The sequence below is a fragment of the Gymnodraco acuticeps genome, unplaced genomic scaffold (assembly GCF_902827175.1).
Source record: "Gymnodraco acuticeps unplaced genomic scaffold, fGymAcu1.1, whole genome shotgun sequence".
Taxonomy (NCBI): Eukaryota; Metazoa; Chordata; class Actinopteri; order Perciformes; family Bathydraconidae; genus Gymnodraco; species Gymnodraco acuticeps.
The window spans coordinates 2,202,209-2,346,387 of NW_022992081.1; the positions used below are offsets into that span (position 1 = coordinate 2,202,209).

General features: G+C 40.8%; 7 protein-coding genes across 12 annotated transcripts in view; 4 read left to right on the forward strand and 3 right to left on the reverse strand.

The window, feature by feature from the left end:
- The window catches only part of cpz (carboxypeptidase Z), a 10,371-nt gene extending 1,725 nt beyond the window's left edge, over positions 1-8,646 (reverse strand). The window contains exons 1-11 of one of the 2 annotated variants that reach the window (XM_034202373.1): positions 8,413-8,646; positions 7,884-7,916; positions 6,104-6,155; positions 5,667-5,989; positions 5,336-5,551; positions 3,249-3,484; positions 1,692-1,853; positions 1,450-1,608; positions 599-734; positions 359-498; positions 1-98 (exon numbers count right to left, since the gene is read on the reverse strand). The exon at positions 1-98 is cut by the window's left edge and continues 2 nt beyond it. In XM_034202373.1, coding sequence (XP_034058264.1) covers positions 1-98; positions 359-498; positions 599-734; positions 1,450-1,608; positions 1,692-1,853; positions 3,249-3,484; positions 5,336-5,551; positions 5,667-5,989; positions 6,104-6,155; positions 7,884-7,916; positions 8,413-8,509 — 1,652 coding nt within the window. In that variant the 5' untranslated portion in view covers positions 8,510-8,646. The remainder of the gene's footprint in view (positions 99-358; positions 499-598; positions 735-1,449; positions 1,609-1,691; positions 1,854-3,248; positions 3,485-5,335; positions 5,552-5,666; positions 5,990-6,103; positions 6,156-7,883; positions 7,917-8,412) is intronic. The other variant, XM_034202372.1, reaches the window with a different exon arrangement.
- A 13,966-nt stretch (positions 8,647-22,612) lies between these two features.
- On the reverse strand, positions 22,613-24,909 carry LOC117537285 (zinc finger MYM-type protein 1-like). The gene is made up of 2 exons (XM_034202468.1): positions 23,769-24,909; positions 22,613-23,574 (listed from the first exon to the last, which is right to left on the reverse strand). Exons 1-2 carry the CDS (start codon positions 24,831-24,833, stop codon positions 22,699-22,701), a joined length of 1,941 nt encoding a protein of 646 aa, XP_034058359.1. The 5' UTR covers positions 24,834-24,909; the 3' UTR covers positions 22,613-22,698.
- A 14,565-nt stretch (positions 24,910-39,474) lies between these two features.
- Positions 39,475-62,489, reverse strand: rnf38 (ring finger protein 38). 2 transcript variants are annotated; one of them, XM_034202444.1, is made up of 13 exons: positions 62,335-62,489; positions 60,742-61,392; positions 50,686-50,747; positions 46,784-46,986; positions 45,688-46,054; positions 45,258-45,422; positions 44,803-44,973; positions 43,839-44,015; positions 43,317-43,420; positions 43,110-43,194; positions 42,688-42,809; positions 42,470-42,569; positions 39,475-42,002 (listed from the first exon to the last, which is right to left on the reverse strand). In XM_034202444.1, exons 2-13 carry the CDS (start codon positions 61,319-61,321, stop codon positions 41,940-41,942), a joined length of 2,199 nt encoding a protein of 732 aa, XP_034058335.1. In that variant the 5' UTR covers positions 61,322-61,392; positions 62,335-62,489; the 3' UTR covers positions 39,475-41,939. The 2 variants fall into 2 exon arrangements, with proteins under 2 accessions (XP_034058335.1, XP_034058334.1); XM_034202443.1 differs by having other exon boundaries at positions 43,839-44,024.
- An 8,740-nt stretch (positions 62,490-71,229) lies between these two features.
- zgc:195282 (uncharacterized protein LOC100192223 homolog) lies at positions 71,230-73,453 on the forward strand. Its single transcript, XM_034202477.1, has 4 exons — positions 71,230-71,434; positions 72,699-72,793; positions 72,878-72,932; positions 73,168-73,453. Exons 1-4 carry the CDS (start codon positions 71,392-71,394, stop codon positions 73,176-73,178), a joined length of 204 nt encoding a protein of 67 aa, XP_034058368.1. The 5' UTR covers positions 71,230-71,391; the 3' UTR covers positions 73,179-73,453.
- Positions 73,454-75,393: 1,940 nt separating this feature from the next.
- Positions 75,394-91,915, forward strand: pi4k2b (phosphatidylinositol 4-kinase type 2 beta). 4 transcript variants are annotated; one of them, XM_034202459.1, is made up of 12 exons: positions 75,394-75,953; positions 81,614-81,765; positions 82,267-82,347; positions 82,467-82,586; positions 82,975-83,067; positions 84,153-84,306; positions 85,131-85,201; positions 86,186-86,197; positions 86,856-86,958; positions 88,694-88,827; positions 88,924-88,983; positions 90,716-91,915. In XM_034202459.1, exons 1-12 carry the CDS (start codon positions 75,596-75,598, stop codon positions 90,887-90,889), a joined length of 1,512 nt encoding a protein of 503 aa, XP_034058350.1. In that variant the 5' UTR covers positions 75,394-75,595; the 3' UTR covers positions 90,890-91,915. The 4 variants fall into 4 exon arrangements, with proteins under 4 accessions (XP_034058350.1, XP_034058348.1, XP_034058351.1 ...); XM_034202457.1 differs by having other exon boundaries at positions 75,397-75,953; positions 82,975-83,106; XM_034202460.1 differs by lacking the exon at positions 86,186-86,197 and having other exon boundaries at positions 75,397-75,953.
- A 2,480-nt stretch (positions 91,916-94,395) lies between these two features.
- On the forward strand, positions 94,396-104,841 carry LOC117537293 (serine protease HTRA3-like). Its single transcript, XM_034202474.1, has 8 exons — positions 94,396-94,822; positions 99,488-99,593; positions 99,744-99,972; positions 100,379-100,573; positions 100,685-100,717; positions 103,570-103,714; positions 103,802-103,852; positions 104,143-104,841. Exons 1-8 carry the CDS (start codon positions 94,396-94,398, stop codon positions 104,148-104,150), a joined length of 1,194 nt encoding a protein of 397 aa, XP_034058365.1. The 3' UTR covers positions 104,151-104,841.
- Positions 104,842-116,290: 11,449 nt separating this feature from the next.
- Positions 116,291-144,179, forward strand: part of LOC117537316 (neuronal acetylcholine receptor subunit beta-2-like) — a 35,731-nt gene continuing 7,842 nt past the window's right edge. The window contains 5 exon segments of the mRNA XM_034202500.1: positions 116,291-116,336; positions 122,557-122,702; positions 138,249-138,293; positions 138,398-138,507; positions 140,215-140,741. Coding sequence (XP_034058391.1) covers positions 116,291-116,336; positions 122,557-122,702; positions 138,249-138,293; positions 138,398-138,507; positions 140,215-140,741 — 874 coding nt within the window.

A 144,179-nucleotide genomic window follows, 5' to 3' on the forward strand; every position in this document is an offset into this window, starting at 1 on the left:
GTGGTAACATCCTTCTTAATCCCCCTGACAGAGATCGTGGCTCCTTTTATTCTATTTCCATCAAGATCTTTAACAACTCCCTTTATTCCTCGATGGACCTGATCAGGAACAGGGCACACAAGGAATATTCTTATTTTTCAGCCTCAATCTTTTACTTACGTCAATGGCACTTATTATTAATATTCTTCTAATCCTTTGTGTCCTTTCTGGTCTTTAAAAAGTAAAAGTGTTCTACTGCAATATTTAACTTGTACTCTCACACACTCATTGTCAATAACTCATCCTTCAACTTTATGCACTGTAAAAATATGCACATTTTAAAACAACTGGTCACCAAGCCTGTATTAGGGACACTCACAGACTCCATAAAACTGAGCAGAGCTTCCTTATTCCTCTTCCATTCTGGGTAAAGCTCGGCCTCTGAGGGGAATTTGTCACAGCCGAGCTCCACGGTGATCTCCAGACAATTAGTGTGCAAGTAGTTAAAGTCTGACATACCTGAAAGGGAAACGTGTACATGATGAGTCCCTCAACAGCAATGAGATGGAGAGAAAAAGCTAACGCCTCTCAGTAGTTTGAAAAATGTTATATATCTCACCACCAGCAAAACTGTACCACAGTGCCCCATTGATGATGCCTCTAGTGCGGTAAAAGTTGGCTCCACACCTCTCTGTGTCGTTGTTCGACATTGTTTCGTGGGCGTCTGCGTAGATACGAGCCAGCTGCTTCAGGACCTGAACATGGGGGCATTAATTATGATAGACATGGCAGATTAATATGGTAATCAATCAATTACACCATCAAACTTTGTCAGTTGATACTTTACTTTTTTTTCTTCTACAATTTAAATGTTACATATGCAAAAATATCTTATTTGTTCATTTTGCATTAATTTCCAGAGTAGAGATCTGGAGATTGTTTTAAAGCCATGTTCAAAATTGTTCAATCTGTGAACATATTAGATTCAAATGTTTTTACAGAGGGAATTTTGGATATCTTCCTTGTAACATCGAAATAAATAATAATAATAATTGTTGCTGTGTTTTTAAGAATACAATTACAATATGAATGATTTATGAAAATAACTATCTGTAAAAACGTTAACAAAGTTTATGAAGTGGTTAATTTATGCATTATGAGAATACAAATATTTTTGAGAAATTGGCCTTTAATTAAAGATGTGTATTTTATAATTGAAATATACACTACAGGTGAATATATATATATATTATATATATAAACACAGTATATATACATATATCACAATAACACTTCCATAGTTGATAACTCACATTAGGACAATTCTGTTTTGTCTTGTTTGCTGAAATGTTATGTTTAATATGCAAATGAGCAATAAATAATGCTAAGCAACACAATCCTCAATATTGACCAGTGCATGAACAAAAAAAAAAAGTTTTATAGCATGGATATTCAATCAACTTATCCTACCTGTTCATCTGGGGTGGGTGAGAGCATCCTCTCCTCTTGAGGGTGTCTGGAGAAGTCGAAGGGATATGAGATCACCATATCCCCTCCATGTAGGCTGGCAGACTGAACGAAGGGCAGTGACCTGATCCACTTCATCACTGCATAGGTCTCTGGTGCCACCTACAGGTCAAAGAGAGGTAAGGCTGAACAACTGAATCTGATTCATTTAAAATAAAAAGTTTACCACCTCTAGGCCTACTTACCTTGCCAAACCAGTAGGCATCAGGGATTGGGATGTGGTCAATGCGGTAGTGCCTGCTGCGGCGGTTCCGGTAGAAAATGGAGGTGAGGTCAGGAAAATTGCGGTTAAGGTCTAAATTCTGGGCGTTGGTCCGTCCATTGGTCCAACCATTCAATAAGTGACCCTGAAACATTAAGGTTTAAACAACTAGGAGTGTTACTAAGTGCTAGAGACATTAATCATGATGATGATGATGATGATGATGATGTGTTAGTCGGAGCAATGATTATATGAGTAAAATATATGAACATTAGTCAGGAGTACAGGCAAAAACCTATTAGACTATTTCTGTTAATTCCGTTAACATGAAGACAAGACCATATATCCGTCATTATGCAAAGAAGGGAATGGAGTGACAACAGGACAGCAGCATCATACATAATATAGGTGAGCAGATAATGCATTAAATCAATGATAAATCCAAACAATAAAACATTTTTGGATTATGCAAACTGCTGCATGTCATTATATAGTAGGAGAATATGCATGTGTTGCCAAATACAATATAAATATGGGGTTTTGATAGACAGTGATACGTTTAATTGATGATACAGTAGTTTGGCCTACACAATACATTGTAAATCTGATCATCATTGACGTATGTTGAATTGTTTAGTGTGGTGCAATCAGACAGCCTGTCACACTAAAACCCATGCATATAAATTGCAGTAAAGATATATATACACACACGTATACATATACAATTAATATGCGTACAACAAAGGTATCAGGCAATAGAATGTGTTTTGGATTAAACATTGAGACAACTAAGAATTGAATAGTGGATCTCACAACTTTTAACCCCACCTTGTCAAATGACTACAACAAACATCTGATCATACACATGATAAGTATAAAGCACACATGCATGCAGAGCGTGTTGAGGGCACAGGGAGACATTAGTTCATACATGCACAATATTTTGACCAAAAGGACAAAATATTATCCTCTTTAGCATTGAAAGGCTCAAGAGATTACAATGTAGATGTCCCACTTCCTCAGGCTTGCAATACTACAATGCTAAACAAAGAATAAAAGTGATGATTAGTGTTGGATTCTCTGGTTAGTAAAAAGAATAGGTTGAACGTAGAAGCTTGAAGGGTTGAGTACTCTTATTAATCTTTCACAACCAATTTAGTAACTTAACCAGACTTAAGACCTTACAGTAGATACATCTACCTGCAACTTCCCATAAGTCACTGATTTATTACTGCTTGTTAACAATTAGGATGTCCTTTTGTCCATCACCAAACCAAAGAGTAAGCACATTATATTATTGTCTTTTTCTAGATATTAAAAAATGGCCAAATGTGCAACTAAAAAGTGTTCACAAGTTGCTCAATGGTGTCCCATTTGACAACCCTTGATCAACGTTGTAAAAACCATCTGCATCAGCAATGCTCAAATTCTCCAAGTCCTCATTCCTCCACTTCTACAAGTCAAGCCGAACAGACAGAACACACATTGAGATTGAGAGCGGATAATGGTGGTTTGTCTTTTTTCTGTTAACAATATTTACTTCCTGGTTGCTGAGCTCCGGGTCATTGTTATCGTCTACCTCTGAGGCGGCTAGCTCATAGCCATCTGGGTTCATGGAGGCCAGAATATGGATGCGGGTCGTGTTGATGAGGGTCTGAATCCGCTGGTTCCCCAGGAGGTATTCTGAGCACAGGTACTGGGCCATGTAGACGAGCAGCTGGCGGCCCAGAACCTCGTTGCCATGCATGTTGGCCACCAGCTTGATCTCTGGCTCCACTACGGATTACAGGCAAAAGGAAACAGGGTGAAAGCTGCAATCATTGACGTGAGCCACTTTGGGGCCTCAGAACAAGCCTGTATAACAAAAGTGGACCTAGTCCCCTCTTGGTTTGTGTTCTGCCCCTTAAAATGCTAGAGCCTGGCCGTTTGTTCGCCACCATCGTGGTATTTTGGAAACAGGAGTGACACAAGTGGTTGGAGCTGCCCAGAAAATAAGATACTCAACTGGATGGCAAATAATGTATGCATTATTAATCTATGAGAAACTGATATTGCAAAACTGGAAAAGTAAAGAATTGTGGTGGGGATAGGTTTGGTCAGTGTTTGTTTTTTAAATGAGTGGGGATGAAGTATTAATTGGTACTATCTAATTTAAGGCAAGTTTTGTTGCTAATTAATTTCTCTGTGTTATGAAATCTCAAATGTGATGTAATTTTACCACTCATCCTGTAAAAAAATTGAATTATACAAATAAAAGTGGTTGAAGTTGGGGAAGAGCAAGGCCAGAGGCCTGTACTACGAATCCAGTTCAACAGACCCTGGATATGTTTGAGTTATCTGGCTTAATTAACCCAAAACAAACGCGATCTACTTCTAAACGCGTCATAGTTCCTGAATGAAAAGAAAACTATGATATTAGACAAATATGAAGAAGTTAAACTTTAAACATCCATGACTTAAACACTTTATCCAGGATAAAAGCAACATAGCTGCACCTGCAAGGTGAACACAGAACAGCTGGTAAAAAAAAGAGTTTGAATGCGTACATTAACAGGTTTATGATATCACTGCCCGTCTAAGACACCATCTGACTTTAATTACATTTGATTCAAGTGTTTCGTCAACTTAATGTGTTGCTTAAAATAATACTTCTGCATACAGTATGTGACACTGTGAGTGTTGCACGGCCCGATACGGCTCAGCTGACTCAGATAAGGAAATATATGATATATTATGATGTGATATGAATGAAAATGGGACACATCGACGTCTGCACTCACAGTGCCGCGGACTGTACTTAATGTTACTCTGATCCGGTTACTTATGTTGTGGCAGATATTGAAGTAAGCTTTCTTAACGCTAATGTTATAGTAGTCAGATTGCTCTGAAGATGGGAGGTGATATTCTATTAATGTTCACACAGTCAGTTGATTTTTGCCGGCCGTCTTTCCTGCAACGGCAGTTTTTCTGTATTTCCTTTCTCCTGTAATATGACTTGATCGCTTTAAATTCCGCACACGGAGCTCTGATTGGTCAGCAGGCAGTGCTTTCACTGAGTTGATCTCTTATCCTGGAACCTAACCTGCTTCGGACCAGGCTAGCCGTTCAGCATAAGTTACCATGGAGATCTAGCCCGCTAAGAAGAGAACCAGCGTCGTAGGACCGGAAAGCCAGAGTTTTCCCTGAAGTTAGCTCGCTAAGCGAAAAATCCGGCTTCGAAGTACAGGCCTCAGGTTTGCCGTTCAGCATAAGTTACCATGGAGATCTACCCCGGTAAAACGGATGCTAATTGAGGCTATTGGAAAATAGGCATGTAATGTATTTATTTACAAGAAAGAAATGAACATCCGAAATAAGCAGCTCCACTATATTCACCAGTTAGTCGCTCACTTTGTCTGCTCTGGTGTTGGGAAGATAGTGTGCAGTATTTTTAAAGATGTATTTGCTTAAAAACAGCTGCCATTTTGGTGAGAGCGGTAATATGAAATCGTAAAGTTAAGAGCACTAATTCATTACACCACAGGAAGATTTGATTGGAGAGTAATAAACAGGAACAATGTAATCACCAAGCTGTGTGCATTACAAACATCTCATCACACAGTTAATGACACTACTCTTCTTACTCACATAGCTCGTGCTGTCCTGGGTTCTTGCTGAACTCAATAACCAGCAGATCCCGGCCCTCCGTGCTGCGTCCAATGCTGTACACATGAGAGATTTGGGAGCACTTGGCTGCGGTTCTCTTCAGTAAGCTGTACATCTGGGTGTTGGATGTGTAGATGAACTGGATGATGGTGCTGGGTTCATCATGAGAGTAGCTTGACATTTCTAGCTCCTGTCTGGCTGGAGGAGGGATGCCAGGATTTAGGGAGGGAGAGAAAGATGCTTTGTTTGTTTCACAGAAGAGTATAATTATGTTTTGGTCCCAAACAGTACAACACAACAGCGTGTCCTTTACCTTTCAGCCCTGCCAATGGGTCAACGCAGCCCTCTTGGTCGCTTGCGAAGAAGCGGTCACAGTCTAGGAAGTAGGGCCAGGCCATGTCGATGGACTCGAATGCATGAGCACAGTCTTTCCTCAAGGCGTCACATGTGCTGCGGCAAGGTTTGATCATCTTGCCGTCCTTGCAGGGGGAGGCGAGAACCGAGCAGCCAAGGAGACGAATCTCAGGAGAACACTCCCCGTTGAGAAGGCCATGGATAACGCTGAGGAGGAGGTACTCCGCCCCTGACTCTGCATCCAAACGACTCTGGTGGCCAAGGATGTTGGGAAATATGGTGCTGGAGCACGATGATAACAGTTAGCTTTTAGCTTTTTTTCCAAAAGAATAACATTAGACAAGAAATGTATATGTGTTCAGCTAACAACCTTTATTACCAACCTATACCACCCACCTCGAGTATTCCATATCATTGCAGTAGCCCAGGTTCAGCTCTGTGCAGGTAGCTGTGGAACAAGATAAGGGAGAAAGTTGTTAACTTAACCGGTTTTATCCTTTTTAAACTTTGAGCGTGTAATTCATGCCTTTGTTTCAACTCGTAAAGATTATTGTAATGCACTTTATGCCGGCCTAAATAAGACTTCGCTGGCCTGCCTGCAGCTTGTACAAAACGCTGCGGCGTGGCTGCTTACAGGAACCCGCAAGTTTGACCACATCACACCAGTTCTGGCTTCGCTCCACTGCCAGACTCCATTTTAGAGTCAATTTTAAGATTTTATTGTTTGTTTTTAAATCTCTTAATGGGCTGGCCCCAGAGTACATCTCCGACCTCTTACAGGTGTACACCCCCTCAAGGGCTTTGAGGTCGGCTGATCAGCTGCTGCTTGTAGTCCCAAAAACAAACAAAAGACCAGGGGAGACCGAGCGTTCTCATCGGTAGCCCCCAGGCTCTGGAACGACCTGCCCCCTCAGGTTAAATTGTCGCCCACTCTTGAAGCTTTTAAGTCCCACCTAAAAACCCACCTCTTTTCCCTCGCTTACCAGTCAGTCTGAGCTATGTCTTACTTATTTGTATGCTTTTACTGTCTGTCCATAGCCTTTATGTGCCTTGTATTTATTCTTATGTGTGCTTTTTTATCTTTTCTTATGTGTGCTTTTTATCTATTCGTGTAATATTATATTTTATTATAATGTTATGTTCATTGTGAAGCACTTTGGCAAATCCTCTGTTTTTAAACTGTGCTATATAAATAAAGTCGATTGGATTGGATTGGATTAACTTAAATTTAAAGTAATGTGTGTGCTAATATGTTAGCTTAAGTATAGTTAAATAAGTTTAACAAAGCTTTTCTTTTGTTATTGTACGTTTCAAATAGGGCTAAAGTTCTGTATCCAGGATTGGAATGTTTAATGGGTCACTATGGGCTTCAAATGTCAGGGAGAGCCATGTATCAATTAGTCAAGTTAAATTACAATGAACAACCTTAAATAAATATAGGTCAATAAACTACAAAGAGATTGACAATGCTTATTAAAAGGGGCAAAAATAACTAGAAGACTCAAAATGACTCTGAAGTCTCACAAAATGGCTACAATAGATACAAAGCAACTATAAGGGATAATCAAAATAAATCCAAAGGACACTAAAACACAAAAAACGACACAAAACAACTAAAAAGACTCAACATGACTAGAAAGAGAAAGAAAAGGACTCCAAAGAAACACAAAATGACAACAAAGAGACACAAAGCAACGACATAAAGAACAACTATGTGTGTAGCTTCTACACTTCTGTCAAGCATATAATCCGCCTATGGATCCACCTGTTGATTATATGCATAGCACCTGGTGTACTGTAGTGCCTATGTGTAGCACCTGGTGCTTCAAAAAGGTAAAGTACAGTTTAGTTTTTTTTTTTAAAGCTCATAAATCCTTATGTGCTGCAGCTGCCTTCACTCTGAATTACCCTCTACCTGGAGAGGAGGCCTGTTGCATCTTGCAGTGACACTCAGTATTTCATGGTTTCTAGCTCTGAAGTTTATATAAAGACCTGGAAATAGATCTTAGGCCACATCTTTTCATTTATAAGTGGAGAGGCCCTGAAATGTCATTTACGCGGATTGCTTTCTGTAGCCGAGATAGGCCTATAAAATATGACCTACAAAATCCAACAGTGTTTAATGTAATGTAAGACCCTATATTTCACAACTTGGACAAATGAATGTGCCACTTACGTTTGTCTCCAGCCACGCTGTTGCTGCATCTTCCTGTGAGAAAACCAAAGCCAAACAATGAGGAAGCATGGACATATTTGTGTCATAAATAAAACGCTAGGAGGCGACATCTCCAAAAACACGGGCCGAGCCAAAGGAAGCCCTATGCTTTTTAAAAAAAAAAAACTATACTGTTTATGAACATGGTTAAAAAAAACTGCAGCTGACAATGTGTCTAACGTCAAGTCAAGGTCCCATATGAATAATAACGAAACTTTACAGTCTTTCCACCTTTTTTGGCAGTACATGCATTAACAGCGATACATTGAAAGGTAATAACTGAAATAATAATTTAGTGCAGCGAGAGGGTATGCCATGATAAAATGTTAATGATGTGTTGTTTATCAACTGTTTTTCTTTATAAAAGCGACGGGTATATTATGAAATAGTCCTTATTGCTCATTCAAATGGTCTTTTAAGTTCTGTCTCCATTCTGATTTGACGTCGTACAGTAATCTATGGATTTTGTTTGAAGTTGAAGGGACCTTACCTAAAAACTCGTCTCCTGGATGACATGTCTGCTGCTGCGGGACGCACCAACAACTCCTCGTCAAAGAAAGAAGCAGCACCGAAAGTCCTAAACGCATGTTGAAGTGCAGTTTCGGCGGTGTGTGATGTGGCAGTGTGTGCGTGTGTGTGTGTTTGAAGCTGCAACTTTTCCGTTCCTTTGGCTGGATGATAATCACACGCAGCGCGGAAACCTCCTTCCTTTGTCTGCGAGAAGCATCCCTGACCCGAGAAAAGTGTGCGTAACGAGCAAGCACCGATCATATTACACCGCAGAGCTGTTGTGTGTGTGTGTGTGTGTGTGTGTGTGTGTGTGTGTGTGTGTGTGTGTGTGTGTGTGTGTGTGGCCTAGCATTACTATACTTGTGGGGACCTAAATCTGTTTACACAGTCACGTGTGGGGACTCGCCTCCCTTATGGGGACAAATTGGAGGTCCCCATGAGGGGAATCATTAATTTTAGGGTGAAGACTTGGTTAGGTTTAGGATTAGGGTTAGGGTAAGCTTAAGGGTAAGGGTTAGGTATGTTTTGGTTATGGTTAAGGTTAGGATAAGTCTCCAGGAAATGCATGTAAGTCAATGTAATGTCCCCTGAAGTGATGTATACATGGTATGTGTGTGTGTGTGTGTGTGTGTGTGTGTGTGTGTGTGTGTGTGTGTGTGTGTGTGTGTGTGTGTGTGTGTGTGTGTGTGTGTGTGTGTGTGTGTGTGTGTGTGTGTGTGTGTGTGTAGGGCCGGTTTTTGGCCTAGGGCGCCAGATCTGGGGGGCGCTGTGCTGGTAGTTCTGGGAGGGGAAAAAACATTTTTGACTGTTTGGCTCATCCTAATTTTCAGCCTTGATGTAACAACATTCATGATTAAGTCAAGGTAACACCCTTTTCACCCCGGTTACACTTTTCATTTGCCCTGTACGATGGGCGCTGTTAGTGATGAAAGTGGGGGATGTTGGCTTATCAGGCGCCCGCAGCTCACAGACAAAGTGCGAGCGAGCCTCCGAGCGAGCAAGAGAGAGAGAGAGAGAGGGCGCGCATCGGTACCGCGGATTGTTGTTGGATTGAGGCTGATAACTTAAATTCATGTAGCCTATGTTTGTTTAAAATCATGCTGCTGCTGAGTCAATTCACAAATTCAATGCACAAATGGGCCTGCACAATTTGTTTGTGAAATCGTATTGCCCTTGCTGTTTTATTGCTGTAATGAAAGGAATATATGATGGGATGTTGGAGTTGTTGTTCCCAACAAAGGGGGTTTCACCAAATGATTAAAAGGAAAAAAAGAACATCAGTTGTCCATACTTGCCTCGTGATTTGGTTCAATATTTGTTTTCATATAAAATACTGTCTTCTACAATGTGATCACAAGGGAACGTGCATAAATAGCATGCCACATTAAGGACATTTAGTGTGTAATGTCATCCATTTATGTCATTTAGTGCCATGCTCATTCCGAACAAGTCACATTTGGATGCACGGTTGGAGTTTAAAACATGTAGTTGTAAAATACTTGGTTAGTTTCAGGCATCGCAACTTCTAGTTATGGGTACATCAATTGTTAGACAGCTGTTGACTCTTGGTTTCACAAGGGGTAGAAGTCAGGTCTTCTGGATTAAAACAACACACAAAAGCATAAATGGTTGAGATAACAATCTAACGACTTGGTTTTTTTGTGACCAACTTTTAATTGTTTTCTTGTTGCCCTCACGGAGGGACTTATATACAGATACAAATTACATTTACAATAATACAAAAAGAAAAAACAAAGTAAAAATATTTATATTTCACGGAAATCATGCCTGATGTTTTGTTAGCAATCGTCTGAGTTCATCTATCTATTATATTATTTATAACATTTTATATAATCTAATGACTTGTTGATAATAATAATAATAATAATAATTGATTGATATGTTATTCATTTACCAGTGGAAAGACCAGCCATTATACTACAGCCCTCTTCAGGAAACCTTAAAATGAGTCACAGCTCCTGTGGTTAGGGCAGTGGTTCTCAAACTTTTTCGGTCAGGCCCCCCCTTTGGAGAAAAAAAAAAGTCGGGCCCCCCCAACACAAATAGTCAGGCTCAGTGGCAGCGCCAGAGATTTATTTTGGGGGTGCTGTGGGGTAGCTTGACGTTTCATACAGGGTGCTCAAACATTTAGGGTTTCCCATTAATGTACCGGTCGCTACAGTGGAATTTTCTACTGCAACACTCCCCACGCACATACACTATGTACCCGTGACTGTTACAATGAAGGCTCGATATCAAGTCTCGGCATATAGGTGTAAGCAGGGGTAAAGTGCTATTTTTATAGGTGGTGTGTGGACCTCACATAGGGGGGTCCGGGGGCATGCTCCCCCGGGAAGATTTTTAAATATTGAAGTTGAAAGCATCAATCTGGTGCACTTTGAGAGCAAAATGAAGAGATCTATGGATACATCTCTCAACACCCATTTGAAACAGAATTGTAAACAGATTTACTATTTCTTTATGGATATTTTCTAAATCACTCTTTTAAACTTTATTCTTGTTTTACTGTCATATAGTATTTCATAGCTGTTTTTCATATATTCTCTTATTTTTTTATAACTATAATGATCATATAAACGTGTGCCTCGGAAATAATTGTTTACATTAATGATGACCAAAACGTTTGAGACCCACTGAGATAACACTGAGAGTCCTTTAGCTCACTGAGACTCTCAGTCTGACAGGAGAGGACTCTCCTCCACTTTGTTGTTAAAAAAACTCCTTATATCCGTTAGCGTAGCTCGCTAGCACCAGAAGCTAACATCAACGATCTCCGGTACCGGTGCGCTATCTCTCTCTCTCGCTCACGCACGCACACAAAATGGCTCGTTCCACACACACACACACACACACACACACACACACACACACACACACACACACACACACACACACACACACACACACACACACACACACACACACACACACACACACACACACACACACACACACACACACACACACAGAGCCGAGCTTTAATGAAACACAGAGACCCAGACGTAATAGTACTGTATCATATTATTTTCGAATCAATAATTTTTCAAAATATGATTTATTTATTTATTTTTTATAATCTTTTTTTTTTTTTTAATAACCATTTTTCCTCCTGGTCTCTCGCGCCCCCCCTGTCATGCCTCTGCGCCCCCCTGGGGGGGCGCGCCCCCCACTTTGAGAACCACTGGGTTAGGGTCACAAGCCAAAAAAAGTTTGGGAACCACTGCTACAACACCACATAAACCTAAATGGCTTAGTATAATATTACTAGAATCTTCAGTTATTCACTTGCATATAGCGGACACATTGTGTTCTTTTGGCAGTCGACTTTATTCTTTAATCTGTGTTTTTGCTGTGATAACATCCTCACACATCCTTAAACTTGTTTTAACCCATGCACAAATGTCACTTATTCAAAGCTTCAAAACAATCATCACAATGACCCTTTTACCAAGACCAATTCCAAATAAATAAAATGTTTCTCCAGCCATAAATTGATGATAGTAATAAACATTGTGCTGTGGGCTTCATGTGGTATAGTTCTTGCCAATGCTTCAGCAGCCAAACAGTGGAAACAGCAGCATGTGTGGAGGCTGCTGAGCACACATCAGAGGCTGAGTGCTCTCTCAGTGATGACACATTGTTTTGTGTCCTTCCCAGTGGACATCACTGTGGTCCACCCTTAGGTTAAAGTGCCCTTGAGCAAGTCACTGACTGCCGTCCATGTACTGGGCTCCACAGTGACCCTGACCTCCCTGCAGGGGGGGATGCAGATGTTGAATTATTGAAATGTTTGCACATGAAGCTCATGTGATTGTGGCAATGCTTCTGTTGTCGTCTGTGGTGTCCAGTGTGCTGCTGGCGCTGAGGACAGACAGCGAGTGTTGGGGAAATATTTTCCTCAGCCCACACCTTTGACCCAGTTTATCAGTTTGTACTGCCCTCACTGATCACAGGCCTGAAACCTTGGGCTGCTGTGCTCTCAGTGTTTTGTCTCCCTGTTCCTGCCTGTTGGCGTCAGCTGATAGAGGTGGTATAGTGCTTTGCCTGTTTTATCCTGTTATGCAGCATGTTGATTATTCTCTCAGAACCAGCTAAATAAATGGGTCTGGGGTAGAGATCTTCAGAATTGGTTTGGCAACCGCTGTGTTACCTCATGTATGGAGCACATGTCTTGTGAATTCTCTGGCCGAAGCTTCAAATAAACCATCAGTGTTTGCCATCAAAGTTCCTGTTCTCCCCGAGTCTTGTCTCCATTGCTCCAGAAGTTTCCATCACAGCGAGTAGTGACTCTTTCTCAGAAAGCAGCTGATGATACTAACCAGGACCTTCCTGCACTGCTGCCTCAGTACACAACCGGGTCGCTGGAGGTATTGGCGTTGCACAGACATTTTGCGGTCATGCCCCAGTACCGGGGGATGTGCACAGAGGGCGACACCAACCTATATGAGGAAGTCAAGAGGAAAACATTTCCATTTCTGTCAAGAAAATTATCTACAAGATCTAAAAATTGTGGGATAATAACTCATTATTGTGTAAAGTGCTTTGTTCCTTGTCCCCCTATTTTGGTTAAAAATAAATTGTAATTGAGTGAAGTAGCCTTGATGTTAGCTACTGTTTTAACCTGTTAAGCCCCAAGCCTGTTTTTCAGGTCTCAGGCTCGAAAATGACATTCCCAGAATATCTTCCCTTCTAAAAGGGGTAAATTAATAATCTTTGTTCTCAAAGCAATGATAAACCTGTGAGTTGGATGTAGAAAAGTCAGTATTATAGAATTGTTTTTATTTTAAAGTAAATTCAGATTGAACATAGAAAAAAATTATATAAAATCATGATGTCCGTCCAAAATAAAAACATTACTAATAGTGAAAACCACCCTTGAATGATGGGATAGTAGACTAAAAGCTTTAGGAATCCAAACTATAACATATAAGTACCCTGTATCAAGATTGATGCAAAACAAGTGACATTTGACCTTTTTAGAGAGGTTTAGCAACAACAAAAAATACGTCTGGGGTCATTTGGGTGGATTTTCCATATCTCTGGCCCCCCTCTGTCAATTTTGATGATTGAACCATTGGAGCCAATAGAATCGAGGGGAATTTCCTAAAATCCATCTAAACATTACCATAGGTGAATAGAGTGATGCATGCCCAAAACCGGAGGCTGGGTTGTAGCTCTCACACTCTATATGAAATCTCCGTTTTTGATGGTTTTTGACAAAAATGGAATGATGGATTATCAGTAATCATTTCAAAGTGACACAGACACATTGGATTAACCTTCAGCAGCGTTTGTATAGTTGTAATGCCATTGAACACAACTTTTGATCAGAAAACAGCAAAGGTAAGACATATTTGCGGTTTTGGCTCTGTAAAGCTACGTTGTGTGTTGTCTGGGTTTGCCTTCGCTGCCCTGAGTTTTGATACTTATACCTCTAGAATATGTGGAATCTCAGCTTTAATCTGATATCTTGTTTGTGCAGATCCGATAAGTAATAAAATATGTCTACCGTGAGTTCTGTGCTAAGTGCGTTAGCATTCTTTTGCTCCTTGCTAATTCAGAGGCTAGGTATTACCCTTGTGTTTCGTTTCGGAAAAAATTGTTCATATCGTCAGTTAGCTGAGTTTCTTCCCGTTAAGTGGGTATGACACATTAATAGGTTGTTAAATGTTAAGATGCCCTGAGACACAGTTTCGTGAAGAAAAAGCCTGTAGCCGGGGGCTATGGGGCTTAACAGGTTTAGGTCACCTATTGTGCAAAATCCAACTTTTATACTTTTATACATAAACATGTGTCCCCTCTGTGTAAAGAGTTTCTGAAAGTTTCAGGAAAAAATATTCTCTCTCTTTTGTCCTGATCCATCTATATAAGAACCGGTCTGAAAATGAGCTGATCAGATTTTGGCCACTTTTTGATGTCACAATGTTTTTTTGGCTTGTTCGACCATTAGCCAATAACCAACCAAGGTAACCCCCATCCACCTTATCACCTGCATCTCCTCCTAGAGCACCATTGTGTTTTTGTTTTTTTAAACCAACGTCTCACAGAGGGGAGTGAGAATGGCAGTTTGTATGCATTTAAAGCTACAGACACAGAATCAGCACTTTTGAAACAGGGCTGAAACAGAGGGGATTGTGGGATGCTACAATGATCTGTTTGGTATTTCAAACGAAACACTTCAGAGACATGTTTACTTATATCTGAGACCTATAATATATTGTTGAAAAAGAGTATAATAGGGGACTTTTAAGGAGATGCATGGATATGAACAATTGCACAGTATAATGTAAGTCCTTGTATTATCTCTGAAATAAATGTTTGCTATAATTAGATGAATCATGTTGGAATTTTCTGTTGAAAAAGTTGATTGAATTATACTTGAGGCAGTATAGCACTCCATTATATTGTGAGAACAACTACATATAGGGAATACTTAAAAACATTACACCAGGGGTGTCCAAACTACGGCACGAGGTCCAACTGCGGCCTGTTGTCCATTTTGTATCGGCTCTCAGCTAATTCAAAACGTATAATGGAAAATGGCCCACACATGAAACTTGTGCTTTTCTTATATTGTAGTTCTTAAATGTATATTCAAACATATATTAAACAGTAGTATTCATGTGTTAATACGCCCACATTTCAAATAAATTTACTCAATTAAAGCTGAAAACATTTTCGAACAAATCATAGTTTATAAAAAGCCCAATCACTTATTTCCATAACAAGCTTGAAATAGAGCCTTTATATTTCTCCTTATTATAAACAATCTGAGGCTTCTGTTTTAAGGAATGAGCTGCAAACACTTTTTGAAACAAGATAAATGAAACCCTATGGAGAGCTGTGATTTATTTTCTCAAAGCATATTCAAGTATCAAGTAAATGTAATTTATTTGATGGATTTTGAGGCAATACACTTCACCTGGGGCCCAGCCCTTTGTATGTTTTTCTGTATGTGGCCCTCAGTGAAAATAGTTTGGACACCCCTGCATTACACATAACACAGATTCAACACCATTTTTTTTAAATTAGTAGAATGTCAGGGATCTGGCATTTAATTTACTGGTAAAGTACAGTAAAACTGTATTGACATAGTGGTCAATATAAACCTTTTATTGTATCAAAGACACAACAGACACACAGGATTTTCCATCATAATTTGATTCACTGTAAGGTCATTATTGTAAAAAGCATCTTAAGGCATGTGAAAAAAAAAACTTTGTTAAGAGAGACAATACCTCGTTATAACAGGGTGAAAAGCAGAGGATGAAGGTGCCGATGAAGAGGCAAATTGAGAAGCTGAGTAAGTCCAGCCAGAAGAATTCCACGACCACGAACGCGTCCTTGCAGCGCATCTTGCTGGAGTAACTCATGGGGAACACCAGCGCCGCCATGCTCAGCGTCCCGGAAGTGCTTCGATCTTTGAGCCACCACAGAAAAGTGTCCGGCATGTTGATGATGGTAAGGAGGATATTGGAGAAGGACAGGTTCAGGATAAAGATACCGGACACGTGGGATCTTAACTCTGCGCTGTGCATAAAATTTAGCAGCACTGATAGGTTTGTCAACAAGGAAACGACGGATATCACCACGATGAACTCTTCCAGGGGGAAATCCGGGATGCTCCTCTCTTGAGGTTTACCAGCAGTGGGGAGGGGGCTGTGCCGCTGTGGAGAGTTTGCCATGCTTTCATTTCCCCACCAACTGGTCACTTCCTTGGCGCACATGCCAGAAGGGACATACTTGGAGAGCTGTCCAGTGCCGAAATACCCAAAACTCATGAACTAAAAACACAGGTTGCTTAAGATCTATAGTAATTTAAATCAGTGTTCATTATCTTTTTTAAGGCGTCCAGTAAAAAGCTCCCCCCTGCTTTAGTCCACAGTCACTTGCCAGTGGCTTTCCAGGTTTCCAAGTGTTTACATCTCGATAATGCGCACTTTCGCTGGATGTGCATGTGCTGTTGGGTTGTTGCCTCATGTGACGCTTGAACAATATCCATGCAAGAATGCGTTATGTCAGATATGAGGCATATCATGGAGCATACACACATTCCACTTTCCACTACCCCCCTAAAAAATAAAAAGAAAGAGAGATGAGACTGTATTTCTGCATCAAAGCCCTGGCTGTGGGAGTATGTGTCTGTGGCAGTTTTCCATTTGAAATAATTCATTTGTGGTATGTGTTAAGTAAGATTTTATATTTATAAATCTCTGTGTATATTTTCTTTTATCACCTTCCAGTGGATCAACATGAACACAGAACAACAGGTAAGCTGTGATCAGGGCGACAGATTCAGTCCACCCCCCTCAAAACATCAGGTGAAGCACACACAATGAATACCTCATCTCCATAGCAACAGCAACTCTCTGGGGGCTTCATCACTCTTTGAACTTGTTTTTATTGTATCACTGATTTGTGTTGATCTGACCTCAAATGCCTGTAAGAAACCCTTTGCCAAAGCGGATTAATTAAAACATTTATTTTTTCTAAATGTTGGACTTAAATGCATCAATCTGGTTCACTTTGAGGGGGAAATAAAGAGACTACACCCATATGAAACAGAACTGTATACATTTAAACTGTGGCGAACCGTCAGGGCCTTCAAGGTATTCAGAGAATACCCTGGAACACTCAGATAAAACAAACAAAAAATCGATTTAATTATATAAATAAAATGTAATAAAATGTATATAAAATGAATAAATGAGAATGGTATCTGTGTTGTTGATCTGTAATATTACAGTGTTACGTTGATTTGTTCGTCCTTCTCCGACCATGCACTATGCATTTCAGTGGTTTTGTGTTAGAAAAGAAAGCAACCAATCAGATCTTGTTCTGGGTCTCTGGGTAGAATATCCTTCAACCAAGGTATTCTACATCCTTGATCGAATGCCCTGGCCGTTGCACTGAATGAGAGCGTACGTTTGGACTGACAGTTTGATCAACCAATCATATATTGATTTGTAGCCAATGGGCGTATTCTTTCAGAGTTTCCCTCGGTTCCAGGGTACTAGGCCCGCTAGTTAACTGGCTCGAGACAGAGGATCTAGATAAATGCCACGAAGCAATTCATGCCGTTTTATTGTTTTTAACGTTGAAATGACAAGTGCAACAGGTGAAGATTAAGTTGTTGCGGAATTGTTGCGAGTACACTTTTCAAGACGACAATTCAGTGAAAAGACGGACATTATAATGCCATGGAGGGCCGGGGGAACTGCGGCGGGGGGTGTGTGTGTCTACAGAAGGTCCAGTTGTGATAGACACGGTTCGCCACTGCATTTAAATAATCATAAAATCATAAGAACATGGCCATAACCAATAACATACCATATCCAATATGAAAAAACATTGAAACTTGTTTATTTATTTGTTTTTGGTTCATTTATAGTTGTGAGTGTGTCTGGGCTCCTGAACCAGCCTAACCTGTCTCCCTCCTCTCCCCCTGCTCCTCTTTGAGGCAGCAGCAAAGACTAGTTTTAGCTCTCAACACGTTTTTAAAGTTTATCTTACCTTTTTTCACCTAGTTAACATTTTATTTGTATTATTCATCCATATTTTACTAATCACTCCCCCTTCAAATGGAAATATGTGTTTACATAAATGATTGATTGATTGATTGAAAAGTTTATTAACAGCTTGTATATTGGGTACAGTACAGTACAGCTCAAAACATACAATTGTTAAGGGGATGCAGACCAGAGAAAGACTTTCGTCTTGTTTACATCAGGGTCCCCCATTTCCAATTCATCATGTCATTTAAGACATATAAGACATATTTGACATACAGATGGCTTATTTACAATTTACATACAGGTGGTTTTTTTACATACAGATTGCTTGTTTACAATTTTCATTTTAGATTTCGTTCTAATACATCCTAACCGGACATTTAAGACATACCAAGTCTACAGATATACAGTTAGTAACAGAGTCTAAAATGCGAGTATATACATAGATGGGGGGGGGGGGGGGAAGCTGTCCATTGAACGACAGGTTGAGATTTGTACCATTACCGGGGCCAGTTTTGCAATGCTCTCCCCCGAAGGTGCTCTTTAAGAGAGGTTTTGAAGGTAAGTATAGTTTTACTTTCCTTTACAGTTGTGGGAAGAGCGTTCCACCTTGATGTGGCATAATTGCGAAACGTGTATTCCCCCTTTTTTGTGCCAAATCTGGGTTTCACATGATTTGTGGAGCTCCCTCTGGTGTTATGATCATGGTATTCCTTGACCTTTGGGAAGAATTTTGACATGTACATGGGTACCATAGAGGTGTAGTGGATCTTGTAGACCAGGCCCATTGCAAGTAGCTGTACTCTGTCGTCTACTCTAAGCCATCCTAGGTTGTCAAAGTGGGCAGAGGTGAGGTGGGGTTCTAGATGAAAGGTCAAGCAGTAGTCTGACCAGTTTATTTTTGCGATGTTTGAAGTTTTATTTTTAGCGCCTTGGAGGTGCTATGGTACCATGACGTGCAAGCATAGTCATAGTACCCTTGAATGAGTGCTCCTGCCAGAGTTTTCAGGGTGTTTTTGTTTACCAGAGAGGAGATCCGGTATAGGAATCTAGTTCTTTGATTGACTTTTTTTATTACATTGGATGCCATTTTGTCACAGGAGAGGTTTGCCTCAAGAATAGATCCTAGGTATGTAATTTCCTTCTTACTTGTGACAATAATGTCGCCCACTGCAACTGAGAAGTCGTCGGATTTGCTGAGATTATGTTTCGAACCGAAGAGAATGGACTCTGTTGATGACCAAACCGTTTGAGACCCACAGAGATAACTTAGACTAAGTTAACTATCTAAACACTCAGAGTCCTTTACCTCACCTGAGCTGTAGTTATCAGTCTCTCAGTCTGACAGGAGAGGACTCTCCTCCACCTTGTTGACAGCTCATTATATCCATTAGCGCAGCTAGCTAGCACCAGATGCCAGAGATGGAGTACTCGAGTCCTGGACTCGGACTCGAGTCGGACTCGAGTGCCGATTTTTGGGACTCGTGACTTGACTCGGACTCGCGCACTGATTGACGCGACTCGGACTCGGACTCGTGAATTCTCACGCACGATGACTTGGACTCGGACTCGAACACAGGTAATGATGACTCATACTCGGACTCGGCTCGGACACTCCTTGGATGACTCGGACTTGGACTCGGACTCGAGCAAGTTTTCTCTGGAGTCTGATGTCCTCTGTGTCCTGTTGTGTGCACCTGCGAGGCGAGTTCACGTACTGGGCGCGCCCCCGCTGCTATACCAGTCTAAAGATGTCCAGAGACACACCTCGCATCGTGCTGTATGCTTTTAAAGATTTTATTTCCATATTGGGAAAGAGCAGCGCAAAATGCACATTATGTGGACAGAAGATAGAAGAGAAGACTGGGACAACATCGAATTTCAATCGACACCTTTCACGGCGGCACCCAGAAAAGTAAGTAGAAATGCTATTGTTAGCTTGCTAACCCACGTTAACGTTAGCCACTAAATTGACTCCACAAACAACCTGATCTCACCAGAATGCGTGACTCCACCACGCAACCTTAACACCGCATTGCGTGGTGGAGTCACGCATTCTGCTACATTTACGTGTCGGCACCACGCAAAAACCCCAATGTAAAGTGAATGAGGCTCTTTTGTCGTGGTGCACACACGCATTTCTACAACGTCCCGCAGTGAGCTTTTATTCTATAAAACGTTTTTTAAATCTACTTTATAGCTTGTAGTAACTCACAGGAGGCTTCTTTTATTTTATTTGTATTCATAATAATTTTTATTTGTCGTCAGAATGTATTATGGTGCATTAGTCACACATTTTTGTTCTCAAAAAACAGTGCATTGTGTGTAATACAACTGTGATTTTTATTAAATTAGTTAGTTTTTAAGGAAGGCCAGAGCTTCAGCTGTGTCAATAGATTGTTCCCTTTAGTTAACGTTATTTAAAAGATAATGATCATGTCCCCTTTATTGTATTACGAGCATCCATTCCCATTGGATAACGGAGAATTTTACACCCGGAAGTAAGTATTCTCCTTACAGTCGATTGATTTTACAGTGATATCTGAACTACTCATCAACTCAAAAACACCAGATTATCCTTGTTAATTACACAACATTGATTGGTTTAAATTGTATACAATGCTTTTGTATTTTCCCCTTCGATTCGGAGAAACGAATATTTGTTCGGAGTTTTTGGATGGCAGAAGACACTACACTACCGAGAATCCTCAGCTATCGTTTGGGACTACACCATGTGCTCTGTTTGACAAACCCCGTGATCAGTCCTCAAGCTCTGTGATTGGTTGACCTCCAACTGCATTCCATATGAAAAAAAACGTTTCGTAAAAGATCAAATCATACTTTATTCAGCAGTGCTTGCTTTACTCTTTGAAAGTCATCACATTAATGCATTGTAATAAATGGTTTGGCTGCATTAAATATTACACATCTATCGTAGTTCTTTATTTATCTACAGAGATCGGGCATCAGAATAGACCGGAAACTATTCTTTTACCGTTCTGTTTTAATTTCACAATAAAGTTAGTAGTAATAATCTGTTTTGATATTATTGTTTTTTATTAACTACTAGACCGCTGGGTCATGTTAAGACCATCTTTTCTGTGTTACTGTGGGTTTTTCCATCGCTTTTGTTACAAATATCAAAACAATAACAACATATATCCGTCGTAAACTAAACAAGAAACAGCAATATATTTTATTTTGTTAACACTTTAAACTTGACAGTTTTTTAACCCGCACCTCCTACTGGTTAAAGCACGTTATTACACGTTTGGAGTAATTGCAATGCAGGAAGATTATGTTGCTTTTTAATGACTGTTTAAAATGCATTTTTCTTAATGTCTTTCATTTTTGTAAAGCACTTTTGAATGTGTTATATTTGATGAAAACATTTAAATATTAAGAGTACATACAAAATAGTGGGAAAGTAGAAGGTCAATGATATAAATATAGAATAGAAAATATCAAGAAGATACTGTAAATAATATCTACAACAAAACAGTTTAGTGCCTGATAGGAGGATGTGCAAAACAGACAAACTAATAAGGCTTTATTTAAACATTAAAGAATACTTTAGGCTAAGGTCTTCTTTTAAATAAGAAAAAAGCTTTGGGGGTATCTATCTACAGATACATATTAAGCCTGACAAAGTGCTTAACGTCTAATATATTGCATGGTTTGTTTTGGAACTTGACAATCAACTTTCCTGCAATGTTAACTATGTTGAAGCATTTATTTTAACTGATATTATACACATTAATTATACTCTTATGTAGATAGTATAAGAAATGTGCAGAATATGACAGTTTAATGGTGGAGGTACACACATATTGATAGATGTCTTGTAATGCACTGTTGAGGAACCTGTGACCCAAGTTTTTCATTCATTGCATAACTACACCGTAGTTGTGTATATGATATGTCAATAAACCTTTGAAAATCTTGAAATCTTGAAAGGGATGTGCAAAATATCAATTATATGCAGTCTTTAATGAACGATTAGAGAATAACGAGTAATGAATATGCTTTATACGGATCTGCAGATAAATGTTTAGTCTTCTCGAGCACCAACTATCAAATATCTCTCCTGATTGTTGGCACTTGACAATCACCTTCCCTGAATTTTACTCAGGTGTAACTAAAGTCTGATTTAAGGGTTGTTTATATTTCACATCATTAATCCAAATCTGTAAAGTAACTAAAATAAATGTAGTGGAGTAAAAACACCACGTTAACCTTAAAGAAAGCCCTCAGGATTATAAAAGACCCCCATCACCCCAGCCACAAACTGTTCTGTCTGCTGCCGTCTGGCAGGCTGTACCGCAGCATCCGGACTAAAACCACCAGACTCAGGGACAGCTTCATCCCACAGGCCATAAGACTATGAAACACCTGAACTTAGAAACAACATCCATAACATTCATCTGGCTGCTACTTAGAACAGTGGCGAGCCGTGACTTTTCTACCTAGGCCCTCTGACCCCACCCCCCTCTTCCCTCGAAAAAAAGAAAATAAAACGTTTTTACGTCACAGCCTATTCAGCGGAATATCAAAACAGCGGCCCGGGGTGCAAAACGCATCAATGACAGCGACCCTCTACCACACAAAACAACACCATTTATATAAACACCTATCATGACAGGACACCCACAGCCAAGTAACAATTACAAATGAATTAAGTCGGCACGGCGGCCCACATTGAAAATCACTTTGACTTACCTTTGATGATCAAATCACCTAAACACAAAGTCCATCCTCCTGTCTTTTTGGATGAAGAACTTGATGGCGTCGTCATGCAGCTGATCCTTTGCTTTTAAAGCAATCAGCAATTCCTTCTCGATCGAAATTAAGGCCAAGTCTGACAGTCGGACTTGCCCAGTCGTGGACCTCGAGTAGCTTTTTATGCGCTTCAGCGCAGAGAAGGACCTCTCCACAGAGGCAGTGGACACAGGTATTGTCAGGATGATGCATGAGAGGGTGTACACCTGTTTCATGCTTTCACTCAGTCCTTTTTTGAGGAGAAACTGATGAATGTCGGCTGGGCTTTTCCCCAAAATGTCAGACATGCCGTACATCACGGCGAGTTCCGTGTGCAGTCGAGGCTGGTCGAAATATCCGCCATAGCTCTCCATCAAACTGTTCAAGGCAGCAGTTGGGAAATAGTTACAGTAATGCCCGAACTGTTGCGGGTCCAGAAGGGCCAGGAATTCCAGCTTTTTGTGGTCACTGAAGCGGTTGGAAATCTGGGTTAGCAGGCTGTCAATTACGCTGCAGTGGAGCTCCCTGTACCGTGCACGAACGTCTCCTTGAGCTCCACGGCCGCGCGGAGGACCAACCAAAGCCTGGGTTTCATCGTAGACGCTGTCAAAGTTCCCCTTCTCCTGTTCAATTTGTCGCTGTAGCTGATCCACTCTGGCCAGGCAGAACTGCATATCAAAACCTTTGTTCTGAAGTATTTCAAAAACAACATCCGAGTAGGAGAAGATAGCGTGGAAGGTTTTCAACCAAAAGCTGAAATCGAAGCTGGTAAGGAGGGTGATGTATCCATCAGAGCAATGAACAGTTTCGTCATCAAACTCTGTGTGATGGTCTACGATGTGCTCGAACACCTACGAGAGTAATGCTTAGTTTAGAAAAAACAACTTATAGACCTCCAGTAAACACTAAGATTAGCTTTCCATTTAATGTAATACTAGCATAGTTCTTTACCTTCATGTTTTTATGAGTGGGTAGTTTCCAACACTAAATCATTTCTTTATTATTGTTAATATTTCCATTACGTTCATTGTTATTATTATCTTACCTCTCTCAATTCCCTGGTCTTCTCTGCCACTGTGCACACCAAGCGAGAATGAAAGCACCAGCGAGTAGGAGCTGCCCGTGGAAGCCTATGCTGGCAAATATCATCCAGTAGCTTGGTGCGCTTTGCTGAGCGGCTGAAAAAGGTGGCCAAGCCAGAGAGGTGGGAGAAGAAGACCTTACACTCTCTTATCTTGGAAGCTCCCTTTGACAAGACGAGATTTAAGATGTGAGCATAGCAGTGAATGAAAAGGGCCTGTGGAATTGTTTCCTTAACTTTCGCTTGCACCCCATTCAATCCAGAGGCCATAACAGCTGCTCCATCGTAGCACTGCGCGACCACTTTGTCAATACAGCCACTCTCCCTCAGGAACTCCAGCAGCCGTGTAGCTATGGCCTCTGCTCGTTTGTCCTCCGTCACATCTTCGTACTTGAAGAAACGCTCTTTTATCCCATCGTCAGTGACATATCGAAGCACATATGACATCTGCGCCACGTTGCTAATGTCTGTCGTTTCATCCAACATGACCGCAACAAAAGGTGCCTTCCTCAGCTCCTCTTTCATGCTATCCGTCATTACACTAGCGACAGCGCTGATCAGGTCATTCTGAATCCTTGAAGATGTGCCGGTAAATACTGTTGATGTGGCGAGGTGTGTGTGCAGGTCGCTGTCATATTCTGCCACTAAATCCAGCAACTCTATGTAATTCCCCTTGTTTGATGAAGTTACACTCTCATCGTGACCTCGGAACGGCAACTCCTGCTTGCCCAAGTACACCACACAATTTATCAGGCGTTTCAAAATTCCTCGGTTCCTCTTCACCTTTTCATTATGAAGGATGACACCCCGGCGTTGTTGCTCATCCAGCTGGAGCTCTATCCTGGTGTCCCCAAATGTTTTAAGCCGAATAGTAGCTCTGAGGTGACCTGAAGCATTCTGATGGCGATGTGCTGATTTGGATAAACTTCCTAAATCAGAATATCCATCTCTGGCCCATGACCCACTGTCCGCACCAAAAAGCAAGCAATCCCAGCAGTACAGCTTTTGTTCCCTGGTTGATCCGGTCATCCAGTTGTATCTGGCGTAATTGCCGATATTAAAATGCCTCTCGAACCGTTTGGTTTTTTGAACCAAATTAAGCTGTGGTGTTGGTCGCCCTGTGGTAATTAACTCCAATTTATCCGTGTAACTCATTCTTGAAAAAGACTCGGTTAGTAGTTTCGCAACGATGTCATCACTATCACTAACGTGAGCCATCGTGAATGAACGTATGCTAATTCCGCCTAGCTTGACCCGTTGATATATCACATGCATAAACTTGGCAGCGCAGCGGGCGGAACTTGTCATAAAGTCCGCGATAATAAAGCCCTCCCATTTAGAGGGAAGATATGATTGGTCAATTGTACTGTCACTTGACATTACTCTCTCGTTGTTTTACTATAGAGATATTACCCTCTGTGAATCGCATAGAGGGCCAGACGAGCTTTTTTCATGTAACCCTTCACATTCAAACAGAAACTGAACAGGAAGATTCGAAGGATTTATTTCTTTGGAAATTTTATTTTAAATACAATTAAATCAAGTTTTTTCGGTAAAAATATAACACAAATAATATTTAAAAAATATATATTTAAAAAAAATAATATTTTTTAAAAATGTTTTTAAATATTATTTTTTAGAATATCTTAGGCCCTCACAGAGGGCCTAGAGGGCCCTGACGGCTCGCCACTGACTTAGAAATTATTTATCTAATATATCATATTCACAATGTAGTGACTGCTTTTTTGTCTTTTGTTTTCTTAGTTATGTTCTCTTTTATATGTGTGTGTTATGTGTTATGTGTAACGTTGCTAACTTCTTGGCCAGGTCAGCATTGAAAATGAGATTGTATCTCAATGCTTTTATCTGGTTAAATAAAGGTTAAATAAAAATTAAAAAAGATTCCAATCACTTGTATATAGACTCTTATTGCACTATTTCACTATTTTTTCTGTGTATCTGTTGTATTGTGTTGCACTGTTGGAGGAGCCTGCAACCTAAGGGGGGGGTGGGGGGATAGGACACGTTCGATTCCTGTTTTGAATAGTGTGCCGTCGATGGGTTTCATTCCATTTCAAGGTGCTTTTTGACGCTCCGTGTAAACTTCGCGCACTGCCACTCCAACATCCAATCACAGAGCTTGGGACTGATCACGGGGTTTGTCAAGCTAAGCACATGGTGTAGTCCCAAACGATAGCTGAGGATTCTGGGTAGTGTAGTGTCTTCTGCCATCCAAAAACTCCGAACAAATATTCGTTTCTCCGAATCGAAGGGGAAAATACAAAAGCATTGTATACAATTTAAACCAATCAATGTTGTGTAATTAACAAGGATAATCTGGTGTTTTTGAGTTGATGAGTAGTTCAGATATCACTGTAAAATCAATCGACTGTAAGGAGAATACTTACTTCCGGGTGTAAAATTCTCCGTTATCCAATGGGAATGGATGCTCGTAATACAATAAAGGGGACATGATCATTATCTTTTAAATAACGTTAACTAAAGGGAACAATCTATTGACACAGCTGAAGCTCTGGCCTTCCTTAAAAACTAACTAATTTAATCAAAATCACAGTTGTATTACACACAATGCACTGTTTTTTGAGAACAAAAATTCGTAACTAATGCACCATAATACATTCTGACGACAAATACAAATTATTATGAATACAAATAAAATAAATGAAGCCTCCCGTGAGTTACTACAAGCTATAAAGTAGATTTAAAAAACGTTTTATAGAATAAAAGCTCACTGCGGGACGTTGTAGAAATGCGTGTGTGCACCACGACAAAAGAGCCTCATTCACTTTACATTGGGGTTTTTTGCGTGGTGCCGACACGTAAATGTAGCAGAATGCGTGACTCCACCACGCAATGCGGTGTTAAGGTTGCGTGGTGGAGTCACGCATTCTGATGAGATCAGGTTGCCACAAAGGTTTTAAGATGTCGGGTTAGATGGAGGTAGGGGTTGATATCACATCATAGGGACCAAGTGCAGTTTTATTGTCTAGATAGATACTGTTAAAAAGCTATACATGTCCTTGGGTGATACTGCAGATGATGAGTAGCCTAGCCCTAGCCTACAATGAACGTGAACATTAGAGACTGAAAATGATCTCCGTCACGGAGGCTCCATAACACATTACTCTAATGATGGAGTTCATATATATATATATATATATATATATATATATATATATATATATATATATAGGTAGGCTGTATTGAACACTATCATCAGAGTAATGTGATCAAATCAATAAGTAAAGATTCAGCCGATAACATGAAAGCACATGGCTACTTAACATGCAGAATGTCGTCATTGTGCATGCTAAGTAGCAATGTGCTTTCTGGGGCTTAATCTTTATTGATATAATTTAAACGTTCACTTATTGGTTGTTGGACATTGTGATATTATTAAAAGCAATGTAGAGGAGCTACAGCTACATTTCAACACATATATCCACTAAGATTAATACATGAAGACTTGTGACTCTGACTTGACTTGGACTCTTCTTGGGTGACTCGGACTTGGACTCGGACTCGACTACGACTCTCCCTAGGTGACTCGGACTTGGACTCGGACTCGAAGAGTGGGGACTCGAGAGTGACTTGGACTTGTGAATTGGTGACTTGACTACAACACTGCCAGATGCTAACAACAACAATACACGTAACCGTTGCGCGCGCTTTCTCTCTCGTCACTCGCGCCACACATACACACCCTCCCGAGCTTGAATGACACACAGAGACTAATCGAGGGCATTAGTGTATGATCTGTATGAAAGTGGCCATGTCGGCAGGCCACATCATGTAGACCAGTGATTCTCAAATGGGGGTACGTTGGAGTACTGCAGGGGGTACGTGAGATTTATTTTATGTTAATAGAAAACAAATAGATAAATATACCAATTTTAGGAAAAGAAAGGGAGTTTGAGCAGTGTGGGTTTTATGTTAATAGACTAGAGTTACACATATTTCAAAACACGAAGTGTAATAACTGCAGTTAGCCTCCCTGTCAGAATGACAAAGATCCTCAGTGAAGCTCAAGCCCATGTTTCACTAAATTGTAAGTACAACTTATTAAAAAGATCAGTTCAATGCAACTAATGTCGTCTTAGTGTTATTGCATGATGTTAAAATTGGTTGGCCATGAATTTAGTGATGGATTGTAAACATTTTAAATGTAGCATGTAAGTGTTTCTCAGTTACAAGGTTGTTGTTTTAATAAATCAGACACTGATGGTGCAGCGCTGTACCTCTTTATATAGGCTTTTTTTCCTTAACAAATAGTTTTTGCGCTGATCAGGCGGTACTTGGCTGAATTTATTTTTCAAAGGGGGTACATTATTGAACAAAGTTTGAGAATCACTGATGTAGACAGCCAGTCACTCTCTGTGAGGCAGAGTCAGACCCACATTTGCGCAGCGTTGCGTTCACAATACATACATAAAGAAAAATAATCCTCAGGCCAGCAGGCCACTTAACAGGCCAGGCCATCGGGAAACCTCCCGGTCCTCCCGATGGCCAGTCCGGGCCTGTGTGGGCGGCTATTTCCCCAGTATGTCCACATTATATATTCTTTTGTCCATTGGCATGAAGGGCATCTGCATACATTTGTCCTCCCAGCAGCTCCCCAGATGTTGTTTATCCCTGCTGTCCCCAGCGGCTCCACTTATAATCAATCATTAACAGGTTTACATTGACAGTAAATGCAAATTATGTATCTAATATATCATATTCCATTTACTTGTATATAGACTCTTCTTGCACTATTTCTATTTTATTTGTATTTACTTGCACATCTCAAAACATTCTCTTGCACTATTGTATATTTTATTTGTTCTATGTCCTAAATATATTCATGTTGCACTGTTGGAGGAGCCTGTGACCTAAGTTTTCCATTGACATATCTACACGGTAGCTAATGTGCACATGACAATAAAGCCTTGAATCTTGAATCTTGAATAAATATGTCCATTACCCTTATTTTGGTACCTAATATCCTCAGTGCTGTCCCTAAGCTTTTTATGGTAGTGTTTGTTTTTTTGTGGTGTAGGAAAAAAAACACATTGTTGCTCAGGAGAAACAGAAAAGGAGAGAAATTAAAGAGGGATACAAATAGGAATAGAGGGAATGAAAAATCACCCCTCAGCCAGAGGGAACCCTCTCAGTGGTCACGTGTGGGTTCCCCGGCATGGAGAGGCTGTTATGTAACCAACGCTGATGGCAGAAGCACTTGAGAAGTCCTCTCAGCTGGAGAAGGGTCCACTCTGAGACTTTGTATTAATGCTGTGTGTGCCATTACATAACACCACAGTTCCCATGGTGGGAAACACAATATGGATCTCCCTAAACCCTAATCTGCTTCTATTTCTTTCCCTTCATGATTTTACCATCTGTCCAAGCCTCCATGCATCCAGCCTCACTTCTGCACGCAACCCAGCCTCAGTCCTCCTGAGGCATGGCTCCCTGCCAACCCGGTATCACGGCAAGACGTGAACATGTGACGATTTACCATGCTGGGAGACGTGAAGATGTCACGATTTCGTCCCTTCAAACGTGACAGTTACAAGGTATTGTTAACATGGCCCAACCAGTGGAGAAATACCCGGAAATGCCAAGCAAATGCTGTCCCACGACGGTCGGTTGTTATTGTCAATATTAATATAATAATGATTTATTTTTTAATAGTCACACTCGATTTTGCCGATTTTCTTGTTGCCCCAGCTGGTCGACACCTCTTTTAGCAGAAACAAAGGCTACATCCATGCGTGCAGATGTAGAATTAACGGACATGACGTTGTGCGATTGCGTTGCCACTGCCAGGCAACAACTTGGGTTCATGTTAATTTACAAACTCAACTAGAACCGTAGTTATATTTTAAAACATTTTGTATTCACGAAATACTTTAATGTAAATTTAAATTTAAATATGAAGGAATGTGTGTATAACAAAATACACCCGTCATAAACAATACCGGAAACAGACGTAGGCAAGATCCTCAGCTCGGTGATTGGATGGTTTAGCCGCAATGCACGTTGGGATATGGTGTTTATGCGATGTGAAATCCGATTTTTTAAAATAAAAATAATACTTTATTCCGAGTGTGCTTGCTTTTCTCTTTGAAAGTCATCACATAACGGCATTGTAATACACGGTTCGGCTGCATTAAATATTACATATCTGCCGTGGTTCTCTATTTATAGAGCCCTGCTGAGAAGACTTCTGGACAAACAGGAAGAACTGCCGCCAAAACTGAAAACGTGACGTGGATCATAAATATATCAGCAATTAAACAACATCTTACATTTCTTTTCACACAATACGTCTCCTTGCAGTATCAATAGTAATTCGGCTGACTTTTATATTTGATCCAATTGGTATAGGCTGTATTTACACCATAATGGTGCACAGCTGATAGAAAGGGACACCTAGTTAAAGCACGTTATTGAATTGTATTATTTAATTTTAGATATTAATAGGAGGATGTGTAAAACAGACAAACTAATAAGGCTTTAAACAAACATTAAAGAATACTTTAGGTTAAGGTCTTCTTTTGAATAAGAAAAAAGCTTTGGGGGTATCTACAGATAAATTAAAGGTGGGGTAGGTCAGAAACCGGCTCGAGATACACTTTTTGTTATATTCCATGGAATGCTCTTAACATCCCGATAGCAATGAATATCTTAAGTGCTTTGACAAAAAATCCATAACAAAATGTCATCTGTGGAAGCCGTAATACTGTAAAAAGTACAACCAATCCGTTTAGCCGGGCCGGCAAAACGGATTGGATTGCCGCCCTGTCTGTCAGCCTTCCATCTCGTGCACGCACAAATGTATCTCGTGCCCTCATTGGGCGTGCATTGCATCAGTACTTCAATGACTCGCCAGCAACAGGCGGCCACTTTCACCAGTCTGCTGACGTCATGTGCGCGTTCATGTGTGTTGGAGGAGGTGCTCTGTAAGGAAGTCTGAAGGAAGGGGCGGATTCTTTTCGGCTGTGTACTTTCACATTTTAGTGCACTCGAGCCGGTTTCTGAAACTTACCTACCCCACCTTTAAGTACTCAACGTCTAATATATTACTTTCCTGCAATGTTAACTATGTTCAAGCACTTATTTTAACTGATATTATACATATGTATTATACTCTTATAAGATGTATGTAGATAGTATAAGAAATGTGCAGAATATGACAGTTTAATGGTGGAGGAATACACACATATTGATAGATGTCTTGTAATCCACTGTTGAGGAACTTGCGATCCAAGTTTTTCATTCATTATTCTCTACTAATAGTTAATTAAAGACTGTATATAATGGCTATTTAGCACATCCCTTTCAAGATTTCGAGATTTTCTAAGGTTTATTCACATGTCATATACACAACTACGGTGTAGTTATGCAATGAATGAAAAACTTGGGTCGCAGGTTCCTCAACAGTGCATTACAAGACATCTATCAATATGTGTGTATACCTCCTCCGCTCGCATCTCCTGTGGGCGGGACTAAGATACGAGGATAGGAGTCGTGGAGGGGAATTAGAGAAATGACAAAGGGCCCAGTTATACTTCTCAGAAATACAATGAAACAACAGCAACATCTTTCAGCATAACCAAGCAAATGTTCATAGTTTTCATCATTACTGACCATTTTTCAACAATCGTAAAATGCTGTTTTTTGTTTTAGTGCCAACTTCACCCACAGAATACTGGGCCTGTAGCTCGAACACAACATGTATTGCTCTCATTAAGAGACTCAGCCAGCTTTAAAGCTTCAGTAGGTGTAAAAACACTTGGAAAACTGCAGAGCCAGGAGAGGTGTTTCCTTATACAAATTAAACACACACACACACACACACACACACACACACACACACACACACACACACACACACACCAAGGGCTTAACCAACATATATGTGTGCACATATGCAGTGTGTACAAGAAGAAGAAATCCTGCTGAATTATTTAAAATCCCAATAAATGCCTCAGTAAGAGGAAAGAGGAGTAGAGGGAAGGACTGGATTTATGAAGAAAAAAGAGAGAAAGCATGAGTCAGCAGTCTGCCAGTAAGAGGGAATTGAGACACAGAGGAAAGGCTCACAGGATTTAGCTATCACTGGAGCTCTGACAAAATAATCCTGGGCTCACTTTACTGTGTGTGTGTGTCTGTGTGTGTGTGTGTGTGTGTGTGTGTGTGTGTGTGTGTGTGTGTGTGTGTGTGTGTGTGTGTGTGTGTCATTTCCTCAGCTGGCTGTACATGAGGCCATCCAGTTCTGTAAAACCACAGCAAAGCACAGGCCTCTTTATTTTGTTAGAGATTCAAGACTTTTGCTCGGAGCATAACATAGATACTTGAATCTTCGAGGAAAAGTTCCACATTTTGGGAATTTATTTTCTGTCTTGCCAAGCATTCAATGAGAAGATGGATACATACACTCTCATGTAATACCATTGGGCCAAGAAATAATGCAAATATGTTGGTGTGTTGCAATATTAAACAACTCTCTTACCAGGGGATTTATATATCAAACCCAGAAATAATAAATGAGAGGTCTTTGAGGAAAGAAGACAGTGTCCTCTACACAGTTTGCTTGTGCGGGACAAACTCATGCAAATAATACCTCTCAGAACTGTATGCATAGGGCAAAAGAACGCACGAAAACAACAGAAAGCCAAACAAAAAAGGAGTCCTCCACTGTGTCACTATACAGTCCAATAACAACTTCAAATAGGTGGATAGACAGAATATCTCCAGAGAAGAACTCACACACACATTGCCAGGAATTCCATGAATTCCGGCTTTCATTAAATCTTTCAAAACTGCGTAGCCTTTGGAAAATGTAATATTCTGTGTAACTACCATTAGGATATTCATGGGCTTGTATGTTCAGATTTGCACTCTTTAATCCAACACACTTTAATCAAATCTGTGGAGGTGAAGGCACAGCATACAACATATGGATCTACTTAGCTTTAACAAGACTAATGGTCCAGTTGTGGAGCCTTGTTGTGTAAGAGATGCCTTTAGCGATATTGTATTTAATGGTAAGATCATGTGGGTGTGTGGTGAGTTAAAGCCATTTTTATTTTCTCTCCAAATGTCTGCAAGACGACAAATCATACAGTTAGAGTTGAATTCCAGATAGATGAAAACACTTTGAATGGGGTGACGTCACGCTTTGCCGAAGTGCATTGTGATTCCGTCGCTTCGCTTTGCTCGCGTTGCTCGCTAGAGCAATGTTCTACTTTTGAAGCTTTAATCATATGCCAGTACAAGCTCTAGCCAATCAAACCGCTTCCTTGTGTGTCCGGGGCGGGAGATTCATGTGATTGGTAGTTGGTCGAGTTTCAGACAAGCCCACCAGCAAGCTTCAACGCACGCCGCCGTGTGGATGCTACGTAACGGCCCGTCCACACAGCGGCGTGCGTTGAAGCTTCCAACGCTTCTGCCCATTCACTTTGAATGGGGTGACGTCACTTTTAACCGAACTGCATCGTGGGAAGCGACGCGGAGCGTTGCTGTTGCTGGCGTGGCTTGCTGCAAAAGTTGAGCAATGTTCAACTTTTGATGCCTCGGCAGAAGCTCTAGCCAATCAAACCGCTGCTTGTGTGTCAGGGGCGGGAGATTCATGTGATTGGTTGTTGGTCGAGTGTCAGACACGCCCGCCGGCAAGCGTCAACGCACGCCGCTGTGTGGACGGGCCGTAACAGTCAAAGCATGAGACGTTCCCACTGTGGGTCAAAAATAATGCGCTGTGATGTGCAGTCGACACGTTGGATGCGATCCGAATTATCTAACGCAGCCCCTCGTCCTCCACAATGTTAAGCTGTAGCACCCATTTAGCTATTGCTGTTAAAAGCTTGCTGCTCATAGAAGTGTCCAGGCGTCTCCCCGGCAAACTTTCAAGCGTGGTCTCCTGCAGCCGCAGGAGTGGGACTGTTAGCATCAGCTGTGTGCTTGGCTTGCTGTTTAAGACACCTTTTTTTGCATCCATATCTCTCGCTAGAATCTCCCACCATTCAACTAACAACAACAACAACAACAACAACGTCAAGCCTTTGGGCTCTGAAACTACGGGGCGGGCCGAGGTCAAATACAGATAAGTTAATCGCACGTTAAAATAATTAGTGGCGTTAAAAAAAATGTGCGTTAACGCTTTAACTTGACAGCCCTAATAATTAAGCAAAATATAAATAACTAATGTCATGCAAACATATTAATATTTGCTTGATTCCAGTGTTGAATTTAGCACAATTGCATACAAACGTCAAGGGATTTTAAGATTCTGAAGTATTATGCTAAAAACTCAATAACTTAGATTATTATTTATAGTTTTGCAAAATAATTTCATGTCCGCTCTTACCAAACGTAAAATGCGACGGCAGTTAGCTTAGCCTGGTAGCCTCAGCTAGCTCTGGAGCTTCCAGCTCGGTGGCAGCAGGTCCCGCCTTGGCTCCGCCTCTTTGCCCTTATTTGGAGCAGGCGGGAGTTGAACTCTGACGTCACTGTCGAGACGTTCGTGGCTGACACCGCCTACTTTAGGCTTCTCAGCAACTCTGCAGAATCCTATGGGTGACGTCACGGACCCTACGTCCATCCAGTCTATAGTCGGGACGTGTTCTTTGGTGTCAGTTTGGTGTGTCAGGGGCCTTTACAGTTTGACATTACATAAGGCATTATCATTGTGCCCTACTGTAAATGTCTATATGGATGACAAACAATTGAGTGCATGTTTGTGGAACTGAATGTCCAATATTCCTTATGTCTTTCATGTCCTTATGTCCTTATGTCTTTCATGCAGGGCTATTTCCCTGGAATCTACCCAAGCCTGGGCCAAAAGCATTCTCCCAAACCAGTCTCACAACAACAACATTTAACAGCTACGTTGGTCCGACTCCACAGGGCAAAACGTATGTTAACAACAAATCCTCAAATAATTTTTTTCTTTAGATTTCTAATGGCCATTGTCCATGTCACGTGATCGTCAACTTTCCCGGCATGAAAAACAAATAGGCAGACACGGGACTTATTTTAAAGGTCTCCTATTATACAATTTTTAGGCATATATTATAGGTCTCAGATTATAAAAAACATGTAACTGTTTTGCTCAAAATATCACCCGTTCTAGCCATGCCTCATACCCCTTCTATTTCAGCACTGCAATTAAAGTGCTGATTCTGGGTCCTTAGCTTTAAAAAAAAAAAGAAAAAAAAAGAGAGAGACGAGAGCTCATGCAGGATAATTCTACCCAGATACTCAGCATGTATCATGTTCCAAACCACATCTCGCGGGTTTACCAAAGGTGAGTACCTTTTTATATATATATAAAAATATATATATATATATATATATATAATAATGAATATATAAGATAGAGAGAGAGAGAAAGTAGAAAAGAGAGATATATATAGAGATATAAAATAAAAGATAGAGAGAGAGATAGATAGAAATGAAAATATAGATAGATATAGAGAGATAAAATAAATATATATATATTATAATAATAAAGATATATAAATAGAATATATATATATATATAATATAAATATATATATATATATATAAATATAAATATATATATATATATATATAAAAAGGTACTCACCTTGGTAAACCCGCGAGATGTGGTTTTGGAACATGATACATGCTGAGTATCTGGGTAGAATTATTATATATATATATATATATCAATAATTCTACCCAGATACTCAGCATGTATCATGTTCCAAACCACATCTCGCGGGTTTACCAAAGGTGAGTACCTTTTTATATATATATATATGATAGCATCCCATAATCCCCTCTGTTTCAGCCCTGTTTCAAAAGTGCTGATTCTCTGTCTGTTACTTTAGATGAAAATAAAGAGCCCCTCTCCACACCCCTCAGAGATATTTGGTTAAAAAGAACACAATGGTGCTCTGAGGAGATTCAGGTGATAAGGTTGGGGGGGGTTACCTTGGTTGGTGATTGGCTAATGGTTACACAAGCCAAAAAAATCGTTATGACATCATAAAGTGGGCAAAATCTGATCAGCTCACTTTCAGACAGGTTTTTATAGAAATGGATCAGGACAAAAAGAGAGAGAATCTTTGTTCCTGAAACTTTCAGAGTCTCTTTACACAGAGGGGACACATGTTGATGTATAAAAGACATGGAAAAGTGGATTTTGCATAATAGGTGACCTTTAATAATGCTTTCATTAGATCTAATCCGAATTTGCTGAAATTAAAGTACAGAATATGTAATTCAATGGTAGTAATAGTCTATCATTCAGTTTTAGATGCTCAATGGTGCCCTTCTCCTTTGCTTTACAGTCAGAAACCAGAGCTATAAGTGGACTGCTCCAGTGGCTTCACATCACATAATACAGTAAGTAGCCTTATAATCAGCAGCAGCTGCCACGTCAGGAGCAAGTTATTACAGCCAACACGCCATCTAGTGGTCTCTTTGGGAATCCTAATTTGGTTTAAATTGAAACAGACTTTTCTCCACGCCTTTAGACCAGGGGTGGAAAAAGTACTCAATCTTATACCTTAGTAAAAGTAGAAGTACCAAGGTTATGGAATACTCTGTTACAAGTAAAAGTCCTGCATTCAAAATGTTACTCAGGTAAAAGTACAAAAGTTTTAGCATCCAGGGCTTGAAAAGAGCGTTATGGGATATAAACCGTATATATACCATTGTGGTATGTGATGCACACAGAATGTCACATTTTAGCAGAGGCAGGCAGTTTGACATGTTTTGATGTCAGCACAGATTTAATTGATCAGCATGAGGACAAACAGCTGTGCCCCCTGCATGCACTGACAAAGTGGTCTGGCTTAATAGTGTTTTGTGGTGTCTTAGAATACCACAAAACACACTGAGCCCATTTTCAACTTGTTCTTGATTTCTATCCCACATTTCCTGCAGCCAAAAGAGAACTACCATTTCCAAAACAGCAGAGATTAAAACAGTTTTTCAGTAACAGAATCTTTCTCACGTTGTCCCTCTGAACTCTGTCTGGATGTCAGCTCAAGTTTGTATGCATAAGGAAAAAGAGTGAGGGGGGAGTGGAGACATAAACAAAGGCGTAAAACCTGCCGCCTGTGCAGATGGACAACAGATGCCGAACAGCTACTTGTTTAGGAGCTTTTATTCTGAAATGATTTGAGCTTCATGAAATATAGGGGAGACCAGGGACAGTTGCAACACTTTTGGGGTTTTTCCCCAATAAGTAAAAAAACATTTACAATAGGATAGCCATTTTGCTATATTATCAATATGTCAGCTACTGAAACAATGTATTTAAGATGTTTTTATGAAATAAGTACAGGTTGGAAAATGTATTTTTTTTTTTTTAACTCAACTGTTACAACTGTCCTTGTGTACAGGGACAGTTGTAACACATGCCAGGCACGGTTGCAACATGTTAATAACGGATACCTTTTTCACACTACATGACAACAAATAGGGAAAGCTGTCAAATTCTAAGGCAACAAGATTTGAATGGGGTTTCACACATCCCCCAATGAACAATGAGCAATGAACAGGATAACAGATAACACACACAGCATCATCCTCTGTGAAGGATTAAACTGTTCTCTGAGAGGTGCTTCTACCTTAATTATGTAGACCTACCTCCTTTGAGCTGAGACCATAATATAAATCAGCTGCCTCCATCAGGTAGTCTCTCAAAAGCATCTCCTGCTCTGTTGAGAACACCTTCTTTGGTGTCTAGTAGCCTACTCTTGGGGGTGTTTGTGATCCCTGACTCTCCAACCTCAGCCTCTTTGTATGGAACCGGTACAGGGTGACATGGCATATATCCAGGGACTTTACCACTTCCCTGAATGATTCGCCCTTCTCAACTTCATTTGAGGCCCTCTGCAGCAGAGCAAGTGGCACTCCCCTGTCTCTCTTCCTCTTTCTGACATGTGGCATACTGTAAACACACACACACTTTAGGCCTACTGTACAGTATTATATTCTGTTTCTTTTTACAGGGACAATGCACACCAATCAACAACACAACTGTATGCTTGAATGAACAATTGGTCATTCAAGCAAATGAGCCATCATTGTAAATGTGCCATGTTACAACCGTCCCGTTACAACCGTCCCAGGACCACCAGTCTTGCTTCCACCCCCTGTGAACCTGCCTGGTTGCTAGCTTGACCCATATTTAGCTAGTTATATTTGTAGCTTACAAAACAGTGATTCTAATAATACTAGTTTGGATTCCTTGACATTTGAACTCAAGACAGTATCCAAAAAATACATCATATCATTTTAGTTAATATTTTACCTCTGAAACACACTTTTGCTGATAACTTACGCGAGAAATTCAAACGTGGCTCCTTTTTTTCTCAGCGATCTTACCATCTAACTGCGCATGTGCAGAGTGAGTTTCATCACTCTAGCTTGTTTGTGATTGGAGATATTGAAGGTGTTACAACCATGGTTACAACCGACCCGTGTTACAACTGTCCCTGGTCTCCCTACCGTGCTTTTCTCTGCTGTGAATTGCAAGTATTATAATAATTAAAGTAATGGTAAATACAATTACGGGATTTTCTGCTTTGAATAATCATGACTACAGACCAAAAGTAGTTCTAACCATAGCTATTCATAAAAGTGTCTTAAAGGTCACCTTTTACGCAAAATGCACTTTTTGATGAGTTGCATTTAAAGCTACAGACGCAGAATCAGCACTTTGTGCTGAAGGTAGTAGGTACCTCATACCCTGAGGGCTTGAATATAGGGGCATGGCTACAGTTGGTAATCTGTTTGGTATTTTGAGCAAAACACTTCAGAGACATGTTTTGTACCGATATGGCCCTTCTTGGGAAGCCCACTGGAGCTGCTGTCAATTGCAGGGTGAACGAGACTGACATTTTACTCCCTCTTATGGTGTGTTTATTTGAGTTGGTTAAACTAGCAGGGGCATCTTTGGCAGCAATAGACTGGTCTGATTTTCTAGTTTAACGTATTTTTGGGAAATATTCGCTACTTTTGGCCATTTCTGACTGAATCATCCCAATTTTGGATTTTATTTTAAGGAAGTTCCCGACAAGTTATACAGACATCCTTGGTCTCAATGGATCTGCCGACTTAAGAATTGAGCTCTCAGAAAGAAGCTAAACTTCCAAAGGTGATTGGGTCCAGCTATAAATTCACAGAGGGCCAGCTAGGACAGTAAAATTGACCAATCATATCTTCCCTCTAAATGGGTGGGCTTTATTTTCGCGGACTTTATGACAAGTTCCGCCCGCTCTGAAGTGTAAGTATGCATGTGTGTTATAACAACGGGTCAAGCTAGATATAAAATTCACGGCTCGCCACTGCTAATTCAAAGCCACAGCTCAGACACATGTAATGATAAAGATTGTTTGGCTTGTCTCAAACTGAATTAGACATTTACTGAACTCACTTTGTAAAATATGTTGCACAAATGCAGACACAGCATAAATAGCACAAATATTCCTTAAAAATAATCATATTTCCGCGAGTGCTGATGGCTGTGCAACATTTAGGAACTTTCCTGGCATGCAAAGTGCCTAAACGTTCCCGTGTTAGCCTTGAGGTTAACAAAACAACACTGCCACCAAGGGGACAGTTATTTCATTTAAAAAAGAAAATAAGGAGGAGTTGAGGAAAGAACTGGAAAACAACGTTTTTTAGAAGAAGTTATACATTTATTATTGAACCAGCTTTTGAAATCCAAAAGATGGGATAAGGGATTACAAAAAAATCATTGCACTACTTAATAAAGTATTACTAGTAATAACTCTCATACAAAATGTACAAATGTTTGTTAAAAATGTCATTATCATCATAACAGGCCTTCAAATCATTTAGTTACAAATATAATACATAATGAAACTACTATGACACCATTTTGATAGAGCTTCATAAAGTTTAAAAGTCAAAATATTCCAACAACCCAACAGCTTGCATGGAAAATATTAGCAAAATGTATTGATGAGCACTAATCCTACTGCCTGCGCCATTTTCAGGAAATACATAAATAGTGGGACTGAGGTAATTGATATTGTACCAAGCAACATAACAAAACAAAAAACTGTCCAACACAAAACAATCCCAGGATGCTTAATGGATGCACAGTCATAAATATGGCCTTTTACCCAAAAGAAGAAAAGAATAAAGACATCAAACATAATTTCTCTCCGTTACCTCAGATATAACAACTTTATACACAAACAACTGCTTCTCCACTGAGAATGTTGATTAAAAAAACTAAACTGGGGTCTGAACGGATGTATTGGTCTGATATGGACACATTGGATAGAGACGAGATGCAAAAGGAGAAAACGCATCTCCATTGAAAGAGTGTGAATGTAAATATGTAAGGCTGCCATCTTGAAAGAAAACGCCAGTTGCGATGGGATAGAAACGGTTACATTAGAAATCCTGCTCTGTGCGTGAGGTGAATGTTTTAACTTGCCTCGGCTTACAGTATGACATATTGTTGCTGTGGATGCGAGAGAATAATGTTCTGAATGTATTCAAATTCTTCTCAAACACGCATGAGCTGCGGAAAAACTGATCAGTGGTTTCTTTACAATGAAGAAAGCGTGTAGGTCTTACATATTAAAGTGCTACAGTGTCACAACCACCGTCTGGTGAAACAGTAGATTAAGCTATGACCTTATAAGTCTCTTCAAACATTGCATTAATATCTACCAACACTCACAGAAAGCTGCTCGAGTCCCCAGACGGATATAGAAACATGTTCTCAAAGGCCTCAGTCCCGTAAGAAAGCTAGTAAACTCAGCATGTATGATGTCTTGGGGAAATCTGTAATTGATGAAGGTTATGCATTCAGCTCTGTAGGAAACTGCCTTGAGGGAAATCGACGGAAGCCCTCAAGCGCCATACTTCAAACATTCCATTTACCCGGTTTTCCAGTGACAATTGATCAGATTTCTCAAGTTATTTATGTCATTATCTCTAAATAACAATGTTGTTTTCCTGAATGATTTTTAAAAAGATCAAATGTTTGAGATAATAAAATAGTTAATTTAAGATCACAAGAAAACATTTTCTCATGAATTGACATAGGCGTTATCTCAGGAAAACAACACGGGTTCTTTTTTAGATAATTACATTTTGAGAGAAAAAAGTGGAATTAAATTGTTTCCATGGGGACATTTGGGTAATGAAAAATGCGGACCATGGCCTTTTAGGACTTCCATACAAGGTGGATATGGTGGATCCGTTTCCTTCAGGTCAGCATAGTGTGCTTACCAAAGCCACCAGCTGTTACTTATTTGGGACAGGACAATGTGCTGACATCATGTGATTGGGTTTGAGTTGAAGAGGGGGATCATGAGGGTAACAAAACGGAACAAAAAAGCATTGTTGACTTCCTGGAGGTTTTCCTTAAGTGTGATTTGTGAATCTCAGCCATAAACCGGTCTGAAGTTACAGGATTTAGGAAGTCGATTAACTGTATAAATATTAAAGGAAGAATAACACACTTCCACCCAGAGCTAATACAGCCTCACTGTTCCAAAGTAGCTTTGTCACAGTGTGCAATTTCTTTGTTTAAACCCCAAACGGAGTACTTTCACACTGAGGAATGCACATACAGAAATTAAAGATTCAATGATGCTGTTCAACTGTCTTTATAATACCCCTAGTAGAAATGTGAATGCTCAATTATAACCAGATGAAATTGCCATACTCTTTGGACTGCCAATTCTCCCTTAATGTTTTGTTAAAACAACTCTCTTAAAAAAGGGAGTGTTTTTTTCTGTCTTTTCGCGCTCATATTGAGTATTACAAAAATACACATATATATATGTCCACGTGACCATGCCACTGTTTGTGAGTTTCAAAGGCCATTCATAGAAAGGGGTGACCATGAGCAGAAGGCAGAGTAAGGGTGTAAGAGTCCAAAAACAGAATGCCAAGGAAGTCCAGCGGTAAAGTGAGCCAGTAGAAGGTTTGCTGATCCCAGGTTAGTATAACTGTTCAGTGTTTTTGGTGATAGAGAAACAAGGACTAAGGAGCACTGGTCCCCAGGTGTGTGGCAGAATGTGTGAGGGGAAGTGTATGAGAGTTCACTGATTGGTTGGTGCATCCAAAAGGGAGTGTGGGATTGTGAGTGTTGACATGAGGTCACTCAGAATCCCTCTGGACCTCAGAGGCATCGGCTCGACAGATAGGACAGGTTCGGTTAGCCTGGAGGGGACCAGAAAGAAAAGGAGATGAGGGTTAATATACCTAAAAAATGAATATACAACAGATGCTGTCAAATTCAGAGGAAGCGCTCAGCAGATTTAAAAGCCTGCTCACACCTTTATTGAAAAACAGCAAAACCTTTATGCAAAAAAAAACTACTAGATTTGCACCATTGACCAATAGTTTCCAACATTCCAATGACGTACAAACAATCCCTGTCTTATATATTTTGTGTATATATATATATATATATATATATATATATATATATATATTTGAATACAAGTATGGTTTGCAGACAGTGTGAGACAGAAGTTGATGGTCCAAATACATCTTGAATGAACCGTGGCAAGGAATTTCCAACTGAATTCGCCGGACCATTTTCTGGAGTAACTAGGCTTTAAGGGTGCAGTGGAAACACACTGATAAATGGAATGATATCCAAACACCTAAATGTCTTTACTCACCTTAAGCCACTTGTCTACACACTTGGCGTGGAACTCGTGATTGCAGGGCAGGACCCTGAGGAGCTGGCGAGACTCGAAGTCACACATGCACACCACACACCTGGAAGACAAAGCAAGGTTGGAACTATTTAGAAAAACATCTTTCACACCTCCCTAAACTTATAAACAACAACAAACACAGTTCTTACAATGCAGATTAAAAGGAGGAAGGCACTCACATTGTTTGCTCAGACTGATGGTTGTTGGAGTTGAAGCGGTACGATGGAAGCTGTTCTATATCTGCTTTGGTCAGACCGCGGGGCTTTGCCTCCCCGAGACGCTCCGCCAGGTTCAGCAGGGCCTGGAGTTTTCACACAGAAACACAACGTTTAGAGGACAACGTTTGCAAAGGAAACAGTCAAATGATAATTGGCTAAACATGTGGAAGTTTGAGAAGTAATAGAAGTTGAACATGACCTTTTGACCTTTCTACATGTTTTGATATGTTTCTAGTTATTGTGCTTTTTATCTTGTTTTTAATGATCGTTTTATTATTTGACTCCTACTGTGTTATTCTATATTGTATTTGTTCCCTGTACAGCTCTTTGGTCCACTGAGGTTGTGCTATATAAATAAATAAAGATTGAGATTGAAGTCTTACCTCATAGTTCTCCACCTCTCCGTCGTCTACGTCCAGCTCCAGATTGATAGTAGGGGCTACATTGGGGGGCACAGGGAGCATGGACCTGGATGTGGTTGAAGACGGTGACACAAAAATTAGGAACATTTCATTTGTAACGCATCTTAGGGGTACTGAAAATGCCCCTTTGTAGTTCTAACAGTAACAGGAGGAAATGTTAAGACTTACAGGAAGTATGGCAGGAAGCTGGGGTGGTAGGGGGACGGGGGCACCGCCTGCTGGGAGCGGTAACGCCGGCTGGTGAATCGACGAGGCATAAAATGTGGATAGGGCTGTGAAAGGTGGGATAAAGATAATCAATTATATTTATTTTCATCAAAAATCAAACATTTCCAAGGTACCCAATTTATTTCCAGACGTTTGAAGCCTTTTACTAGAAATGCCATTGTACCAACAGCAAATCATGTATATTGTCACTGTGTTCATTTTACTAGCTATTCATTCTAACTTTCATTTTAATTTCCAAAAAAAAGGACCATCAGAAATATAAGAAAAGAAAGGAGTAGATTTTAATTCAAGCTAATTTCTAACCTTTAAAAATAAAATGTTAAAATGATGCTTTTCTCAAACTTGCCAGTCTTTGTAGAATGCTTTCCTCCTACCGTATATATATTTATATTTTTTGTACCATAATCATATATCATGATCCAAAACAAAGGCTAATGAGGTCATGGTTATTAATGCACTCACCGATGGAAAGAGCTCCTGCACCAAGGGGTCGTGGTGCGAGAGGAACTGGAGCGGTGTGGATGGGGGCAGGGTGGGGGGGGGCTGGTGATGATGGTGGTGGTGGTGATGGTGTGCGTAGCTGAAGCCCCCGCCCACTGAAAGCTGCTCTCCCAGAAGCTCAACCTCGTTTTCAATCCTCTGTAAGGGCTGAGGAACAACACAGCACAGTGTTAATGGTGACAAACGGAACAAAAACAGCGCCAAACAAACTGAAATAATAAAATATGAACACTATATGATCTGATGGAAGAACTTAACTGATTTAAATGAGTTATAACATGTACATAAGTTGATTCGAATTGATTTTTTTTGACTGTTATATATCACAAAGAAGTAGAAAAGGGCTTATTAAGCAGACCGCATCAACTCTCCTGACAGTCCAGGAGATGGCGCTGTTTCCCAATGTATCCCTTTTTTGTTTTTCACATGCAGCCTAGTGTTGAAGATTTAAATAACAGAATCATGATTTAATAATCAGATCAAATGTCATTTAACAAAGAAATTCAGGTCAGCCTAATCAACTGGGGTTATCGTCTTCTTCTGTGGTAAAAAGGAGGACTCCCAATTCAGAATTTTTTTTCATTACAGCCATTTTATATAGCTAAATACTTTTGAGACATAATACCTGGCTCTCACAAAAACAATCTTAAACTACTGTTAAACTTTATAAATAAAAAACTAAAACTGCAATTAAATAAAACCTAATTAATTATATACAAAATGTTAACCTTGGTTTGCAAGTAGTTTTGTAAGGTATTCAAGCATATTCAGTACAGCAGATTTAAAAATATGATACTATCATTTATGGGTATTACAGTAACTGCATAATGGCTTCCTGTATGCATGCCAAAGCCCTCATATTGAGCACAGAACACTGCGAAAATCAATTAAAGTAAACTATTATAAAAACCCATCATTTACGTACCGATCGTGGCTGCTGCGTCTGGAAAGGCAGGAACTGTGCGGGTGTGGGGAGGTGGGGCGGGTGGTGAGCGAGGTGGGGGGGGTGGGGAAGCAGGAACTGGGGGTCACCGGACAGCAGCGAGGGGAAGGCATAGGGCATCGGCAAATGTTGCATTGAACACGCCTGTAGCATCTGAGAAACAAAGGTAAGAAGAAAAAGACATAAGAGAAACATTCAATGCATGTTTTCCAATGTGGGTGTAATTCCATATGTCACCATAAGGTGGCAGCCAAGACCTGGAATATTAACAAGCCCCTTTAAACAGGAAATATTCTGCAGGTCTTTTTACTTTTAACCCACTTTGCTTTTGAGCATTTTGCTTTTTCCGTGGTTAAACTGTGAGAGACTGCAAAGCACAGAGTGTCCCTTCTTAGGAACAAACAAGCCCACACACTCCCACAGACTGTTGCTCTCACCGGGTGGTAGTGTTGTCCAGTGCTGAAGACCACGCTGCAGGCGGGGACTTGTTGTTGAGCGGAGCAGGTAGGGGGAAGGTGCTGGCCGCTACACAGGGGCGCTGCCAGACTGTGCGGGGGGACGGGGGTCACCGTGTAGGAGACCGGGACACTGGCCTGCTGCAGCTGGGGAGGGAACACACCAGTTAATATGCAGACACACACAGGATTTCTTGCAGCGGTTATACTCACGATTATATCGGCTAAAAATAATAACCATTCGAAATATTATGCCGATAGTCTCAAAAGTATGGTTGAACTCCAAAATGGCGGTAAGACATACTGGAATAACTTAACGTTAATTTTTTTTTTTAAACTGATATTTCCATTGCATTAAAATTATCTGTATAAATAAAGCATAACAATTAAATAAATCCCATCGAAGACTGACCTGTTCATGGAGGTCCATGACCATGGCTCCTTGCTGCTGCTGGGCTGCGTGATGGTGCTGCTGCTGCTGGTGGTGGTGCTGGTGGTGGTAAGGGTGATGATGGTGGGCAGCAGGGTGCAGTAGTCGTGGTAGGGTGGGAGGGTGGAAAGCTCGGGGCTCCTCCAGGCCCACGGCCCCGCCCCCGGCTGTGGGAGGCTGACTGTAGACGCTAGGCGTGTGTGTCGTGTACGTCTGGTGTATGGGAGGGTGGTGGTGGTAGTTCTCATCCTGGTGCTCGGATGGCGACAGGCGAGGGTGGAGTGGTGGTGGGGGAGGCAGGTGACGGGTGGGTCTGGAGAGACGGCCGCGCTGACGCCTAGCTGGCGGGCTAGAGGGGGGGAGAGAGGGACAGTGTTACATTGGGTCCTCCTCCAGACATGTTTACATGTAAAATACTATGATTAATATGACATTTAAAAAGGGGTTATATTATGCTCATTTTCAGGTTCATATTTGTATTTTGTGCCCCTACTGTGACATGTTTACATGCTTTAATGTCCAGGAGGGGAGTGTGTTGAGAGAAACTTTGGGATTTTAGCCTTTGCAGACCATTTACATGCATAGAAACCCTATATAACACTACAGGACAGGGGACATGCCCAAAGAGTACAAAAGGGCCTTAACATTGTGTATCCTAGACATACAGCGTTGTGCGTGTTAGGTTGAACACTATACATCAAGATGGCGGAGCGGGGCTCTGGAGCATGATCCAGCGTCTGGCCTTTTCATCTCCGTTAAAAGAAAGATCGAAGAGATTCAGCGACAGATGTTTGACACAGAAGAGTAGTTGGTTTTATTAGCGTCTTAAAGACAGAATGTTTAGTTTGTGGTTTTCTGTCTATATTTTCTTTTTGTATGTTTTTTTCGCTTGCAACTGGTAGACATTAATACATACATTTATATCAACAGTTTTGACGTAGAAATTGCTCAGCTATTGCATTCACTGCTTATGTCTTGTACCAGATAAAACACCATAAGTGAAGTGCGTACACATTTGAACTTTATTGGAAGTGGGCGTAACTTGGGAGTGGAGCCGTACGTCAACAAGAGGACTTACCTGCGTCTGAGCCGAGCGGGGGTGAGGTATCTCTCTTGGTGGTAGTGCGCGTGGGGGTGAGGCTGTCTCCGACTTGAGGGTCCTGACTCCCAGGGGCGGATAGGGGGAGATGGGGTGGATGGTGGGGGGACGGCTGAGGTTAGCTGTTCCAGGACAGTCTGACTGGACAGCCTCTGGCGCTTTGGACTGGGGCTTTCCTCGCTCTGCAGAAGGAGGAAGGAGGCAAGAAGGAGGGAGGAGGCAAGAAAGTGGGATGAGTGTTGTGGTTAGTGACCCATAGCACTCGAATCTAATCAATTTCACTATGCTGCGCAGGCCTACAATCTATACTGCTGCATGGACATTAAGTCCTTTGTGACTCATGGCATTTCCTGTATGGTCCACCGTGAGCGTCTGTGTGAAAGAGAGCATATTACACCAGCAGCACTCTGAGGCCTTCAGGGTACAAAGTCACTTCCTCTCGGAGTGAGGAAATGCAAGACAAGCACTCACAGGCCCATGTGCCAGTCATACAGAACACTCCCTCAGCAAATACTTTTTCTTGGAGACAAAACAAAGGCAGTGACACGGACCCACACACAAAAAGTGAGATAGCTGAACATGTAGTCACCCAGGTTTAGACTGACTAAAGAGTTATCATAAACTCTGCTTCATTCCCACCAACTCATCTGTGAGTCACTTCTCTTCGCAGCAGTGACTCTCACACTTGGCACTCTGTGAGGCAAGAGCACACACGTTTGCTCATGTGTCAGTTGTTAGTCATTCTGCTGAGCCGAAGCTGTGCTCTGAAGAACACTCCTGTTCTTTAAGGGGCCACACACACACACACACACACACACACACAGAGAGTGCGATAGCTAACAGGAAACAGCTGGAGAGCGGGCTGTAGAAATGCACAGTTATGGAAACGCCCGCAGACATGCACAAAGTCACATTTACACATGGGCAGCTGCCTCTGAGTTCTACAGCCCATAAAGAACAATACCTTGTGAAGCTTCTGAAGAGGCAGATGCTGCTAAACTAAATGTGTTTTGACTGTTAGCAAAACAACACTGACGACTAACGGCTGTATCGCTCACTAGAACTGGATGTGACCTGAGCTTGAGCAGCTGATGGGAAAGACAAACAATAACAATGACTTCATTAAGACCCGAGCAGATGACTGCACGATGAGAGGCCAGGAAAGAAGGACGGACAATGGAAGAAAAAGGGAAGTTTCAAAAGATGGAAGAGGGGAGAAGCTCGGTGGAGCCACCACAGCCTGAATAATGGAACATATCTTGGGTCACAAAGAGAGTCAAACACCCCTATATTGAGCTTAATGTTTAAACTGCCCTTAAACTGTTAGGAATATGTTTCGAGAAGTATTTATTGGGGCGGGGAGGGGGGGTCATTTGATGTATGAAACAGTTTTATGATGTGGAAGAGAATGATAACATCCTAAATCTATTTTTAAATACACATCTTTCTATAAAATGACCTTGATATTGATATTGATGGACAGTAATACTACAAAGTCAAAGTGAGCATTATTAAGTGATTTGTTAAAAAACAAATACTTGAATACAAATTGAGAAGCAGTCAAAAACCTTTTAGGTAAAAATAGGTCATTTGTGCAAGTTCGCATAAATAATTGTTGCCTGTGTGTGCACATTACACAAATACACACTCTGCCTGCACACCATCATTTGCCTTTAATATCGCACAGTGAACAGGAGAAGATCCTAATCATCATCCCTATGTATTGAAACCGGAATGGATTTTGCATCCATGTTTATTTAGGTAAATGAAACACATATTCAGATACGAGTATAATAAATAGATCTATAATGCATGTTCTGATCAAAAGTGAAATGAATGGCAGGCACACTATCTATGCCCATGTCTACACAGGCTGGAGGGTACCAGCGACATGCACCCCACCCCCAAACCTCTCCGTTCCTCTCGACAACAACCCCCTTCTCCTACGACCCTACACCCCACAACCTCTGCACCAGCCCCGACACCAACACCCTTGGGACATCTACTGTGCCCATTTTCATATCTAAGCCAGCCTCCTCCACCCGAGCCTGACATATTCCCTCCCCACCCTCCTCCTTCCATCCCCCCCCTTTCCTTCCGTCAGATAAGATGAACCCCTCTTCTTCCCTCACCCCTTTTTCCTCCGTATGTCCTGTCCGAGACCCCAAGACAAAAAGTTATTCGACGGGACACACAGAAACAAACACACTCTGTCCTAACACATGCAGACTATCGGCCATTAGTATGAAAGTTTGATGGGCTTGTCTACCCGCGTTAGGAGGGGGGGCGGTGTCAGACAAAGGAGTGTGTGTGTGTGTGTGTGTGTTCAAGCAATATGCCTTATGTTCCAACACAGTGCTTGTTGTGAACATACACACCCTCGTCTGGTCCAACCACATTTTCACTAATGCTAGAAAAATAAAGAAAAAAAACATGCCGACTCAAAACACACACAACACACAACAAACAGTGACTCAGGGTACTGCCCAGAAACATTGTACTCTATTACAGCACCACACACACACACACCGTGTTCTAGTGCACCATGTCCACATTTGGGATGTGCATGTACACACTAGCAGTAACTGTGGCCAGCAGCTGTTGTGGCTTCGCTGTCAGTGCTGAGAACCAAAATAAAGAGCAGGCCCTCGGAGTGCATGCAAACACTCGCAGGAGAAAGTGAGCCCGGGGTCTCTTTTTGCTCGCATTCAGAAAATTGCAGCGTGAATGTGAAGATATCGCAAAAATGGTCATTTGCTCCTTTACAGATTCATTCATATTTGCTTCCACTCAAACACTTCTCCCCACCCCCACTTCTTTTCTTTCCATCAACAAGATTTCAAAGCCCATTTTGTTTCCTCTGCCACTGTTCCTCCCTCCTTTTCCTTCCCTCACTCCAACCCAGTCCCACAGCTGGAGGTGAAATCATTAGCAATACCCCCTCCCTCCCATCCTCCCTCTTCCTCCAAGCTTTCTGCAACACCTTCCTCAGCATCCTGCCTCCCCTCTTCTCCTCGTCACCTGCTTGCGGCTTCATCTGCCTGCCCACTTGGGTTTTCAATTAGAATGATATTAACAACATGACCTTTGTGAAAGTTGCCATCATTGACATGGAAATATTGCTAGCATAGTCAGCTCCTACAATTTCATTGAGAATCAAGAAAAAATAAACTGTTGTGTGGCGTAGTATTGAGAGCACAATTTCACATGGAGAATTTGTGTCAACAAACAAACTTTACATTGCTCCACCCTTTGGGGAGGCACACTTGTATAATGTATAAACATTTGGGAAAGCAGAGTTCAGATGTGCAATCTATGCTGTGTTTGAGTTTTTAAAGAAGGTAAAAGCATATACAGAAGAACCTAAAGAACATTGACATACTGAACAACATCAGCCAGTAATTCAAAGAGCCAGAATAGCTCAAATTCCACTGAAGAACAGACACATCTTCTAAGCTTTTCATTGAGATTTTAAGCCTAAAAGCCTTATTTTATCAATTTCTTTTATTTGAAAATAAGTCATTAGAATAATATCCCAAAAATATAAGTTCTACCTTTACTTTATAACTGTAAAGTAAGATGGCGTCACCAAAACTAAAAGCCATGTTTACTGAATGTATTCAGCCTCCTACTCTTTGACAAATACAGGTTCACTGGTGAACATGACGCACATTGCACTCTGCATTAGAACGTGTACACACTCATTTGAAACACAAGTACACTTTACAAACTAGTCTGCTTTAGTGCGTTTCATTCCTTCACACAGCATCGGCTTAGAGAAGATATAACATTTAGACATGACACAACATGATCTAAATCTGGCTTAAAAACCATTCATATATGTAAGATGGTGTAACATAAATAATGTCGAAGGTGCTTACCTTATCACTCTCGTCTCCATATGCATGATCTGGATGGCAGTGGTAGGACCCTCCAGAGGCTCCTACAGAGGGGGAAAGCAGAATACAACACAAGGTCACAGTGAGACAACAATAGGGCTACAATCTGTTAAGTCTGGCGTTTATTATATTATGTTACTTGAATTCATTCATTATTCCCATGGAGAATTTGAGCTTGGGGTCAAATTCTGTGACATATTTTAATGTTCAAAAAGCTCTTTCTTTTTCTCATACTGCCTGTGCTGCAGCACCTCTTTTCACCCTCTGTCTGAAACCAGAGCCCAGTCTGCTCCGATTGGTCAAACACTTGGAAATGTCCCGCTCAGTAGCCTATCAAGTACCATCTAAACCATTGACATGCACCATAACCTATACAAGACAAGAAAGGGAAAACCCAAAATAGAATAAAAACGGAACCCTTTAAGATGTTTTATTTAAAAATACATCAAGGCATTCACTAGTTGGAATGCCTTATGAGATCAATACTTACAGAAAATATAGGATGCATCACTAATCTGCCACACTGATACAATATTGCCAACCACACTGGCAAACCTCTCAATGGTTTTTTTCTAAATGTCATTGAGATGTATCGAGTCGGGCCTCAACCCGTGTGTACCTGGCTTAAAAACAAGGCCAATATATAAAGTCCCTTTTTCTAAACATTCCCCAATTTGTATAAACAAGCATACAATGTCTGGTCCTGTTCTGCGTGAGTGTGAATTCTGTTGACTGGCCTGAGCGGCTCTATAAATGTGTATCACTTGAAATACAGAATACAAAAACATGTTGTTAATACCTATTGTTGAAATAGATAGCACCATTTATACCCAAGCACTGGGGAGACTCCCGTGTATCTACATACAGTACGTTTAATCCTTTTGTTGTTTATTGTTCTCGTGGATTTAATACACAGCGGCAAAAACACTGACAACATGTTTGTGCGGACTCTGCGGAGGGATGCTGCCCATGTGTAGTGCTCAGAAGAAACACATATGGTGTGCCATCAGATCAGAGGCAACACACGCAGAACAAACACAGTAATCCTGGATTAGAGAAGCTTTAGGATGATACCGCCAAGACTTTTACGCTTTTGTTTTTCCACAATCCTTTCATCTTTTCTATGCTAGCTTTTTGTTTTCCCCTTTAGCCGGGGACGTCCCCACCACAGATGGAGGCAGGCCAAGGGTAAGCGATCCCAAGGGCACTCCAGATAAGGCTACCTTAACATTAGAGATGAAGCAAGCTGAAGTAGAAGGGAAAAGATGCCACAAAGGTGGTATTTTTCCCGCTCACGGCCTCCCTCTTTGAAGAAAATGTGATTGACAACAAAGAAGCGATGGGGGAGAAAGAAAGAGAAAGAAGAGGCAGGCACAGTGAGGTTTCCACAACTGATCCATGAACAAATTCCTCTCCAATCCCTAGAGCAAGGCAAAGTAAATGGAATTAAAAAAGGCTGAGTTAAGTAAAGCTTACATTAGTATAGTGAAAACCGACTAAAAGGCTATATATATATATATATATATATATATATATATGAGATGGTTTGAGACGGAGTGCTGGTGAGGCATTCATGGGACTCTCCGCTCTTCTGTAAAACACCCATTCACCGGTCACAATAGGCAAACATCCAGCTTCCTCCCTGAATGTGGTCTCACTTGCACATTGTCAGAGTTCGGTAAATGGAGTCAGAGACGAGTCATTCAGTCGGAGTCACTCTATAGAGGCTGCAGGACAGGTTTCAAAATGTGCGGATGACATCATGTCCACTGTTGGACGAACAGACTGCACACTCGCAGTTTAGTTTCAACACTTTAGGGCCTTGAGGAAAGTGGAATAATAGGATGACGGTATGGATTTTAATGTGTGAACACAGTCATTCCCTCTCATAACATCCAGGCCGTTTATAAAAAAAAAGATAATATAGGCAATTTTCCTAAATATTATAACCCATTTACCCTAAACATAAATCACAAACTATCTCATCAAGGTAGATAGTGGGGACTTAACGGGACTCTAGCACCTCTTTTCACCCTCTGTCTGAAACCAGAGCCCACTCTGCTCCGATTGGTTAGCTGGACGACTCGGTTGCGATTGATAAACAGCTTAAAGATGTCCCGTCCCGTCCCTTAGTCAATCATGTTCAATGTGTTGGAGCGCTGGCCAATAGACGTGCGAGAGTGATGTCACTATGTCGCAGAAGTTAACAAAGTAGTCAAATCGTGTATATAATCGATATACATGTATATCCAAAATGTACATTATTAATTGAACTATCATAAGCCTCATATGATTGTTATGGACAAGTTTCATGTACAGTAACCATTTGAAGACTCCTACCCTTTATTGGACCATTTATAGTGAAATGGTACGACTTCCCTACGCATGTTGGAGAAGAACACATTGATAGACGTTGTGAGTGAAAAGCAAAACCTAGTTCAAATGAGATGGTGTCCTTTATAACGAGAGGTGTGACGTGAGAAGGAATCCTTTTAACCGGACGGTTCGAGAGTAATTCTACGCGAAGAACACTTCCCATAATCTGCTAAATGAACGACAATAACAGAAGAAGAAAGAAAGAAATGTGCGATAAACATTTCTATCTTCACATAGTCGTGCAAGTCCACCACAATACACAATCCTTCTGACGCAAGCAGTAGCCTGTAGAAGAAAAGAGGATGTCTCTGAAAGAGGGTTGAAGACAAGACCAGGAGCACAACCGTGATGGGAGGTGAGGATGCAGGGGGGAGGGGGGTGTGAAGGAGAGAAACGACAGGGGAAGAGAATGTGGGGGGACAAGAAGAGGATGGAAATGCACATAAAAGGGGTGAGAGCAGTGAGGAGGAAAGGGAGATCGGAAAAGATAAAGAGTAGAGGAGAAAACACACAAGGAAGGCGAGTGGAGGGGGAGAGAAGGCGAGGGAGTGAGGGTGGGGGTTGTGGCTTCCCCTCTTGACTGCTATTGATTTTCTGTAAGCCTCAGAGTGCATCAGCTATTTCTATCCATTTCCTCCACCTCTCCTTCCCTCATCCCTCTATCTCTCTTTCTACCCCCCCCCCCCCCTGCACTCAGCCCAGACACCCTCCCTCACACATCCTCCTCCTCACACTCTCCATCACCACCCATCTATTTCCCTATCTGCCGGCCTGTCTCCCTCTTCCCCCGTATATCTGGCAGCATCCACATTTCCCTGCTATCCCTATCGCACCATCTCCGCCCATGATCTCCCATCACCCTCGGTCTGTCGCAATCTCCTATAAAACTTCCCTTCTTGTGTCAAAGCAGAAAAACACAGGGGGAAGTGGGCAGAATAAAAGCTGTGTGGATAGATAAGATGATAGATAAGTGACAGGCCCACTTAACAAATCATGAGGAACAAATGGGGGGAATTGGACAGACCGCTGTGGAACGTGTGCCAGTTTACATACAAATAAGTAATTTTAGCCAGGCATACAGTATGTGTAACACACGCACCTCTCACATCACCCCGCCTCCTGAACACATGTCACAGCACACTTCACACCCTATCGCTAAAGCAGAGTTGAGTAACAAGCTGGCGCACGGGCTTAAAATAGGCAGGGTGTAGCGTCTGCCCAGCCATTACCTGGCTAGCACGGCTTCACACGGGCCTGATGGCAAACGTGAATGTGTACGTACGTGCAGAAATAGGACTAATTCTTCTTTAGTGTTCTTATTACCTTCCTCTCTGTTCCGCAACTGCTCCTCCCAAGTCTAAAAACTGCCAACACGTCCCGCGGAAAAGGCGCGGGTATACGCTAAATACTTGATCGTGGAGTTTAAATGCACATGGCAGCTTTGAAAATAAGACTGCACTGAACAGAACACCAGTTTTTGAAGTACATCAAATTGGCAAATAAATGCAATACCTTCTGCTTCCTTGAACAACCAATCACAGCTGGATGAAACACACAGCACTGCAAATACACAGGATATGCAGTTGAGGCTGAGAGTTAAAGATACCCAGAAACCCTTTCTTTGCATCTCTTCCCGAGAAAGTTGCACGTAACCATTACTTATTTGCATTACCATTGATTCATCTGCCGATTGTTACATTGGTTAGTCAAATAGCAGAACATGGCCATCGAAAGCATCCAAGTGACATCTTTAATTGTTTTCTAACCCAAAGAAATGACACGATTATGTTGTCAAATGTAGAAAAGCAAGTATTCTCAATATTCAAGACATGGAATACAGTGTCATTTGAATGAGAACTCGATTAAGAAAGTAGTTGGTAGAAATGTCTGTCAAACCACTAGTTATTTTATTCCAACTATCATTGCAGATGTACTTGCCAATGATCAATTGATATGTTTATCTTAGGCTTGTTTTAATGACGTCGTTTCAAGCTGACCTGGGAGTCTTTGACTTTGTGTTTCTCAAAGCCTTATGGAACGCCATAAGAACATGTTCAGTCCGTGACCTTTACTTCGCTTGAGCAAAATGCAGCAGTTCATCTTTGGAAATGTAAAACAGCTGAATATCCTCAGATACAGGGGCTCTTTAAAGACAGGATGTGTGCAAGGGTGCAACATAAAGACTCATAGTGGCAGTATCAGTGCTGATATTTTGTCATTACAATTTTGGTCACAGAACTGAGAAGCGGTGCAGCGAGACACTTGCTAATCCTAACACTCTGGCCGGCATCATAAAAAAAAAATTAAAAAAATCATACCTTGATTTAGGGCTGCTCGATTATGGCAAAAATCATAATCTCGATTATTTGGGTTAATAATTGATATCAAGATTATTGAAAACGATTATCCAATTACTTTGAAAACATCCATTTATTGGAAAAAAAAGGGAACAGTATGTTTTTAACAGTTGATTACCCTGAACTTTAAGTATAATTCAACTGAAAAACCAATACAAAAATGTATTAAAAAATAGTCGTTTTATTTCGATGTTGTTTTCATAATCGTTGCAAGCCAAAACCGTAATGGCGATTAAAAAAAAATACGATTAATTGAGCAGCCCTACTGATTTAGAACAACGATTTGGAAAGTAGCCTATAGCATGTTATCTAGTTCTCAATACACATACAATTTCACCGCCAATACAAAGTGTTAGTCGATTGGAGTATTGCTACTAATGACATCCCTACTTTCAATTCTGTTAATGTGTTCAAAAGGAAAACTGTTTATACATGTTACTACGGTGACTTCCTTCCCTTTGTATACATTTCTGACACTCCTGTTCCTCCTTCCAGCCCACCCAGACGGCAACTAAACAAGGCCTGCCTACACAGTCAGAAGAGGTACATTAAAGTACACATACGCCTTACTCTCTCACTCATCCTTCTGTCCCCCCCCCCCCCCCCCCTTCTTATTCCCCAGTGAGGACAGATGCCAGCTGAGAGGGAGTGTTATAGGCAAAGGAAGTAATGGGACAGAAAGGCAGAGTCTCACTTATTTTCTACGATCATAAATATCAGCGCCATCATCACAAGTCGGCCATCAACTCAGGGGAGCTTCTGTGAAGAAATGCGCTTTTCTGTGTCTTTGGGGAAACTAATGCATAATGTAGAACCGCACAATGGATGCCAGTACATATGTGAAAGACGTCTTCCTTAAAATGATAATGTCCGTATTAGGATTTTGAGAACATTCTTTCCTTAGGTATTCTTCAAAATGAGTTGAATAAGCGATTACAGATACTGGCTGTATCAGGCCAATAATGACAAAAATAGGTTAAGATTTATTTAGATTAATACAATAATAAAGACAACATTGGACTACAAAACTGACCAAATACCTCAATCTACACACTTGCAGTAGGGTATTCACTTCATGTGCTAACTCACTTTGCATGACTGTTACAACAAAAGGCAGGAAGAGGACAACAAGCGGTGGAAATGGGGAAGGAGACAGACATGTTGAAATGACAAGAAGACGTGTTGACACAGAATGACTGCAAATGACGCTGGAGATTACAATGCAAGAAGAAAGAAACAGTGAATGTGTTATCTCTAATATTCTGTCTGTCAACAAAAAACGACTGGCCCAACTCTCAAAACACTTCAGGGAAGGAAGTAGAACGGGCCAAAAAAGAACCCAGAATCTAAAGCTGAGTGGCTGTGGCTCAGTGGTTAGCGTGCTGGACTTGGAATCAGGGGATAGCAAGTTCGAGTCCCACTGCAGTCAGCACGTCGTTGTGGCTCCTGTGGGGATTGGCCACAGTGCTGAATGTATGGAAGTCGCTCTGGATAAAAGCGTCTAACAAGTGACAGTGCATCTGTGCTGCCGTCGTGTGTCGACAGAATCATCTAAAAATGAGTTCCCGCCGAACAACAACTTAGAAAGAGGTAACCAAGTTATTTTTAGAATCCATGTCATTTCCATTTTACAACCATTGTCTTGCACCCTTATCACAACCGAACGACACTAGCAAGACATTCCCAGTTGGATGATTCCAGTGACATCAGCAGATCCACCATACTTTGACTAATAGCAACTATTGGCTCCAACCACTGACCTCCCCATCGACCAGGCCTCCATCTGCTCGTAGCCAATCATTTTCATCTTTCTCCTTCCAGGCACAGTATCCACACCTCCTCCAAGGTTGCACACTTAAACTGATGCCGTCTCTCTGAGCCATGCTTACAATAACGCTCCTGTGTCCCTTCAACAGTCAGCCCTTTTCCATGAGCTTGTTCACATCCTCCTTTCTGTATTCCTCCTCTAATCATCTCTCCCTTTCCTCCTTCCTCATCCTCTCCTTGCACCCGACCTTCCTGAATGTCAGGCACTGCAATTTCTCCAAATGATAACTCTTATAACAGGAAAATCCAACACATTCACTCTTTTGAAGGAGTCTCTCTGCTTCCATTTCATTGTTTCAACATATTCTCCCTAAAGCAACATAAGCAGTGACATTTGGCTTCTTCTTTCCCACTTGTTTTACAAAACCAGATCAGAGCTACACATGTCAGATTGGTGCATCCCAAAAAAAAGCCCATCCATTGAGTGTAATGCTGATTTGAGGTCACTGTCCTCCACCCCCGAGATGTTCTCTTGCTGACCAAAGTGACTGCTTTGTTAGTTATTTGGAGTGACGGAGTAGCGGGGAACCCCTGCTACTCGGTCGAACCAAGTGAATGAGTTTCTCTACAAGCCGAAAAGGGGTTGCCCAGGCGACAAGACAAAGGAAAGTAACAAAACACGTTTCCACTTCAGCTCGAGACACAAGAACGGAGATGATAGGAGTGGAGTGCAGGGCTAAAGGTAGAGTGGCAGGAGTGTCTGCCCCTCTGCTGCTTTGGGCAATCCATTAAAACCATCCCTCCATTAGGCAAATGGGAGGGAGGAGGCCAGAGAAAATGGACCGGAGGGGTACAGAAAGGGTTGACTGAACTAAAGGGGAGGGAGAGATGAATGTCTAAAAGAGAGGCCAGGCTGTGACAGAGGCCGGTCAGAGTCAGGATATCAGCTGCTACAGAGGATGTTTTTTACGCAGTCAGAGCAATTTGGCAGCAGTTTTAAGCATTTGGTTGGAACTTAAGCTTAAGCACTTCTGCTATGCTTCACTTCTGCACCTCGAGTCTACATTTTGCAGACGCGGGCTCTCAGGAGTCCTTTTACTTCCATGTTAACTTCCTAAAATGGTAAGCGAAGCCGTGTGAACAGCACATGAGATAGAATGTCAAAGACTATAGGGGGGGGGGGAAATGGGATCGCTACAAACTGTATAAAGCAAGCATGAAACAACAAGGCACAAAAGAGGCCAGAAGATTTAGAATAGACTACTAGAGATTGAGAGGGAGGGGGGGGTTGAAGAGTACAAGATATCATTAGCTTTCATGCCCAACGCAGGTGACTAGCACGGGAAGAATGGACTAAGCATCTCTTCTTCTCCCTCCCACCAAGCAGAAGCCACTCTGGAAATGGGAGAGGGTCGAATAAAAGGTGTGTAGCGTCGGGGAAAGGTCCGGCTGGCCAGCTGCTTCACTCGTGCAAAAGAATATTCAAATATAATTTAGCCCCGAGGTTTCCTCTGGCTAGGTTCATTAACAATGTAAATAGCACTACAAAAAAAACACATTCATCTGTTTTTGTATTACAAAATAAAGCTTTACTTTTGAAGTGCTTCTAAGCTACCAAATTAGCTTATATACGTCTGCTACACTTCGATTGAAATATAAATGTATGCACACACAGACATTAAATGATTTCCATGTTATTATTATTCCTTTGTGCGCAGTGCCTTTTAAAGGTCTAATTGAAATTAATCGAGATAATGAGCGAGTGCTGTAGGATCTCGAGCCGCTGCCTCACCCCTCTAGATCGAAATCCATTTGGATGGAAATACAATACAGTCATTCCATCCATTGATTTGTGCTATCCTACATGTCATAGCCAAGGTTTCTATGACAAAGTACGGGTCGTAGGTCACAGCAGACCGGGAACAAGTCTGCTGATGACTCCCCGTCCATGGTGATGCAGGCGGATTTGTTTTTTTAAATCATTTGTTTCAGTTTGTCTCCCTTTTAGCAACATTTCCTTCAAACCCAGCCAACCTAAAGCGAGACATACAACACACAAATGGCTAGACTACCTATAGGCTGGCAGTGCAAAAGAGGCCTTTGTTTGTTGATGTGTGTTCAGCTGTTTTTCTTCTTACTCTCACAGACAGGTCAATCCAGTCCCAATACTCAGTTGCTGAGTCTCTTATGTAAACAAATGTAGACATTTGCGTCAGTACAGACACAGACTTGAGGAGTGTAGAGTATTGTTTTGTGTTTATACAAATTGCATTAGCGAATCTAGCATTTGAATTATATACAAGAAAATAAAAACAGCTGTAGTGACGAAGCTACATCGTGAGAGGAATGTCTGGGTTCTTAGTCTATACAAGTTATTCCAACATGTATGCATAATCATTTAGTGGACGGTTTTAGGAAAGCAACTGTAAGACATTCCTCTCAAACGATGCCTTTGATAAAGCCTTTACAATGGACACTACCAAAAAAACTGGTGTCATGATTTGCACGTGAATAAATGTAAAACAAATGTCTTTTTGTGTTCTTTTCAATGTCTTTCATAAATAAATTACCACTTTCAAAAAAATATTCCCCAAAGCACAGCAGGACACAAATACCAGCCGAGCATTCTCCTAACCTGAGAAGCCTGTTAGTTGTGCTGAAATAAAAGCTTTCCCATAGCCCCGCTGAATGTGAAACTCTAGCTGTGCTGTTTCTATGTGTGGCTTACTGCACTGCATTCACTGTGAGTGCCCTCGCATGTATTCTCCACCCATGCACACCCTCACTAAGTTTTGCTTGGCACTAGAGCATAAATATCAAAGTATGGCTTACCAAGACAGAAAAAAACCCCTATCTATGATTTGAAGTACTATGATTTTAGTTTGAGAGAACAAACCCCCATATCCAACAGCTATACAAGACTATGTCAAATAATAAACAAAGGTGTCACTACAGAAATGCAAGTCTTGTTTCCTTCCCAAATGTACAGGCCACAAATATGCCTCCTTGGTTATCAAGCAGTCCTTTTTGAATCTATGCCTAGCTTTGACAAAGATTAGACAGTTCACACGGAAAGGCTTGTTACCTAGCTACATCAATATTTGTGTAGTAGACTTAAAGTAGACATGCCACTGTGCCTTAAGAAAGAGTCTGGGGTTGACTAACTATTCACAGCAGTTCAATAAGCTCCAGGCGACCCCAGTCCCCACAGACTGCTGTTGTTCCTTTGCCTACTGTATGTGCGAGCTGCGTGCACCACATCCACACTGCAGCTCTCTGGCAGGCACATAAAACACCCCGTCTAATTAGAATACAACAAATGTGTTCACACATGCACAGGCACTTTTGTCATGCCAACCCCAGGACAGCCCCCTCCCCGTCTCTCATGTTGCCTTTGAAAACATATTAAACACCTGGACTTCAATCACTTATTTAAAAGCCTAATAAAGTCAAATAAAACGTGTTATTCAACAACCAATCTTGGTCCAGGGTACACTAGCACACACATTCAGTGACAATGACAAGTGGGGATATTTACCTTCCGCCGGGATGCGGTGCGCTCCGGGAACCGAAGAAAGCCTCTGAATGCCGGGAGAGGCGTTACTTCCTGGGGCTCTTGGCTGGTTCTCCGGGTGGTTGCTGTGAGCTCCAAGTGGTGCGCAACCGGCACCGTGCTGCTGTGGGTGTAGTTGCTGCTGGTGCTGGTGGTGGTTAGATCCCATGACTCCGCTGCCGGTTATTCCATTGCCGTTCCCACCGCCATACTGCTGGTAATATCCGGAACGAGAACGCGATCGAGTCCTTGGGGGCTCCATGGCCATTTGGTGGGGGTGAAGCGGGTGGAAGAGAAAAGAGGAGGACGCGGCTGGGGACTGCGGCGGAGAGCCGTTGGTGGATCCGGGCTGTACAAAGCCCCTAGCGCCGCTGTGGCTGTAGCTGTAGCCCCCGAGTCCTCTGCCCCCCTCCGCGCCCCCGTACTCTGTTCGCTCCGCCGACTCCGCCGCCCCCGCTTCGTCGAATAAATCAGCCCCTTTAGGGACAGGCTCCGGGGTGGAGGGCAGCCGGGGGCAAACTCTGGGCTCAAGAGTCGTTGGCTGTCCAGCGGCTGCGATTGGCATTTCCTTACGGGGGGTTTCCTCTGCTTCTCTGTCTGCGTTTTTCCTCTCGGTTCCTCTCACTGAAGAAGTCACTGTTTGAAAATACAAAGTTGGAGAGTGGCTAAACTGAGCTATATCACCGTGTACACAAACACTGAATGTTCACCCCCCAGATACTTTTTTTAGTCAAGCATTTCTGTTTTGACTAGCTACTTCCCCCAAGTTTGTCTAAGTAACGCGACTAAACACAGCGTGATTCCCCAAACTGGTTCAACCACTAACGACAACCTATTCAAATATCTCCAATATTCTCGCGTTTTCTTTACCTTAACAAAGTATGGGAAGTGGTTGGTGAATTAGATTTAAGATATAGCTATTCTTATTGAAACTAACGACAAGTCTGCTGGTATACCGGCAACGTTTAGTTCATAACAACCGAGGAGAGCGTATGGCCATGGATCGCTAGCTCACGGCAAGCTAATGCATGCTAACGTAGTGCGCATAGCTTATTTTGGTAAACGCATTATCACGCCTATTCTAACCGAGAACAACCGCGTTAGCACACCCGGACGCTTTCTGAGAGCCGTATGAATCCCCGAACTGAGTTTAAGTCAACTTTGTCCACTTTAACCACCATTTAAACTTGTTTAGCCAGTCTGTGTAAGGTCGTTCACTAGCTTGGCAATCCAAATGAACCCCTCCTCCTCCGCCGACCGACACATAGAAAAAGCCCGTAGCTAGCCTCCCACGCCTCGAATCCCTTTAAATTACTTGGTTAATAGAAACAAAACAAGAACGCTTTTTAAAAACAACTTATTTTGTTGACTGAGGGTGAACCGGTAAGGGTTTTCCAACTTAAAAAGGGGCAAACAGCCAAGCGCACAGAGAAATGTAAAAAGTGGTCAACCTAAAATTACAAAGAAAGAAGCAGAGCTAAAATTAACACGATCTTAACGAATGACCCCGCCTCTGAGTATACCGCTGAAACCCGGTCCAATTGTCTTTGCCCTGAATCGTTTTTTACAACGACTTACCTTGTATGTGCTCTCCTCGTACTGTACTCCTGCCTCGGATCTGTCGATAATATGGTGAGCCCAGCGTGTGAGTGTATGCGAATGTGTGAGTGTATGCGAATATGTGTGTGTGTATGCGCCCTGTGTTCGCTTGGAGTCAGCGTGAAATGTGACAGACCGTCAACGCTCAAGTAGGATTTCACCAGGCATGTTCAATCGATTCAAGAAAACCGAAACCGTCTGTAGTGGTTTCTCAGCATATACCTCTCCCAAACGCTCAGCGAAAACAAAAGAACACGAAACTATATTTAAAAGTGTCGATTATGTTTTGTTTTCATTAACTTTAAGGTATAACGGCGATTTTACCGGTACTATCAATTGTTTGTGGATCGGTAATCGATTATTGCTCCTTTTAAATCAGAAGCTGTGGATAGCAGAGAGGCAGGCTAAAAGGGGCTTTAAATTATTTATTTACAAATACCAAGCCTTGCCTTCCCATTGCAGCTGTTTCTTCTGGAGCCGCAAGTTCGCTTTGAGAATAACTATTTGCTGTGTTTGCAAAAGTTGCAAACCATTGTACAGTGGATTAAAAAAGGGAAACAAGATAACGATTGACAAACAGGAAAAAAACAAACAGGGTTGATTTAGCCCATGTCGGAAATAAATTGGCCTAATTCAATTTTCACCATCAAGGCTAAAACAAAGGCTTGTGCGACCCTTCTGCTACTGAGCCAGATTTCGGATGGAACAAGTTTGTACATGTGTCCACACACACACACACACACACACACACACACACACACACACACACACACACACACACACACACACACACACACACACACACACACACACACACACTTAGCTTCTTCTGTTCTTTCAATAAGATGTTAAAATATGATAATTTCTTAAACAAAACATGGTATTATGTGAATTCTTTTTGACATTTAACTAAATATGTGTAGTTCTAATATTCTATGAATCATCTGTCCTTATGTTTGTGTGTGTGTGTGTGTGTGCTCGTGTGTGTGTGTTTGGCCGACTGTGTGTGTGAAGGGTGTGATGGATGGCATGTGAAGGGAAGCATGCATGTGATCTCTGTCTGGCTGTCCACACACACACACACACACACACACACACACACACACACACACACACACACAATCCAAGTTCATCTCGCTCCCCATACCATATTCCCTTGGTCTTGTTCTCTCATTTCACACACACTCAACCCCAACTCAACACACACACGCACACGCACACACACACACACTCACATTCTCTCCTCATTACACTCCCTTTCCCTACTTTGATGATATGCAAATATCCCTCCCACCCTCGCCTCCCCTCCGTCCCTCCTCCTCTCCTCCCTCCCTCCCCCAAGCAGCATCCACCTCCACACACTCACACACAGGCTAATGCACTGTGGCAGCGTCCACAGACAGGCGGGGAGGATCAATTTTTCACCCAGTGTGCTACCGATATTCATAAGATAAGGCCACAGAAGAGTGAGGAGAGTGAGGAGAGAGAGGTGGGGGAGGGAAGAGGAGTGACATAGATGGGAGTGGGGAAAATGGCGAGTGGGTGTAATGAAGAAGAGGTAGGGTGTCCAGGAAAAAGGGTGAGAGGGAAAGGGGAAGACGACTAGGCAAGGATGAACACGGGTGAGAAAGTAGGGAGGGGAAGTCTTGTGGGTGTGCAGGAGGGTGGAGGCAGGATGAGTAAGTGGGTTAGGGGTGGTAGGAAAGGGGGATGGGGTGTAGAGAGGGCTCTGGGGGATGGGGTAGGGAATGGATGGGGTGGTAAGGGAAAAGGAGGGATGGTGTGTGGAGGGGGGGTTATTTTGCTGACGTGCTCTCTTATTGGCTTGTTCAAACGCCGGGGGAGGGGCAGCAACAAACCATATTCTCACCAGCTGTAGGGAAGAGCAGAGAAACAAAGAGAGAGAGAGAGAGAGAGAGAGAGAGAGAGAGAGAGAGAGAGAGAGAGAGAGAGAGAGGAGGGGGGCAGATATGTGTTTTAATGTTGATATTCTGGTCTAATTAGATTCCTGTCTAAGTGGCGGAATGAATGGCGCTGATCAGATAGAAATAGGCGTAGTAGAAGATGGGAGCAGGCTTTGTTTGAGTTGGAGAATTCTGATTTGTGAAGAGGTGCTTGATCTATAATTCAATTTCACTTGAGAGACAGATAGGAGCAAATTGTCTCTCGTGGATATATTCAAACTCTAATTTACACGTGTAGAAAAAGGCTTCCTTCTGGATTGCAGCTGAATTTTAGATGACTGACACGTCCTTGCTTTTATACCCCAGGTTACCTAATGGTTATGCAATGTCTTTTTGTTCGGTTATAAGTGAGAATAACGACATTTAAAATGATCCAAATGTGTGAGTCTAGGTTCGATGATAACAAAAAAGAAACATATATGGCCATAAGGCGTGCAATGTCTGCCCAGATCAAGTGTGGAAATATTCAAAATGTTCCATCAAATACAAATAAAAGATTAAATAGAACAGAAAAATAAATACCATTCCTGCACACACAAGAAGGCAGATTGAGAGCCATGTGTTTGTGGAGCCCAGCTGAACCCCGCCTGCTAAACCAGTCCGCTGGCTGTGACAGACTGACAGGCAGGGAAATAGAGAGCGTGGTGTGTGTGTGTGTGTGTGTTTTGGAAGAGAACACAAGAAGAGAAATTGAGACAAAGAGGCAGATTGACCAATGCAGACGGACACAACCGATAAAACAGAAAGGAAAGAGACAAACAGGAGAGACATGGCGACATGGAGAAACATCCAAAGAGAGGAACGCACACTGTAGTGATACACAGAGAATGAGGGAGGAAAGAGGAGAGGGAGCCAAGCTTTCTGTGGCTTAGCCAGACTGGAGCGGTGGGACTTGGCTGGCTGTGGACCCTTGGCTTCACTATTAAAGCAAAGAAGAAAAAAAAAAAAAATCACAGTCAAAAAATGAAAAGGGCAAAGAGCTATGCCAAGAATGCACAGGCAAGAAGCAACACATTAGGTTATTTCCTTCTGCCCGCCTCTCTGTTTCCCCAAGCAGATCCAAACAATAGGTGTGACCCGCCACCAGAGCCGAGCGCTATACACTGGTCAGAACCCTGCTGAGGGACCTTGAAGTTTAAAACGTAGCTTAACATCCCTTAGATATGCATTTTGTTTCATTCAAGCTTTAAGGCTGGTAAAATGGTATTATCCCACACAGTCTGACTGTGTCATACATTTTATCAGCTTGTTCCAACCCTTTATCGAAGGTTCTTTATACTTGTAATATTTAAACCCAAGTAAGACGTTCTTTATGGTTGCATCATCGTATCAAATGGATTTTAGATCAATTTAATCTTTTTTTAACCAAATTCAGTTTGACATATTTAGGGCATTTGATAACTTTGCAGTCTCCATTAGAATTTGATATTTAGCTCTGTGCGTTTGATCAGTGTTTTGCTGCTAGTCTGAGCTTGTGATGAATTATCCGTCAGCCGTCCTGAGTGTGTTACCACTTGTGTTAATAAAATAATGTATATATATAATATATAATGAATCACACTTATGTCTGTAGCCACGCTGGCAGCGCTGTGATGCTGTACTTAGCCACTGGGATGCTTTGAGCTAAATGCCAACATCTGTATGCTAAATTGATCACAATTACCATCAGAGACACATTACAATGCTAGCATACTGATGTTCATTATAGGTATGGTGTTGCCGGTGATGTTCAGATCCCAGTTCAGTCTAGCGTGTTAGTTTGCTAACTAAACAAAACCAGCTGAGACTGATTGGAATATGGCTATTTAAAAAAATAAAAATAATTATAAGAATAGCTTAGATTTATATAGCGCCTTTCATGGGACCCAAGGTCGCTTTACAAAGAAAAACAGGAGTAAAAACAAACAAAAACAAAAGGCAGTCAGACAACCAGTCAGACAGACAACACAACAAATAGATTAGGGGCCGAAGGCCTTAGTAAACAGATGGGACTTGAGGGCCCTTTTGAAGGCGTCAAGCGTGGGGACGTTGCGGATCTCCGCAGGGAGATCGTTCCAGAGGGTGGGGGCTGCCACGCTGAAGGCTCTGTCCCCGAAGGTTCGCAGTTTGGTGCGGGGGGTGGTAAGCAGGCCAGAGTCTGAGGACCGCAAGTTCCGGGGAGGGGCATGTGGACGAAGGATGTCCGATAGGTACTGGGGGGCAAGGGCATGGAGGGACTTGTAGGTGAGGAGGAGGACTTTTAGGTTATGCGGCAACCAGTGGAGGTGGATGAGGGTGGGAGTGATGTGCTGCCACGGCTTTGTGTGCGTGAGTACCCTAGCAGCACAGTTTTGGACATACTGGAGCCTGTCCAGGGTTTTGTTGGGAACCCCGAACAGGACACCATTGCAGTAGTCCAAGCGGGAGGTGACAAACGCATGGACTAGGGTTTTGGCAACCGACTCCGAGAGTGACGGTCGGAGTCTGGCAATGTTCCTCAGATGGAAAAAGGCCGATTTGGTCACAGACATGACGTGGGAATGGAAGGAAAGGGTGGAGTCGAGGATGACACCCAGGTTGCAGGTTTCAGGAGATGGGGAGATGGAGCAGCCGCGCCTTGGGTGCCACAACCATGAGCTCTGTTTTCCTGCTGTTTAGTTTGAGATAGTTGGACGACATCCGTGCTTTGATGTCGTGCAGGCAGTTGATGAGAGACTGAGGGGGGAGCTGGGAGGATGGAGTGGTGCTGAGATACAGTTGGGTATCATCAGCGTAACAGTGGAAGTTGAGTCCATGATGTTGGATGATCTGGCCGAGGGGGAGCATGTAAATGGTGAACAGGACCAAAGTTATGACCTGCTGGTGGCCTACACAAGCAGTACCAGATTGTATTGATCCAAAAGTTGTTGGGGCAGACAACCAAAATAAGTACAATCCATTCTCATCATCCGTCCAAAATGTCTAAAGTGTCATGGCCATGCATCCAATAGATCTTTTAATTCTGAACCAACATTATGGTCCGGCCACTAGCTGGGCTAACATTGACTTAAAATCTCTAATTGGCCTTTGTTGTTACTCTCACAGTGTATGGCATTGCAAAACAAATACTGGATATTTTGTTCTTGTAATTTATGGCATGGTGTGTTTATCTGTTGCAATGTGCGTATGGTATTTACAGTGTCTGGTTAGCCATTGGGAGTATTGGACATTATAGTAGCCCCGAAGAAAATTGAAAAGCCAGAGCGGCGTCAACACCTGTGTAGTATCTGCCATTAACACACCATTTCCTCCATTGGTTTCTTCCAAGACCAAACAAAAACAAAAACATCCCATAATGCAATCTGACTGACCCAGCTACTCACAGCTACTAATCATGTTGTATTAGTCACCATAATCATATCGCAACGTAGTGGCATGAGGGGGACTTACGGGCTTTGCCAGATTTATTGTGAAAAACAAGGACTTATTTTTCTGACTTTTCCATCCGCTGATACCCTAAGTAGAGGATTATAGCCTTTAGATCGTCTGACTCCGGAAAGGCCATCACAGAGGGGGATATTTGTGGAAAACACACCCCAGAAATGGCTCCATGGTGCACCCAAATATCCACCCGGCTGTGCCAGATGAGCACCAGAATGGCTTAGGAACTCTAAAGGATGAGGGATTTTTTTTGGCTTGGGTAGAGAAGCTTAAGCTGTGTCCCTTTGTGCTGTTGACAGTCTGATGGTTTAAAAAAATAAAGCGAGGAAATATCATTTGGAAAACAGATATTTTTTACACGAACAAACAATCATAGGAATGGTACAAAGTATCAAGCAGGTACCCATTAAGTCCCCATTTGGTCCTTTGGTCGTCTTCATCCGTCAAATGTTTGAGATGCTTCTTGATTTGGCTTGCCATATGTCTTGTATTGCAAAGCTGATTCTGTGTGTGCTGCTGAGATGCAACCCCAAAGCCATGTCATATTCTGGGCTTGCGGGAGGAAAGAGGATGCCAAAAATTGAAACGTGATGACGAGTGGGTGTGTGAGAGCGAGCGGGGGGAAAGGCAACCGTCCAAAGGCTTCTTTTTTTTGCCATGTGTATACTTTCATGTGTACGCACATGTGATCAACAGTGCATTTATGTGTGGGAAGAAGGAATCCATCCAGCCGATTTTCCTTCCTGAGCCTCTTCCTGCCCCCCCACCCCCACCACCATTCTCAAAGCCGGCGTCAGGAGGGTTTGGCCTCGGCGAGCTCCAACCCACCAGAGGAGACGGAGGAGAGGAGCCTCCCTCCTTCGAGCTCTGTCTGTTTCCACCACTCTCTAAAAGTTACTATAAATCCAGTTCACACACACACACACACACACACACACACATTTCTCACATCCCTCCATCCATGTGTGTGTTAGTGGTGTATCTCATATGACTTGGCAAAAGTGAACCATGCATATGTGCGTGCCAGTGCGGGAATGTGTGTGTTAAGAGTTTTGGCAGTTTTCTCAACGCAGCCTTACCAAAAGATCCACAGGGAAATGTGGTTTTAACGCCCCCTCTCTTCTCCTCCTCTTGTTTCTTTTCTCCCTCTCTCCATTTCACAATTACAGCTCCTCTGTTTTCCTATGCTCTACTCCCTCTTTCCTTTTAATTTCTCTCCAATTCCTTTACATTTTTCTCTAATCCAACGAGTAGAAATCCTCCCTGCTTCTAGCTATTCCTTCTCGCTCTAATGAATCAAATCTCTGCTTTTTCTTGGTACATATTAACTAATCTGTTCTCTGTTATTGTAATGACATCATCATCACCTGAATAAAAAACGCTGTAACATGCGCAGGCACATAGGCCTCTGATTCAGGGTGTAGCTCCACACAATGAATGCTGATGGAGAGACATTATGGGTTATCCTGTAGGGAATGCTGGTCAGATGAAATAGCTACTTGGTATTCCATCCCCCTGCAAAACATGACACACAGGAGCGGCAAGCTGGCAAATATGCAAATGATGACTACTTGGTATTTTTCATAGCCTTGTGAAGTTCATCACATGTGTTTGTGATGTTTAAAGCTGGAAAATATACATTACAAAAGCACACATGTGTACATGTTTGAAGATTAAGAAGGCCTATATTTACTCAAGCGCTTGCACTTCACTTCTCTTATAGTACACTTATTTTAGAGGTGGATATTTCTACATGTATCTGGTTGCTGTTCTCACAATTTGAATATGTAGGGTATTAAATATGCAAACAATCAATAGAATATAGTGCATAGTTATAGATTTAACTACCCAAGAGTAAATTAAGTTATAACATTGTTTATCTATTTGGCACCATTCACTATACTACCCACATATCATTCTGATCACAGATTTGTCCATATATGTTCTAAGTATTTTCAGTTTCTCACTACAACGGTTCCAGGAAATGTATCCCCCTTTTTGCCAAAAACACAATTTGTAATCCTGGCCCTTTGTCTTGTTTCGTTTGCTGTCAAATGTGTGACCCAGGTTCCCCTCAACAAAAACAGGCCTGTTGGCTATCCTGGCCCCAAATGGTGGACCAAGCCGCACATTGGTTTCAGGACAGCAGAGAGTCTACACATCTTTTGTTGCAGACTGAAAACTCAACTGTTTAAGCTGCACCTTTGCCAAAAAAAACAGATTTAAAAAAAAAAATATATATATGAATGGGCTTATAGATAGGAAATGTACCTGCAGGATTCTTGCTTTTGAGTTTGCTTCTTCATCTATAAATGCACTTATTGTAAGTCGCTTTGGATAAAAGCGTTAGCGAAATGTAATGTAAAATGGCATTTTAAGTACCTTGTGAATACTTTTGGCTTCTTATATTAACGTTTTAGTCTGATGTTTTCCTGCTTTTACATTAAAGCATGTCTGAAAGTGAGCATAATATGTCCCCGTTAAAATAACCCAAAAATATAATAAAATACACTGAAAAGAACATCTTTAACATTAAGCTGAGGACATTTTACTGCCACAACTTTCACTTACATGTTGTCTTTCCAAGTGATTTTACATGGAGGTTGCTACTTTTATCTGCAAAAAATTTGAATACTTGTTCCGCCCGTGTACAACTGTACTGTCAGATATAATTCAGTCATTCATAAGCAAGACACAAGTGACAGTGATATGGATCGAAGCACACAGACGTTGGCCTGTCCTCCACGGTGACTCTAGTTCCCGTTCTGCTCTGAGAAGTTCATCAGAGTTCATCTTCTTTGTCCCCGCTGAGCTGAGGCCGGCTACTGTCTCCCTCCTCTGTCTCGCTCGTCTCTTCTCACCCCTGTCCCTCCCCTGCTTGACTTCCATCACCTCCCCGGAGGGGATATCTGCCTCCACACAAACACCTCCCCCTCTGCATGTCCCTCAACCAACCGACCTCACCCTGCCTCTCCCTCTGCTCTTTGGCTTGCAGCCTCTTTATGTGATGTCACAGAGAGGAAGTACAGTGTGTATGTGTGTGTGTGTGTGTGTGTGTGTGTGTGTGTGTGTGTGTGTGTGTGTGTGTGTGTGTATGTGTGAGAGAGAATATAAAGGGGTGTGAGTCAGTGGGGGGGGGGGGGGGGGGGGGGTATGCATGTGTGTGAGTATGTGACAGTGGGAGAGAGATAGAGAGACAGAAAGAAGGGAAGAAAGGACTAAGTGTCTCTTTTCAATTCAGAGGCTCAACTCCTTGTTTTTAATCTAGAAAAGAGGGTGCAAACAGCAGGCCGGGAGAGAAGATAGCTGGGAACCTGAGCTGCTGACAGCTGGTTTTGTCCCTCCTCTCCTCACCCTCTCTTTCTCTCTCTCTGTCTCTCTTCACAGTGTCATGGCTGTGCACCCAAAGCATCAGTATATACACATAAAGTGATGCTTATTAACACGGCTTAACACCTGATATCATGATTTATTTTCCACTGAAAGTAGCTTTTCAAATCACATCTTTCTCTCTCTTCCGGTGACGTCTCACCCACCACATCCTGGTTTTGGTGCTCACGCAGACATATGTGCAGTTTAACGGTTTTCCTGTCAATTCACACACACACACTCACATGCTCATGAAGCATATACGTTATCACACACAGTCGTCGTTGAATAATTACATACCATCATGGTAGGCTACTGTCCAATTTGCGGGAAGCCCGTCTACTTTGGTGAGTGTGACCTCCTTAAGTGTTTACTCAGTCTGGCATTATTTTTCTGAACATCCTTCAAGCTCTATCTCTAATTTTCTTCCAGTTACTTGATTCATCTGAAAAGGAAAATAGAAAAAATATATGAATAGAAAAAAACAGTAGGACAAAGGGGTAAAGCAGAAGTAATAAGGTGAACATGTATTCATATTATTGGCAGTTTGACAGTGGACATTATAACCTGCCAAACACAGGTAATAATAATAATAATGCATTTTATTGATATAGCGCTTTTCACAACTCAAAGACGCTTTACAGTATGAGGGAGGGTAGACAAACAAGGACTGGCAAACAAGTAAGTAAAAAATAAAAAGGCAGTCAAGAGGAAGTTGATTGAGAGGGGGGGGGCTTATGGGTAGACAGAGTTGAAAAGATGTGTTTTGAGGCGGGACTGAAAGACTGTGAGGTGCAACTCATTTTGCTAACGATGCACACACCTGCATGTAAGTGAGTCATCGTTAATGTTATTCGTTACGCCTGTGCTTGTACTTTAAGTCAATATAGTATGTACTTTGAAAAACAAGCTTTCATATTTATTTTTAAATGTGCCACAAAGGTTTTTGAGGCCTATTTGCTAATAAAGCTATATTCTCCGAACACACAGACACACAAATGTGCGCGCACACATCCATGACAACAGGATGTGGGTCCAGCCAAACGAGCTTCAGCTGCTCTCGGGGTTTCCTCCTCAGCTTCTGTCTCTTTGAGTTACAGTCCTGTCCCCAACACTGAGATGTCACTATTGAATGCAAAATAGCACTTAAACCAAATAAATCAATTGGTTTTTTTTACAGCTGGTTTTACTCTTCTCCTTATGAACCAGCTAAGTAGATATGATGTGACCTGGCCCTCTTGTCTCTTTTTATACAACACCACATTCTTTACTATGTCTACTGTATTTTAAAATAAAAAAACAACAACATTATAATACTTTTTTTGATAAATGTGATGCTTTATATTACACATTTACCTCTATATCCAATAATCAATCAATACAAATAAAATAATGCAACATTTGAATAAAGTAGCAATTATGCTTTATACATGTAAAGTAATAGGATACAAAATATAAAAATATGAATAAAAAATAAAATAATTAAACAAAATGAATAAAATGCTTAAAAAACATCTCATAGTATATCGTTTTTCTTATTTTTACATTGTTTGTTTGTTAATTTTGCATCCCGCCTCTCATTTATACCGTTTTCATTTTTCTCTGGTACAGGTGAGAAGAAGAGGTCCTTAGGGAGGGACTATCACCCTCTGTGTCTCAAGTGTCAAAAGTGCAACAGACAGCTCACACCAGGTCAACATGCTGAGGTATTTTGACATATATCTTCTATTTATGTAAAGGTAATAGCAGTTACAATAATTGATTATATAAATGTCCTATTTGTTTTTCAGTATGACGAAAAGCCATATTGTTCACACTGCTACCTGAGGATGTTTGGTCCAAGAGGTACTGCCTTCCTGAGAGCATGACACACACAGGCACACACACACAGGCACACACACACACACACACACACACACACGCACGCACGCACGCGCACACACACACACACACACACACACACACACACACACACACACACACACACACACACACACACACACACACACACACACACACACACACACACAAATGCACTTTCTGAATGTCTTCTCTTCTCTGTGTGAATCTCTCCTGACAGGTAACAGGTGACTGGAGTCTCTATGGTGCATTGCAGCTCGTTCACACACTGAGCCGACATGGACTGAAGGAACACAGGGACAAAGAAAATGAAGAGTAGGCCTAAATAAATAAATACATATAAATGATGGACAGATATCTAACTATCCATCTACTATAATTTACACAAAATTTAAATATTTATAAATGTGTGATGACCACTTGATGCAGTGTGTATGTGATTGTTCACTTTTATAATGTAAATTCATTTTCCGTCTGTATTAATAAATGTCAATGCCAATGTCAAACCATGTGGATGTCTAAGTCTCTGAGGTGAACTTTGTAATCTGGTTCCTGCATGCTCATATCTGGGCACACAGGGTGGATGTATTCACTTACTGACTAACAAATACTCTAATCGCAGACAACACACACTAACGTAAAAAAATAAGAAGCGTGGAACTATAGGGTTCTCCCTCATCATCAGCAAGCCAGGGGGAAGGAGAAGGAAGGAGGACTGGATGAGGGTGGTTGCTGTTGGCAGGCCGAAGCACATCTTATGCCAGCAGAATCTGCTGGAATGGGTGCTACAGTGAGGCAGAGACGGATCACACACACACACACACACACACACACACACACACACACACACACACACACACACACACACACACACACACACACACACACACACACACACACACACACACACACACACACACACACACACACACACACACACACTACACACACACACACACACACACACACACACACACACACACACAACACACACAACACACACACACACACACACACACACACACACACACACACACACACACACACACACACACACACACACAGAGATATGGAGAAAGAGGAAAGTGTCATGCATCAGGCAAGTGACATTTGAGGTGTTTGTCCTTGAAGGCTACAGAAGTAAAGGGTATGAATGGGATGATGGTCAAAGGGAGAGAGGGCTGATGGGATTATTCTGACATCTAGCAGAGGGATGCCAGTGTGTCTCTCCAGCACGTCTTTGAATGTGTCTGTCCCCCTCTCATCCTCTCCTTCATCCTCCCTCCTCCCTCCTGTCTCCTTCACCCCCTCACCCCCTACCTTGATAGATCACATGACTGCTGTGATACCAGCTGGCTGACTGCTCATTTGCATGTGCATTCACTTATTAGGGAGACGGGTGGAGGTGATGTTGGGGCCCGAGTTATAGGTTGAGAGGGGCTGAGGGTTAAAGGGAGAGTGAAGTGTGCTGGGTAATTGACTGGAACTGGGAGGACTGAAGGAAAAGTAAGAGTCAAAGTGAAAGGACTAAAAGAGAGAGAGGCAGGTATAGCAGGGGGGAAACACTGCATACGTGTGGAAAAGCAGGGTTTGTCACTTTGCAGTATTCAAAACATGGGTCCAAACTGAAATGTGGAAATTAATAGAATTGATCAATATAGTCCCATGTGGTGGCTGAACCATGAAAAATAATGCCAATGTGTGGTTCCAACCTTAAATTCGGAGAAAATTAAGAATAATGAAAACATTATGAGGAAAAGAACAAATAAAAAAGTTTAATTTGAAATGAACCTGTCTTCATTTGTGTATCACTGTCGACATCTAGTGAACATAAAAGTTACTGCAACATTTCAAAGGAAGGAAAGCTTTGAGGTGAATGAATGAACATCATATCTATGACTAAACTTGTTCGCAAAGTGCCTCCTTGAACATGTAGTAAGACCATTGATGCAGTATAATGTAAAACAACAGAGCATCCCTTTTTGGTAATTGAAGTTTAACCCTCATAACATCTGCCCTCTCCTTAATACATTTTACACACGTTAAGATTTGGAAACATTTTTCATAAGGAAACCAAATAAACCAAAACTGAATAATTTCCAGCACATTATTGTTCATATTATTCAACATTCGTCTGCGTTAAGACAGCATTTACTAAATTATATTCTATTACATTCTTTGTAACAAACCACTTATGCATCCTGTTCATAAAAGCGTGCCAGCAGTTGAATAAAACATGTTTGTCCTTTTAAACAACATTTGCTATCAAGATTTTCAAATCTAACCTTATTCTTAACAAATCTCTGCATGTATAATTATTGTTCATTGCTTTGAAATTAGCTCTTAACAATGAACAGGAAACAGTATTTGCCTAACTGTTTCGGTAGTTCCGACTTCACGTTGAGCACTTGAAGGCAACGCTGTTCTTTGTGGAGCGCATGCGCAGTGTACCAACTAGGAAGCGGCGCAGACTGTTCTTGAAGGATTATGTGGACATATCATCGGTGAGCGAGGGCTGCTGTTTTTGGATATTTATTTAAGGTTTATATACTCGCGGAAAGAAGGTAGTCTCTTTAAAATGGACGGCTGACAGCTAAAAGGGAAGCCAGTGTAATTAAATGTACATGTATTGTATGTATTGAGCAACAATGATGTCAGAATGCGACCCAACAGAGACAGAGACCAACGAGTCCTTGCTGCTTGACAGCGGGGACGCAGCGGTGCCTGCTTCAGAGTGTAACTTTCACTCCTCAGACCCCCCGAAGGTGTTATTTGACAGGAATGGGATAGGCTTGGGACATGCGGCGAACCCCGGAGCCGCGGTTCGTATTACGGACTCTTGTGAGAGCTTCTTGACCGAGCTGGAGACCGACGGCTCCAGCGAAGAGGCGCTGCTGTTACCGTGCCTAGGAGGAAGCTCGTCTTCCCCGCGGAGTGTACGACAGAAGCGGAGCAGGCGGGACAGACACAGCTCGTCGTCGGATAAAGAGAACCTGGCCTCCCCAGGTAAATGTTTGGATCAACGCCTTGGATACCTGACAGGGAGTACACACATAGACATTTAAGTTAGGTCAGGGAACACATGCTCGATGATAAGGAGAACAGGTTTTTGCCGCATATGGTTCAACGCAAAATGATACTGTGTAAGGTGCTCAGTGAATGCGACGTGGTTACAACGTTGTGATGTCATACAAGCCTAGTGGGAAGTGTTCACCATTTCACTTAGAACTGGGCAATACATTGATATTATATCGATATCGTTATATGAGACTCAGATATTGTCTTACACTTTGGATATATATCCCATGTGTCTTTTTATTTGTTTTAAAGGCTGCATTTCGGTAAAGTTATACTCTTATGAACTAACCCAATTGTTCTAGTTGTTCTTTCAATTGCTTTGCCAACGGTGTCATTCAATCCTCATATTGGATTTATTTTCTCATGTAAACTAATCATAATTTATGGAAATGCTTTTGTGTAAATCTTTTTCTCAAATCAATAAGTTAACCATACACTATCGTTACAATATCTATATTGAGGTATTTTATCATAACTACTGTGATATTTACATTTCTTCATATCACTGAGCCCTTCACTGAGGCCCCTGTAGGATCTACTTGGGCCTGTTTTGGCCAGAACCAAAGTTGGTGATGGATAGGAATTAAGGTGTTAACTTGTTGACCCAGCACATTTGATAAGTTCCGCATTTCTGAGCAAACAATATACCTCTGTGAATGTTGTTATAACTACCCATACATTACACTGAAGGCATTAGGCTTTGCACTTTGCACGGAGTTGGAGTCTGTACCCTGTTTGTCTACCCAGTGTTTGTTTTTCCACTCAGCTGATGTATCAGCAGCTGTTAGGCTTGTTTGAGACCTGCGCAGTTGCGATCAACGTCTTGCTAGTGCGTTGCATGATGGTTAGTCATTTTGTCCGACTTGCTCTGGAGGCTCGCCTGCATGAGACGTTGAAATCTCGCGGGACAAAGACGCCCGCAGCCTTGAGAGCGAGGCCGGGGAGGCGGCGCAGTTCCTCTCCACGGGCTGCGGAAGCGAAATGCATGATGGGAAACGACTCGCTGGTATCTCGAGCTGAGCGCTCATTGGTGGTTTTTACCCCGTGCTGGTGATGAAACTCTCTAATTGGCTGGGCAAAAGTTTGTTGTTGTTTTGTGTCAGTTTTACGTCGCCACTTCCATTCACATTTTTCATCATTGTTCCACAATGTTTATCATCATGAAATTAATATCTATATATTTTATACTATACTTGCATTGCTTACCGTTTTCATACTTTATATATCTTAGCATATTCATACACACTGTTCATACTGCTCTCAGGCTGCTGTGTATATCTAGTGTATTCATACCCCTCTCTGTTTATTCATCATTCAATTCATTCTATATTTTATTCTGTCTATTGTGGACATTACTTTTCACTTTACTGCTTGTTGCACCTGGTTAGGAGCTAAACTGCATTTCGTTGTCTCAGTACCTGTAATATGTGCAATAACAATAAAGTTGAATCTAATCTTGAGCAGGAACAAATGTATTTACTTAGTACATATCTGACATTAACGATTAAACACATGTGTGCATTCTTTATAAATGCAAACCGAGTCAAGCCGACTCCGGAGGTGGCGGTATGCACCTTCAAGCTGTTTGCAATCCGCCAAAAAACCGAGAGAAGAAGAAGAAGACGAAGCCGACTCCGAGCTGTCCGACTTCAGGCGAGCTTTTTGAGACCTCCCCCGGCTGCGATCGGCTATTCTCGTCTACTTTCGAGGCGAGCCGCAACGCGTCTCAAACAAGCCTGTTATCTTCCCTGTTGGGTGATATGAGCTGGCACTATCACCTGGTGACCCAACACTACATAGAAGTCCAGCCACGAGTGCAGCGTACAGTGTCCTCCCTGTAAACTCCCTAAAATCCGACTTGTATGATCATTCTCTGTGTTAACACAAAGCCAGTTCGAGCCGGTGTTAAGGCTTTTATTATGCATATTTCTTCCTCAGAACAGAACATATTTTCTTGCCTGTGTATCGTCTGTTTTCAGCCTTAGATATTTGCAGCACTACATTTGTTTTGAACTATAAAAAGAAACAAAGGTGGTATAGCAGAAAACAAAGGCTAGGTGATTCAGTCACCATGGAAGCGGCACATATTCTGACTTAACTTCTAATTGGACTCAACACCCCTCCCCCTCATACCACCCACCTTTGTTTCCTCTTGTAAGACCATTTTTAGGCGTTTGTTTCCTTTTTATATGATCTTCTATTCATTGCTTTCTCTGCTGAGATCTACTGTGCTCTATCAGGGCCAGATATCTAGGCCAGAGTTAGACACACAGAGACTGGTGTCCCGTTTCTTCTGACCTTTTAGAATAATATTCTTCTGGTGTAGAATTGCAGTTTTTATTCAGTGCATTAAAACCTATGATTAAAACGCACAGTCCCGAAAGAAGCTGTACTGTGTCGCAAAATGTCACTCAAAGTCCCTTTGCACATTTTGGCAGTTCAATTTGATTACACATGACTCTAAACCATGCGAGTCCATCCAGCTAAGATTTGCATTGTATCTGCCAAACAGCATTCAGCTCACCTGTTTCTACCGTCTTCTTATAACAGAACCCATTGTCCAGGAGCACGCATAGCAACTTCACATTATCTTATTTAGTCATTCATTTCATCTTGATTGTACATTTGCATATATTGAAACTTTGAATCCTGTCAAAGTCTGAGCTCAGGATTTCAATGCAAGCACTAATGAATTATGAATTCAAGCTTGCACTGAAGTTGCGTGTTAAGTTCTTATATTAGCAGTGACCCTGTTCAGAGTGCATTGATGCGACATGCCACACTGTTTGCTCTGCAGGTCTCTGGAGCTCTGAGCCAGCTGTACTCCAGCTGTGAAAAAGCTCAGCGAATCCCATTAACTGACCTCCTCTGAAGGACAGACATTAAATATGCATAAGGCACTCACACACACACACTTTTGAAGTCCTGTACAGATGATGAGGAGGGGATTTGCGACAGAGGACGTGTGCATGTGTATTCACTGCAGCTTTCTGTGGGGTGAATATAACTAGATGGGAGAGATTCCATCCAGCCTTCTGACTCGTACACAATGACAATATCATCGTAGACTTCCAACATCAGTACAGGCACACATCCATCATCAGCTGAACAAACACTCTGGATCCATTGTTGGAAATGAAATGACGAAGATAAAATATTGTGACAGCTAAGCTCCGTCTTACACACAGAAAGTAAATGGTGCTGTAAATCAGATGCACCCGTTGTACTTTATCACAATCTATCTCTAGGTCTGTGTTATTTCCGTGTTAAAGTCAAGAAGAGGTTGTTTCAACAGCAATCAGTTTCCCCACCAACAACATACTTTCACAGCCACACTTCCTGTAGCACTTACTAGTAATTACAATGTGAACATTGTACATCCGGCTTCAGGGGGTTTGCTGCGGACTGCATAGTGGTTTTACTCACAAACAACCCGTCTCATACTGGGTACAAAACCAGGAGATCTGTCCAACTGGAACACTATCATGTGAAAGAGGCCCTATTGTGCTTTTGGGGGGTTTCCCTTTCCTGTTGTGTATTATTATTATTATTATTATTATTATTATTATTCTATAGGTGTTTGTTCATTGTAAATTGGACTGCTTTGCTTACTTGCGTAGCATAATTACATCACTATGTAACACTCGCGATTCTATTGGCTAGCGCTCCAACACATTGTACGTAATAGGCTAAAGGGCGGGACATCTCTAAGGCTCTCATTTCAGACCGAAGATTACAAAAATATGAATCTGAACTGAAAATGAGACTTATCTCTTATGTTAACGAGTGGTTGCCAATGATGGTAAGCGAAGGCCAATAACTGGTTGCCAATTTCCCAAAATGGTTGCCAATGGCAACCTGGCAACCATTGCTGTAAATCCCTGCTCTGATTTAATTTTTGCATATCAACATCCTTCTGTTCTTCCTTCTTTTTAATGTCCTTCTCTCTCAGTCCCACCTTCATGTGAATTGGCTTCAAAGGCATCTTTGTTTCTCCTTATCTCTCTGTGACAAATGGCATGTTAACTGTCCCTTTGTCCTTCCTCCGACCCCCCCCCCCCCCCACCCCCCCCCGTCCCTGTGTCTGTCCCTTCATCTCTCCCTGCATCCCACTGTGACGTTACTGTGACTGATACAGAGCATATGGAGCCTTCTGTCAGCTGACTGTTCTCCTGTGGGAAGAAGCAGAACAGTCTTGAACGTGTCATGTCATATGATTGGGCCTCCATCAAAGAAATAATTAGTACCCAATACCCACCAGAGAGCAGTCACATGCAGAGAGCTCTATCAGATCTGCAAGGCAACAGAAAACCCAACTTCTGACGAGTCGATCAATCAGCTCTCAGATTCTTGCTTTATATTCATGCAGCACAGAGTGTTAACATTAGAGAAACTGTGTCACCGTGTTAAGCTAACGTCAATGCTAACTTTTATATTTAGAACGCTGAATATGTTTGGGAGCTGTTTAAATATAGAAAGTTGGCAAAATAAGATATTACATAATACATGACACAGCGGCTGCTTATGAAACAGGAAGTGTGTCATACCTCTGGCACCACTTTTAACGTGCTATCTTTGGTTATAGATGAGAAACAGTTGATGGAAAATATAGACACATATGTTGGCTTATAAGCATATTGAAATTTGCATTATTTGATTAAAATTGTTATGGTTTTCGACAACTCGACATCTTGTATAGGGCTGCAATAAAGCAATGGGTTCATCGATTCGTTTTTTCGGGCAATAGAATAGAATTGGGAGGGATGACACCCTCTTTAATGGTCACACATGCACAGCACACAGTGACATGTGTTCTCTGCTTTGAACCCATCCTAGTACCAGGAGTCTAGTACTAGGAGCAGTGGGCAGCTATTGTACAGCATCCGGGGAGCGAGGGGGGAAGGGGGGTGTCCGGTGCCTTGCTCAAGGGCACCACGGCAGGGCAGGAGGTGAACTGGGACCTCTCCAAGTAGCAGTCCACACTCCATATTTTAGGTCTGGTCGGGGACTTGAACCGGCGACCCTACAGCTCCCAGTCCAAGCCCCTACCGGTCAATAGCAGTGATGATCAATGTTTTCCAAAAGCTCTTGTTGTCCAGAACCTGGTAGTATATGAAAATTAATACTTTTTCTTCTTAAAAAAACACAAAAAGTTGTGGACTAATTTAATTGTTGACAACTAATCGATTCATATTTGGAAGTAGCATGTTGTCGTGCAGAAGATCGATTATACTTCACATTAAGAGATTTAAAAAAACCTGTGTTGACTTTAAAGAGCTTTCTATATAGCAAATATAATCCTCTTTTTTCTTCTTTTACCAAAATGACCCATACATGTTTTTCTATATCATACATTGTTCATGCATACACAGATTCAAATGTTATGTCCTTTTTGGAAATGGTGTCATTTTGATATGCTATGACACAGGTCACCATCAGTTAACACTTAATGACCAACAGTTTAACTGCATGGCATTTATCCCACCATGCATTTTGGAAGATGATTACGAATGATCATTTTGTTGGTACTTTAAGAAAAACTATTGCGTAAATATGAATATCAATCTAATCTTTTTTTCTTCTTCTAGGTTGCAGCAGTGGAGACTTCAACCATTTCCCAGAGGATCCCGAGTTTGCAGATATTATCCAAAGGGCGGAACAAGCTATCGAGAATGGAGTCTTTCCAGAGAGGATTTCCCAGGGTTCCAGTGGGAGCTACTTTGTCAAAGACCCGAAAGGGGTGAGGAGAGGACCGAGGAATCACACTGTTATATGAGAAGGGGAGAAGAGGAAGGATCATGCTGCATGGACTAATAACAGCTTTCAACTATATTTGAATATTACTAATAATTTAAGAAAGAAATTCCCTCTCCTTTAGATTTAGCGAACCAGTAGAAATGATAGCTTGCAATCAAAGATGCTAGCTTTTCGCAATTAGCTTACTGTGTTTCTGAGCTGATTTGCTGACACTTGCTGAATAAGGCAACCAGCGAAGCTTGTATTGATGGCTCACGTTTGACATACATGCCTAGCATCACATTAACTAATGTAACATCCATTACAGGGAACATGTATTGATCTGAAGCTTGTTAGCATCATCCCCGTCACTTGACATTTGTTGCTTATGGCTTAAAATGTCTTGCCCTGTGGTTTCTGTAATGACCACTACATGTTCTGCCATGAGCCAAATGTGGGCAACACGTTTTGTAATACTGTGTATCCTTCTTCATTTCTTCTACAGAAAGTCATTGGTGTTTTCAAACCAAAGTCGGAGGAACCTTACGGTCACCTTAACCCAAAATGGACCAAATATTTTCACAAGGTACATTGTGTCACATGGTTTATCTGGGTGTAAACAATCTAAAGGAGTTTAGTAGACATGTTACTCCACGTTTTTCTCCAAGTGTCTTTATTTGCCTCTCTCTCCTCCGCACTCACTAGCTGTGCTGTCCGTGTTGTTTCGGCCGAGGCTGCTTGTTGCCTAACCAGGGTTACCTCTCAGAGGCTGCTGCGTCGCTTGTTGATACAAAACTCGGCCTTGGAGTGGTGCCAAAAACCAAGGTTTGGGCTCTTTCTTAAGGTTTTTGATTTGTGCCATGCCATTTTAGATTGACTGAACTGCAACAGGGTTCATACAGAGTCTTGAAAGCAAGTTATTAACAGTTATCTTGCTTCAAATATACCCCTTAAAAAAGTGCAATTTCATTTAGTCTGGTGTCTCTTTAACACATTCAATTGTTCAACCCGAAAATATTGTATTATTTGGTCAATAAAAATGCCTCACAAGCTAGAAAACCTGTGGAAATGCATTCAGAGAGAATAATCAGTTAACACTAGAATGCAACGGTGAGAATGTTCTCTCTTCTTGGCTGTAGGAGCAACTAGACACTAGCAGTAGTCTCAAGGTCCAACTCCTCCAGCGCTAACTGAGCGTGTTCCTTTTCATCAGGTGGTGTATCTGGCCAGTGAGACATTCCACTACAGCGCCATCGACAGAGCCAAATCCAGAGGGAAGAAGTACGCCTTAGAGAAAGTCCCCAAGGTGGGGCGACGCTTCCACAGAGTGGGCCTGCCCCCTAAGGTAACAGAGAGTGGTAACCCAGAGTGGCTAATGTCACCACCTTCTAGCTGCTTTCTGCAAGCAATCAGTGAACAACAGAGACTGAAGTGTAGTAAACCTCTTCTGGTTTCCTTTCCATTTGTCCTGTTATTGCCACTGCTTGCCGTGTATCATGCTTGCAGTACAAGACCAGACAAATGATATCTTGTAAAAGGATATAGCTATAAGAGTGATAACTAGATTTTTAGTGTTGTAATCATCTGGAATTTGAAGAGACATTTCAGTGAACTGTGCCTACCACATACTGACTTGGATAAGATGAATATTTATTTAGTTATTCTTATAGATTCATGGTTTTTTTCTTGCAAGTTTACCATTTTATTCTTCGAGAATTTCTAAGTTATAGTCCGCATTTCTTTCTTTTGAATCTGCAATGGGCTTAGTATCAAATTGTAATATTTATAACACATACTAACCTCTTTTTTTGTACATGTTTAAACAGTTTCCTTATTGTCCTAATGTTTTGTTTTACACACCAGTGGTCTGCTGCCTTGTCATAATGCAGTTAAAGGGCTGTGGGCTCAGAATAGCTGCAGTCCTGTCAGAGGACAGTAAAAGGATCGTGTCACACTCTCTGTTACCTCAGAAGACAGGATTATTTAGACAAATAGGCCATAGGAATCATAAATGTCATCTTCACTTGAAATTGTGTTCTTTTTCCAGGAAGTGATTGTGTATTCTTATGTCCTTTCTTTGTAGTGTGCTGAACACCAATTCTAGCATTTCTTCAGAACTGAATAACAACGTTGTGTAGCTTCCTGTTTTTCCTCTGAGACAGCCTTGTTGATGATCTGTAGCATTTCTCATGTTAGATGTTGACTTAAAGAATGTGTTCAGGAAGTAGATTGAGGAAGTTGGCCTCATTTTTAAGTGTCATACACTACTGGCATTTCAACTCATCACAACTATACCCTGTTAAGTCAACCTCCCAGCACATAATGAACATATACAGAAGCTGTTATGTTCTGTGTTTCATTTCTAATGTTGGGATGTGTGTTTGTTTTCAGATGGGCTCGTTCCAGCTGTTTGTGGGGGGTCACCGTGAAGCGGACTTCTGGCTGCGGCGCTTTGAAGCAGAGCCTCTGCCAGAGAACATCAGGAAGCAGCTGCACTCGCAGTTTGAGCGGCTGGTGGTGTTAGACTACGTCATCAGAAACACAGGTGCGGGCGTGTCCGTGTTGACATTTAAACACAACGTTTACTAAACTTAACCCTTGAGCTTAACTTAAAAAAACAATGAAAGTCCTCTATATATTAGCTATAAGTTCCACTTGCAGTGAGTTGCCACTTTGACATAATGCCACTGTTGTTATTGATGATAAAATGCTAGGGGCATATTTCTTTCACAATTTGGGATATGTGGATTTGCAACAATATTAATTTGATTACTTTGACAATTGTCAAAAACGACACTTTGGATCCAGTATTTTAAATTGACTGACTGCTATAATAAATGCATGATTTTATGCTGTAATGTCCATGCAGATATATTTAGTCTTTAATGGTCTGTAATTTGGTTCGCTTTACCTTCCATAATGAAAAGATAACATACATCTTTGCCACAACGCATTAAATAAACCAAATTGATAAATAGGGAAAAAGCCACAAATTGCCAAAATGTTCCTAGTGAGGCATTAGGGTAAACTCAATGTTGCATAACCAGTCCATTCCTGTTTCCTGTTCCAGTTTATTTCTATTGTCTCGTTTTGCTCATTTGAATATGTTACTTAAGATTTATTGTTGTACTCTCTAGCCATTTGCAGTCATTCTCCTTGGGTTCTTTAACAGCACGTAATCACTTGTTGACATTTTCAGAATCCTGGAAAGTTCTCTATTGTGTTACATTGAAATTGCACTCGTCATCTAAATGTCCATTCATTTTTTATAAGCTGTCTTATTGTTCTCTTTCACCCACCTACGTATGAAAACGTAATATTACTCTACACTCCTTTTAAATCAAACTTTGTCTTTGTCTTTCTCCTCAGATCGAGGAAATGATAACTGGTTGATCAAGTATGAGAAGCCAGGAGAAGGAGCAAAAGGAGACGGACAAAAGGTGAGGTTAAACCAAAACATACTAAGGGTGTGTTTAGACAAATTCTCACTCTGCTGCATGCATTTGAACGGCTGGAATGCTGATAGATTTTCATCATGAGACACTGGTTACATGGCGCCCTGTCACTCATTCACAGGCAGGGGAACACAGGGGCCCACATAGACAAACAAAAGCTTAGATATAACAGGTCTGGAACCAACCAGAGCCCCTGTGACTGGCTACAGTAACCACAACCAGAGCGTTTCATTAGCACCCACTGCAAGGCAAACGGCAGACTTGACTCCTCTTCAGCTTTAGACAAATAATGGCAAACTAATTGTTGACGGATCCCATTAAGAATTGTATTGAGTGTACTTTGAAAAAACACCCGTAACAGCAAGTTCACTGTGTGAGTATGCATCAAGAAGTGATTTTCAATAATAACAGTACATCAAACAGACATGTATTGGGTCTTGAATGAATTAATAATCTTTATTTACATGCTGTTTTTACAGCACAGCCATCACTAAGACCATTTGAAAGAAACCCTTAATCAGGAAATGTTGTAAAGTAACAGGCCTGTGTCACAACAGGGACATGAATGCTAATCTTCAGCTTTACTATTTCATTCTGTAGGCTATATAGGGCATGGAATTATACACAGGTTCCACCTTAAAGTGGACCTATCATGCTATATTTGAAACATATATTGTAGGGCCATACCTATACAAAACATGTCTGTGAAGTTTTTTTTTCAAAATACCAAACAGATCATTGTAGCCATCCCTCATACTGCTCAAACCCCTCTTTTGAAGCCCTTAGAGAAACGCGCATCTTGGGTCCTTAGCTTGAAAAAAAAGAAGAAGAGGTGGCGGAGCTAATGCTTGATCAAAATTCTACCGGAGATAAAGTTAAATTCTGCTGTGATAAAATGCCATCCTGTTTAAACCACATCAAGGATTATTTCTGAAATAGTATGGAGCTCAAATGCTTTTTCTCTTGCAGGTTTATCACAAGGTGAGTTCTTTTTTTATTTCCTGCTTTTTAAACACATGTGCTCTTTAGTACAGAGCTCTGCGTGAGTTCCCCGACGCACCGGGGACACATATGTATGTATACAAGACATCACAAAGTGCATTTTGCATGATAGGTCCCCTTTAAATCTTTGTATTTTTGTCAAAAAAATTATGCATTTATGTTTCTAGTAAAATAATACATTTGTAGTAGTACAATCATTGTGGTATGTACTGATAAACCTTATTGAAGGTGTCAATGAATAAATAATTAATATATCCAATGGCCAGGACCAGTGAGCGCTCTGCCTTTTGACTCCGTTACATAAGTTCTGATCAGTTTGGATTTGGTATGATTTAAAATTTTAAAAAGCTATTTATAGACTTTGTGGGCTTAAACCAACAGCTTTTCTTTGGCTAAAATGTGTCTCACAACCCTTGGCTGGCTCCTCCTCATCCTCGTGTGGAGCCCTGCCAGAACCCTGTCTGACTCATCATCAATCAATATGTGACATGGGGTGATGAATGAGCAAAGGTTGTCATCTATCTGTGGCAATTAATCAGGCCTCTGGACTGTGATCAATGACGTGTCTGATCATGAATCATTCATCTCTCAGAGAGCTGTTGGTAACGATTTCTCTGATCCCCCCCTCTCTCTGTAGGATGCAGATTGGTCAGAGAATACTTCTGACTCGTGCATGAAGATCGCAGCGATTGACAACGGCCTGGCCTTCCCCTTTAAACACCCGGACGAGTGGAGAGCCTGTACGTTGATCTGTTTCCTCCAATCAGATCTCTTCTTTCATGTCCTGTCAACAACTGTCCTTCCTGATAACGGTGGAAACAGCAGTTATTGACTTCCATGATGAATTCATTACTATTGTCATTAAATCTATAGGATGACAATTCCATCACAACTACAGGGCACAGCATCTGAACATATGTATTTAAATTACAATGATGCATAACCATTTCATAATAATAGTGTTAGAATTAATGGTTTTAATTTAGAAATATAATTTGTAGCTATTTGTTATAGGAAAATAATAAGTCAGAGGAAAGGTTTTTGGGGAATATTGGGAAATACACTTATGCTTCAGCCAGCAGACAATTAGCTTAGCTTGGCATTACAACTGGAAACAGGAAAAAACATCTTAATAAATGAGCTTAGAGCTAATTGTAGGTGGATTTAGTTTGTTCCTTTTAGTTGACTGTTGGTCACGACACAACATCATAAAACAAAGACAATGTAAACCCTACAAATATGGACATTTGTGATTAGGGAATGGTTTAACCAGTGAAACCCCACGCAACAACGCAACATCTTGCAAGAAACAGCGTCTTGAGGGCTTCTAAACATTTAATAAACTATGAATGTGTCATACTCACTTAACGGGAAGAAACTCAGCTTTCAGATAATATTAACCATGTTTAGCTAAACAAAACAAAAGGGTAATAACAAAGGCTCTGAATTAGCCCTGAGCGAAAAAATGCTAACGCAATTAGCACAGAACTCAAGGTAAAATACCCTTATTACTTATCAAATCTGCACTAACAAGATATCGATTAGCAGGCTGAGATTCCACAGATTCCAGACATATAAGTATCATCACTGAGCGATCAGAACTCGCGACAGGGGAAGCAAACATAGACATCACACCACGTAGCATTACGGAGCAAACACAGGAGAAATTCTTACCTATGCTGTTGTTCTGATCAAAAGTTGTCTTCAATGGCATTAAAACGATAAAAACGCTGCTGAAGGTTAATCCGTAGGTTAATCCAATATGTCTGTCACTTTGAAATGATTACTGATAATCCATCTTCATATTTATGTCAACGGAGATTTCATATTAGCTGCTACCAGAGTGTATGACAGCTTCCGGTTTTGGGCATTCTGGCTACGCATCACTCATTCACCAATGGGCAATGTTTAGATGGATTTTAGGAACTTCCCCTTGATTCTATTGGCTCTAACGGTTAAAAATAGGTGTCAATCCTCAAAATCGACCAAGGGGGGCCATAGATATGGAAAATCCACCCAAATGACCCCAGAAGTGTTTTTTTTTCTAAATCTCTCTAAAAAGGTCAAATGTCACTTGTTTTGCATCAATCTTGATACAGGGTACTTATTATATGTTATAGTTTGGATTCCTAAAGCTTTTAGTCTACCATCATCATTTAAGGGTGGTTTTCACTACAAGTAATGTTTTTATTTTGGACGGACACTATCATTTACACGTTTTTACTGTGTTCAATCTGAATTTACTTTAAAATAAAAAAATTCTATATTTATTCTGACTTTTCTACATCCAACTCACAGGTGTATCATTGCTTTGAGAAAAAAGATGATTAATTTACCCCTTTTTAGAAGTAAAGATATTGTCAATTGTTCTGGGAATGTCATTTTCGAGCCTGTTTTTTCAACTACGGGGTGGTTAAACGTTTGTTGCATGTTGTTAGAGCTCACAACTAAATCTACTGTTCCTCACCCAATCAGACCCCTTCCACTGGGCATGGCTCCCCCAGGCTAAGGTGGCCTTCTCCCAGGAGACCCGAGACCTGGTGCTGTCCCGCCTCTCTGACATGAACTTTGTCCAGGACCTCTGTGAGGACCTCTATGAGATGTTCAAGGTACAGACCACCTCACCTCTTTTCCTCCCTCTAACAGCTGTATACAAACAGCTGTCACAAGACACCCGCTAACATGTGTCATGTTGTTCCCTTCAGACGGATAAAGGCTTCGATAAAACCATGTTTGAGAGACAGATGTCTGTAATGAGGGGACAGGTGAGTTTCTTTTGTTTAAAGTGGGATTTGACTGTTTTCAAAAGCTTCTCTGCCTTCGTGTCCTGTATTTCGTTATTTTTATATATATATCCTTCCTATTGTCCTTTCTCTCTTCTGTGCCCTACTTTCAGTCACTTTGGTTGTTTTTTAATGACTTCATTCCTAACCGCCTTGACCTAATTTCTCACCATCCACTCCTGTCTATTTCCATGCCTATCCTTGTGACAACTAAGCGTGTCATAGAATTATCATAATATTGCTCAAGGCTCTTTTTTGATATTGTTCTTTTAGTGTACTTGTCATTTTCTGATTACAATACATAATACATGTTTTATATTCCATTAGAGCTGACACGAGTTTGGTTTCAGAGGAACAAAATGAATAATTTATGATGAATTGTCATTTTTTTGATCAGGCGAGCATAATCAGGGTAGTTTTGGATTTTTTTTAAGTGTGGTTGTATGAGGTACTTATCCATAGTCAGTGCATTACTACAGTAGTTTGCAGTCAGCCGCCCTCCCCAGTTTAAAGAAACTTTACTGGTGTGGACAGGTGCAGCATCAAAACACATTTCAGCCACCTAAAGTTTATGTGTATGCTCCTTTAGGAGTATCTTCACCATTTTACGTTGCTGTCAGACAGCCATTACAGAGAGCTGAAGCTGTCGATGTTGCCTGAAGAACACAAGAGTAGCTTTGGGTTATGGAGCAGAGGTGGGAAGTAACTATGTCATACATTTACTCAAGATACTTGTACTTTACTGGAGTGTTTCCATGTTATGCTATTTCGTACTTCTACTCCACAACAATTCAGAGGTAAATCCTGTGCTTTTACTCCACTACATTTATGTTGTGCCCTTAGTTACTTTACAGATTTGCATGAATGATGTGAAATATAATCAACACTTAAATCAGACTTTAGTTCCACCTGGAGTAAATTCACAAGCTACCCTGCAGTATACAAAGTCATTACAGCTAGCTGCACCTTTACCAGCTTCAGATCTGAGTACTTCTCCCACCTCTGGTCATGGAGCAAATGCTGTGCTTTTGAAAGGGTTAGTTCGGAATCACAAAGGTCACACAACAACACAAACAAGCTTATCATTGCAGCGGTAAGAAGCCAGTCTTTTGTTCTGCAAGGTAAAATGACTGTTTTTGTCAATGGAGTATTTTACGACTTCAGTTCCCTGTAGGAAAGGTCTCTCGGAGCAGAATAAAGTTGTGAAAATATAGCACTCAATCAATCAATTGAATACTTTAGGTGGCCCTTTTCCAAACCATAAGTGGTCTGTAGATCATTGTCTGTAGATCAAGTTTCAAGGCTTTATTGGCATGTGCACATTAGCTACAGTGTAGATATGGCAATGAAACACTTAAGTCACAGGCTCCTCCAACAGTGCAACATGAATATATATATATATATATATATATATATATATAGGATAGAACAAATAAAACGGATGAAATAGTGCAAGAGATTGTTTTGAAAAGCACACAACGAAATGTAAATAAACACCGAAATATAACGAAAAAACTGCAGATATGGAGAAGAGCCAAAGACACGGCAGCCATCATCACCATTTTGTATGCTTCATATAACAGTGTTTATGGATCAGTACCTCATCAAGCCCTCTCAATTATCCCTTTAACTTCACATACTCTCAAAATCAAGCAATGCAACAATGAAAACTGCTTTCTGTATGTCATACATGACCACCCCTGTTTATCACCAGGTGTTGAACCTGACCCAGGCGCTGAAGGACGGGAAGAGCCCCATCCAGCTGGTGCAGATGCCGCGGGTGGTGGTGGAGCGCAGCCGCTCGGGGGGGCAGGGACGCGTGGTCACCCTCGGCAACGCCTTCACACAAACCTTCCACTGCAAGCGGCCCTTTTTCTCCTCTTGGTAGAGGGCAGCGGAGGGAAGACTTTTGCTACAGCTCTTTATTTTCTTTCCTGAAGGGAAATATATGGCACTCATATTTTGGGTGGTAGGAAGTAAGATGGAGAAACATTCCTCAAATTGTGAAGAGGCACACCAGTGTCTGCAAAAGACCTTGGGGCTGTTTGTTGTTACCATGGTGACTTGATAATCGGATTTTCCACAGAGGTGGGCTTTGTTTATTGTTAGCAGGCAGAAAATAATTTATTTTGTACCCACCTAAAGTACCTACGGAAATCTTTCGCAAGGTCTCTCAGTGGGCTAATGGCCAAAGAAGAAGTACTTGACAGATTTGTGGTTCAGTATGTTTGGGGATCGAAAGTGATTTTTTTTAGAATTTTGGAACAGTTTGTTCCTAGTATGGGATAAACACCCAAACTGTTTGCTTTGCCTTGTAGGATTACTTAATAAAATATAGATGCACTTGCACTGCTGGAAGTGTTTGACTTGTTCAGCAGCCTGGGTGAAAGCGCTATTTTTACCCAGTGTTAGTTTTTCAAATCTGCATCTAACGCAAACCTAGTGTCTTCAACTCTCACTACTGCCAAAATCTGTGTGTGGACGGAGTATTTAAAAGCCTCAAGAAAATGAATATCGTTGAAACTTGAATATAGACTTTGGGGAAGGAGGACTTAGTAAAAAAAACAACATTGCTTGAATGTAATCTGTTTACGTTTTCTATATAGATTATTGCTCCTGAACATTTCAATACGAGTGAATGCTGTCAAAATATACTTTTTCTTTTTCGTAACAATGAATGTATTTGTTGTTTGACATATATTTAATTGCTCCTTATAAGGCGCAGCACCTCTTTCCTGCCCTTTATGATACGTTCTATGAAGAGAAGAAACTAAACAGAGGACAATATTTCCAACATGCTCGAGGCTGTTGTGATTTCTTATGTATGCATCTTGAAATGTCTTTTCCAACTCAATGATTGTATAAGAAAAGTGGTATATTTAACAGGTGAAAAATAAAAATGTGGGGAATTTGAGTCTTGTGACGTCTTAAAACATTGTCGACCAAGGTGTGTTCAGCAAAGACAGTTTCCACTCCCACACCAGGAGCATTGAACCTTAATGATTAACTGATGACGGGAGTATTAGCTCAAAGTGAGCTATTAATAACTCCAATGCAAACCAACCAGACTGTTCCCTTTATTATTACAGTTAAATCCAACCATCAAATTGTAGCTGTGACTTAGACAGTGATGGAAGAAGTATTCAGATCATTTCCTGAAGTAAAAGTACTGATACCACGCTTAGGGGGGAAAAAGAAGGGAAATGTTTACAAGAAACAGGTTTACAAGAAAAACCACTAAGAAAATGACTAATAAAATATGTACAGTATATCAGACTTTAAAGTGGAAGAACATTAAAAAAAGTCCCAGATTTAAAACCTAAAGCAGGTTTATAGACCTATTACCTACAAAATATAAAGAAGCATAACATTTAATTAAGATACTAGATCTAACTAAGTATTTAGGTCAATAAATAGAGATCATGTACTAATTTACATTCCACTGCTGGTCTTGTATGCAGTGGAACGATCCACATCCTCAAAGATCAGGTTGCAGGTTAGAACATTTTAATTTGAATGGAGGCATTGATGATATCATGTTATCACCTGAGCACAAACACATTCATAATTTAACTGCTGTCAATTAAATGTATATAAATATATGAAACGCGTGCACTAGCAAACACCCACATGCTCCCTCCCCAGTATGCCGGAAGTAGTTGAAAAGTGTCACCACACACTCATATGGACTGAGGCAAAGCATTTGGAGAAGAAATAATATATGAAAACATATGTTACAATATGATTAGTGTGTGTTTCAGAAGTACAAAAAAAGAAAGAGGACACGTGGCTTAATACTGCCACCATGTGGATAAAAAGGTGCATCTCTTAAAATGTAAAATGCAATATCACTACCACTCTCAAATTGTTTAACACTTTCTCTAAAAACAATGACTAATATTACAATCATGTTAAAAGCTGTACACTGCATGTTTACATCAGTCATATTTTAACCAAATGGCTCATGCACTTGTATATTTGTGGGAATTTGTTTAGGCCTATCTATATTTTGATTTGTAGGCTACTGCGACATAAGCAGCAATAAATATGAGAAATGCTTGCCGCAAGGATACTAAAACAGTTAAACTGTAGTCTGCACTGAAAAAACTGAAATGTTCATTTTAATTAACTGTATTATCTCTACTAGTTTCACATAACTATTAGGTTAGTTGAAAGCAATAATATTAAGTTGAACCTAATATTTTTTTCTAAACTTGATATTATAGCTTTCAACTAACCCAGGGGTCTGCAACCTTTTTGACCAAAAGTGCCATTTTGCTCCCTTTTCCCAAAACATTTTTTGTCTGGAGCCGCAAAACATATTTCATAGCTTGATAGCTTATAAAGTTGTATTTATTGTTATATCGTAGACAAAAACTACAGTTTTTTGGTATTTATTATTTATTACATTATATAAAACTGTTAACCTCTAATAAGAAACAAATAACTAATTATTAAATTAAAAAATAATACTCAGGTCTACTTTAAAATAAATTAAACACAGCACTTGGGGAGTCCTCTGCACATTTGAAGGAACAAAAATATAATTAAAATGGGCCCACTTTGAAATAAATAAAACATATAGCTGCACCCTAAAAATAGTTAAAGGTAGGGTAGATAAGAATGGAGAAACCAAGGCTGCAGTCGAATAGTCCATTTAGCTTAGGAACCTTCCTAACCGAGTGAAATGACCCGGAAGTCCCTCAGTGGCAGCCATGATAAGTGCCGTTCAAATTCTCTATGGCGTACAAACTGTAACTATAAGTGTCTCAAATAAATATGTGTAATGAAACAAATACCAATAACTGTTTTACTTTGTTTTCTTATACACAATTTCTTCATACTGTCTTTGTCTTTTTCGTCCTGCATTTATTGTGCCCCCCTCAGAAAATAACTGGCCCCAGCCTGGCCCCCCCAGTCAAATTGGTCTAGAACCGCCACTGCAGAGGAGACAGCGTGAACAGATTAATGTACAATATTTCACTCTGAATTGTTGAAGAGAAGAAGTATATAGTTACATAAGAAGATCATAATAAAATAGAAGCATCAACGTGTTTCTCAATTATGTCCAGTATTTGAGTACATGCACTTACTCTACTGGAGGAATAGGCTGCTTTTATTTAGTGTTGTGCGTTTTATTCCCACTGGATGGCGTGCATTATCAGCTACATGTAGTGAGTGGCCTCCAACTAAGTGATGTAGTCACCAGGTTGTCAGAATATGCAGGCAGGCCCTGATGACTAATGTCCGGAGTAAAACTTCCAGAGAGCTGAGGACACGAGCCCAGTCGATCTGTGGAAGTATAGCCATCGGGTCCAAACACAGAAAATCATTAAGAAAGAGATATTAAACAATCCAAAATATCCACCATAACTTTTTGTCAAGTCTATCACAATGCAGTTACTTTTACTCGCAGCTGCATTTCTCTTTACGCACGACTTCACCGGAGCTGTGCGTCCAGAAAGGTGCGCGTCCCGCTGCGAGGTGAGCTCGTGTCCGAGCCCCAGCTGTCCGGCCGGCGCGTATGTCCCGGACAGATGTAACTGTTGCATGGTGTGCTCCCCCCGCGAAGGAGACCTCTGCGGCCGAAAGAGCGACCTGCCCTGCGGGGATGGCCTGGAGTGCAAGCTGCTCGCTGCGGGGAAGCGGCGAGGCTCCAAGGGGGTCTGCCGGTGTAAGATGGATCATGAAGTGTGCGGGAGCGACGGGAAAACGTACGGGAATGTGTGTAAGACGAGAGTGGCCAGCCGCAAAGCTGAGCAGAAGGGGAGACCTGCAGTCAGCCAGGCGCATAAAGGACCCTGTGTATCCTCATCCACAGGTAGGACAGCGTGGAGTGCGCACAGTTTGGGGGATGGGCAACTGATGATCATCCAAATGTATAACACTTTTTTAATTGAGTACATTTTTCTGTTGTGATAATGTGCTTAAACGGCATTCTGATGGTTATTTTGCATAGCACACGCTGTGATACTTATCAGTGCCAAATCAGTACAAAGAATGTTCGGTAAAGTTGGAAAGATATTGACAAATTCGGACTTGACTGATCTATTATTCGGAAACCAAACACCAACGACGTCTCCTAACATCTGTAGTAAGGTAAACAACTCGCTAAACCCTAATTTTCATAAAACAACAAGCCAAACACGGTCCTATCATACCCTCCTGGGACCCGAGGAAAAAAAGTGTCTTCATATTTCCTTTTTTTTGTGATTTCCTACCTATTTAGGGTTAAAAAAACATCTTGCAATTTAGACTTTTTTTATTTTATTTTAAAATGTTACAGTATGTCCACTGTAGAGGACGTCGGGACCATATTAGTTTGAAAAGACAGCCAAAATTAACAGATGGACTATGTAACGTATTATGGTTATAGAGTGATATTAATACAATAATACATTCACCTTTATTTAAAACATGAATAAGTAATTGAACTGAACATTGCTGTTTATTTGGTCAATACAAAACTAGCTTGTTTTTTGGTGAATCTTTCCAGATCTTCAAAGACTTTGTAGTCAATGTAGTGGGAAAGTACCTCATTGACTCCAGTCAGCACGGGCTGTAGGGTCATCTTGACTAGTTTTATGGATGTGGTCTCCATTTGACCATGCTCATAGAAACAAAGCTTGCATTCCTGAGGCAATTCTCATTTTTCATGGCTCCACTTAAAATAAAAACAACAATAAGACATACGTGCTACTCTTGGCCCACAGGGGGCCATGTCTTTCCAGCTCATCCCTATCTGTCTCTGTCTGTATCTGTGCGCTCATGGAGCCTCCTGCATCTTTCCCCCCTTTCTTCTTGACCCTCTTCTATCCCAGGTGTGAAAGCCTCATCTCTCTCATCACCTGAGAGCTCAAAATCTGAATCTCCCTGAACTATCTGGTACAGAAAATGTCTGCTTCAGTTCCGTCTCCTGCAACAATATCGAGTCATAAAGTCCATGAAGACGGTCCTGACGTCCACTAGAATGGACATTTATAAAAGGGCTGTTATTTGAAAACTTGAATTATTTAATTGCTTTCAGAACTAATTATATAGTTCCTCACATGTTAATAAACCAGAACATATATGATTTTCATGGTAAAAATGACAATTATTCAACAATATTTGACTTCTCCTCCTGCTTCTATACAATTTTGTTTTTCGTATGTCAGCCATTTTGGATGAAAAGAAAGGCAAGGCAAGGCAAGGCAAGTTTATTTATATAGCACCTTTCAACTCAAGGCAATTCAAGGTGCTTTACAAAAATGAAAGACATTCAGACAAAGGCATTTAAAAACAGTAAAATATAATAAAAGAAACATTAAAAGAAAAAAATACATGAATAAAAAGTACATGAATAAAAAGTTACAGTGCAGTTTAAGATATGAATAGTTCACACAGAAGTTCCACTTTACTGATGAACACAACGGCTCAGTTTCAATTAAAAGCAGCGACAAAAAGATAAGTCTTCAGCCTGGATTTAAGAGTTGTAGCGGACCTGCAGGTTTCTGGGAGTTTGTTCCAGATATTTGGAGCATAATAACTGAACGCTGCTTTACCATGTTTAGTTTTGATTCTGGGGACAGAAAGCTGACCAGTCCCTGAAGACCTGAGAGATCTGGATGGTTCATAATTTAGCAGAAGATCAGAAATGTATTTTGGGCCTAAACCATTCAGTGCTTTATAAACCAGCAGCAGTATTTTGAAATCTATTCTTTGACACACAGGAAGCCAGTGTAAATACTTCAGAACAGGAGTGATGTGATCCACTTTCTTAGTGTTAGTGAGGACTCGAGCAGAGGCGTTCTGAATCAGCTGCAGCTTTCTAATAGATTTTTTAGTGAGACCTGTGAAGACACCATTCCAGTAGTCCAGTCTACTGAAGATAAAAGCATGGACAAGTTTTTCCAAATCCTGCTGTGACATTAGTCTTTTAATCCTAGATATATTCTTTAGGTGATAGTAGGCTGATTTAGTAACTGTTTTAATGTGACTGTTGAAACTCAGGTCAGAGTCCATGACTACACCTAGTAGGGGTGTAACGGTTCACAGAAGTCACGGTTCGGTTCATACCTCGTTTTGGGGGTCACGGTTCGGTACGGGTTCGGTACAACAAGAAAAAGCAAAAAAAAGTCCCAAATGCATAATTCCAGGTTTGTTGTTATTTATTTTTGAACAGTAGTCCAAGTTTCAGTTTAAAAATAAGGAACTCTGACATTTTGAATAATTAACTGTATTAAACAGTTAAAAACAAACCACAAACAGTACCACACACACTCAGATGGCCATATTATCTATAATGGCTGATGTCAAACAAAAAGGTTTCATCAAGCTGTAAAACTAAAAAGGATGTCTTGAAAATATGACATCATAAATAATAAGAAAGTGTTTCAAGAGCGCATAGTCGTTGAAAAACATATGCCAAAAGCTTCCGTTATTTATTTTGATCTCACGGCTTTCATGTCTATTGTCTTCTTAAAAACAGCGGGGATCAGCTGTTGAACTGCTGTTGTCTTTTGCCGGGCTCCGGTGATTGGCAAATCTGGCTGATGCCTTCTGATATGATTTAGCATGTTTGGCGTGTTTAATTAGCATACCGCACCGCTATTGAACAACGCCGACACACCGTCCTGATGAATTGGAAATGGGGGACCCTGATGTAAACAAGACGAAAGTCTTTCTCTGGTCTGCATCCCCTTAACAATTGTATGTTTTGAGCTGTACTGTACTGTACCCAATATACAAGCTGTTAATAAACTTTTAAATCAATCAATCAATCAATCCTCGTCCGATCCACCACTCGCGCACTCATCGTTGTTGTTGTCCACAGGGAACCCGAAATGTTCCCACACAGCTGATTTAAAAGAAGCAGGTGGGTTCTAGCTCCTGTGTGTTACCTGAAATCGCCATACTAACTTTTCTTCTTCTTGTATTTTGTTCGTTTTGTTGTTGTTTCTTCTTGTTCTTCATTTGTTGTTTAAGGGCGGCTGGTAAACAGCTTTTAGGCGCAATACCGCCCCCTGGATTATAAATAGTGTAGTGGATACTGCCCTGAATGACAGACTTTTTTCCCACTCGTAAAAAAAAGGCGTATTCGTCGTGTGGCGTATTCGTCGTGTGCCGAACCGTGACGTCCGAACCGTGACGGTACGAGACGAATACGGATACCGTTACACCCCTAACACCTAGATTTCTGGCTTTATCTGTTGTTTTGAACATTGCAGACTGAAGTTCAGCGCTAACTTTTATACGTTCTGCCTTGGCTCCAAAAACCATTACCTCAGTTTTGTCTTGGTTTAATTGGAGAAAGTTCTGACACATCCAGTCATTGATTTGTTCAATGCACTTACTCAGTGTTTTAACTGGAGAATAGTCTCCTGGTGAAATGGTTATGTACATTTGTGTGTCATCCGCATAGCTATGGTAACTTATTTAGTTGTTTTTCATTATCTGAGCCAGTGGTAGCATGTAGATGTTAAAGAGAAGAGGCCCCAAGAGGGAGCCTTAAGGAACCCCACATGTCATATTTGTCAAATCAGATTTGTATTTACCTATAGAAACAAAGTTGTTTCTGTCCTTTAAGTAGGATTCAAACCAATTTAGAACTGTTTCCGAAAGTCCCACCCAGTTTTCTAGTCGGTCTAGTAATATGCTGTGGTCAACAGTGTCAAACGCAGCACTGAGATCTAATAATACTAACACTGAAGTTCTGCCACTGTCTGTGTTTAAGTGGATGTCATTGAAGACCTTTACAAGAGCAGTCTCAGTGCTGTGAAAGAGGAACTTCCCAGCATGCAATTTTAACCAACGACATATCACTGGAAAGACCAGGATGTCCTCTGTACAGCACATCAGGGATTGATAGAGTAGCTCAAAAGAGTAAAAGGAGATGCATGTTAACAAAATGTCCATTACAGTGGACATTTTCAATGGGCTGGGTCCCAGGAGGATATAGCAAAGTGCTACCAAACTCAATTCACACATAAGTGGTCTCCTATTGGTTGTACATAACATTTTTATTTTATTTTGTTCATATTGGTGTGTTATTTGAAAAAATCCCCTGCTATACAGAGTTACCAAAATCCCTTCACACATTAATGTTCTCCTGTTTGTTTTACCACCACAAAATCATTTATTTTTGCATATCTTTATGAATATTTATTGTGTAAAATATTAAAAACTTCACTACTATACAGTGCAGTGCTTTAAAAATAATTTCTCACATGATTTGACTCCTTATCGTTGTACTACACAACAAGTTAGGGAAAACAATTCCTCGTGCATAGATTTGGTGAATGTTTAATGTGAAAAATATTAAATCCATTTCATATTTCTTCCTATTTATCTTCCATAGTGTATATGTTTACTAACTAGATAATACATTTGAGAATTTTAGTGGCATTGCCTGTCTCAAATTGTAATTTAATCCTACAGTAACTAACTATCGGTTGTGTGTTTGTGTGTGTATTATTAATGGAGTTTGTTCTTCATGCCAGTACAGGTCGCTTCTCAATCCATCCCAGCAGCCCTCGCTACAAGTTCAACTTCATCGCTGACGTGGTGGAGAAAATAGCACCAGCTGTTGTTCACATTGAAATGTTCATAAGGTGTGGCATTTGTTATAATACATAACCTTTTAAATTATACATATAATTATTTGGGTAGCCTTCACACATCTTGTCAATAGAAACATAACACAACCTGCACCCAATATAAGACGTGTTACAAATGTAAGCCTCACTCTCTGCCGTCTCCAGACACTCCCTGTTTAGTCACCACGTGCGTCTCTCCAGCGGCTCTGGTTTCATCATTACCCCCTCAGGTGTGATTGTGACCAACGCTCATGTGGTGACCACGGATGCCATTGCCACGGTAACAGGGCGGCCCCAGCTGCGCGTGCAGCTCTACAACGGTGACGCATACGAGGCTGTGGTCAGACATGTAGACAGGAAGGCAGACATCGCCACCATCAAGGTCAATCCCCAGGTGAGAGCATACAAACTCAGCACAGGCACATTAAGTCTACCATATCCTCATAACATCCTCCACTCTTCTCTCTTCATCCAAATCAAAGTATGCTATGGTACAAAAACATTCTGAACTACTGCACAATAATCCACATCCTGACACGTGTCCTTGACAGCTTTCTGCTAGATATTCTTAGCCAGATACTTTCCTAAACACCCGCTCTGTGACTCAGAGACACCGCGCCAATGTGTGTATTCTCACACCCACATCTCAAATACTAAGACAGTTTTGTTTTCATAACACTTTTTCTTAATTTCTCTCCCAGTATGTCTCTATTGCACATTTATTTTCAATACATTTCAATGTTTTCATTCGTCACGCCTGTCTGTTCTGTGCTGGTATGTTTGATCCCACATGGGAGCAGAAGAAGCTCCCTGTGCTGTCTCTGGGCCGTTCAGCTGGTCTGAGGCCAGGGGAGTTTGTGGTTGCTATTGGCAGCCCCTTCGCCCTGCAGAACACCGTCACCACCGGCATTGTCAGCACCGCCCAGAGAGACGGAAAGGAGCTAGGCATCAAGGACTCAGACATGGACTACATTCAGACCGACGCCCTTATTAATGTGAGCACAGCACACACCACAGCACATGAGCTTTTTTGTTGCATAACGATGTTGGTTGTTTGCATATTTCTTAAAATGTCAATGTTATTGTTTCATCTTTTCTGGGAGAAGTATGGAAATTCTGGAGGACCCCTTATTAACTTGGTGAGTAGTGTTATGATCAGCCTAATATTTTTAGCTCATATATGATTGTACGCTCAAGGGCCACTCGTGGTTGCTGAAATTCACAGAACAATTGTATTGACTGTTTTATACCTTCATTGACTGCCGACACCTTCCTCCTTTTACACAGCAGTTCGGGGCCTCTAGTTATTAACAAGACTAAAAACAGTCTGATGACGGCCGCATTTTGCCCTTTTTCGGGCCTCTAAAACTGACATCTATAAATATAAATCTGTGTAATTTGAACCGGATTGCAGAAGATCAATTCCATACACCATGTGTTATGATCCATTTAAGTATGGCACAATACAAGGTGAATAAATATGTGTTTTATTTGCCTTCTGGACTGTAAGCTTGGAGATTTAGTGAGTTTTAGTTTTGATTTATATTATTAAAATTGACTTTTTGTTGTTTTTTGAAATATCTGCACTTCAAATAACAAATACAAACTTGTTGCATGAAGAAAAGGATAAAATAATGTAATTGAATGATGAAAGAGGCCCTATTATGCATTTCTCTGCCACACACTCCCCGCCTGCCTGAAACGTATACATTGTAGTGTTTACCTCCGCGACATTGTGACATCATTAAATAGGGTCGGGACATCTCTAAGCAGTTGACCAATTACAACAGAGCTGGCCAGTCAACCAATCAGAAAAGACTGGGCTCTGGTTTCAGACAGAGGGTGAAAAGAGGTGCTGCTGCACAACCTAAAGAGCTTTTTGAACATAAAAGCATGTAAACATTTCAAAGTAGAGGCAGAAAATATAAATATGAACCTGAAAATAAGCTTAATAGCCCCTTTTAAGACGTGAATCAGACTGTATTCCATGCTAACATTTGCATGAATAATTGCTTTATTTTGTATCAGTGCCTGTTTATGGCAACATTTCTGGTTTTAACCTGTATGAACTATTTTCCTTTAGGTAATATTTGTACTAATGGCAATGATATTTAAGCCTTTTTTTTACCCGACACTAAAGTCCAGTCTAATTGTATGGGCTCAGAACAGTCTCATAATACACACATGCACACAGAAGGATTCACACTTGTATTTCCGGATCCACACTTGTGTTTTTCAATGCACACACAAATGTGTTCCATTTCATATACATATAAATAAAATCCAAATACAGAAAAAAGTTTTACATATGTATTTTTGATCCTCACATATTTGTTTTCTGTCTAAAACCTCTGAACCTGCAAACACAAACCGCTTTCTGTGCACGGATCGCTGTGCATTCGTGTGTGGGTTTTTTGAGACTCCCCTGACGGTCAACCGATTCGTACTTGTAATTTTTTCTATCTATAGCCAATCAGATGTCTCCTCAATTCTTAGCCAATCACATGAGCGCGCCCCCACGAGCCTCACGCATGGCCTCAAGAGGGTAGATTTATTGCGTTCATGACGTAGCGCTTCATGTACGCATTTTGCGCAGTCCGGAGCTGACTGGTCCATGGAGCCTCAGTACAGCGCCACTTTCCGAACAGGAAATGCACGCAAATACAATCTTTTATATTATTAAGGTACAGCGCCACTTTCCGAACCATTGATGAATGCTTGAGTACACAAAAACGGCAGGCAAACCCGTTTTAAATGTGTGTTTCCTGTATGGCGAATACAGCTGCTTTATTTATGTCTGTATGAAGTTGTTGTGAGTGTGGAGGGAGCAGCTACAGGTTAGCTTAGCCTAATCGATCAGTGCACTACGAAGCCAGTGCCAGACAGTGGCCGTTTCTCAATCGCGAGGATGCTTGCTTGGTAGCACATGTCTTCAAATCACTTGCTTCAGAAGCTAGGCAAGAATCTTTCCTGGCATTCAGAAAACGAAGAGTGGAAAAGGCTAGCAAGTGTGCAGGTGTGCGTCATATGAGAGGCCCCGCCTTACATTTTCCACCACAGATTTGGGGAAATTGGTCCGTGCGCAAAGCATTGTGGGTATTTTTAGGACGCGAAGTCTACCCATGTGCAGCCTCGAAATTACCCCCAAACCAAGGACGCGGCCTCGGTGGAATTCCAAGTATGCTGGAGATTGGAACAGTCCTTCGGCGGCACTCAATGACGTAGCATCCTTGAAATATTGGCTTGGAAGCCAGTTTCCTCGAGATTGAGAAACGGCCAGTGAACTGTCAACGGGGGAGCCCCGCCGGTCATTATCGGCCGATATTCACTCTTAATAGTTTGATCGGTGCTCTCTATAAAGGCCGATCAGGAGAGCTGGATCTGATCGATATGGACATAAACGCGAGTGAAGTATAACCGGATGCGAGAGAGAGATCTGATCAGCTGCTGAGTCTGACGGAGACACGCAGCTCTGCATAATCACCTGATGCTCCGCCCTCTGTTTAGCGAGCTGACCGGACAGCGCAAAATGCGTATATGAAGTGTCATGAATGCAATAAATCATACCCTCGTGGGGGCGCGCTCATGTGATTGGCTTAGAATTGAGGAGACATCTGATTGGCTATAGATAGAAAAAATTACAAGTACGAATCGGCTGACCGTCAGGGGAGTCTCAAAAAACCCACACACGAATGCACAGCGATCCGTGCACAGAAAGCGGTTTGTGTTTGCAGGTTCAGAGGTTTTAAACGGAAAACAAATATGTGAGGATCAAAAATACATATGTAAAACTTTTTTCTGTATTTGGATTGTATTTACATGTATATGAAACGGAACACATTTGTGTGTGCATTGAAAAACACAAGTGTGGATCCGGAAATACAAGTGTGAATCCTTTTGCGGATCATGATGTACAAGTGTGAATCCTTCTGTGTGCATGTGTGTATTATGAGACTGTTCTGAACTGTGTTAATGTTTGTGTTGCTTTCAGGACGGTGAGGTGATAGGCATCAACACTCTGAAAGTGGCAGCAGGGATCTCCTTTGCCATACCCTCAGACAGAATCAGTCGCTTCCTCACAGAGTCACAGCCCAAACACAGCAAAAGTCAGAGGTCAAAGGCTGAGCAGCACAGAGGTACTAATATAGTTTCAGTTTTATGTCCTGAGAGTTGAATGCCTATGAAGTGGTTCCAATCACAGTTGTTGATTGTTGTTGTGACAGAAAAGACAAAACTCCAAAGAAGACTTCCAGAGGAACCACAGGGTGATGCAGGTGAGAGCTGTTGTAATGCTTTAAGTTTTACCTGTGTTGTTTTCGGAGATGAATATTCTTTAGCCATCAGGATGCTTACCGTGAACAAAGCTTGAGTTGTGACATCCACACACACTTTGAGTAGTTATACTAACACAAATTTAACTCAGCTTCTATTCAAAAGACAATGGACTTTTCCCCCAGTTTCTTTCAGTGAAACTACTTTTTATCCTATCTGAAAATAAGTTTATTAGTATTGTTATTGGTATTTGTAACACTGATGTGAGCGTTGTGTTTTTTTTGTGCTTCAGTCTGGTAGCAGAGTTGAAACGTCAGAATCCAGACTTTCTGAGGGCTGCGGTGAAGTTTTGGTGCAACAGGTCATACCTGACACTCAAGCAGAAAAGTATGTTCACACACTCCTGCAATAAGCCAAGCACACACACTGACATCGCAGTGAGGAAACCCCGATGGGAAACGGACAACGTGTCATCAAAGTAGCACTCAATCGTTGATTTTCAAATGCTATATTGATTGCCATTTTGTATTTCTTTTTTGACATTTGGTCTGGTGTTGTCAAGTTGTTACATTCATTTGTAAATTATTTGTGCAAAGGACATTACACTTGGTTTGTTTAGCTCTTGTTACATTTGTTTTGTTCTGTTAGCCATTTTAAACCAATTTTGCATTTCGAGCTGCTTAGCTCGCTAACTTGTGCTAACGTCATGGGCTCTGCCGCAGCCTGTTCTGTCACTACGGCAGACTGAAAGGTGGTGAATACTTTATTTTAACTTCAACCCTCGCAAAAGGACTGTTTCAACTGAATTTGATACATTTTTGGGAAGTCCCGAAGAGCAGCTTGATTTATTAAGGAAGAAGAAAACGCCACAGCAACTAACTAAAGCTGCATTTACATGATAAGCTAATTTCTTTGCGGTGAAAACAGCCATTCAAGTGTCGTTTCTTTAGTTAAATTCTCTGCTCGTTAGCGTGGCTACATTTAGCTACGTCATCTTATTGGTTGTGTGTTGAAAGGTCAGCAGTACCCAAAGGTGGGAAGTAGTGGAGTACAAATACCTTGTTACTTTACTTAAGTACATTTTTCTGGTATCAGTAGTTTTACTCCACTACTTATTTTTCTGACGACTTTTTACTTTGACTTCTTACATTTTTAACACAAATACCTGTACTTTCTACTTCTTTCATTTTGAAAACAGGTTTGTTACTTTAGTTTACTTTAGCAAAAAAGTATTTAGTCAGCCACCAATTGTGCAAGTTCTCCCACTTAAAAAGATGAGAGAGGCCTGTAATTTTCATCCTAGGTATACCTCAACTATGAGAGACAGAATGAGAAGAAAAAAATCCAGAAAATCACATTGTCTGATTTTTAAAGAATTTATTTGCAAATTATGGTGGAAAATAAGTATTTGGTCAATAACAAAAGTTCATCTCAATACTTTGTTATATACCCTTTGTTGGCAATGACAGAGGTCAAACGTTTTCTGTAAGTCTTCACAAGGTTTTCACACACTGTTGCTGGTATTTTGGCCCATTCCTCCATGCAGATCTCCTCTAGAGCAGTGATGTGTTGGGGCTGTCGCTGGGCAACACGGACTTTCAACTCCCTCCAAAGATTTTCTATGGGGTTGAGATCTGGAGACTGGCTAGGCCACTCCAGGACCTTGAAATGCTTCTTACGAAGCCACTCCTTCGTTGCCCGGGCGGTGTGTTTGGGATCATTGTCATGCTGAAAGACCCAGCCACGTTTCATCTTCAATGCCCTTGCGAAGACAACAGGAGGGTTAATTACTTCTTGTTTAAAATAAATATAAAACAAGAGTAGTTTATTTGTGATGTGATTTGTTGCATTGTGTTGTGTTCTTATTGGACTGCATTCAAACCTTGCATCAGGACACATGAGGACTTTGAACCTCAATTATGAATCATGATTTGCACTATTCAAAAGTAAATGTGTATGAAGCACCAGGTAGGGAATCTGACTCAGGATCTACATGGCAATAATTGTGTTGGTTCATTTTATTTTATTTATATTTTGATGTTCAAGCAATACAAAGGAGAATGAGGTTATGTCCTCTTTTTCCCTGGTATAACAAATATGACTTGTTTTGGTACCTAATCACTCCTCCACCTGTCTACTAATGAATACCAAAGACCTGGAGCCTAAAGCTGCCTTCAAAACAAAAGCATATAGTCAGACTAACTAAAATATTGGCACTAATGTAATGCTCACATTTCTCTGTACAAAACAGCAATACAATACCTATAACAATATAACAATATATATATATATACTTATATATAACAATAAATAGGACCAGTACATCTCTTCTATAAGTTCACCACACATCACACAAGTATTTTTTAAGTTGAAGTCAATATATTTACTGACAAAGAAAACAATAACAATAAAACAATAGAATAAATGAAGACCAGTCAATAAGCTGGTTCAGTTGCTGTCACAGCGGACACAGGAGAGCGTTTCTGATGCGTTTCTGATGCTCTTCAAGAATCTCCTGACTCTGCTTTTTCTTTCGCCGCTGGTCACTTTGATGACCTCTGAACAACCACAAAGAAGCAGGATGTTAGTGCGATCAAACAACTACAAACACATGAGACTGTGAGGGCTTTAGACATGTGACTTACCAGGCTCCATGTGAGCAGCTTCGTCCTCAAGCTTAAAATAAACTGTTTCTGGCTGAGCAGAGACTATTTGCTCGGGAAGAGTCACAGCCTTGAACGCAACACTTTGGACATTCTTCGATAGCTGCAGAGTGACACTTAGTTCAGAGTCTCTGCTATCAAAGATTACGTTTCCAATGCTTTGGAAGCTCTCAGTCAGTGAAGGCTGTGGTGTGAGACTCTGCTCAGCCTCTCTCATGTCAACAATCACGGTTTCAATGCTTTGGCTGACTTCAGGGTCCTGCTCCACAGCGAAGAACGGATGCTCCAGGACTGTGAGGGGAATAATTCGTCCGCACTTGTCCGGCACTAGCATATTTTTCAAGAGGTCCACAAAGTTCAGCAACTCCTCTCTCTTGGCCATGTGTCTGTAAGGTATTACCTGCAATACATTGAAGGTAAAACATGTGTAAGTAATCCTGTAAAATGATGCAAAGCAGTCAAAAAATGTATCAGAGAAATCCTTGTCATGACATTATATTATCTAAAAAGACAACCTACCTCTACCAGGTCATCAAGAGACCTCAGGTAAAAAAACGGGTTTCCTCTGAAATGATGCCCGGTCTGTAATGCAAACTCCCATGGAGTCTAGAGAGACAAAGTTTTGGTTACAATGTTTATACACACACACACACACACACACACACACACACACACACACACACACACACACACACACACACACACACACACACACACACACACACACACACACACACACACACACACACACACACACACACACCTTAAGTGTCCAGATTTGCTGGTTGTAGCTCCCCTCAATGTTAAAATAGAAGCTGCTTTTTTGCCCACAGTTCAATAGAACATCTGGAGGCTGACCCACCAAGTCCACAATGAGTTTAAGCGCGCCATATTCGTGGTCCACGGGGAACAGAGCAAAGCCTGCTGCTATTTCTGCAATCACAGCACCGAGAGACCACATGTCAATCTGTTCACTGAAGTCCATGCCCAGGAGGACCTCTGGTGCCCTGAGAGGAGAGGAAAACTTCTTGTTAAACTCACTTTTGTTTATTTTCCTTTACAGAAACAGACTTTCGATTTTTGCATCAAAGCCGCAGCCTCTGTGCCACATGTTTTATTATTCCTACCTGTACCAAAGACTCTGAACAGCAGTCCCTGGAACGGCCTCGGACACGTGGCGAGCCAGGCCGAAGTCAATGAGTTTGACCTGAAGCGGATGCTGCAAGCGGTTCACCACCATAATATTCTCAGGCTTTATATCAGCGTGGATTATTTCCAGGGCCTCAAGGTGGAGCAGTGCTGTTGTCAGCTGAAGAAACACAAAGATTGAGATGCTTTAGGATCACAACAATGTACATTTTTAGGTCTGATTTCCCATTAAATCTCAAGTAATTAAATGATGCTCCTAAAGAAAGGAATGATTCCACATACTTGACGTAAAACTGGACGGATCTCAGCTATGGGCAGAGCGTTGTGTTTTCTTTGCAGCATGTACTCATAGAGACTCAGGTCCAGGAGCTCAAACTCCAAACAAGTTAACTTGTCATGGTAGAACGAGCCATACCATTTCACCAGACTGCATTTATCGGCATCGAGAGTCTGCAGCTTCTGGAGAATTTTAATCTGTGGAAGAAATACAAAATGTGATTATTGCTATTTGTTGTCACCTTCAATACGAGGTTGTAGGTTTCTCATTTCAAAATAACTCAACACGTAACTTCAGATTTTATAATAAGAGTTTGTAATCTACCTCTTCCATAGCTCGCTCAAAGAAAAGGGGTCTATCCTTGGATATTTTAACGGCCTTCTTTGTGTTGGTTACATTGTCCATACACATGGCCACCTTACCAAAGCTGCCCTCCCCGAGAAAGGCCTGCACCTCGTAGCCGGAGGACAGCAGGGTCCCCTCGTGGATCGGGAAATCGTCTGTGGAGGAGAGGAGAGAGGAGGAAATGGACACACAATTAAGTTACATTTCACAGTCCACAAAACAAATCACATCACATTGATCAAATTATACTAGCTTTCTATAATAGCTGGGAAACAAATTAACAAAACACAACACTCTTCTTTATGAACATTTTTAGGATATGTCTGTAGTGATTGAGAAATGAAGTAGTCAAAGTATTAAACAATTAAAACATCACTTTGTTGTATTATTAAGCATTTTAAGCACACATGTTCCCCTTAATAAAGTACTAATTGTGTACTTCAAGGAACAACATATTAGGATAGACAATTGTTACTGAGATTATTACAACATTGTGTTTAAAAAATGCACATTTATTTAGATTTATGTCATAAACAGGAGTATTCACAAATATGTACTCAATTACTGTACAAGATTTAAGATCCAAAAACATATATTTCTAACCATAACATGTTACTTTCATTCGTTTTAAAAAAATAAGAAACATTAGTACTAAGCCTGGTTCTTATTTTGTAACCACAAACTAAAACAAAACTGTGTATTGAGCAAACATAAACTTAAGTCTGTTTTTCAGGACTTTACTGACTGTTGTTTACTACTCTCTGCTTACCTGTGACTGACATGTCACTTATTGTCTCTGATAGTTCTGAATCAAATCGTGCTTGTGTTGAAAAGGCGGCGAGGAGCAACAGATGTGTGTCTGTGCGTCTCAATTTCAGGTGAATAACTGAACAGTTTCCCTGGAAGCCGGTCCATATGTTTCTAAAACCTTCCAGTGTTCCATTCTGGAGTTCCATCCACTCTGATGGAACGTTCCAAAATGGAAGGCATATGCAATTGAGGAAACATGTAAAATGTATTTTAAGAAAACATGGAAGTCACATAAATGTAAATCCTTGAATAGGCTGCGATGTTAAAAAGTGAAAAGAGAAGCTTTTTTACACACTCTGATCCACATGTGAATACAAATCACAGATCCATTCAGATGTGTTCGTCATGTTGTCAATATAACTGCTAGTTGAGTGCATGCATGAGCTTCAACCTGCAAACAGCAGCAGAAACCAGTCAGCTGCAGGCTGTTTATTAGAGCCACTCAGTAGGTCACTACTGCCATCTAGTGGTGATACAGAATATGCATGACCAAATAAAATACTTTTTTCAACATCTTATCTTTTTAGAAAGGTTGGCTTTAATTTACTTTTTTTTTTAGAATACTATATATTTGAAGCACATAGCAGGCTATGAACAGATTCACCTGCATCAATTAAAAAATGTGGGTAAAATCCAGAGGTGGAAGAATACTACAGTGTACAAATACTAACAATACTTACAAGTAAAAGTCCTGCTTTCAAAATTGTACTTCAATTGTAGTAAAAGTGAAAAAGTATTAGCATGAATCTATATTTTAAGTACCAAAAGTAAAAGACACTACTGGGTTGCTTAACCTATAATAATATATGATAATGTATGTGTCAATGTATATCTTGTACATACAGGGGCGCCGTCAGGGATTTTGGGCCCCATGAAAAGATATCACATTGGTTACTTAAACATTTTTTTCTTAATGTTCTAAAATTGTTTGGGCCCCTGTCAGTCACGGTCCCTTAGAATCGTCCTAACTTTTCACCCCCTTACGGCGCCCCTGTGTACATAGCTAAATCTGCAAAATAACAAGTAAATAAGTCTGTCAAGTTAACGTAGTGGGGTAAAAAGAAGAACATTTGCCAACAAACTCTAGTGGAGTAAAAGTTAAAAGTAGCATAATATAACAATTCTAGAGTAAATGTACTTAGTTACTTTACACCACTGGTAAAATCCTACATGTAACGTGCCGAGTGTATTTAAATCAACGTTTGCACTAGCCATCACATACAGAACTCTGACAGGTTAAACTGAGTCTTTATTTGATCAAATTACTTTATGAAATCAATCTTTAAGTGACGTTTTGAACCAGATCCAGGCTGCTGCCATGCATCAGTAAAGCAGTAGGTGTTGCATACATCGAGTCAGCTAATCCGCTTAATCTGAGTGAAACCCGTCCAAAACATCAATGCATGTAATCATCTACACTGTCATATCGTGCCAATAAAGAAAATAGATTTACTTTAAGTTAGTTTCAAGCCTTTCAAAGACGCCCCCTCCCCTGTACCTGAGGTGAACTTACTTACTGCAAAATCAGTCTAAAAATCTGTTATTTGATCAGTGAGCTAAGAGATGTTGAGTAAGTACATTTATTTTTCATCAAGATACATACTTGATTCAACGTTTAATTACGTTTTTTGAGGACATAGATTTCATTTTGGAAAGTATTTCTGTTAATTTGTCCAACATGTATTACAGAAAACAGCAACACAGAAATACATGTTATTAGTTTTAATATGTTAAATGAACTGGAAACCTTGTTAGTAAATTCAAATATCCTATAAAAATACTATGAATTAAATCATTGCTTATGTAGAATATGTGCACATTCATATGTTATTAAAAGCTAATTATTTGCCAGCCATCAAACTATAAAACACTTTGCAATAACAACATTTTAATAAATGGTTACAGGAAGTTACACATGTTTTGCTGCACATGGACTCACACAAACAGTGAAAGAGATGATGTGAGAGCACAGAAGGAGGATTACATGCAGAGTGTACGCTCCAGGGCCTCGATAACATATTACACCTGTTACCCTCCTGTATACATAATGTGCTTCGCCTGCTTATCTACGTCATTAATATTGATAGTGTCCTGCAGTACCTGCTATAGATTTGGCTTCAATAAGATTTCTTCTTTCAGACTATAGTGAAAGGAATACATCTTCCTTTTCAACTTAGATTTGATTGATTTCAGACAAAGAACATAAAACAACACAATAAAACAAACAACATCAGCACAGTACAGTGAAAAACATTGTTGTCAAACAGCCAGAGTTTCACTAAATAAGTATTACTGACACAGATGGCGGTTGACAGATACATAATAGTAGGGTAGTAGGGTATATCCACAATCATGCTCAATTTGAGATGTTTTTTTTTTACCATAAACTTAGATTGGTAGGTTTGTTGTGAACACACAACATAAGGTAACCACATAAGGTAACCCCTGTCCCTTACAGTGAGTTGATGCCTCCGGGTCTCATGTTGTGTGTTTGATCTGTCCACTTATCAGAGATGTGGTGGGGAGCAGGGCATTTCTGCAGGCGCCTTCCTGGACTCCTATCTACTTCTCACTCCAGTTTATTTGACCCTATCACAACATCCCTCACCTACCATTACTATTCCGACGACACTCAAATCCACTCCTCTCCCCCAGCCTCCAGCCTCCAGGCCGAGGTGTTCATATCTCGTACACCTCTCGCTCCAATTCACTCTCAAGTAGATGGAGTGACTCTCCTCTGTGGAAGAGTTTGCCCTGCATACAACCTTTACATTTTAAACCCACAGTGACTTCTTTTTTTTCATGATCTTGGTGTGGTTATAGAAAACATAGTGCACTCAAAACATTTCCCCATGTGACTCTTATACTGGCTCGTTGCTTCGACGCACATTCTTGGTGGTTCCCTCCTTCTTTCTGTTTGCCACGTCTTAGAAAACGCAGAGAAAATAAAATAACCCTGGATGATGCTATATACCCCATAGTACGTGTGGGATTAAAATGTGCCCTCTATATGGATAACATATATATGCTTATTGAAAAAAAAAAAAATTAATATAATAAAGCAATATTGAATGTAATAAAACTGAGGTCCAGTCTCAATGCTAGCACAAGCGGGAATCCAGAATCCTTTTAATAATAAAAATAATAATGTATTTTATTTATAGAGCATTCTATAAAACGGAAAAACACTTCACAGAGTAACAATTCATAAAAACAACACATTTTAAATATATAAAACACAGATTAAAAGCAGTTCTGAAAAGGTGAGTTTTGATTTGTGACTTGAACATGGTGAGATTGAGGCAGTGAGGGCTGATGAATACCTGGCATAAGAGCCGGTATCAGTTTATCCAAATTATTTAATAAATCTAAGTGTACATGTTGCAATTGTGATGTCTGCTTTAGGATTGGGGGCCAAGGTTAAAATGTCAAATTTAGAATGTTCCTACAAAAAAAGTTGAAGTGAAACTTGTATTAAAAGGGCCATTTTATTATGAGTCGCAACTCGTTCAAATTATATTAAATTGTGGCCATGGCAATTTTTGAGTGACAGGTCGCTACCACAAAGCCTGTTTTTTGCAAGCCACAATTAGCAACCCAATTAAGATATCAGTTTATTGAGTAGCTACGCTGCAAGCTAGCAAGCTGGGGTTTGCTGGTATTCAAGCATTCCTTATGCTAATAGCACATGTCCCGCTGGGCCTCGCTCTTTCTCAGCTCCAACCTAAACAATTGGTTTCTTCTGGTGCCAAAACACAAGATGCTGAGGAAGCCAAACTCGAGACAAACACACAAAACAATGGCTCCATCCACTTCTTAAATACAGTTAATGGTGTTTGACGATTGTAAGAAGTGCATTACAAGGAAATGTAAAAAAAGTGTTTGTAACTTTACCCATACGAAGTAAAAGTAAGATATGATTGCTGCTTTAATGTCAATCATTATTTTGTCTCTGCCCCAACATTTTAGTGTGATACTGAGTTGCCCGGGAAGGCCCTCTTTTAAAGACAACCTGACACTACATTTAGTCAAAGTAGCCCAGTTGAGTTTATCTTCTTTGCTTACTGCATTAAAGATCCATATAGGGTGCTTTTTTTCTATAACAACCCTAATTAAATAATGCAAATCCGCCACTGGAGCCGTTAACCGCTCTAACATTAGGCGCTCACCCAGGTGTGAGTGTGTGTGAGTGTGTTTATGAACAGGAAAAGGCAGGTTGTATGTTGCAAGCTCAGCAATCTTACCAACACACGCACACTCAGCAGACCTTATCGGGATAAATAAAGATTAAAAAACCAAACAAGTACGGAGCTCGGACACAGTAACTCCTCGTCTGTGTAACAAGATATATTGTCAGCACCAAACAGAGTCTGTCCTGACTATAAATATATAAATGTGTCAGGAATCATCTTTGTTCCTGTCGTTGAGCAGCCCGTTACAGAGAGAGGGGGCGGTGGAACAGCAGAGTTAGAGAGGGAGGGCGTTGGGGAATTGCCGTAAGCTGTGGCGTGCTCATGCCAGTTGACTTGACCGAAGCAGACACACACTTCCATTATGGCGGATTGAAATGTCCACTGGACCGTGTAAAAGGGTAATGTGTTAGCTGTGTGTGTGTGTGTGTGTGTTGTGTGTGTGTGTGTGTGTGTGTGTGTGTGTGTGTGTGTGTGTGTGTGTGTGTGTGTGTGTGTGTGTGTGTGTGTGTGTGTGTGTGTGTCTGATTTAGATTCAATTACAAAAATGTGTATTTATTTTGGTTTTTGACACAAGATTGTTGATTTTGTATTTGTATCTTGCTTGTGACTTGTGACAAAACTAATTAAAGACCCTCTCAATTCCCCTGGAATCTATTATGGCCCCTGTCAGCCAGTACATCTGCATTGGGTTATTCATGAGCAAGAAGCAGGAATATCTCAAAAAGGTGCAGACTCCCTGTCTTCTCCTCTTTATTGCTTTCACAACCGAGCCTTTCTCTGTCTTTTTCGTGAATCCTACAGCTGAGTGGCCTGCGACATGACTCTCCTTTTACTGTAATGGCAAATCATAGCCATGTGCGCTTGGTCTGACTCCTGGTATGAATATAAAGGCGAGGCCCACACACTGGGTTTCTGTATAGCAGCCCTGAGATTATGTAATGATTATAATAACATTATTTGGATAGCACTTTATGAAAAGATGCAGCTCAATGTGTTTAACAGCAAGATAACGTAACACAATCAATACATAGCAATATAAACAGTTTGATAGGAATACAACTAACTACAGCACAGGAAGTTATTCTTTTCTGAGTTGAATTACAGCAAGGCTGCAGATGGTGGATGAATAAAGACATCGTGGTGACAGCAATTCCCACTACGCCCTGATTTGAAAGTCGCCCTCTGGTCAAAAATGTGTTCTTGTTGCTGTCGCGATGCAGAACGATGCAGGGTCAGAGCTATTTTTTGACATTCTCCTTCTGAAGAGGGAACATTTTCTGTGTTCACCTCATTTAAATACAGCTGGAGAGGATTCTGCTGAATCACAACTCGTTTCGGAGCGATTGTCATCCAGTATGCAACAAGTGTCATGTGGAAATAATATTTTGAATTAATAAAAAAACAAGTTTGAGGTAATCTTAAAAGATAAAGATTGTTGCTGTTACAGATGCAATCCAAAATGTGCAGCATGTGGATTGTCTTGCTTGGTTTCACTTTAGCTGGGCATGCTGTTATTGGGGATCAATACAGATTTTTTAGGATCCCAATTAGTTTATCTTGCTGGGGTCTATACAAAAAAGTTCCTTTACAGTTATATGTGATAATGTAAATCCAATGAAATTAATATATATATAAATACAGAATGCATATATACAATGTAAATATGAGAAACAGAATGGAGTGTCTGGACCCTCAGAGGTATTGGCACTCATGATTCAATCATTATTTTCACAATATATATTTTTATAAATAAAAGGTAATTTCTTGCTTTAAAAAATAAATAAAAATAAGCTAAGTCAAATGATTGCATTCATGAGGGGGTAGCAGTATTTTTTCTCTATTCTGCATGGATAGCGTCTGTCAATCATGTATACAATAACGAAAATGTATATAAATAGATTGAGTACTTTAAGTAGGTTTCAACACATTACCCTGTAGACCAAACTGAGAACATCAGTTCCTTGTCTTTTTCTAAAATCCTGCAATATCATATTTTATTAGATGTTGTATTTTTGCTTCATGTGTTATTCCATTACTCCCCCCTAGAGCCCTCCCCTCTCACATTATGACAACTTCTGGTGACAGCTGGCACGGCATGGCTTTCTGTTTATACTATAACGAATATTCCTGGAGTAAATGTGTCCATATTAGCACAGAATGTCGTAGCCTTATGCTCCTTTAGCTCACATGAATATGCAAGTACTGACAGATTCTATCATAGGTCCGGTTACGGCCCTGTGCTGTGGTCTCGTGCGCGTTTCCCTCCTTTTCTGGTCGAAGTTTGTGTTCGCTTAGTGCCATGATAAGTCGACTACCACAGCACCACTGGCTCAGCTAACCGACCGGCAGCTCTACATCAGTTGAAGCCGTGACGGAGCTCAATGAGGAACACACACACACACACACTCACACCCTCCTCCTCCTCCTCCTCCTCCTGGCTTCACCTCGGGGCCACACGGAGTTTCGTGGGAAACAGATGTACAATGCGCATCCTTCCCGTTCACGCTGCTCTTTCTGCCACTGTGCCGAATTTATTTTAAACTTGTCTGCTTTTTATCAGAAACGACGGAACAGCGCAGGTGAGCGTGGCTGCCTACAAGCAGAGAAGAAGTTAAATACGGATTTTTTTGTATGGACGACAAGAGCGGCACTCAGTCGGACAGCTGTATTCGGATCGGTTAAATTTCCCCGTGGCTTCGCACAATGGACAGCACAGCTTCTCTATTAGTCATCTATAAAATAAAAGACCAACATATTGTCTCTGGCAGATAAACATTGTCTTCAAATAACCTCTTTATCATATTAGAGAAGTTTATTTTGTATGGTTTGACGCTGCTCAGTATTCCGGTAAAAGGAGATCACTCCGCGTGGAGAGAAGTGAGTTGTAAAAAGGCTTACGATATCGGGACGGAGTATTAACACTGTATATTTCAGCTGTTCACTGTTGATGCAGTTTTTTTGGAGGACAATATAAGAAAGTAACAAGGTCTTCCAAGAAAGGAGATGACTTCCAGCGCTGTCCTCCTGCTCTTCATCCTCTCTCTCACAAGTAAGTTCCCCTGTCAAAGTATGGCTGTGTGGTGACGTATTAAAACGAGTGTTTTAAAAAATGTTCTTAATTATTATATTTTCACCACAAAAACGCGTTGTGATTTTCAAAATCAGTATTATTGATATAGTCAGCTATTGTACAAAAAAAAATGCGTTTAACAAATGTACATTTTCTGTCCATCATTAAACAATGTCCATGGTGCTGATGCACACACAATTTTGCAATTATGCAAAAAGATAAAGACACACTTCAATAACCCCCCCTCTCTCTCTCTCCCTCTCTCGCTCTCTCTCTCTCTCACACACACACACACACACACACACACACACACACACACACACACACACACACACACACACACACACACACACACACACACACACACACACACACACACACACACACACACACACACACACCACACACACACACACACACACACAGGAAATTGTCTTTATTAGGTTTCAGTGAGCTGCAAAGCGATAACTTACCCAATAATACAAATTTGTTGTAGATAATGATGCACAGTTCACATTAAAGGTGTCACTAATTTGAAATGGGCTATTAATGAAATGAGAAGATATCCAGAATTTAGGCTTATTTGCTATGAAAGGTTCATTACTGTAAATCCAACTGTGAGAAGTCTTTGAGAGGACATACTGTTCAAACTGCTGTTTTTTATTTTGTGATGATGCAATGCATTACACACAATACATAATTCAACCTCTTCTCCACATACCAGAAATATCATACACATTATTTTACTGAAATTCCATTTAATATACTTGATTTTTTAACCAGCCACATTTGAAATACAATTGAGTGGAAAAGGATATCAACATCACCATCAAATACCCCATCAGGTGTAGTTTATTTGTAGAATAACAGCTCCTCCAGCTGCCCACATCCCCATTTTCCAGAGAGAACATCAAGGACATGACCTGAGTTTCATTAATAATAGCTAGGCTTCGCTATGTGTGTCTTTAAATAGCATAAGAACAAAAACAGTTCCTGATGTGATTGGTAGCTACCAGTTGCTGATACAAATGTTGCGATAATGACCTTATACAGTACATATTTGTATTCTGTGACATCTCGTTTACATTGTGGGTATAGATAGAGCCTGGTGATAAGTGTGAGCCCTCATGACTTAAAGAGGCCCTATTATGCTTTTTGAGATTTACCCTTTCCTCTCCTACACACTCCCCCTGCCTGAAACACCTTGATAATAGTCCTTTTTTACATTTGTGTTATATAGTGACATCACTATGTAACACTCAGTAGCGTGGCGTGGGGAAAAAATTAGGGGAAGCCAATAATACGTCCTTTCTTTTGGATTGGGGGTGTGGTGGTCAATGTAATAACGTAACCAGATGAATGATTACAGCACCCGGTATCATTTTACACACATTTGTATCATACAGATGCAGGACTTACACACGCCTGTTATCTAACCGACAGGTCCGCACGCACTCTCCAGCCCAAACTCTAATAAGCATTCATTCACAAACTAAATCAGGAGACCTTTAACGTTTTACGTTCGATTCGCTCCTTTTTTCCTCGCTGTACACAGCTCCAGTTTGGGCATTGGCCTGTCATCAGATTGTATTTGTTGTTGCTGCTGTAGCAGAAGTTTAGTACAATTATTTTTGATGAAATACTCCAAATCTCCACCCTCCATAATTGCACTTGCTTCAATTGCTTGCTACTTTCTAACGGCGGTGAGAGTGGTGCAGTGACGCTATCTATCTTCTATCGATTAGATTTATGATTCGAAAATTATAAAAGTAGGGTAGACATGTGGATATTATCCGACTGAACAAAACGTGCATTTATCTAACAGGTTTGTTTTCCACTGACCTTATTTCGAGCTATTTTCCAAAATCTTATGGAGAAATCCCATTGCCTTTTTGTCGAGGGAAACCGAGCGCAGCTTACTTCCGGGTTTTAGGATGCGTCACTGCCACACTAAATTGATGCGATTTGATTGGATTGTGAGGGAAGCCAGCCGCCTCTGGCTTCCCTTGGCAAGGCCCTGACTAATCACAGGTTGGCAGGGGCATGACGTGAGCCTTGTCTGATTGGTCAATCCCTCCATTTTTGTCACCAAGGGAAGCCAATTTCTGCTGGCCTCCTCTCGCAACAGAGAGTGCAATTTACTGTTTCACCATAACATGTAGAGGGGCGCTGTTTCACTATTTGTAAAATACTCAATGAGAATGGGGGAGAGACGGGCCGGCAGCAACACACAGCGCAGACAAATTACCGAAACCAAACGAAGTGTTTTTATTTATTTATTAAAATTATAACTACAATCCGAAAAAACAGGGGAAGCCTGGCTTCCCTTGAACTCCAGCAGAAAACGCCACTGGTAACACTCAAGCTTCTATTGGCTTCATACATTGTATGTGATAGGCTAATGGGCGGGAAATCTCTCAGTGGTTGACCAATCACAACAGAGCCTGTCAGCTAACCAATCAGATAAACAATATGAATGAAAAATAAAGCACTTTTTGAACATTCAAGCATGTAAACATATCACAGTAGAAATACAATTATGAAACCTGGAAATTACATAAGATGTCACTTGTTGTTCAATTAGCATAATAGGGCCACTTTAAGACACTCAGAGGACCCCTGTGAATCTCTTTGATGACAAAAATGAGTTTCTATATTCAAACTCTCAACTTTTCCTCACAGACAGGGTCCTAAAAAACTGTTTGTGGTTCATACTTTGAAGATACTTGTAAGTAAAAGCAGATGGGCCCTTGAATAATTTACAGGAGGCTATTTTATACCTACCGCCAAGAGAGCACAGTCTTTTAGGCAGAACACTTGGCTGTCTTCACCAGTGTCCTAAAAGGAGAGCTTCTTTTTTTTTTCAAGCCGACCTTCTTGCAGGGTTTTTTTCCCGGAAATTGCATTATCTGGTGGGTTTCTCTTTCGCTTTAGCGCAATAGGAAAATAATTAATGAGACAAAAAAAAATCTGAGCCATCGACGTAATATCCGCGCAACAGACAACTAATGGACTCTGACAAAGATCCGATACGACAGGAAACACAGCCAAGCATTATTCTGTTACATCCATCAAGGCAAAGATACACTAGAATCAAGCTTTGAATTATTGAAATGATGTAATACACCAAGAAGGCGCATAGCACTTCACTGTATCTTTCACCATGTTGTTGTGAGTGTTTGTATTTCCCCCGAAGGACTGGTGATTTGACCAGCTCTTGTTATATGCAATAATGTTCGGCACTATTCCTCAGCATCTGTGCTTTTACTGAATCTGTCGTAAAACATAGAGATTAAAATACAAACCAGTTATAAAAAAATATACAACTTCATCAATTGTATACATCACAGTCTGTTTTGGAAGTTATAAAGAGCCCTTTTGGCCCTAGAGGGAGCTTTGTGAAAAATTGCAAATTTCTTCAAGATGTCACTTGAGCCATTTGCTGGGTCTGAAGACTGCTTGTTTAAAATCCGGGAGAAAAGTGAGCTTAAAAGACGTTTGTAGCCTCCTCATTTCTGCTGAAAACTGGCAGCTCGATGCTACATTAGCTTCTACTACCATAACACGCCTAAATATTTGACAGAACATGCTATTATCAGTTGTCATTCCCATTATGTACCAAGGTGAATTGGGCATAAGCATCTGATGGCGAAGCGTCCCCATTTGGCCATATCTTCTTGCAAATGTAATGCAGCAACATCCTTGGCTTCTCTTTGCTGCATTTCTTCAGCCATATACATGAATAAATACGATACGATACGATATACTTTATTGTCCCCGTAAGGAAATTTGTTCTGGACTCCGTCCTGCAGTTCCGCATACATGTACATATACAAACATAGTGGACATTAAGAGACATACACATATCATCAGTCATACACCGTTTGAACAAACACAATACAGACGCACATACTGACAATGGCGACCTATTGCACTACCCCTCATGGCCAACATTTAAAAAGAAAGTACATTTCATTTCATGTGAATGTTAAGAAGCTTAATGGACATAGGTAGGAATGAGTGCTTATAGCGGTTCAGCCTGCTCTTGGGAACCCTGAATCTTCTACCAGAAGGTAGGAGCTGGAATTCTGGGTGGAGAATGTGGGTGGGATCAGACACAATTTTTTTTGCCTGTCTGATAATGGACTGCTCGTATATGTTTTAGAGAGATGGGTGTTTTTTAACCCCCATAATTTTCATAGCAGTCTGTACCAGGCGAGCGATCTGTGACTTTGACTGCACTGTCAAGTTACCATACCAGGCAGTAATACCATACCTAATGATGCTCTCCAACACTGCATGATAGAACAGTAACATGAACTTCTGGTCGACTCCGAAAACCCGGAGTCGACGCAGAAAGTACAACCGCTGTTGAAGTCTAGAGCACAGACCTTGAACATGCGCCTTCCAGCTGAGTGTATTATCTAGATGGACACCAAGGTACTTATAGGAGCTGACCTGAGTTATGGGTTCATTGTGGATAACCACCGGCCTAAGGTCACCCACTGCCTTTGGGTCCCACACCATCTCCTCAGTCTTCTTCACATTCAGCACAAGATGGTTAAAATCACACCACTGCACAAATCTCTCTATTTCAGAGTGATAAGCCGATGAACTGCTGCCTTTGTGCATTAAGCCAAGGATGGCTGTATCATCTGCGAATTTGATGATATAATTCTCCGGGTGGATTCTCGTACAGTCGTTTGTGTACAGTGTGAAGAGGACCGGGGAGCTCACACAACCCTGGGGGGCTCCTGTACTAATGGTCCGGGGCTCTGAGACGGCATTGTTGACCCTGACATGCTGAGTGCGATTGGTTAAAAACGAAAAATACCATTTCAAGATAAAAGGATTTATACTGATCTTTATCAGTTTTTAAAGCAAGATGTGAGGCTGCAGTGTATTAAAAGCCGAGCTGAATTACGATATAACATCCTCTGCACTCATACGTTGTGGTACCATTTTTGCTTTTGTATACATTGCAATACAAGTGATGGTTTCTTGGTCAACATAGAAGGCATAGAGACATTCTTTAGCATCCAAACTGATGGGAAATGTACATCAAAGTGTGCTGAATTTCCCTTTATTATTACCTAACCCCTTGTGTTCTTTCCCAATAGGTTACACATGTTTGCAGTATATACTACATAATAACTGAATCATTTGCAAGGTATCATCTTAAACTTTCCCAAACATGGTTATACGTTAAATACAAGCATTAACTAACTTAAAGTCACTTCAAATGGAATATAAATATGATTAAGGCCTCTTACTACTATATTAACAGTTTAACTTACATCTTCTTCTTGTGTTAATAGACTCAGGTTCTTAGACATGATGTCAACAATAATTTATCAACTAATTCATTATTAAGTCAAAATAAACTTTAAACTGAAGTTCCATTAAGTTCCAGATTCCCTTGCCTCTCTTGCTTTCAAAATAGCTGAAACTTTTGCCGTTGAATGTGACATGAAAACTTGGTACAGCAGGGTGCTGTTCTGGAAAAAGAAGCTCACTCAGCCTTCGCTGCATGTGATCTTACCACAGCAGAAACTTCATGTGGCACAGAGGGGCTGAAGCATTCCAAATATTTAACGCGCTCTCCGCTGTTATCAGTTTGTTTGACAATGTAGACACAATGGCTGAGGGAAGCCAGGAGAGCATTTTGCTTCTGACTTATTCATACAATCACTTTTTACATAACCAATACTTTAGGGCTGAGGAAACACAAAGCTTCAGGGGTCCTCTCACAGGGGGAGGATGCATGACTGGGTTTTTTTGTTTGTTCTTTTGCTCTAAAACCCTGCAGTTAAGCGTGAGACCGCAAGAAGCACCAACACATACACACTGGCATTATAAAGAGAACACAGGATTCCACCGTAATGCCCCTTTGGAAACATTTACTTCATTTACAGCCAACTTGTTTATTGTTCATCATTGTGACACTGAACTGAAAACAAACTGTGATGTCACGCTTGGAACAGCAACGCTAACACGCACACATAATTGTTGCATTTGAAGTCATTGCCAAGGACATAAAAAGACAACAGCTTTATTAACATGTATTTTTTGTATTTTGAAATGTATGATATACATTTACCTTTTAAAAAAAATAGATTTAAATTGAAAATACAACTTAAAACATTTAAATCCCTTTCAAAATTGAATGTTTTCCAACTCTCTGCATTGTGGCTTGTAGGCAGCAGGGCGGAGAACGCAGAGGAGCGGCTGGTGAACTACCTGTTGAGTCCGGAGCGCTACAACAAACTGATCAGACCGGCCATCAATAAGACGCAGCAGGTCACCATCTCCATACAGGTGTCTCTGGCGCAGCTCATCAGTATCGTAAGTATATTTGATTTTATTCAGATATTGACAAAAGCCCTGAGTCTCACAAAAATGCTCCTTATTTCTACCTGTTTGACAGAGGTGGACAGAGTATTCAGCTCTGAACTTATGTTAAAGAAGCAACACTACAGTGTGGAACAACTATTTTACAAGTAGAGATCTTACACTAAAAATCTAATTTAAGTATAGTAAGATAGTATAGGTTTCAAATTGTACTTATTGTATCAGAATGACTCAACAGCACAATCTCTTATTTCAGAATAATATATGTTATTACTTAATTGAGTAGTGATGCATTGTTGTGTTCATTACTTTAAAGGGGCAGCTATTAAAAGAGGTTTACTGCGTGAATTTTACTATAATAATAATAATACATGATTATTTGTTGATTATATATTTTTCTAATCGTCAAAGTTACTGCAGAAAAATGTAGTGGAAGTACAATATTTACCTCTGAGATGTAGTGGGGTAGAAGTTGAACGTAGAAGAAAAATTGAGAATATGTAGTACACTGTAAGAAACGTACCGTGAAATTCACAGTATTTAACTGGCAGCAATTGACAAGTTACTTACTATAAAATGAATTACAGTAAGTAACTTGTCAATTGTTGCCAGTTAAATACTGTAAAGGTAATCACAGTATTTACACATTTTTATTTACAGTAACAGTGTAAAATGAAACACAGTAACTTCCAAGTACTGTATTTGTGTTTACGGTAATAGTGTTTTAACTGTAAAATGAAACTATATTTAATTACTTTATTTTTGTTATAGCTGTAAAATAAAACAGTAATTTCCAAGCATTGTATTTTTGTTTACGGTAATAGTGTTTCCATTGTAAAATAGAAACTTTAATGCTATAATTTTAAGTTACAGTATCAGTATTTTAACTGTAAAACAATATATTATAGTATACTTCATGTCATGCTGGTAATTTACAGATTACCAGAAATTCTTGACACAATTTTAAAGCTCACCAATAACGGCAGGGAGACAGCAAACACATTTTAACAATGCATTCTTAATTGTTGAACGGTATCAAGACCATGTATTTTCTTGTGCTAAATGATAAATATTTTCATCCATAAAACAATCGATATTAATATCCAAAAACATGGAGATTGCATTTTTAAAACAGTGGCGATAACAAAACAGAATATGAAGCCATTTCTTCTGCCAAGCCAATTTAGAGACGTGCTGTAGTTGAAAAGGTGTCCCGTCCTCGACACAGACTGGAGAACCCAAATGCACGACCCAGAGACAGTCTTGAATGTAACAAACATTTTCTTTTTAATGTCATTGAACAGAAAATCCCTCTTAACAGAGTAAGTACTAGAATAACAAAAAAAAACGCTCACAAGGAGGAAAAAACTAAGCATAGCAAAAAGAGAACTTAAGATAAACTTAAACTAACAAAACAACACAACCTGACAAGACTGCAAACGATCCTCTCTTTGCTGAGGCCTGGCACGACCACACGTGGGAACAAACACAAACTGACACAGGACAGGGGGGAGACAGGACTATTTAAACATGAGGTGAGTGGGAACAGGTGGAAACAATCAGGGGCGGGGCTGACGATGGCGGGAAAACACACAAAGGGAGGAAGTAACAGGGCCTGAAATGAGAGACAAGAGGTAAGTAGAAAATGAAACAGGAAATGGAAAACGAGACACAACATGAAACACGGGGACTGAACTAGAGATGGATGACATAAATAGACAGACCTGACATGACATGAATAAACATGAAAACCTGACTAAACATGAAATTACAGACATAATGTATAAACATAACTAACACATTTGACGAGACACAACAAAAGGCACTGTTTGGCAAATACATTATCACTATTCTTAGACAATACACAATATTTTAAAACACTTTGAATACAAACAACCAAATGCATGCAGGAATGGACCCTGTACTGAACTTACAAACCTTACACGTGTAAGACATTTTGATAAGCTTGCCGAGTAGTTAGCTTAACTTGCTTTTTCACTAAGCGGCCTGACGTCGGACTGTCAAACTTTGGCTAGGGTTACATAAATTAACTGACAAAATTATTTGTATTAATTACTTTCTTTGTCTCTTGAGTTACCATGTCCATTGGGGGAGTTTACTTCATGGTTCAGCAAAGGGCGTGGTCTAGCGCTGAGGACTCATAAATACTGCAAGGAGCCAATTGGGACAGATTGGGACAAACCACCTGCTTCCATGTTAAAGGGGGGATTTGGGTTTTGTCAGTGTCCTTTGTGTTTTCTGTTACTATTAATTATCCCTTGGTTTCAACTTGGTTTGGCCAAGCCCCTATATAGGTTCCTTGGGTTTTCATTGTAGCAGGTCAGTTGGTTGAGTTAACACCTAAGTGTTAATGATGCCATGTTTCTTTGAGGTATTTTCTGTTAACCTCTTTTATAGGCCTAGTTATTAGAATTTATAGATTTATGATGTTTAATGTGTACTTTTGGGTAAATAAAAAAAACCCAGTTTATTTAAACCACTCCTGTGTCCTGTTGTTCATACCCCTCACTGTTTATTCATCATTCAATTCATTCTAAATTGTATTCTGTAGATTGTGTACATTGCTTTTCACTTTACTGCTTTTTGCACTCCTGGATAGAAGCTAAACTGCATTTTGTTTTCTCAGTACCTGTAACCTGTGCAATAACAATAAAGTTGAATCTAATCTTAAGCAGGAACAAATGTATTTACATATCTGACATTAACGATTAAACACATTTGTGCATTCTTTATAAATGCAAACTGGTCAAGACCACTGACGGAAGTAGTTTTGCAAAGTAGTGGTTCTGTCTTTTACATGTAGGATTCAACCCCCCTTGTATTGATTTGTTTAAAAAAGAACAGACACTTGAGTCATTCATTTGTAGTGATATAATAATTGTTCATCTGCAACGAAGAACGCCAACGCAAATTCCACCATTGCAAACCGAGTCAAGCCGACTCTGAGCTGTCCGACTTCAGGCAAGCTTTTTGAGACCTCCCCCAGCTGCAATCGGCTATTCTCGTCTACTTTCGAGCCGCCACAATAATAATAAAAATGATGATTATTACCTTACTTTTGTCTGTTTTTATTCCTCTGTGTTGCGTTTTTAAGGTGCAATGCCAAGACACATTCTTTGTATAAATCAGCACCACATTTGTAGTTCTTCCGGTTTGCAAAGACATAGGGTCTTACAAATATATATCTACTAAGTATATAAAATATCTAGTATAGCCAAACTAGTAATTACACTGCATCAAGATTATGTATATTAAGAAAAATATGTTGGTTTATTTAAGATATTTTAGATATTTTAGCTATTCTAGAAATGGGGTTTTTCGGTTGGTTCTTTCTTTTTTGGTTACTGTGATTATCTACAGTACATTGTTGGTTACTGTGATCTTCTACAGTACATTGTTGGTTACTGTGATTATCTACAGTACATTGTTGGTTACTGTGATCTTCTACAGTACATTGTTGGTTACTGTGATTATCTACAGTACATTGTTGGTTACTGTGATCTTCTACAGTACATTGTTGGTTACTGTGAATATCTACAGTACATTGTTGGTTACTGTGATTATCTACAGTGCATTGTTGGTTACTGTGATCTTCTACAGTACATTGTTGGTTACTGTGATCTTCTACAGTACATTGTTGGTTACTGTAATCTTCTACAGTACATTGTTGGTTACTGTGATCTTCTACAGTACATTGTTGGTGTTACAACCTGGCTCCTGGGCTGCAACAAAAAGCAGGGATGCGAGACGAAAGGTAAGAAAATAGCAATAGTTTATTCTCTTATAAACAATGTAATGAAAAAACCAGCCACAGATCCCCGAGGCTGGCACGGAGAGAGTGCCCAGAGGAGTGAGAGCGACGTATCCGGCTTGCTCCTCCTATATCCTTTTCAGCGTGGCTCACCCGGCAGGTGCGCCTCATCAGACAGATTGCAGCTGGGACCTGCAATCACACAGAAAACACACACAACCAGACGGCACCCCACGTGGTGTGGAGGGGTCGTCACAGTTGGTTACTGTGATCTTCTACAGTACATCGTTGGTTACTGTGATCTTCTACAGTACAGTGTTACTGTGAATATCTACAGTACATTGTTGGTTACTGTGATTATCTACAGTACATTGTTGGTTACTGTGATCTTCTACAATGCATTGTTGGTTACTGTGATCTTCTACAGTACATTGTTGGTTAGTGTGATCTTCTACAGTACATTGTTGGTTACTGTGATCTTCTACAGTACATTGTTGGTTACTGTGATCTTCTACAGTGCATTGTTGGTTACTGTGATCTTCTACAGTACAGTGTTGGTTACTGTGATTATCTACAGTACATTTTTGGTTACTGTGATCTTCTACAGTACATTGTTGGTTACTGTGATTATCTACAGTACATTGTTGGTTACTGTGATCTTCTACAGTACATTGTTGGTTACTGTGATTATCTACAGTGCATTGTTGGTTACTGTGATCTTCTACAGTGCATTGTTGGTTACTGTGATCTTCTACAGTACATTGTTGGTTACTGTGATCTTCTACAGTACATTGTTGGTTACTGTGATTATCTACAGTGCATTGTTGGTTACTGTGATCTTCTACAGTGCAGTGTTGGTTACTGTGATCTTCTACAGTACATTGTTGGTTACTGTGATCTTCTACAGTACATTGTTGGTTACTGTGACCTTCTACAGTACATTGTTGGTTCCTGTGATCTTCTACAGTGCATTGTTGGTTACTGTGAATATCTACAGTGCATTGTTGGTTACTGTGATTATCTACAGTGAATTGTTGGTTACTGTGATTATCTACAGTACATTGTTGGTTACTGTGATTATCTACAGTACATTGTTGGTTACTGTGATCTTCTACAGTACATTGTTGGTTACTGTGATCTTCTACAGTACATTGTTGGTTACTGTGAATATCTACAGTACATTGTTGGTTACTGTGATTATCTACAGTGCATTGTTGGTTACTGTGATTATCTACAGTACATTGTTGGTTACTGTGATTATCTACAGTACATTGTTGGTTACTGTGATCTTCTACAGTACATTGTTGGTTAATGTGATTATCTAAGTACATTGTTGGTTACTGTGATCTTCTACAGTACATTGTTGGTTACTGTGATCTTCTACAGTACATTGTTGGTTACTGTGATTATCTACAGTGCATTGTTGGATACTGTGATTATCTACAGTGCATTGTTGGTTACTGTGATTATCTACAGTACATTGTTGGTTACTGTGATTATCTACAGTGCATTGTTGGTTACTGTGATTATCTACAGTACATTGTTGGTTACTGTGATCTTCTACAGTACATTGTTGGTTACTGTGAATATCTACAGTACATTGTTGGTTACTGTGATTATCTACAGTGCATTGTTGGTTACTGTGATTATCTACAGTACATTGTTGGTTACTGTGATTATCTACAGTACATTGTTGGTTACTGTGATTATCTACAGTGCATTGTTGGTTACTGTGATTATCTACAGTACATTGTTGGTTACTGTGATTATCTACAGTACATTGTTGGTTACTGTGATTATCTACAGTGCATTGTTGGTTACTGTGATTATCTACAGTACATTGTTGGTTACTGTGATTATCTACAGTGCATTGTTGGTTACTGTGATTATCTACAGTGAATTGTTGGTTACTGTGATTATCTACAGTACATTGTTGGTTACTGTGATTATCTACAGTACATTGTTGGTTACTGTGATATTCTACAGTACATTGTTGGTTAATGTGATTATCTACAGTACATTGTTGGTTACTGTGATTATCTACAGTACATTGTTGGTTACTGTGATTATCTACAGTACATTGTTGGTTACTGTGATTATCTACAGTGCATTGTTGGTTACTGTGATTATCTACAGTACATTGTTGGTTCCTGTGATCTTCTACAGTGCATTGTTGGTTACTGTGAATATCTACAGTACATTGTTGGTTACTGTGATTATCTACAGTGCATTGTTGGTTACTGTGATTATCTACAGTGAATTGTTGGTTACTGTGATTATCTACAGTACATTGTTGGTTACTGTGATTATCTACAGTACATTGTTGGTTACTGTGATCTTCTACAGTACATTGTTGGTTAATGTGATTATCTAAGTACATTGTTGGTTACTGTGATCTTCTACAGTACATTGTTGGTTACTGTGATCTTCTACAGTACATTGTTGGTTACTGTGATTATCTACAGTGCATTGTTGGTTACTGTGATTATCTACAGTACATTGTTGGTTACTGTGATTATCTACAGTACATTGTTGGTTACTGTGATCTTCTACAGTACATTGTTGGTTAATGTGATTATCTAAGTACATTGTTGGTTACTGTGATCTTCTACAGTACATTGTTGGTTACTGTGATCTTCTACAGTACATTGTTGGTTACTGTGATTATCTACAGTGCATTGTTGGTTACTGTGATTATCTACAGTGCATTGTTGGTTACTGTGATTATCTACAGTACATTGTTGGTTACTGTGATTATCTACAGTGCATTGTTGGTTACTGTGATTATCTACAGTACATTGTTGGTTACTGTGATCTTCTACAGTACATTGTTGGTTACTGTGAATATCTACAGTACATTGTTGGTTACTGTGATTATCTACAGTGCATTGTTGGTTACTGTGATTATCTACAGTACATTGTTGGTTACTGTGATTATCTACAGTACATTGTTGGTTACTGTGATTATCTACAGTGCATTGTTGGTTACTGTGATTATCTACAGTGCATTGTTGGTTACTGTGATTATCTACAGTACATTGTTGGTTACTGTGATTATCTACAGTGCATTGTTGGTTACTGTGATTATCTACAGTACATTGTTGGTTACTGTGAATATCTACAGTACATTGTTGGTTACTGTGATTATCTACAGTACATTGTTGGTTACTGTGAATATCTACAGTACATTGTTGGTTACTGTGATTATCTACAGTGCATTGTTGGTTACTGTGATTATCTACAGTACATTGTTGTTTACTGTGATTATCTACAGTACATTGTTGGTTACTGTGATTATCTACAGTACATTGTTGGTTACTGTGATTATCTACAGTGCATTGTTGGTTACTGTGATTATCTACAGTACATTGTTGGTTACTGTGATTATCTACAGTGCATTGTTGGTTACTGTGATTATCTACAGTACATTGTTGGTTACTGTGATCTTCTACAGTACAGTGTTGGTTACTGTGAATATCTACAGTACATTGTTGGTTACTGTGAATATCTACAGTACATTGTTGGTTACTGTGATTATCTACAGTGCATTGTTGGTTACTGTGATTATCTACAGTGCATTGTTGGTTACTGTGATTATCTACAGTGCATTGTTGGTTACTGTGATTATCTACAGTACATTGTTGGTTAATGTGATTATCTACAGTGCATTGTTGGTTACTGTGATTATCTACAGTGCATTGTTGGTTACTGTGATTATCTACAGTACATTGTTGGTTAATGTGATTATCTAAGTACATTGTTGGTTACTGTGATCTTCTACAGTACAGTGTTGGTTACTGTGATCTTCTACAGTACATTGTTGGTTACTGTGATTGTCTACAGTGCATTGTTGGTTACTGTGATTATCTACAGTACATTGTTGGTTAATGTGATTATCTAAGTACATTATTGGTTACTGTGATCTTCTACAGTACATTGTTGGTTACTGTGATCTTCTACAGTACAGTGTTGGTTACTGTGAATATCTACAGTACATTGTTGGTTACTGTGATTATCTACAGTACATTGTTGGTTACTGTGATTATCTACAGTGCATTGTTGGTTACTGTGATTATCTACAGTACATTGTTGGTTACTGTGATCTTCTACAGTACATTGTTGGTTACTGTGATCTTCTACAGTACAGTGTTGGTTACTGTGAATATCTACAGTACATTGTTGGTTACTGTGATTATCTACAGTACATTGTTGGTTACTGTGATCTTCTACAGTACATTGTTGGTTACTGTGATCTTCTACAGTACATTGTTGGTGTTACAACCTGGCTCCTGGGCTGCAACAAAAAGCAGGGAGGCGAGACGAAAGGTAAGAAAATAGCAATCGTTTATTCTCTTATAAACAATGTAATGAAAAAACCAGCCACAGATCCCCGAGGCTGGCACGGAGAGAGTGCCCAGAGGAGTGAGAGCGACGTATCCGGCTTGCTCCTCCTATATCCTTTTTAGCTTGGCTCACCCGGCAGGTGCGCCTCATCAGACAGATTGCAGCTGGGACCTGCAATCACACAGAAAACACACACAACCAGATGGCACCCCACGTGGTGTGGAGGGGTCGTCACAGTTGGTTACTGTGATCTTCTACAGTACATCGTTGGTTACTGTGATCTTCTACAGTACAGTGTTACTGTGAATATCTACAGTACATTGTTGGTTACTGTGATTATCTACAGTACATTGTTGGTAGTGATGGCGAGATGAAGCCTTATGAAGCTTTGAAGCTTTCCAGCCAATTGGTTCGCAAAAGGGTTCATCTCATGAGGCTTCATCATGGGCTTCATTTGAACACAAACCCCCTGTTGGTCAAAGTGTGTAAAACAGGCAGATTGGACATCTCAACAGTGTGCTCTGTCTCATACAGAGTTCCCAATGAGTAAAGCCTTAGAATACGTCTAAACAACGAACATTAAATCATATTTTCATGTTAACAATATTGTATTTATTCCAGTTTAATGATTGTGATTGAAAAGCCTAAGGAGGCTGGTACACATTGCAAAGAGGGATTTGTATTCCTTAATAATATTCATAAACTTAACCATGTTGTAGCCTGAGAAAGGCTAAACCATATCAAAGAATACATTCATTAACTACATTATCTCATTTAGCTGTAGCTTTTATAAACAACAAAAAAGACGTATTGTTCAGTCGTTGAACCAGGGACCCTGCAGTCACGAGTCAACTGTTTTCCAGCTGAGCCACAGCACACACACTAAAGCTCCCTGAAAACACTGCAAGATATGTATTCCTGTATTTATTGATGTTTTTATTGATGTTTTTATTCCTACATTTATTTATGCTTGTCTCTATTTATACTTATGACATGTTCCGACCTCTAGTGAGGGTCTGAGCTCTTTTGATTCCATCGTGTCACCGGGCCCGGGTACAGGAGGGGTAATATGGTTCTTGTTATACATCCATGGGTATTATGAGCGTTGTGGTTCAACCATGGATGTATAATAAGAACGGTTCAACGGTTCAACCGATCTGAATGGCTTCCTGAAGCAGTCACGTGGTATCGACAGGCAGCGAGGCTTCGTTTGTCATCGATGACGTCACTGGCCCAAAACTATACAAGCCTCGATACATGCTTCACAAAAAGCTTCGGGGATTACTCGACACACGCTCCGAAGCCTCGGCGCAATACATAACATCACTAATTGTTGGTTACTGTGATTATCTACAGTACATTGTTGGTTACTGTGACCTTCTACAGTACAGTGTTGGTTCCTGTGATCTTCTACAGTACATTGTTGGTTACTGTGATCTTCTACAGTACATTGTTGGTTACTGTGATCTTCTACAGTACATTGTTGGTTACTGTGATCTTCTACAGTACATTGTTGGTTACTGTGATCTTCTACAGTACATTGTTGGTTACTGTGATCTTCTACAGTACATTGTTGGTTACTGTGATGTTCTACAATGCATTGTTGGTTACTGTGATCTTCTACAGTACATTGTTGGTTACTGTGATCTTCTACAGTACATTGTTGGTTACTGTGATTATCTACAGTGCATTGTTGGTTACTGTGATCTTCTACAGTACATTGTTGGTTACTGTGATCTTCTACAGTACATTGTTGGTTACTGTGATTATCTAGTACATTGTTGGTTACTGTGATCTTCACACTTTGAAATGCCTTGTGTTGAAAGGTGCTATATAAATAAACTTGCCTTGCCTTACGGTGCATTGTTGGTTACTGTGAATATCTACAGTACATTGTTGGTTACTGTGATTATCTACAGTACATTGTTGGTTACTGTGATTTTATACAGTACATTGTTGGTTACTGTGAATATCTACAATACAGTGTTGGTTACTGTGAATATCTACAGTACATTGTTGGTTACTGTGAATATCTACAATACATTGTTGGTTACTGTGAATATCTACAGTGCATTGTTGGTTACTGTGATTATCTACAGTACATTGTTGGTTACTGTGATTTTATACAGTTGGGACGTTACTACTGCTATTTCTACAGTAACTCCAGAGTTGCTGTAATTTTTGGTTGGAAACACGGTATTATACTCTAAAATGGTATACAGTAATTTACTATGCACAAACACTGTAAATAACTGTGGATTTCACAGCAATTTTTTACAGTGTAGAGTTCAAGTGTCTCACAATTGTACTTAAGTAGAGCACTTAAATGTACTTCAATTCTAACAAACTGCTATTTGATAACTGACATCCTAAATGTGATGCTTACGATATAAAGCTTACAGCTGTTCTTGTGCATCACAGCTCATAACACACTTGTAACATGAAGTAATATTTTACACTGTCACCATTAAGCCTTTTAGGATAATATTACATTACATTACATGTCACTTGTTAGACGCTTTTATCCAAAGCGACTTACATACTCAATACTGTGGGCAATCCCCACAGGAGCAATTTGGGGTGAAGTGTCTTACCCAGGGACACAACGACATGCTCACTGCAGTGGGGCTTGAACCTGTGACCCCCTGATCCGAACACCAAGGCACAACCCACTGCACCACACGCCTCTCTATTAGGGGTACTTTTGCCATCAGTCATACTGTGCACGCTACATCGTAAAGCCCCATTAGGCCCATTAGGCCCCCACACAGGTGATTTCACTTAAGTGCCCTGATTAGTGCTCTGTGGATGGGTAGCAGCTGTGTTTGATTGACATCTCCATTGGGGTGCGACACCCTTAACACGTTTTTTACGAGGTTAATTAACTTCATTGTACAAGTTTTAAAAAAACGTGTATGGTACTCTACTTGAATCTACAAAAGGCTCTCCTTATAGTAGACATTTTGAATGTTTATAGTAAAAAGCAAAGGCGTTAATCATAAGACTGACAGTGGCTCAGCTCTATTCAAGTGCCCCAGTCAGAGAGACAGTGAGAAGCACGCATCAAAGCAGCTAAATGGAATTGAGCCATCATTAATTTGATTATTTACACCTGTGTTGTTTACACTGTGACCTTTCGTTTACATCACGCAATGCTTGAGTTTCAGACCCCATTTACACGGGAACGCAAACGCAAACAAACCCAATTTGATATAAAAAAAGTCTTCCGTTCACACCATGGTTCACACGCATTCGGCTCAATTAACGGCCGTTTCTCAATCGCGAGTAAAACTGCTGCAGAGCAACTATTTCAAGTATACTACGTCATCGAGTGGCGCCGAAGGCCTGTTTAAATGCATGTTAAATTCCCAGCATTCTGCGCCACTCTATGACGTAGTATACTTGAAATAGTTGCTCTGCAGCATGTGTACTTGCGATTGAGAAACGGCTAGTGTGTCCGTTCACACGAGACCGCTCGACCCGCTGGAAACACTGTAGTACATATTCCGGGCCTGTAAGTGGCGCTGTACTTCCGCCACAAAATACACCAAAAGCAGCGAAGAAGACCCTCAAGCATGGTTGCCATGGTTGCCCTTCTGTGTATGCCCTGCGGTGGTTTTAGCAACATGTAGTTCATGTAATTCTCCATGTCCACTTGTTGCTGATGGTTGTGGTAGAGGAGCTGTAGATTTTGCACTAACATCTGTAGCATGGTCAGTAGAAGTAGCATGACCATGCTACAGCAGTGAGCAGCAGAGGTGGGGCTATGGTTTCATCGTTATCAGGAAATGATCGTATAGGGCAGTGGTTCTCAAACTTTTCTGTCATTCCCCACTTTGAACAGGTGGGCCGTTTCAAGCCCCACCTGTTCCTCATCGCTCCAATAAAATGGTAGGCCAAGCTTAACATTTTCAAATGTAGGGATGGGTACCGAGCCCCGGTATTAAACGGGCCCCGGGGCTGAATTATTAAAGACCGTGGTACCGTTAAGCTCTGACGTTAGCGGTCTTTTTTATCGGTACTGGAGACATGTAAAATATATGTCATATGTATTATTGCTACATAAACATTATATTGCAGTTTTAGTGTCGTTAACTCCGTTTCTAACATGCAAAAAGACTGCAAAATGCGTCTATGATTATTTTTAGTATTTTCGATCTCTCTCCCGTCTGTGTGCGAGGGGGCGGGGCAGTTTACAAACACGCAGTTTACACACACACAGCTGCTACATGCAGCAACACACACACACACACACACACACACACACACACACACACACACACACACACACACACACACACACACACACACACACACCACACACAGCACACACACACACACACACACACACACACACACACACACACACACACACACGGAGGAGATGGCGGAGAGAACGCGCTCCGAGGTGTGGTTAAACTTGACCTGTCTCAATGCTCGTTACCTAAAGTGCAATAACAGTTTAGCGTAAGGGCGGTAACACGAGCAATTTGTCTAAACATTTAGCAAAAGTGCACCACATTCAGACGGAGAAATGCACCGGGTTCGACTGTCTTTCTAGTAGCTCTGTAGCTCTGTCCACGAGTAACGTTTCCACGTCAGGTGTTATGTATGCTAGCAGCAACACACGGAGTTAACTCAATTATACAAACATGGGTTAATGATTAGAGGAAACTCAGTTATTTATTTTGTTAAAGTTTCAGCTATTCTGTTTACAGTTCTGTCATCACATTATTTAATACGATTTGTTAAAACGTTGTTGTTTCTTTTGATGTGAAATATTATGTATTTAATTAAAATAAAAAGCAATGTTAGTTTTGTTCACAATTTGTTTAGTTAGTTTACCGTATTTTTTTCTCCAAAAGAACCGATAAGAGTACCGTTAAAAGACCGGACCGATAAGCGGTATCGATAAAAGTAGTAGTACCGTTAAAACCTTAACGATACCCATCCCTAGTCAAATGTATCGTTCTATAACAGGGGTATCCAACCTTTTTTAGGATGAGAGCTACTTTCAAAAAATAAAACAAGTCGTGAGCTACTTTTACTCCTCTTTTTTTGCAGTGTATATATTCAGCACATTTTAACATTATTATATGCTTACCTTTAACCTTTGTGTGCTGTTTGGGTCTGTGGGACCCGTTTTCAATGTTTACTAAACATGTATGCAATTTAATTATTTGAACCTGCTTTATTTGGGGGTGGACCTCACCTCCTCTAGGGGGGGTCCGGGGCATGCACCCCCGGGAAGAGATTTTTTAAAATGTTGAAGTGAAATGCCTCAATCTGGTGCACTTCGAGCACAAAATGAATTTATGGATACAGCTCTCAACACTCATATGAAAGGGAGCTGTATAATTTTCAATAATCCAAACATCTTTCGAATATGATCACAACCAATAAAAAATTATCTTATGTTACCTAGTTAGCATTCTTTCTTTTGATGTATGCATATTTTACTAATCACTCCCCTTTTAAACTATTTTTTTTTTTTTTACTGTCCTATAGTAGGCTACACATTGGAATGATTTCTTACTTTATTTTTTACACCTAGGCTATTAAATAGATAAAGGTGTGCTATCTCTCTCTCTCTCTCTCTCTCTCTCTCTCTCTCTCTCTCTCTCTCTCTCTCTCTCTCTCTCTCTGTTTCGCTCGCTCACAGAGGGTGTGTGCTTCTCCGTGGCGATGACGGCTTGCGTTAAAAAATTATAATAAACATAGGCCTATTTGTAAAGTGGGGGGACACAAACGGGTTTTCGAAAAGTGTCACGGTATAAACTCCTTATGAAGTGGTGAGGTGCCGCTCCACATTGCTTTTCTTCCCGACTGCAACGCTGTTGTGTGTGTGAGCGTTTCACATGTGTGTATGAGAGAGTTTTACATATGTCTGTAAATAATTTTGGTTTCAGTTGTGTGTGTGTGAGCAGGCTCGGATTGGCCATCGGGAGATTCGGGACTTTTCCCGGTGGGCCGCTGCCTTTGGTGGGCCGCTGGCTCTGACATAGGTGGGCCGTGGACTTTCACAGCGCCGCTGTGCCAGTACCGCACCCGCTGCCGCAAACACCCGCCGTTGCTAGGCTCCGGTGGATCCGGCGCTGTGAAAGTCCACCGCCATTGCGAGTCTCCGGCTGTAACAGTCTACTAACGCCCGCGAGGACCCAGGTTCGATTCCGGGCCTGAGGTCCAAAACATTTATTAAAAAAAAACAAAAAAACTCATCTCTCCACCAGTGGGGCACGCCCCACACTTTGAGAAAACGCTGGGTATAGGGCGTACACACTGAGCCGTGTGGCCCCCCAGAGCTTTCCGTTTGCAGATCTATCCACCTTGGGACCCGTTTCCGTGGTTCCGTTACGGCCTTGTGTGAACGAACGGGCTATACGCGAGAGAAAAGTTGCAGATACAACCCGTTTCGTTCTTGTGTAAACAGCACATCAATCACAATTCACTGTCACAATGGTTAGGGTTAGGAACGGGTTGGGGGGAAGGGTTAGGGTTACATTGAAACATGACAGCCAAAATAAATGTCAGTACTAGGCTACATTTTAGACAATCTTGGAACTAATCAGCTGTCGGTTTGACAATGTTTTATACTTTGGGGATAACAGGTTATATTTGAGCAGTCTGGTGAAGCTAGCTGACCTCCAGATGCCCCACATTCTCTCCCTGCTCCAGGCATTGTTTACAGTTCAATTAGAAATTTGAGTCATGAGACTGGAGTTGTTGCTGGGCAGACAATGTCTATGACCGGATCCTTTTATCTTTCAATGCAGAAAAAGAGTTTAGAAAAAGGCTAATTAAAAGCTAAATAGTCCTCAGTTGATAGTGTTCAAGATTATACTTTGGCCAATGAGTTCAGCCTTTTTTGCTCTCCACGATCATACGTGACCACAAAGCCTGTTGTCAACAGATTCTGCATTCAGATGTAGATATCTGTTTTTAGAGATTCAAATGTACAATTTGTTATATTCTCATTTGACCACACATATGTTTTCACTGGGTGTGCAATTTGAAACTCCTGCACAATAAGATACATTTCAGTTCTGTATGGAGTATACCTTTGTGACATTTGTGTATGTTATTGGTCCCCAAGATTCAAGATTCAAAGACTTTATTGTCATATGCTCAGTAGCTAGAGTGTAGAAATGGCTAGACAAATCTCCTCCAACATTGCAACATAGTTATATAGGACATAAAATCATAAAACAAATAAAAAAATTAAAATATTGCAAAAACAAACAGTAGAATGATTAGAATAAAATAGTGAGAAATAGTGAGACCAATATGAAAGTAATGCAGTTGAAGAAAAGGTTTATGTTTCTGCGTTGACTAAAAACACTGCCAGTAGACAGCACTATAATAATTCAACCATTTATTTTGTAAGGTTTAAGTTTTATGTAAATTATATCATTGTTTTTTTCTAGAATGAAAGAGAACAGATCATGACGACCAACTTGTGGCTGTTTCAGGTACAATACGTTTTCTAGCGTGCCCAGTGCACACACACAGTGTTCAACATACAGTATGTGGGTGACTCTGTCAGTGACATAATTTATTAACACTATCTCTGCAGGAGTGGAATGATTATAGGCTAAGATGGGACCCAGAGAAGTACGAAGGCATCAAGAAACTGAGAATACCATCCAAACACATCTGGCTTCCGGATATAGTGCTTTACAACAAGTAAGTATGTGCACGTCATCCAACGAAAGAGGAAACCAGTTTATTTGTTCATCTAGTTATATTATGTTGTTCTAAAACCAGTTGAATGGAAAAGTAAATATAACATTTTCAGCCTGTGTGCATTTGTGTGTGGCGGCCTCTTATTAATGGATTACAGTATGGTATTAGTGGATTTACAGTATATCATTAAGAGGTTTTCCAAAATTGCCATCGGCCGTTAAAAGCAGAAAATCTGCAGCCAAAATAAGCCTGTTTTTCTATAGGGATTTTGTAATTAAATGTTCAGCATTCTCTCTCTTCTAAGCCTAGTCTGTTTTTAATTTTTTTTGCTGAGGTGAAGGGGATTATGAATTGCTTAATCAACGTCTGCTTTTAGACAATCATGGGGGAGAGTGTGGGTTTGTTGATTATTATTATTGCAATGAAGCGAAAATAGATTTTCCTGGTCTCCGGAAAAATATCGTCCCCATACAACAGAACAGCATTATCAATTACATTACATTACATTACATTGCATTTAGCTGACGCTTTTGTCCAAAGCGACTTACAATAAGTACATTCGACCAGGAAGACACAACCTTGAAGAAAACAGAATCATATAAGTACATCAGGTTTCATAGAGCTAAACATTTCAAGTGCTACTCAACTGGCTTTAGGTAATCCAGTCCTTTATTAGTATAAAAGTGCTTCGTTAATCGTTCTAACGCTCGAAGTGGAGTCGAAAGAGATGAGTTTTCAGTTTGCGCCGGAAGATGTGCATTAGAATTACGCTTCTAGGGAAATGTATTTTGCCCCAAATAGGTTTGTATTTGTGATTTTATTTATCACATATAAGCTTTGATTCAAAGTCTGCGGAAGTTTGTATTGTGCCACAGACTCATCCCTCCTCGGCACTGCACCAAGCGCCTCGGACAATCCTTTGTGCCTGTAGCCATCAGGCTGCACAACAAGGGGTCACAATGTGACTCAATTACTGGACATAAATACACACTGTTTCCACACATTCATGTAATTATATCTAATATGTATATAGTTTAATTTTAATTCATTTCTTACTTCATTTCTTATATTGGGTCATATGACCCAATATGTATATATGCTCATTTTCATTCATTTGTTATTTCATAGTTTGTCATGATTTTTATTTGTATCTTTGATTTGATCTTTACCTGTGTGAATCTGTGCTGTCCTGTTTTTAATCCTTACCTTGTTGCTGTTCGAACTACTGAATTTCCCCACGGTTATTAATAAAGGTCCATCTTACTCAGCCTAGCCAACTATTTTTGTACTTTTGTTTCATTTTCATTGTTATGAATGTGATTGAAACTGCTACCGTAATCCGGGAGAAAGAACATCACCCTTGAAGCGTTAAAGATAATGCCCATTGAGCACTTTTCCATTGAAAATAGATGCAGTAGTGGTATAACGTCTCTAATTAGACGCTTGCATTAAGACAATATTTCACCAGGATTTGCCTTTTTTTTTCTTCTTTTACATTGCGCTATTGATAGCATACCATCATCTTCGAGCCTTAATAAGAAACCACATCCATATTTCTCATCCAGTATTGCAAATCCTGTAATTTTTTTGAAAGTCACTGTTACTTTATTGACAGTTAGCTGACTTGAAATAGTTCATATTTAAGTGCTGCACTTAAAGTCTGATTTCACACACTCTAATCTTACATCTTCCCACAACCTCTTACAGTGTTGACGGTGTGTACGAAGTGTCCTTCTATTGCAACGCTGTGGTCTCCAACACAGGAGACATCTTCTGGCTTCCGCCCGCCATCTACAAGTCGGCCTGCGCCATCGAGGTGCAGAACTTCCCCTTCGACCAGCAGAACTGCACTCTCAAGTTCCGCTCGTGGACCTACGACCACACGGAGCTGGACCTGAGCCTCACGAGCGACTTCGCCAGCCGGGACGACTTCACGCCAAGCGGGGAGTGGGACATTGTCTCACTCCCGGCGCGCAAAAACGAGGATCCCAATGACATCACCTACCTGGATATAACCTATGATTTTGTGATCAAGAGGAAGCCGCTGTTTTACACCATTAATCTGATCATCCCGTGTGTGCTGATCACGTCTCTGGCTATCCTGGTGTTCTACCTGCCGTCTGATTGTAGGGAGAAGAACACGCTGTGCATCTCAGTGCTGCTGGCCCTCACTGTGTTCTTGCTGCTGATATCAAAGATAGTGCCACCCACCTCTCTTGCAGTGCCACTCATAGGTAAGTCATATTTGCGTGTGTCTGTGTGCAACTATATATAGTTAGGGGTTTGAACTAAAGATGCATTATTGGATATGTAAAGGGTGCCTATTATGCTTGTTGGGGGTTTCCCTTCCCTGTAGTGTGTTGCATAGGGTTTTGTGCATGTTAATGGTCTGCAAAGGCTAAAATCCCACATTTCCCAAAGTCTCTCTCCCACACACACATTACATTACATTGCATTTAGCTGACGCTTTTATCCAAAGCGACTTACAATAAGTGCATTCGACCAGGAAGATACAAACTTGAAGAAAACAGAATCATATAAGTACATCAGGTTTCATAGAGCCATAACATTTAAAGTGCTACTCAACTGGCTTTAGATAAGCCAGTCCTTTATTAGTATATAAGTGCTTTGTTAGTAATTCTTTGTTAGTAATTCTATCGCTCGAAGTGGAGTCGAAAGAGATGGGTTTTCAGTCTGCGCCGAAAGATGTGTAAGCTATCTGCTGTCCTGATGTCAATGGGGAGCTCATTCCACCATTTTGGAGCCAGGATAGCAAACCGACGTGTTTTTGCTGATGGGAACTTGGGTCCCCCTCGCAGTGAGGGTGCAGCGAGCTGTTTGGCCGATGCAGAGCGGAGTGCACGTGCTGGGGTGTAGAGTTTAACCATGTCCTTGGATGTAGGAAGGGCCAGATCCATTGGTACGCAAGTACCAGTGTCTTGAAGTGGATTCTAGCAGTTACTGGAAGCCAGTGAAGCGAGCGGAGGAGCGGCGTGGTGTGGGAACATTTTGGAAGGTTGAAGACCAGACGAGCAGAGGTCGGATGGCACAAGCAGGTAGACCAGCCAGGAGGGAGTTGCAGTAGTCTAGGCGTGAGATGACGAGAGCCTGGGCCAGCATTTGCGTCGTTTTCTGGATCAGGAGGGGACGTATCCTTCTGATGTTGTAAAGAGTGTCAAGAGCGGGTTGTAGCAGCGATGTTTGCAGTGAAGGACAGTTTGTTATCTAGGGTCACACCCAGATTCCTTGCAGTCTGAGTCGGGGAAACAACAGAGGTGCCGATGTTGATTGTTAGGTCAAGAGTGGGACAATCTTTTCCTGGAAGAAAAAGCAGTTCAATCTTATCAAGGTTGAGGTGGTGAGCAGACATTCACTGAGAGATGTCAGCTAGACAAGCAGAAATGCATGCAACAACCTGGGTCTCGGGGAAAGGACAGAATTAATTGGGTGTCGTCAGTAGGGTTGGGTATCGTTTGAATTTCCACGATTCTGATTCCGATTCCGATTCCGATTCTACTTTTCGATTCCGGTTCTTAACGGTTCTCAATTCCGATTCTTTGAGGGGCAGGGTAAAAAAATGATACATGCTTCTTCCACCAAAAAAATTACATTTATTCGAGAAACTTTTACACAGGTTAGTTTACAGTAATATTCACATTAATCAGTCTGTTTATATTCACTGCTATGTAACTGTAACCTGAGAACCACTGAAGCTACAACAGTGCAACAGTCCAACTTTTAAAGGAAAACCCCCCCCCCCCCCCCCATTTAAAAACAGGTCTTGTTGAGAAAAACAAGCATATCTGCCTTCTCAGGCATACCTGGAAGAAATGTTTGAACATTTTAAAGTAAAATGCTTCAATCTGGTGCACTTTAAGCAGAATTACTAGAGACTAGATCTAGGGGGTACAACTCTAAACACCCATATGAAAAAGATCGGTTTACATTTTAATAATCAAATAAGTATGTGAACATAACCAGTAACCTACCACAGCCAATAACAAATACATGTAATGTATTTTATTTTTGTTGTTCATTCATATCTTATTTTACTATTTTATTTATGCATATTTTTTTATCTTTCCAGTTTAAAACAATATGTCTGGTTTACTGTCCTATAGTATACATTGGAATTATTTCAAACCTGTTTTATCCCAATAATTATAAAGGAGTGCCTTGGAAATATGTGTTTACATAAATTGTGATCAAAACGTTTGAGACCCACTCAGATAACTTAGACTAAAATGAACTATCTAAACACTCAGAGTTCTTTACCTCACTGAGCTGTAGTTATCAGCCTCAGTCTGACTGGAGAGGACTCTCCCTCCACATCATTGTAGAAACATCTTCTTCTTCTTCCGTTAGAGCAGCTAGCACCAAATGCTAATAACAACAGCGCCCTCCCTTTCTCCCTCGCTCACTCGCACTTTGGCTGTGAGCTGCGGGTGCCAGATAAGCCAACATCCCCCATTTTCATCACTTACAGCGCCCATCGTACAGAGCAAATGAAAAGTGTAACCGGGATGAAAAGGGTGTTACATTTACTTAATTATGAATGTTGTTACATCAAGGCCGAAAATTAGGATGAGCACCAACGGTCAAAACTTTTTTTTTTCCTCCCAGAGCTGTCAGCGCGGCGCCTCCACAGATCTGGCGCCCTAGGCGAACATCTATAACACCAGTGCGATGGGCCGGCCCTGGTCTCAGGTTACGCTGTAGGAAGTGTAGGTACAACGCTACATTTCCCGCCCCGCCGCAGTCATACAGTAGGCTACAGAGAGCGGCGAGAAACATTTCCTCAGGCATCGAAAAGCGGAACCAAAATTCACATGTCTAAATGATGCCGTTGGAATCGAAATGTTGGAACCGGTTCCGAACCGGAACCGGTTCTCGGTACCCAACCCTAGTCGTCAGCATTGCAGTGGTATGAAAAACCATGCGGGCTAATGACAGATCCGAGCAAGTTTATGTACAAGCAGAAGAGGAGGGGACCAAGAACAGAGCCCTGAGGGACCCCTGTAGTTAATTGACAAGGCTCGGACTCTGACCCTCTCCAAGTTACCCTGTAGGTACGGTCTTTGAGGTATGAGGTGAGGAGGGAAAGTGCAGAGCCTGAAACTCCAAATTCTTGGAGAGTGCGAAGGAGGATCTGATGACAGGTCCAGAACAATGATGACAGAGGAGAGGGAGGCTGCTTTAGCCGTGTGCAGTTCCTCAGAGACAGCGAGGAGGGCAGTTTCTGTTGAGTGACCTGCCTTGAAACCAGACTGGTACAGATCCAGAAGGTTGTTCTGATGGAGATAACAGGAGAGTTGTTTAAAGACAGTGCGTTCAAGTGTTTTAGACAGGAACGGGAGGAGAGAGACAGGCCTGTAGTTTATAACATCGGACGGGTTGAGAGTGGGTTTCTTTAGGAGAGGGTTTACTCTTGCCTCCTTGAGACTGTTTGGAAAGTGACCAGAAGTTAGAGAAGTGTTATCAGAATATCAGGAGCGATAGTCTGAAGGAGGTTTGAAGGGATAGGGTCCAGAGGACAGGTGGTAGGACGGGCAGAGCTAATGAGGTTAAGAACCTCACTTGGAGAGAGAGGGGAAAAGGAGGTTAGTGTGTGGGTGATAGGTGGGTCTGGTGACCCAGTGGTGAGTAAAGGTGAGTCAGAAAAAGAAGAGCGA

Bases quoted from the DNA above. Each gene is read 5' to 3' on its own strand.
- zgc:195282 (XM_034202477.1), top strand. From the start codon at position 71,392: ATGGTAGGCTACTGTCCAATTTGCGGGAAGCCCGTCTACTTTG. The intron at 71,435-72,698 runs GTGAGTGTGACC...TCTCTGGTACAG, and splicing joins CGGGAAGCCCGTCTACTTTG to GTGAGAAGAAGAGGTCCTTA. The intron at 72,794-72,877 runs GTATTTTGACAT...TTTGTTTTTCAG, and splicing joins CACCAGGTCAACATGCTGAG to TATGACGAAAAGCCATATTG.
- LOC117537285 (XM_034202468.1), bottom strand. From the start codon at position 24,833: ATGACCGGATCAACCAGGGAACAAAAGCTGTACTGCTGGGATTGCTTG. The intron at 23,575-23,768 runs GTAAGATAATAA...TTACTCTCGTAG, and splicing joins AGACCAGGGAATTGAGAGAG to GTGTTCGAGCACATCGTAGA.
- rnf38 (XM_034202443.1), bottom strand. From the start codon at position 61,321: ATGCCAATCGCAGCCGCTGGACAGCCAACGACTCTTGAGCCCAGAGTT. The intron at 50,748-60,741 runs GTAAATATCCCC...CCCCCTCTGTAG, and splicing joins GCACCGCATCCCGGCGGAAG to GAGCCTCTGGAGGGTCCTAC. The intron at 45,423-45,687 runs GTCAGTCTTCGA...TTCCCTCCCCAG, and splicing joins TCATGGACCTCCATGAACAG to CTGCAGCAGGCCAGTGTCCC.
- pi4k2b (XM_034202457.1), top strand. From the start codon at position 75,596: ATGATGTCAGAATGCGACCCAACAGAGACAGAGACCAACGAGTCCTTG. The intron at 75,954-81,613 runs GTAAATGTTTGG...TTCTTCTTCTAG, and splicing joins AGAGAACCTGGCCTCCCCAG to GTTGCAGCAGTGGAGACTTC. The intron at 82,587-82,974 runs GTTTGGGCTCTT...CCTTTTCATCAG, and splicing joins GAGTGGTGCCAAAAACCAAG to GTGGTGTATCTGGCCAGTGA.
- LOC117537293 (XM_034202474.1), top strand. From the start codon at position 94,396: ATGCAGTTACTTTTACTCGCAGCTGCATTTCTCTTTACGCACGACTTC. The intron at 99,594-99,743 runs GTGTGGCATTTG...TGCCGTCTCCAG, and splicing joins CACATTGAAATGTTCATAAG to ACACTCCCTGTTTAGTCACC. The intron at 100,718-103,569 runs GTGAGTAGTGTT...TGTTGCTTTCAG, and splicing joins GAGGACCCCTTATTAACTTG to GACGGTGAGGTGATAGGCAT.